We start from the raw sequence: 114,112 nt of genomic DNA on the forward strand, positions 1-114,112 counted from the left end.
GGGCTCCAGAGCCACCTTCCTCCCTGGGCCACCAGCTTCCCCACCAGTGCTCCTCACTTCTGCTGGGTGACGAAACCCCAGCAGGGATAGCCTCTGACAGCCACTCAGAGGAACAGTCCAGGGATTGCTGCTGGGAGGGTTCCGCCCCAGCCCCTACGGGGTCATGCCCAGTGCTGGCCCCACCCTCCCTGGGGAAGAGGGTCCTGGGGAAAGGGTGGCAAGGGGCTAACCTTTACTCAGCTCCACCTGCGGGGCCAAGTACCATGCTCGCTTTGTGTCGTGTCTTTACTGGTCTCCACCCACCACCCTGAGTCATCGAAACTTCTGTTTCCAGAGATGGAGAGTAAAGGCCGAGGTTACTCCCTGGCCGGGCCTGGGTGGTGGCGTCCACCAGCAGGGAAGTGGCTGCGGGGACTGTGTGTGGCCCTGTTTAGCCAGCCACCTCACATTTGTTTGGGCATAAAGCTCTTCCCCCTGAAGACCCAGTGACACCCGCGAGGCCGGCGTTCTGCAGGCCACACTTACTTTGGGAAATGGTGAGATGGCCACGGCTGCAGAAAGCCCGGGTTCGGGTTCAGCTCCTGCACTTACTGCGTAACCGGAGGAAGTTGCTGATGTCTCAGGGCCTGCGCTCACTTCCTACTGTCTTGCCTGCCCAGATGGTGGCACCGAGAAATGGGGGCTCCCAGCCCCCAGCCATGAGCATTGTACACGTCATCATCGCGTGACCCAGAGGATGGGCATCGGAGCCCCAACCCTAAAGCGTAGGTGACTTCCTCGGCGTCTCCCTTGGCTGTCAAAGGCACACTCAGAGGAGAACTTGAGTAGCTGCCCCAGGCTCCCCTGCAAGCTCCGCCGGGCCCCCTTCACCCCTGCAAAGGGCTGCTAAGTGGGAACCTGGACACGAGCAGTCAGATCAGAAGGCATCGCTCAGACTGCATTATTCTTCACGGTTCCCAGAAAAAGTTCTGGGGGATGGAGCCCAAGAGAACGGAGCCGGGCCCGCCCCAGCGAGAGGCAGATGGCTGAACATCAACACAAACTCGTTCTAAACAGTCTCAAGCCCTCTCCTCTTTGCCCAGGTGCCAGGCCTGGGCACAGTGAATCAGAAACGTGGAGCCCCTCTCTTTCCTGGGTGGGTTAATTTCCTGTGGCCTCTGAGTGGCTGAAACTGACCGGCATGTCCCCCCCACCCCCTGGAAGTGGCTCCCGGCAGGGCCTTGGCCCAGATCCCAGCCGTCAACAGGACATCCTCCTGGCTGGAGTGATTGCCTCAGGGATAGAAACATGACCCAGGATGTTTCAATGGAGAGAAAATTGCAGCCCCTTTAATCAACAGTTGGGGAGACACCATCTTTCTTCTGCTAGACATGAATGAAGGGGCATTTAGTCCGATTATTGTCACAGCTCTTTGGGGACTAAGAGGGAACTTTTGGTTGAAGCTGAAACCAAAAGGAGAGCAAAAGATCAACAAAACCAGGGTCCTTGAGATCTGCTGGATCAAACCTCACCTGAAGCTCACCCTGACTTGGACTTTTCATTGACAATAGGTCACAAATTTTCTTTAGTTTGTTAAAACCTGTTGGAGTTTCTGTTTCCACTGCTTGTAGCCCAAAGCTCCCTAACCGGTGGTAGTACCACCTCCATTTCAGGTGGCCAACGTCATCTTCTGAGCTGCTTCCAGGGCACCGGGGCTCCACCCCCGCAGGACCCCAAAGCCCTGTGGAATGATTTCAAATTCCCCTCCCTTTGCTGGCAAGAGGCTCCAACTGGGCAAAAGAAAACAAACGAGAGAAGCAGAGCCATGGAGGCCTCGGAAACAGAGGGACCCCCTGCCCTGGCCTGCCCCGCCATCTAGTGGTTGAAAAAGGGTGGTGCAGCCTGGGCCAGGGTGACAGGGAGGCACAGGTGACTCTGCATCCGACCCTCTGCCTCCATCAGACCCCCCACCACAGAGAGAATCACAGCCTGGGTTCCTGGGCGGGGAAGGCTTGGGGCCCCATGTGGTGTCCGAATGTGAGGACTACCCGGGAGCCAGAAACTCAGCCGCCCGAGGCCAGCCTGCCTTGGGGAGCGCCAGGGCTATCTCTCCAGGCTTCAGAGGTACCCTGGGTTCTCAGGTCCTCAAAGCACCAGTAAAACAACCAGGTCTTCCCTGGAGGAGCCAGAAGAGCCCGAGCTAGGGGGGAGGAGATCTGAGTTTCCATTCCGAGCTGCTTGGACCAGTAATGTGAACTTTTGGCCTCAGTTTGCTTATCTGTAAAATGGATCAGCAATTTCTAACTCATAGGGTTGTTGCAACAATTAGATGAGTGAGGGGAGAGCATTCTTGGTCATGTTCATTGTCCTCCCGCGGCCTGTGGCAGGAGGCAGAGCGGGAACATGGGCTTCGCAACCAGGCAGGCTGGCTTTCCTCCCGGCTCCTCCACTTACTAGCTGTTTGACTTTGGAAAAGTTGCATAATGTCTCCATTCCTCAACTGTGAAGTGAGACGAGTTATACGCATGAAGGCCTGCAATGGGAACTTAATGAGATAATAGCTGCAAAGTACACGCATAGCTCACACAAAACCCCCTCCCTTCCATGGGCAGGAGGACCCAGAGCCCACTCAGCCTGTGAAGGGCTCTTCCGAGGCCTCCAGTTGTGGCCTTGCAGGTGCACAACCTGAGGGGGACATCTGCATTGAACAGGAGCAGTGACCAGTCTCTACAGATGGCCAGGGCCGCCCTGGGTCCCCCCCCCCCCCTTCTGGCTCAGTACGTTTTGGATTCAGTTCCTTGAGCCATGCGAGCAGAAAGAGTCTGGGATTAGAGGATTTCATCTACAAGCCATATGCAGACCGAGCGAACTCCTACACAGCAGCCTGGGCACAGCAGCATCCCAGAACCTTCCCGTGGAGGGGGCATGAGCACTGGGCCCGCGCAGATGCCAGCTGAGCATCTGAACCCAACAGAGCAGCCAGCAGTCACGTTTCAATGTCACGTGCAATTTATTCTACTTGTTCAAAGCCAGTTATCCACAATATTACACAGTGGAGTAGTAGGATCTTTACTGACTCTGAGACTATCCAATACATCAAAAAACTCAGTTTCCCCAAGTGTTTCTATTAGTGGTACTAATTATATTCAACAAAGTTAATCTCATCAATTGAAAACTAAAAATCATGTTACAATTCTAAGTTCATCAAAGAAAAACACTATACTTTTGGGTGTTAACCATCAAATAGAATTCAGTTTGTTTTAAAGTAAAAAGCATTATCTGTTAGCATGGTGTAACAGGGAAAATTCTAAACTAAACTATATATGTTCCAGACCCATTTCCTCATTAAGTCATTCTGCGACCTCAAGTAAATAACTCACCTATCTCTTCTCTGGCTTCCCAATGTGTAATGGTTGAATGGTGCCTCCCCTGTGGTAGGGTTATATTTTAAATGGCTGAGAAGATGTTTGGAAAAATATAAAATAGTGATATATATTATTTTATTTCTACTCGTTATAAAGATTTTCATGTGAATAGAGTGCTTTTTAAGTCACCACTGTGTGAATAAAAATAATATCCTGGTAATGCAAGAGGAAAGTTAAGAGCATGTATGTCTACTGAACAATATATTTATTACTGACCTATTGTTAAAAGAACTTCAAGTGCACTGTCAAATATCTTTGAAAATTGGGAATATTATGTGTTTTACAAAGAGTGCCAAATGGCTGGTTAGATGGCTGGCTGGCTGGCTGGATAAATGGATGGACGAATGAAACAAAAGATGGATGGATAAGTGAATGAAAAGATGGAAGGAAGGAAGGATGGGTGGATGGATGGATGGATGGATGGATGGATGGATGGATGATGGATGAATGAATGGAAAGATGGATGGATGGATGATGGATGGATGGTTTGGATGGATGGATGATGGATGGATGGATGGATGGATGGATGGATGGATGGATGGATGGATGGGTGGATAGATGGATGGATGAGTGAATGAAAAGATGGATGGATGATGGATCAATAAGTGAATGGAAAGATGGATGGATGATGGATGGATAAGTGAGTGGAACCATGGATGGATGAATGGATCGATAAGTAAATGGAAAGATGGATAGATGGATGGATGAATGGAAAGACTGTTTGGATGGATGAGTGAATGAAAAGATGGGTGGATGAGTGAATGAAAAGATGGATGGATCAATAAGTGAATAGAAAGATGGATGGATGGATGGATGAATGGAAAGACTGTTTGGATGGATGAGTGAATGAAAAGATGGATGGATGAGTGAATGAAAAGATGGATGGATCAATAAGTGAATAGAAAGATAGATGGGTGGATGGATGGATGGATGGATGGATGGATGGATGGATGGATGGATGAGTGTCAATGGTGAGCAAAACCAGGAAGGGCCACTTGGACCAAATTGGATGATGAAGGGTCCAGGGTCTCCGGGGTTGTGGAGGTGTTTGGGTGATGGCAGAGCTGTATCCATGCTTGAAGATCCCTGTGTCTGGAGCTCCAGGCATCCCCAACTCCCTGCCCTCTTCTCCCACAGCTCCTCTCACCGCCTGCTTGTCTGGAACCTACACAGCCAGCGGGCCACCTGGGGCAGGCAGAGGTTATGATTTCATCACCTCTGGGACTCATCCGATGCGGGACAGTAGGCGCCATCAATGCTTGAAGAATTAAGAACGAGCTTGACTCGCGGCTACCTGCACAGGAAAGGAGGTGGCCTGGTCAGTCTGCATGCTGAAAGGAGAGGTTCGTACAGAAAACCCTGGAGTAGGGGTAGTGGAGGGTTACCAGCAGCCCCGAGGACACGGCTTCTATGCTGGCTGGACAGTGAGGGACTGTCCTCAAATAAAAGGGCAGCAACTCTCAGGCGGCACAGAGGCACCGGAACCGAGATGCCCGTGGCCTGGCCTCTGGCGAGTGAAGCTCACCCGTGTCAGCGGCAGGTGTGCCTGGTCACACACAGGAGCCGGACAGCCACATCCTCGGGGACTTTGTGTCCTTGTGCTATCTGTGGAGAACCCTCGCAGGCACGGGGCTCCTGTGCCGAGTGCCAGCCTGGTGTGTGGAGGCTGGTTGTTTGTTGAATGTCTTTCAAAGAGCAGATGTTTGCAGGAAGCTGAGAACTAGCTCTGGATGGTTTTCACTGCAGAATGCCGAAGCCGCAGGACAGCATGAAAGGAGAGAGGCCGCTGTTCCCTCTGGTGTTTAAATTTCAAGGACAGGGAGCACCCAGCTCGGCCTGGCACCCACACACAGGTTTCCTCGGACATTTAGGACAAGCGTAGGCCCCGTTGCTGGGATTCACGTATTAAGTGAAATCCACTGGAATCCTTTGGCAGCCTCTCCAGGGAGGCGACTGGCCTCCCTGCAGGCCCAGGGCCAGCTCCTCACGGCTCCCCCATCTCCGATGGAGGCGAAGTGAGCCTGTGGGGAAGCGAGCTGTGACCCGCCCCTGCCGGGGGACCTTGGCGGGGGGTCACTGAGCTCTCTGCGACCAGTTTCCTCACCTCGAGGGTGGGGCCCGTGTCTGTCACTCTTTGCTGAGTTGTTCGGAAGACGTCACCTCAAGAGCATAGGAGCCCAGCACAGGGAAGGTGGCCGTGCTGGGGAAGCTGCTGGCCCCAGTGAGGAAACAGGGAGCGTGGCCAGTCGGGGTGGGGCGACAGCACCCCACGGGGGACAGGATGAAACAGGGTCTTCACCACCCAAACCCTGTTGGGCCCAAACCAGAGACTAAGGCGCCACCCTGAGGCAGGTCCTTTTTTACGACTCGAGGGTCAAGGGGAACTGAGATTTGCTGTTGTCCATGACCTTCTTGGGACCCCCAGGGTGGCCGAGGACCCCAGCTAGCAGCAGGCTTCAGGGGTCCCTGGAAAGCTCTTTCCTCCTGACCCGACCGCCGCTCCATTCGCTGTTGGACGCCTGGTAACCCACCTTGCGAACTGGGGATACCTTAGGCAATTGCTCCCAAACCCCTTAGTTGTGTTTTTCATGGAGGCTTCATTACACGGGCTTGTTTGATTAAATCACCGGCCATTGGTGATTGATTGACTCAACTTCCAATCTCTCCTCCCCTCCCCAGAGATCAAGGGGTGCGACTGAAATTTCCAGCCCTCCAATCACACGGTTGGTTCTCCCGGCAATCAGCCCCACCCTTGGGTGTTTTCCAAAAGCCTCCCCATAACGTAATAGAAGACACCCTTCCTGCTCCCGTCACTGAGGAAAGCCAAGGGTTTTAGCTCTACAACCAGAAATCTACCCTTTGCCAAGGCCACCGGGACGCACTCCGCAGCCCCCGTCGGCAGCAGAGGCAGGACCCGGGCGCCGCTGCTCACCTGCCTCTGGGCAGCCGGGCCTAGCCGCGGAACGCCTGGTAGCCGAAGCTGTCCGGCTGGGTCTTGAAGTCGTACTTTCTGGTCGTTCTCTGGTAGCGCACAGTGAGAAGGGCAGCCGCCCCGGCCACCACGGCAAGGACAGCCACCGCGATGAGGGCGATGTAGCCGGGTCCCAGGCCTGGCTTCACATCTGGAGACTCACCTTCAGGGGACGAGACAGGCACAGGTGGGCGGTCTGCCCAAAGCAGGAGGAAAGCATCTCCGTGGGCTGGTACCCACGTGGCCCAGCACTGAGACGTTGTGAGTGTAGAATGGGGGGGCTCGGGACTGAGCCTGGATAGAGAGAGCTCCCCGCACGTGGGGGCTGCTTGGTAGCATTACCATCGGCATGTGATTCATCCAAAGGGCCATGTTAGGGGGTGTGTGCCCTGTACCTGTGGGTTCCCAAAGGTAGTAAGAAAGGTGTCCCAAGGCCAGGAGAGCACAGCAGCCAGGGCAGCTCAGCCTGCCATGTTCTGGATAAGCGCCGGCCCAGAGGAGGAGGCCGTGTGGGAGCCACAGGCCCTCCAGGAGGAGATGGACAGCTCAGTGGGGCTCCCTACATGGAGGCGCACGGGGCTCCCACACTACCGCTGGGAGAAGAGCAGGCTGCCCCTCCCAGGGTGGGGCAATAAAAACACACACAGGAGAGCTGTGGACCCAAAAGACTGGCAATAGGGATTCAAATAAATACTTTTAGACCCATGTCAAAGCAGCACTGTTCACAGTGGCCAAAGGCAGAAACAACCCAAGTGTCCATCAAAGGATGGACGGATAAAAATGAGGTACAGTGTGGCACACCCACGTTCTAGAGACAAAGCAGCGCTTGACATGCAGCAGAGAGATGAAATAATGCATAAGTGGGTGGGGGGTGGATGGATGGATGGATGGATGGAAGGATGGATGGAAGGATGAATGGATGAGCAGGTGAGTGGATAAATGGAAGGATAGTGGGTGGATGGTGGATGGATGGATGGATGGATGGATGGATGGATGGATGGATGGATGGATGGATAGGTGGGTGGATGGATGGATAGGTGGATGGATGGATGGATGGATGGATGGATGGATGGATGAGCAGGTGAGTGGATAAATGGAAGGATAGTGGGTGGATGGTGGATGGATGGATGGATGGATGGATGGATGGATGGATAGGTGGGTGGATGGATGGATAGGTGGGTGGATGGATGGATGGATGGATGGATGGATGGATTGAAGGATGAATGGATGAGTAGGTGAGTGGATGAGTGAAAGGATAGAAGGTGGATGAATGAATAAATGGATAGATGGATGGATAGATGGGTGGATGAGTGGATGGATAGAATCCAGGAGATTCAGTCATTTTTCCTAAGACCACATAGCTCATAAGTATGAGAACCTATATTCAAACTCAGGTCTCCTAATGCCAAGCCCACTGCTTTTTCCACATCATGTATAATATCTATGAATAGACAGAAGGCGTGCACCTGGAAATGGCAATGCAATTCGCACGTGTCCTATTTCACATCAGGGCCCCAGTTCCCCTCGGCAATTTAAGAAAATGAGAAGGGTAGGAAAAGCACACTCTCCTAGGATGCAGGCCTACCCTTGCCCAAGGACCAGCGCAAACACCAGGGCCCCGCACCCAGCTCCAGAGCCTGCCTTGGGGGGCGGGGTGGCCGGGGACCTGAGAGTTTGCGTTTCCCGGATACTTCGGGTAAGAACCAGCAGCTGGGAATCCCTGGCCAAGAAGCCCCCCTGCCAGGCCCTGATCAGCACTCACACCCTGGCTCAGACCCGGCCTCTGAAACACAGACATCCTTGCCTTGGAAAATATCAAGAGGAAGGAGGGCCATCGAGGTGAGGAAGAAAAACTACAAAAACGAAAAATGTAGGTATAGCTGCAAAAAAGAGAGAAAACCAAAATAGCAATGAAGAACAATGTGGAAGTTCATTTCTTTCTTGCATAAAGTTGGTTAAGTCAGAGCCCAGGCCTGGCCTGGCAGCGTTGCTCCACCGTGTCCTCGGGGCCCGGCCCTTCCAGCACCTGTCACTATGGTCCTCACGGTCCAGGACCGCGGCTGGCGGCCACCATCTCACCTGCAGGCCGGGCAGCAGGAGGGAGTCAGGCTAAAGCGTGGGCAGGGGCGTTTCGAAGGAGGCGGCCCCTAGGAAGTCGCCACTGGACATCCCATCTGCATGCCTTGGCCAGCACTGACTCACACGGCCGCGCCTGGCTGCCGGGTTGGTTATATATTTTTAAAAATTATAGTTTTTATTCCTGGCTAAAAACTGGGGGTTCTATTACTATGGAAGGAGAGGAGAACAGATATTGGGGAACAGCTACCAGTTTTTGTCTTAATCCCCAAAGCACACGCTTTCCCAAAACCATTTTTTAAAAAAATAGGAGCCCAGCCGGACGTGGCTCAACGGTTGAGCATCGACCTAGGATCCAGGCGATCGGGGTTCGATTCCCGGTCAGGGCACATGCCTGGGTTGTGGGCTCGATCAATGACTCATCATTGATGTTTCTATCTCTCTCTCTCCCTCTCCTTTCCTCTCTCTGAAATCAATAAAGATATATTTAAAAAAAAAAAAATAGGCTAGATCACAAAGAAAAGAAAATGTCTTCCTAGAAAATTAATGGTGAGTTTCAAAAAATACAGGGAATGTTGCTGGCTGATTGAAGTTTTATACCGAGGAAGAGCAGCAGTGCCATTTTCTGGTTTTGCATCTTCTGATTTAGTGAAGCCTAAAATACAACGGTTTCCCCACTCACATGCGCGCACACGCACACACACGCGTGGAACCTGCCCTGCCCATAGCCCGAGTTCCTTCCTAGTAATAACCCCCGGATGCATTTATCCAGGGTTGGGAAACTTCACTGCCTTCATGTTATCCAGCTCAAACATGCATTATTTAAATATGAGCCGACCTCCTGAGGCCTCGGTCTTTCCATCTGCAACATGGGGATGATTCTGGATCGGACCTCGCAGGGCTGCCGAGGAGGGGAAATTACACTCAGCTCGTAAAGAATGTGACAGTGCTGGAGAGTCGGGGCCCCGTGAGCTCTGGCTGCCGTTGTTACTGCTGTTCTGAGTCTTTAGGGAAACCCTTAATAGCTCCGTGCTCCAAGGAGCTGCTTTTTGGTGTCCGTGCTGGGGAACTGGAATCAGCCACATCTTTGCTTTAGCTATCTAAACCGAGTCGCCAACTCACCGTTAGACCGAATGAGGGGTCCCCAGGACATCTGGTGTGTTTCAGATGGTTCATCACTTCTCAGCGACCGAAAATCATTGCAATTCTGTGGGGTTTTTTAAAGGAGAGAAACGTCAAATGAGTTGAATAATGTTTATGAGAAATTGACTCTCTCTCAGGGATGGCACCTTGATTCTTGGATTTTTTTTCCTGCTGGAGACAGGAAATCACAATGGATGAGCTCAGACAGGGAGAAGGAGGGCTGCAGGGGCCTCGGCCACTTGGACACTGGGAAGCTGTTTCTAGGTACCAGACTGGTCCCTTTGCCCCTCGGGTGGGGTGGGGGGGTCTTCCTCAGCAAAGCTCACGGAGTCACCTTGGCATTTCCACAGCCTGCTGCAGCCACTTGCTCCATTTAATGCCTTTGTCTTACAGGAAGGTTGAGTGACATCATGGCATCTGCGTCCTATGCACCCGCTATGGGTTGCAGAGGTCCCCAAAAAGACGCTGAAGCCCTAACTCCCAGTATGTGTAATGTGACTTTATTTGGAAATAGGGTCTTTGCAGATGTTCAAGCTAAGATGAGCTCACTAGGCTGGGTCCTAATCCACTATGACCGTGTCCTTATGCAAAGGGGAAATTTGAACACAGACACAGACATGCGTAGAGGGGAGACTTGTGAAGACCCAGGGAGAAGATGGGCATCTACAAGCCAAGGAGATCGACCGGGAACCGATCCTCCTTCTCAGCCTCAGAAGGAACCAGCCCTGCCGACACCCTGGTCTTGGACTTCCAGCCTCCAGAGTGCGGGACAACCAGCTCCTATTGTTTAAGCCAACTCCTTCCTGCAGCAGCCACAGGAAACCCATACAATACCCATTCGAAAGGAACTGGAAAGAAATGCGTGGGAGCTCCTATTGTAAAGAATTTGGGGACTGGCACCTCCCTGCAGAGGTGAAGTGTTGCTGTAGCTATTAACACTTAGCGTTTCGAGGGGCCAGGGGGCCAGGCCCAGGCTCAGAGCTCCCTTAGCGGATGGTCACCAGGAGTCTGTGCTCCTTTCCTCCTGTTGTTCCAAGAAATCTACTTTTTGAGCAAAAGTGACATCAACAGAACCAACCGTCACTGGGTTTCTCTCATCCATGACCCCACTAATGCTCGGAGGCGAGTCACCCAGGAAAACCTCGGGAATTCATGAGAAGCCGAGGGACGAGCGTATCTCCCAAAGGACAGAGAGACACACGGTGGCCGGACTGACAGCCAGCAGAGCCCTCTGCACTGCCCTTGGCCACAGACAGCACGTGGCAGTCACTTCTCATACTTGTCGCTGGTATGAAAGAGAGCTTTCAAACCTCAGGACTGCAGAGCATATTTTGAATTCAAAGGTCAAAGGAAATGAGAATGTAAAATTATTCATCATCCCAGCATGAACGCCGCACGTCGGGAAAGGAAAAAAACCTGATTAAATATCACGGTGGCTAGGATTCAGCAGTGTTCTAGCCAAGTAACTAAAAATAATGGGAAATTAAAATAACACGTTTGCATCTAAATATGCGTTAAATCACCTCGAGGGGAAGTGCAACAGCATCACGACAAGGAAGGTCCAAGGTGACGGCCAGCAGGTGGCATGGCCTCGAGGACTTAGGACCACCTGGCCTCATCGGTCCCCCACCCAAGGGCCTCCCACTATTGAAATCTCATTTCTGCCTTCTAGGGGCCACATCTGTGGGGCCCAGCACCTCCTCCCAGAAGTCGGGCACCAGAGCCACCCACACTCTGGGCTTCTGATGACACGGAGACCCTCCCCATGACCAGAGGGAGCGGGGACCCAGACAGACGCTTAGGCCGCCCAACACCTACGATTTTGCACGTGGCTCCGGGGGTTTCCATGCAGATGCGGAGTCTGCAGTGCAGGTAGACTATGGAGTTGTTGATGAAGGAAAATATTTTCAGCTTAAACTGAGCCCTGTTGGAGTCCCCGTTCTCAATCACGTTGGTGTGTGTGTTGGGGATGGGGCAGCTGGGAGGAGAGAAAGGGAGACTCATTAAGCATAAACTGGCCCTCCCGTCCTTGTTTCCCAGTGAGCATGTTACAACGCCCCTGGCCGCACACAGAGTGTCCCAACCAGGCTCCGTGGAAGCAAAGGACGGCTCAATCTCCAGTTCCCAAGAGGAAAGGGTCTCCTGTGGGTGTTACCTAAAACCCAGGTCCATACATGTGTGGGTCTGGAAATTCAGAGGGCCCAAATTCAGAGGACACCAGCAAGGGGGCAGTGGTGCCCAGGGCCCACCCGAGCGCCTACCTGTTGTTGATGAAGCCGAACATGACCGGGTCCCTGGCATTGCTGGATGGTGTTGCCCAGCACTCGGTCAGGACCACCTTGAGGTTGCTCTTCTGTTTATAGAGCCCCACTTCGATCTTGATGTCGTCGCTGGCAGACACACTATAATTCTGAGGTATGGGAGAGTCTCCAATGAATAACTGCATTTCTGTGACAAAATTTCCAGCGCCATGGAGGTCCTCAATGATGGTGTAAACCCTGCAGGAGGAAGCAGTTTGCAGGAGGTTCCCTCCTGGGACCCCCTCATCCCAATTCCTCCCGGGAAAGTAACTCCAAAGAAGTGTGGAAATAAAGGAGGAACAGCCAGTGAGGTCAAGCGGATGGGGGTACTTATGCCCGGCTGGCTGCCGCAGGGCGCAGCCCTGTCACCTGACTGGTGGAGACTCGAAGGCGGGTGGGGGAGAGGGACAGCTCCACAGGGGGAGAGGGAGTCTCAGTGCGCCCTGATGGGGCGTCTTCCTGGGGAAGCGTGGGTGGGCTCTCTAGAGGTGGGGTGCCCTCTGAGGTTGATTAGGGAAACATGGCTTTCTTGCGTTGGTCCTGAGTTGGGAGTGGGAAGGAGATTTAGGGAAGAGGGCCATTATTTGTCATGTCCTGGCCATGTCTCCAGTCTCTCAGACGGGTCCTCGAGTGATCCGAACCCTGAAGAAACCCACAGCGAGAGTGCTGGAGAGGAGCGGGAGCTGCAGAGACGGGGAGCGACCTCTCCACTCACCCCCACTCCGGGGTGTAGCCCGATGACGTCAGGAGGTCATTCTGGAAGGCGCAGTGGATGGGGCTCAGGATCTTCAGGTGGTGGATGATGCCCTCCGGGGACAGGTCGTTCCTCAGCGTGGTCCTCACCACGGTATTCGTCATGTTCTAAACACAAACCGAACAGGGCGTGAGCGAGCTCCCGGGCCCCAGCAGGACCCAGCAGGACCCAGCAGGACCCAGCAGGACCCCAGCAGGACCCAGCAGGACCCCAGCAGGACCCCAGCAGGACCCAGCAGGACCCCAGCAGGACCCCAGCATGGGTGCTGGGGAGGGGTCTTTTTGAAGGCTTTCCCCCCAAAATATAAAAACCCTAATGATTTTTTTTCTAACGTAAACTGTCAAAGACAGGATTTTTAGAATTCATTCTCCTTAGTAGAGACTAGTGCTGCATCAGCTTCTGGGAACAAACGTGTACAGTTCGTAACTGATCTGTCCCACGTGGAAGGCTTTAATCACTTTTGAATTTAGGCCTATCTTCTGTGTTGGCTTCTTTAAAAATAATGGCCTGTGTTTGTAGCTCCATATTTTGGAGGAATTGTCTGCATGGTGTTTACAGGCCCTGCGGATTCTCAGCCAAGGAGCAGACTCCCTTTCCGCTCATTAGTTTTATGACAGTCGTGAGGCCAAGGCTTTGATGGGCCCTTGATGGGCCCTAGAGGACACACCAGGTCCAGACCGTGTCTCAATGGTGGCATTTTGTACCTTATAGCATTTTGCAAAGTGTCTCAGAAAAATGGAAAAGCCTTCTCTCTTCCTAAGAATTTAACATGTGTTATGAAGATGACTCTGTTGTCGAGTGAAACTTTGGGGGCATGGACGAATTTGTATCTTTGTAGTCACATCTGCGTGACCTGTTTATAGCAATCAAACATGGAGATGTGACCTTTTTTTAACCTGGCGGTCAATAAAATTTAAACTTAACAAAGAAAAAGGGGAGGTGGAGCCTGCTACCTGTGGGTAATCCACTGTGCTCGTACAAGTAAGTCTTCAAGGCAAAATTCGTTTTTGACAAATGTCAAAGAACATCAAGAAGTTGTGTGGGTTGCAGGGCTGGTGTGACTCATAAGAGACGAATTTCCCTGACCAGGCCCTGAACCCAACTGGATATAATTGCTAAACCAGGTGTTTGTCTAGCTCAGAAAAACAAAGGGAGCAAGCCAGTGTCTGCAGCCTCGACTCTGGCCCCCCTTGCCCACCATGGTGGCAGACTCACCCTTGGGAACAGACTGCGGGAGCGTCACAGGAAGGAGCTGGACAGCTCTGCCCAGGCCCAGCCTCCACCAACACATGCCCACATGCCCACACACACTCACATTCTCACACACATGCACACATGGACACTCAAGCACACACAGGCTCTGGCTTTTCTGCCCCTTTCCCTCTCCCCCTGGCTCTGCCTGTGTATCAGCATCACTGAGAGGATGTTTTGAACCCTGACTCTCAGACCTGCCCCAGGCCCTTTGCACCAGAATCCCTGCAGGGTGGGGCTCTCAGGTCCCTCCTCATTTTAGGGTGTAGCCCAATCTCCAGTGAGAACTCGGCTCTATCCTGACTCCTTTGCTGAGTCCCTCACTTAGAGTCAGAGACCTCGGGGTGCAAAGTCTTCCCTGGTCCCCAGGTCAGGTGCAGGCCCTCCCATACCGAGGCCCAGACAGCTTGGACACCCTCTGCACCCAGGACTCACGCTTTGCACAAGGGTGCCGCACTCGCTCCATCCGGCCACCAGGAACACGTGTGTGCTGTTGCTGTCACTCACGTTGCAGGCCGGGTGTCCCAAGTACAGGGAGGACTCGGGGATGGACTCCTGCTGCAGGAAGCGTCTCTCGATGGCGATGGCCACCTTCTCGATCTCGCAGAGCACCCTGACCGCTCCGGTCAGGTTCAGCCTCCGGGGTGGGCCCTGGGGGGCGGGGCTGTCCCCCTGCAGGGACGCAGCCTTAGTTTCTGCTGGGGTGGGGGGCTGCCCCAGGTCGGGGGCCATAGAAGACCCGGGGGCCTGGATTGTGTTGCCAGAAGAGTTACCTGCAAGGCAGGAGGAGACAAAGGTAAGTGTGGGCCTGTGTTTGGGGACTGCCATGTGAGCCTGAACAGTGAGGCAGGCACAGGGACAGGTGTGAGGAGCACACAGGAACCACCCTGCGCCCTGCAGGAGCACACACTCGGGAATTGCATGTTCCACCCACGGCCACACGCACACATGTGCTGCATGCTTCTGCCAGCCCGGGCAGCTGGGCTTCACTCCACTCCCTATGGGCCCCGGTAGCCAGGGAACCGAGGGACCCTCTCTCCTCCCAGCCTCTCCCGGGCCGATGCTGGGCATGTGCCAAGCCTCTGGACTTGGGACACAATGTCTACCGTCGGGAGTCCCCGAGTCATGTCTCTAAGATGAATTAATGGTATTTACTCTCGGGATCCTAGAGTCCCTCGCTCCTGCTCCCCCCCAAGCAACTCGGTTTCACCCTCTGAAGAACTGAAGAGGCTCCTGAAAGGCATCCACCATTCTCCCAGGGCTCCCTCCCTGGTCTGCATGAAGCAGGCCCAGGACGATTCCTGGCCAGCCCCTGGGCCCTCCTCTACAGCCTGGCTCCGCTGCCTGCCGCCCCGGCGCCCGCCTGTTCTTGTCTCAAGGTGGGGGGCTCACCCATCACTGCCGCCTCACCCAGCTCCCCCTGCCTCCAGGACGCAGTCCAAATCACTGCTCCTGGCGTTTGCAGCCTTCTCAACTGGCCTCACCCACCTCTTAGCAGCCTGCCTCCAACTCTCTCACCCACCTCCCAGGGGCACCCACTCTGAAGCCAGGCCGGCTGCATGCCTGTATCACGCCCGCCTTCCACAGCTCTGTTCTCACAGTTGCCCCCACCCACCGTGGCCTTTCCCACCTCAGCCCCTTCTGCCCAGAGCTGTCTTATTCATTCTTTAAAACCAGCTCTAGATACCTCTTCCAGGAAGCCCTCCCTGACCACACACATGGGGCTGAAACAACTTAGTCTCCTCCGGCCTCCAGCTGCTACCCCAAGCAGAACACATCCCTTATTCCCTGGACACTGTGTTTACTCGTCTGAGCGTCTATCTCCCTCCGTTGACCAGAGACCCCTGGATGGCCGCAGCATCTCTGAGTCAATCCTGAACCCACGACGGCCCCCTGGGCAGGGAAAGTGCCCTGTGGAAGGAGGGGCTGAGTAGAAACGTTTCCCATGGTTGCATGTTTTGCAAGATTGTCTTTTGGCATTTGAGAGAACACGCCGCGGTTCTGTGTGTTTTCTCATCTCAGTCATGAGGGGAAGCATTTGGGGATATGAGGCACCACCGTCCAGAAGGCTGGACACAAATGGGAGGACAGGAAGGGACAGCATGCACACACATGTACATGTACCCGCTCACACAGGCACAGGCACACATGCGCAAACACACACATACACACACACACGGAAACTTGCCCAGGATATAAAAATAGGCGGACCTCATCTGGAAAAGAAGCACTTTGCTTGTTTTAAAAGAATGGATTATCTGGCAGTATTCCAGAAAAGGGACTGTGAGGATTTTACCTTCACAGGGTCTTCCAGAATATTCTACAGGGAAGCTGGGGGCACCTCCCACACAGCTGCAAGCGAAAGACCCGAGGGTGTTGCGACAGGATGTGCCCGGTTCACAGTCGTCCTCTCTCCTCTCACACTCATCGTAATCTGTGCGACATTTAGAGAAAACGCAGGAGAACTCAGTGGGCTGGAGGGTCGCGGAGAGAGGGGACCCGCGACAGCTGCTCGCAGACAGCCTTGTGGAACGTGCATCTCGGATAAAGTTAAAAATTATCAAATGACAACAAAGATAGCCAATCTGGAGGGTTCCGGAGGCAGGGATGGGGTGTGGCGGGTGTCAGGAGGCTGCAGGGCCTGCTCGGAAGGAGGAATACTGTTCCCAGGGCTGGGAGGGGACACTGGGCAGAGCTGTGTCACCTGGGAGCAGCCAGGACCCTCCCCCAAGCCCTGGTCTCGGGCAGAGGGACCAGGACAGCAAGGCAGCCCTGGGCAGCAGGCCCTCAGCCCGCCTGCCTTCCTCTCTCAGCTTCTTCACCTGTTAACAGCCGCGCAGGTTTACTGGAGAAAATGGGCACAAACCAGAACCACTTAGCAGAGAACAGAAAGCCCGCCCCTGAGATCACCTCCCCACACACGTGTTCGCATGGCTATGTATGTCGTCCTGGTCCCTTACAATACAGACGACGACACAGCTAGGATGGCTGAGAGGAAGGAGAGGGAGAGAGAGAGGGACACCCACGTGAGAGCAGAACACCCACCGGCTGCCTCCTGCAGGCCCCCTCCTGGGATCGAGCCCGCGGCTGGCCCTGGGCCCTGATGGAACCAGCAACCCTTTGGTACAGGGAGGACTCCCAACCAACTGAGCCACACCGGCCAGGGCAGTATTATCATTTTTAAAAATCACTTTTAGACCAGGAAGGAGAACAACTCATTTAGTGGGAATGCCTTTGGTTATTTCATCTCTGTTAGTCATTTGCATTTCTCCTTTCAGATATTGTCCATTTGAGACTTTTCTGTATTTATCTATCGGGCTCTTCGTATTTTTATTATTAACTCATGTAATTTCTCTATATATTTAGGGCACAATTCTTCATCAAATTATTGAACTTATATTTTTGTTTGTTGCTTGCTTTATAATGCTGCCTTTATTTTGTCTGACATAAAAGATTTACATCTTTATGGAGTCAGATATTCCAGTCTTTTCTCCCGTGGGCCCGTTTTCCTTCTGCTCTTAAACTTGGAAAATGCGTCCCATTCCAAAAAAATCAGGGAGATATTCACCTATGGGGTCTTTGATTTTTTTATACATGTAACTAGAAGCTTTTTATCACGTCTTCTCAAGTAGGATGTGTGCTGTGGACTCAATCGTGCTCCCTCCAAGTCCATCAATGGGATGGAGGTCCTTACACAAAGAGACACCAAGGAGCTCTCCTTCCGAGGACACACGTCAGGAAGCCAGCTGGCACCTTGGTCTTGGACTTCTAGCCCAGGACTGTGAGATAAATGTCTGTCGTTTAAGCCACCAGACTGTGGTGTTTTGTTGTGACAGCTCGAGCTGACTCAGGCAGTGGGAGAAAAGGGTCTGTCGCATCTTTCCCTGCTTTCCTTTCCAATTGCTTTCCCTAGGACCCCCTTGGCGAGTGTGCTCGGGAGGAGCCTGGCTGCAGAGACGGACGGGTCTGCCCTCGGCCCACGGGCTGGGCAGCAGAGGAAGGGCAGGGGCAGGGCGCAGCCTGCGACAAGGGAGTGGCCCCCTGGGAATCTTTGTGGGTTCACCGGAGGCTGTTCTCAACCCTGAAACCTTAAATAAAAACAACAACATCATAGCAACAAGCGAGACGAGGGTCCTATCTGTTTCCCATTGTCATCTGACGCAGGGAAGCCCCGAAGAGGAAGCGCGGGGAGCGACATCCTTCGAGCTGGGCGGTAGCTGGCTCTCGGGCCTCTCATCCCAGACCCGGTGAGCCTCTGTCAGCCCCGACCCCCACCTACCCCCTATGAAGGCGTCCCCTCCGGCCACCTCCAGCAGGGACGCGTTCTGGAAGGCGGCAAGGAATGCAGCAGACACCTCCTGGACATCCAAGTCTGCGACGACCAGCAGGTTAAACTCCACCACGACACTGCCATTGGTGATGCGGGTCACCTCCACCTGGACCCCACCGGTATCCAGGTGCTGACGCATGGTGGGTGACAAGGACTCCCGCACCTGTGGAGAAACAGGGCTGGTGAGAAGAGCTGCCTGGGAGGAAACGGGGTGCTTGTCCTAAGGTGGCTCCTCCTGGATTCCAGCTAGCAGCAGGGCGGGCCTTGGCAAACGGTCAAACCATAGGTCAGTTCTGGCCCAGTCCCTTGCCTGTAGGGTCCGAGGTACTGAGACGAGTCCTGCTCGCCCCTAACCAGCTGGTCCATGTGGGGCTGGGTGCGAAAGCCCTACCCTAGGGGCTTATTACTGGGTAGGAGGCTCAGAGTGGCACTTAGGATCCGCTCCCATCAGCTCAGAGCCATGGAGGCAGGGGCCTGAATGAGTGATCACCGATTTGTCTTTTCTAGAACAATCCTTTTGCCCCTGATATGACACATTTCCCCTCTATTCTTCCTCCCCACCTTTCCAAAACTGCTTCCCTGTGAGCACCCCGTTGGGACAGGCTGTTCCTGCCTCTGAAAGCCTTGTTTTTCATTCTGTCACTTTGGACAGCACCTTACACCACACACGTCACTCCAGTCTAGCCCATGGTGGCCGAAATGCCCAGGAAGACACATGGCACAGTAATGAGCTTTAAGGAGCCCATACAATGGGAATGGTCTCCGGGAAGGTGCACATCCAGGCTCTGCCCTGACGGAGAAGCCTCGGCCTCTTCTGCACTTTAGGGGGCGCTCAAGCACAGGACTCACTTCCCAGCCTTGGGACAGTGGCCGGAGCAAGTCTATTGTCACCCCTCAGAGGCTGCGGAGGCCCAGAGAGACCAGGAGCTGCCCGCAGTCACATGGCTGCCATTATTACATTCCAGCGGCCAGCTCTTACCGACCCACCACCTATCCATCTAATTATCATCTATTTCTCCCTCCCTCTCACTGTGTCTTTTTGCTCTTCTGGGACTTCCTAAGAGGGGCCTGTCACAGTCTTGGATTAATGTCACCTTTAGTTGCTTCTCAAACCAAATCCCAGGCTCCTTGCTAAGTAGTTACAAAGAACAAGGTGCCGAATTAACCCACAATTTCCCGAAATTTGCCTTAAAGTCCTACATATGAAGTAAGTGGCACAATTATTTGCTACGCTGAAATTCTAGACATACAAACAAAAAATTGTCCCCAAACATCGGCAAAAGAGGAAATGGTTTAAAGAGGAAAGATTCATCAAGAAACTCGGGGCGGCATGGAGCTCCCCCGAGGAACCGCCGGAGCGACGGGGACCGGTTTCAGTGTTTGCTTGATTAACACCAGCGTGGCTCCCACTTAACCTAAAGACGGATCCGTGAATGAAGAAAACCACCGGCAGCCCTGGAATCCACGCGCTGGGCCGGGAGCTGGGGGTCCCGAGATGAATAATGTGGAGTCCCAGATCCCGAAGAGCCTCCGTGGGACAGTCCCTGGAGGCAGGGACCGTTCTAACACTAAGCGCTGCTGACAGGGTTGAGCAGGATCAAAGGTGCGGCCACCTGTGTTGCTAAGGCACCTTGGTGTCGTCTCGCTCCACCGCTAGACGGAGCCGCCAAACGCTGGCTATTCTGTGTCGTAAGCTCCCAGGACAGGGAAAAGCTAACGCACGTGAGATTCCCGCTGTGCAGATAAGGCCACTAGGTCATGTGTGTTCTCTGTGCATCAAGGGCCATCTAACCTCCACCAAAAAGAATATCGAGATTGCTCCCCTGACTAAATGGCAACGACACACCATCCCAAGAACGCTCCTGGGGTGGCGGAGGAGAGCACAGGAGTAGGAAAAATAACCTCTTGGGGCAGGGGGGTGACGGCGCTACCCGCAGCAGCCAAAAGTCAGAAGCAACTCGGATGTCCATCGGTGAGTAAAATGGAATATTACGCAGCCAGTAAAAGGAACGAAACAGCGACACAACACGGATGAACCTTGAAGACGTTATGCTCGGTGAAATAATCCAGACACAAAAGATCACATATTGCATAATTCAGTTTCTATGAAATGTCCGGAACAGGCAAGTCCATAGAGACAGGGAGCACATTAGTGATTGCCAGGGACAGAGAAACAGGGGACTAGAAAGTGACTACTAATGGGTAGGGTTTGGGGGGAGGCGATGAAATGTTCTGGAATTAGAAGACGGTGATGGTTGCACAATTTTGCAAATACAAATTTTGCAAATACAACCCAAACCACTGAATTGTGCACTTTAAAACTCTGAGTTTTGTGGTATATGAGATAGATCTCAGTTTCTTAAAAAGCATTCTTTTCAAGGGGGGGGCTTTCTGCATCAAGGGATCCCGCCTTGATAAAGTGTCATCAGGACAGGAAATAGGGTGAGGCAAGGATGCCGCAGAGGAAAAGGTGTGTCTCCTGTCTACTGCTGAGTCTATTTAGTGGCAGGTCCAGGGACACCCAGGCACCACACCGGAGCCGAAGTCCCGGCTTCCTTCGGAAGAGAGGGTCTAAGCCCTGCTTGGCTGCAGCTGGGATTCTGCCCACCTCCCCCCCTCCCAGCCCACAAGGCAGTAAGGGCCATTTCAGCAACTCACCATCCTCAAGAAGAGCTTCAGGAACTCCTGGGACTCCTTGCTGCTGGCGTTGCGGAAGGACTCGGAATACCTGACGCTGGCTATCCTGACTTTCCCACTGAGCTTCTGGGAGGCTGCAGGACGAAGGATAAACGCTTGGGACAGGAATGTGGTAGGGAAGACGTGGTCACTGCTGTCTTCATAACAGTATTTTCACTTCGGCCAGAAAGAACATCAAGCCAAGGCTGATGTAGACTCTACAAGGAGGGAAGAGCTCCCGACACTCTCAGGCACAGATGGGTGGACTGGGGGACACCAGGACAAAGCCCGGCACAGAGGGAGAACCTTCTGAGGGCCACGGAGCCAGCTCAGCCCCTGCAGCTCTCTCCTCCCTGCCTGGTTATTACCCGTGCATAGCGTGCCCAGGGAATTTACCAGCAAGCAGGACAACTCTGAGAGTGAAAGGAGGCACTGTTGTTCATTGTGCCAGGGCCTCAGGTGCACACCGGCTGGCCCTGAGCCTGAGAGGGAGAGTGAGCAGAAGGAACGGCTGTCACTCAATAGACCTGCACCTCTTCCCGCAAGGAGGACACAGCTAAGCAAGTGTCTACGACTTGCGGCAGAGTCTGGAGCTCTTTGCAACTCCACCTCTTTGCCCACTGTCACCCAACACCTTTTTCCTGAGATGAAATGAGCCACCTTCTGCCTGGCTATCCCATGCCACCGAGTATAAAGTGAGCCAGACATTTCTACGCTGAGAAGCAAATGGAAATCTAGCAGCCCAAAAGTAGATGCAGCTCTTTCAAACCTTGCCTCACCGAAAATCTTTTCCATACACTTTCCCTCCCTTTAAGAACAAAGGGCCATGAGCGTTTCTGAACCCATTACCTGTCCTCACTTTCAGGTGTGCCTTGGCACTTTCTTTCCCACATGCTTTGGCCACTATCTCAACCAGGTGCAGGACACCGGGCTCCAGGCCCTGCAGCCGCAGACTTGCGTTCTGGGTCTCCAGGTGCATGGCGGGGCTCCGCGTGGACATCAGGGTGAGCTGGAAAGTGGGGTGCAGGGCGAGATCTGCCACCCAGGCCACATGAAAGCCGGTGCTCGTCACGTTGGAGATCGTGACCCTTCTGATGGGGGCGGGAACTGGGAAGTGGATATAAACACTGAGATTAAAAACAAGAATTCCAAGGAAAGAAGACAGGAGAAGCCTCACCCAGTGCTAAAATCAAATGCACCGCCCGGGACATGAGCCATCCTCAGGGACACCAGCCCAGGAAAGTCCTGTGAGTCCCCTTGCTGCAGGCAGAACACATGGGTGCAGGGTCCCTGGGCAGCACCCCTGCCCCTTAGGTTTGGTGTCTGCCTCTGAGGTCCCTGGACTTCCCAAAATGAAGGCCTCTGGAGCAGGCTGTGGGCAGCACCTCTGAAGGGGTTGTCCCCTCAACCTTTGGGTAGACTTTCCGGTGAGTCAGCACGGTGGCCATTGCCTGCTGGCCACAGAGCCGCTCTAACAGGGGGACCCCGGAGCATGCAACAGTACTGTTTATGTGGGTTTAACAATTTAGTCTTGGAAGCTGCAAAGCTCAGGGGAGGAAACACATTTAACAGCTTCTTCCACTTGGGTGCAGTCCAGAGCCGGGCCAGCTCAGAGGGCTCACAGAGATGCCAGCGCCCCCCCCCACCCGTGGGAGCCGGCACACCAGGCCATCTCCTGCACGGAGCTTTCACCTGTCTCCTGAGCTATGGCCCAGGGCCTTGGTGATGGCTAAACCCTTTACGTGTAATATATAACGTGGAGCTACTGGGGTCAGCATGGCTAGGGAGGTGCAGAAATGTTGGGGGGCCAACACTGCTGGGGGATGTGTCCCAGTCTCCTCCAGATGCCTGAATTCCTGCCCCAGCTGTTGGCAAACAGGAGGCTTCGGGCGGGGGAGGAAGGACTGGAGAGAACACGGAGACCAAGCGCTTGTCCTAACTAGACCAGAAGTTGGCTGCACAGGGACAGGGCTGCTCTGCACCCTACCTTGCTGAGCCTTAACATGAGAAATCCATTTCTGACTTGACAACCATCTGAGCCTTTGCCACTGGAACTCACGTGCTGACCACGTGGTCCCACAGGTCCCTGGGACGCACCCCCTCACTCACCACAGGCCAGAGTCTTCAGAGATGCTGGGGTGGAAGCCAAGGGCAGGTCTGGGGAGCTGGAGTGTCCAGAGTCTGTGTTCTGTGGCCACGTGGGGTCCAGAGGTGCTGGCAGAGTGCCCCACGTGGGGAGGCTGGCATGCCACAAGTGGCCCATGGGGTCCTCAGCAGCGGTGGGCTGGGCTTGAGGCTCTGCAGTGGAGTTTCTCAGCGACCATACAGGGGGGTCCAACAGGCTGTCTGTGGCCCCAGGAAGGGAGCTGGGGGTTGGCCTGGGAGACCTGCTGGCCATCCACTGGTCCATCTCCAGACCCGGGGCCTTGCTGGGCACCTTGTCATCCATGCCTTGCCTTGTGCTATTCCTGTCCTGCCCATCCATGCCACTGTCCCCTCTCCTGGGTGGGGGCCCTGGGCTCTGGACCTGGCCTGCTGCAGAGGTGTCCCATGGGTGACTGGGGCTGGGTGACACGGCAGGGGTCTCCAGGCCAAGGGCTGTTGTTTCTGTGCTGACAGCTGGGGCTGTTACCCCTGTTGTCTGGGACAGTGCATCTTCCGTGGGGCTCACCAAGTCACCTGTTGGGACACATCCACTCTCAGATGTCTGGCCCAAAAACATCTGAGTGTTTGGGTGTCTGGCCCAAAAACATCTGAGCAAAGCCCACCAGAGGCCACCCACAAGCAAGAGCCCCCCAGGTGGACCCCAAGTGGGGATAAAGTCTGTCTCAATTGATGACTATGAATGTTTAGTGTGGCTGTCACCTCAGTGACTCTCACGGAGAGCCAGGAGGAGCCTCTCCACTTAATAAATGAGGGTGCTGAGGCCCCAAGAGCAGGGTCCACCTGGGGGCTGCAGAACCAGGACCTGGAGGCCTCAGATGAATCTTGCAGGCCTCAGATGAATCCATCCAGCCTTTGGGAAATGGAAGTTTCCCCAGATATGTGCTTGGGAGGTTGGGGGGCATGGGGAGGGCTGGTGCTGGCACTGTCACCTGCCTGCTGGACACATGACTGAGAAGCCTGGGAGAAGAGAAGTGGGGAGGTGAGACCCCGTACACAGAGGGCAGGGAACAGAGCTCTTTCCCAGGGGACAATTCTCTGCCTCTGCTTCCAGCCAGAGGCCTGAGCTGGGATGACAGAGGTGGCCAAGCACAGACACGGCTAGTCCATCACAGCACTGTGCGTCCGTATGGGCCTCTTCCTGCCGCTCACCTCAGCACTCCAGGTAGCCCCAACTGGTCAATCAGAACCAGCCCCCCAGAACCTCAGGGCAGATGTTCTGGACCCACGTCAGGGCCTTCTCCACACCTGCCTGGGCTTCTATAGCCTCAGACTCCAGGCCACATGGGGAGGGAGTCCCTTTTGGGCTGCATTAGGACTTACATGAATGCATTATGACTTTCATCCATAAAAAAATTAAAAATTATATTTTAAACTTGCATTGGTATAAAGATCAGATTCATTATTGAGATTCACTATTATTATATCAATTTATTTTCTTTGATTTTAAAATAATTAAAATGAAAACATTTCAGTGGGGTCCTAATAGTATGGTGGGCCCTCAGCTCTGTGCCCATAGTGGCTGATGGAGAAGTCCCCGGAGTGGGGGCACGGCCCGCGCTGGGGGCAGGGGTGGGGTACAGGACTCACCTGCACAGGCCCGGCCAGCGCGGGAGGGGTTGGCGTCCTCGGTCGTCAGGCACCGGCAGGTGTACGAGCCCTCGAGGTTCACGCACTGGGCGGCCGGCGAGCAGTCGTGCTCCAAGCTGTCTGCACACTCGTCCCAGTCTGCCAGGTGGGACAGAGGTGGGACAGGAGCCAGGGAGAAAAAGGCCAGGGGCTGCTCAGAAAATGATGGGAACAGAGCAGAGCTCTTCCTGACTGTCATTGCAGCGAACAGTCCGAAGGACGAGGCCAGGGGTGAGTGAAGTGCCCGGGGTGTCCAGCACCCTTGGGAGGATGCCCTGCACAGACCCTTCCCCGGAGGCCTGAACCTGACCGAGGCCACATGCTAAGCGCCCGCCTGCACCGACCCTCACTGCAGGCTGGCTACTTTGGGGGCAAAGATCAGGGGATTTGGTTGCTTTTGGAGATATTAGCACCCACAGCTGTGAATATATGTCTTCCTTGTTTATTCTTTGTTCCCAGACCCATATTTCTCTGATGTGTCAACATCCCCCACTTAGTGTTTTAAGAAAGAAATAGGAAATGACTGAGCCTGGGGTCCAGCTAAGTATAGCATGAGCTTCCTCAACATGGATAGTAATGGCCCTTGAGCGCCTCCTCTTGGAAATGACTCGGAAAGTCCCAAAGACCCCACGTCACCAGGAAGACCTGACCCCTCTGTCTTGGGCAAGGAAGTATGTTAGGTGAGCCCCCATCCCTGAAAACGCCCCAGCGGCCCCCAGCCTGGCTCACCCACCCACACCCAACCCAGCCCTGCCTTTGCCAATCAGCCAGCAGTTGGACGTGCATTAGGCCAAACTGAGATTCATCAGAACCACCATTCCCTCTCCTTCTCCCGCCCTCACCTCTCCCCTCTTCTGCACCCCTGGGACTGCTGCCCCTATTCCTGTACTTGATTTAAGAGAGAAGCTGATGGTCTCGTGTATTTTGACACATGACTAATCAGTAAAATGCTACAGGCAATAAGCATGATAAACCTAAAGGAATAAATACCTCAGACTGTTTTTCAGGTTGGGAGGGGCTGAGGTGGGGGGCAGTTTTCCCACACCCCTAGAATTCCATCCTTGGGCCCAGACCCAGCTCTTCAGGCCTCTACCTACCCCTAGGGGAACAGGTGACTCTGAACAGAGTCACCTCTGCTAGCAGGGCAAGCTGGGGTCCTGGGAGGAGCCTGGATTCCCTGATTGGGGGTGAGTTGTGAGGCCCTTCTGCACAGGCCTCCCTGGAGCTTGGGACAGAGTGCCCAGGCCATGCCCAGTGCGCCAGAGGACCGGGCTTGGCTGGGATTCAAGTCAGATAAGGGACGAGTTCAGTTCTGTGGAGAGAAAACTGCAGCTGAGTGCACAGAGGCCCGCTCTGTGGTTTTCAGTTTTGTTTCATGCGATCTTCGTGGAAGCAGCTCTCCAGAGGCCAGCAGACTCACTCATCAGCTGATGTAACACTTACACACACACACACCACTCACACACACACACACCCCACCCAGCCTGGCTCAGCCCCCAAATGTTCCTGGAACCCTGCCTGACCCCCAGCCTGCAGGAAGCACCAGGGTGCTGGGGGACTGGAGGCGGGGGCCAGAGCCCAGGCTGGCCCAGCAGCAGGGCCCTGAGGAGCTCGAGGTCCCAAGAGACCTGGGCTCAAACTGCAGAGCACCTGGTGGCTATTTTTAGAGCTTGTGACTCACCTGGCCTTTGCTCCCCGGCACACAGCTCTCCTGCAAGCCCAAGAGAGGTGAGGGAGGGAGGCGGGCACAGCTTGATTAGGCCTTGTACTCAAGCCCAAGGCCAGGCAATTCTCTGGTTCAGAGGGAGGAGGCAGGTCTGTGAGCAGTAGGAGTTGCCAGGTGGCCTCTGCACCTCCTGGACTGGCCAGAGGAGGACATGAGGACATGGGCAGGAGCCCCATGTAGGAAGCTGTGCTCTGCTCCTGCTGGCCCTGAGGCTGGGACCAGGCTGTGGCCCACCTCCCCCAAGACGGAGGCAGCCTCGGCCAAGCTTCAACTCCTGGCGCAGGTGCCCCCCACCCAGGAATGTGTCTGGGTCCCGGAAGGGGCAGCTCCCCGAGAGCCCCACGCTGGGGCCCAGGGCCCTTCGGAAGTGGAGCGTGGCCCAGAGCCCTCCTCTCACCTGGGGCCGGCTGGGATTCACACGGAGGGGAAAGGCCGCACAGAGAACCTGGCTCTGACAGCACCGCACCCAGAGCTGGACAAAGGGCAGCACATAAAGAAAGCAAGCCCAGGCCAGCCGACCGCATGGAGGGTGACAATCCCAAGGCCAGGCTCCCTCTGCTCACGGCCCCCACTACTGCCTGCGGAGGGGACAGAAAGGGCTGCTCTGGCTGCGATGCTGAGCGTGAGGCTGACGGGAAGCTTTGGGAGCATGGCTAGGCCCGTCCTGAAGCCCACAGGCGACAGTAGATGCCCAACTGGCACTGTGGTGACCACAGGGGTGCCTGAAAACCCCACGAACCCCTCCCACAGGACAATGCTGTCGTTAGAGCCTCATCTGTCTGCTGTCTGCACAGAACGTTGACGCACAGGGGCCACGTTGCGGCCCAGCTGATCATCGCCACCCGAGAGCAAATAAGCAGCGTGGTCCCTCCTGAGAGCAGATCTTAAGGGACAGGGGCAGCAAGGCCAGGAAAAAGGGGGTGATGGGAAGCAGCAGGGAGGAGCCCTTTGAGGGGGGAGGACCAATGGGGGCCCTGGGGATGCTGGAGGACCTTCCTGGCCTGAGAACTCACCCGAGATGGGTACGTTGATCCTAGAAAAGAGTTACCCTGAAATGTGGCCATCATCCATGTGCCAGGCCCTGTGGTAACCCCACACCTGCACTGTCCCTTCAATTACTCAACCGTCTGAAAAGGTGGGATGTGTTACAATCGCCCCATTTCCCAGGTGAGCACACTGAGGCCCAGGGAGGTGAAGTCACTGTGCAGTACGTGTACGTGTCAGAGCTGGGATCACAACCTTCCCGTGTCCTGCCATAGCCATGAGCCACCTGCCACGTCATGCCTGCTCCTCTGGGCAAAGTGAGCAGGCCCAGCCAGCTGCCCCTGAGGGTGTGGCTCGTCGGACCAAGGCCTGCTCAGCAACTGGGCCTCCCAGCACGGGGCGCACCCTCCTGGAGGAAGACCAGGACACGTGGCCACCCAGTAACCCCAGGGAAATGAGGTCAGGGCAGCGTGACCTCCTCCCCGTTGGGTCGTGCTGACTCACGGGCAGCGAGTGCTCCCAAATGACCCACGAATGCTCTGCCGATGCCAATATGTCAGTTCTGTGGGAGCCGCAGAGGAAAGGAGCTCCTTTTGTGTCAGTTTTCTGCAGAATGGCAGTAAATGTACTTGTCCCCCTGCTCCTGGGCTGGGGGGCTGGGGGTTCTTGGGAGGGTAGGACGCCTTCCCCACGAGGCTCAGGCCTGTGCTGCCTCCCCCGTGGGAGCTGTGGCCCAGGGACTGTCCTGCGGGCTCGGGTGTCAGAAGCCAGTAACTGGGTCAGAAAATGCTGTACAGGCAGGACACCTCCCCCGCCAATAAATAGCCGGAGGCCTCCTGGCCCAGGGCCCAGGGCAATTGCCTGCACAGGGGGCCTTCCCCAGCGGAACACTGCAGGGCGAGAGCCTTCTCCAGGCTCTTCACTTCTGAGGGGCCTCTGGACCTTTGTGGGGATGCTTCCAAACGATCTGCTAAGAACCCTAGGATGTTAGCACTGCAAGGTGCCTCTTCTCCCTCTGCATGAGTTTCCTGAGGCTGCAAACTACCACAAGCTTTTAACTGGCTTAAAACATCAAAATTCATCTCACAGTTCTAGAGGCCCAAGTCCAAACTCCAGGGGTCAGCAGGGCTAGGTTCCCTCTGAGGGCTCCAGGGAGAGAGGGTCCTCCCCTCTTCCTCCAGCTTCTGGGGCTCGGGGTTACTTGGTTTGTGACCATGCCACGCAATTTTAACTTGGTCTCCTCCCTGTATCCCTGTGTTCTCTTCTGTCTCGTCTAAGGACATTTGTCCCTGGGTTTAAGGCCCACCCTGGTCCAGGATGACCTCAGATCCTACCTTAATTGCATCTGCAAAGACCCTTCCTCCAGATGAGGTCCATTCTGAAGCTCTGTGTGGGCATATCTTTTGAAGGCCACCCTTCAACACGCTGTACCATTTGACAAAGATCTGGAATAACCCTAAGCCCTGGGACACAAGGACATTCTGGGGAGTGGTGCAGAGGGGCTGCTGGGTCACCTGCCCGTGGCTCCTATTCGGTCTCAGGTGGGTCCTGGAGGCACCGGCCAAGGACCCACCCACAGCACACCCAGTGCCTGCAGGGTGCAGAGAGCCACTGCCACCTCCACCCCTAGGCGCTGAGTGACAGAGCAGTCCCCAGGCTAAGCAGGCAGGTGTGACACTCCCTTGGCTTTCCCTGCATTCTTGGGTGGGGGAGGTTGGGAGCCACCCAGCACAGGACAGAGCTCACAGGAGATGACAGAGCTCACTGTTGAACCCAGCTCCGCTGGGCGTCAGGGAGACGCCCTTTCCACAGACAGAGAGAGAGTTCGAGAGAGATGAGGGGAGGCAGGGAAAGGCCGCGGTGCCCCCACTGCGCAAGGGAACCTCGTGAGTGTCTGAAAGACAAAACCTTCCTGCCCCCCAGCACGCGCTCTCTCAATGTCCCTCTCTCTGTTTCTCTCTCTCACGCCCCCATCCCCTCTTCCCCCTTCTCTCTCTGTCTCTTGGTGTCTCTGTCTCTACCTGACTCAGTCTCTTACCTCCCTCTGTCCCCCTCATCTCCCTGTCTCTCTGCCTCTCTGTCTCTATCTCTGCCGTCTCACCTTCCCCACACCCCTCATCTCTCTCGCGCTCTCTCTCTCTCTCTCTCCCTCCTGCTCTGTCTCTTTCGACTCTCGTCCCTGATCTGTGACTTCCAGCCTCAAGGCAACACCGAGTGAAATTACACAACGTTTGGCTTAAACAGCCCCGAGTGTGAGCTGTTAGGAGTCGCACAGCGGCCAGGGGCCAGGGGGGCTTGGGCCCCCGACACCCACAGTCAGCTCCTGTCCTCTCCCCGGGGGCCCTGCAGCGGTTCCGCCCGAGCTCTGGGCCCGATGCAGCCAAGAGACACCCTCCTTCCGAGGGGACAAGCGCCTGGGCTCCGTGGCCACTGCTCCCTCTGGGACAGTGGGTGCGGGAGGCAGGTGGGCTCACTGTTTGGGGGCTGCGGCCCTAAGCCCCGCTTTCCGTGGAGTAAAACAGAATCAAGATTCGAATTTCTTTTACCTCATCTACCTTTTGGAATAAAGTCCGTGTTGACCTAAATGCTGTAGCGTGGATGTTAGAGGACATCTTGGCGACAGGCTCGGGGTGTGGGGCCTACCTTGCACTAGCGTCCCCCTCTGGTCAATCTGGAACGCCGTGCTTGCCCACAGCCTCGGGAGCATGGGGGCCAGCGTGGAGATGCCCACTGGGAACTCGGGGTCCTGCACCGTCACCCTGAGCTTCACGACCACGCTGCCGGCCTGGAGAGACACGATCTGCAGCCTCAGCTTCCCCCTTTTGTGCAAGTCAGACACCAGGGGCGGGAAGGCGCTTCCGACCTGGCCAGGGAGGCAACAGCAGCCGTTAGAGCCGATTTTCCATCCGCACACGCAGGAATACCACCGAATCCTCTAAGAAAGTTTAAAAATCAGTTTGACCTGCAGATTAATGTGGAGAGCCAACCCTCCTTTGGTCTCTTCACATTTCTACATTTTGCAGTAGAGGCACTAAATGCCCCTTTGTTCCAGGATATCTTTCCAAAATGTTTGTATGATCAACAGCCTAGGGGGAGAGAGATCATGGCCCCCTCCAGAGCAAAGGGCAAATTGGTTCATGTCTAATATAATAAAGGTAATGGCTCGTTATGGAGTAGGTTTAGGCAGGTTTGCTCGCAGACCCTTACAAAGGGTTCAGGTTCCCGAAGCTTGGGGATCTTCTGCTGCGATGCAGACCTACTGCGCGTGCGTCACCCACCTGGGCCCCTGAGCCATCCCTGTGGGACTTGGGGGCCAGAAGGGGAACTGGCGCCAATAGGATGCTCACGCTGCCTGCTGTGCCAGAATAAAGTCCTTTGTCTCTGACCCAAGCATCTCCTGTCTTCTGCTGGCATCCAGGCAACAGGAATAGGCTGACTTATTAGTTTGCAAGAAGGGTAAAATTTTAAAGACCTTTCATGGTTCTTGACAGCTTATCAAGTACTTTTTTCTCCAGTTCATCATCTGAGGATGGATAGTATTTGCCGCCGGCCTGCTTCTCCCAGGCTGCGTGCTGGTGTCCCCCTTTAGCCAGGGAGGAGTGGATGCCTGATCACCCCAAGTGCTTCCTCGATGAAGCTGCTCCAAAGTGGGAAGACAGGTCCCTCAGATCCCCCGAATGGAAGTTCAACAGAAAACCCAGCTGTAGGATCAAGTGGTGTAGACCATTTGAATCAAAGGCATGTATTTCAAGGATGGTTTGGCCCCAAATCAAGATTAGGTCTCCCATAAATGGAGAGGGTGAAGCATTTGAGTGATGGCTTGTGTGGGCTCCTCGCTAGGACATCGAGGGGGGCTCACCGTGCCTGCCCTTGGCTTTACCTCATGAAGCAGCTGCGAGGAAAAGTCCCGGTACTCAGGGCTGCTGCGGTCCAGCAGCGTCTCAGTCACCGTGCGGTTCAGGATCCTCACTGTGACGCCAAACACACGGGCCTCTGAGACAGACAATCACGATGTTAGCTGAACCCCAGCAATCCAACATCACATGGTTTTCTGTCAATGTTTTTCACAGAGCTTATTCTTGGAGGGGAAATTTAAAAAAAAATAGAGCAAGGCCTGTACTTCCCGGTACCACCATGACCAGGTAAAGAGGAGTTGGAACCATGGGTCAGGGAAAGTCAGCCACCTGACCGAGTCACATGGCCATGCCAGCTGCCCTCCAGATGCCAGAATTCCTAGTTCAGTCCCACACTGTGTTTGTCTGGGGAAAAGTTCTTCCGAGGCACAGATACAGCGGGCAGGGCGTTCCCTTGTCAAGTGCATCTCGTGGGAAATGAGGGACACTTCGTGAAGATTTCACAGGGTGCTCAGGTCCTGGTTTGGGGAAGTTATACACACTGAGTCACGTGGGGTTAAGACCAGTAAGGTCTTTCAGTGCCTACAGGATGCAGTGAGGGGAGCGAGGGAGCCCATTACGGCCACCACGACACTGCTCAGAGGTCATGGAGCGCCTTTGGCCCCATTAGGATGGTGGGGACAGTTCCAAGCCTGCCCCTGACTGTTTATAAAAAGAGCAACAGCTTGACTCTCTGGGGCCAACAAAACCGGATGGAAAGACCAGTTCACAGGTAACACACAGCATTCAGGTGAGTGCCTTACCGGTTCTGACGGTCAGCATGGCAATGACATTGGTCCCACACGCCGGGTAGCTGGTCTTCACCCGATACAGCACTCCGGCCTCCAGCCCAGTCATCTCCAGGGTCGTCCCCTGGGTCCTGGCACTCCTGAGCAGCTCCTGCCCCCTGTAAACCTGCACATGGAAGGTGCGGTTCTGGGTGGAATTTAAACTCCAGGACACCTGAAAGCTGCTGCTGGTGACATTGAGGATCATGTAGTCTGTGATGGGAGGACCATCTATGAATGCACAGAAAAAGAAGATTCAGAGAACATCAGAGAGAGGCAATGAAAACAAAATCAGCAAGCGGGACTCCTCAAACCAAAACGCTCTGCACAGCAAAGGAGACATCACCGAGACATAAAAGCGACCTAGGGGATGGGAGAAGATATCTGTAAATCATGCATCTGATAAGGGTTAGTATCCAAAATATGTATGGAACTCATACACCTCAACAGCAAAAAACAAATAAGCCCATTGCAAAATGGGCAGAAAATCTGAATAGACATTTTCCCAAAGAAGATGTACAGATGGCCAACAGGCACATGAAAAGATGCTTTGCATCACTAATCATCAGAGAAATGCAAATGAAAACCACAGCGAGATACCACCTCGAACCTGTCAGAATGTCTCTCATTGAAAAGATAAGAGATAATGCTGGCGAAGGTGTGGGGAAAAAAGTAACCCTTGTGCACTGTTGGTGCAGCCACTATGGAAAACAGTATAGAGGTTCCTCAAAGAATTAAAACTATAGAGCTGCCATATGATCCAGCAATCCCACTTCCAGATGTTTATCCAAAGGAAATAAAATCACCACCTCAAAGTGATTTCTGCACCTCAGTGCTCACTGCAGCATTACTCACAGTAGCCAAGCCATGGAAACAACCTGAGTTGTTTTGCAGCTGTGGTCATTACGGTGTGTCATGGGCTGGATTGTATCCCCCAATATTCATAGGTTGAAGTCTTAACTCCCAGCACATCAGGATGTGACAGTATTTGGAGGTGGAGTCTTTAAAGAAGTAACTAAGTTAAAGTTAGGAAATTAGGGTGGGTCCTACTCCAATCTGACTGTGCCCTTTTAGGAAGGGGACCCAGATTCAAGAATCAGGCCGAGGCTTCTTGTTTTCATATGAAAATCCATGTTTTGGAGAGCAATACTCTAACATAACACTCTAGTATAGAATGCTCTAATATAACAACTAATATATATTTTAATACTCATATATAATGAAATCTCTGTTTTGGAAGAAAAATTCTGGTATACAACAGGCACCTGGGTAATGTGAATTATGTAAAAAGTAGGTTGGCCCTCAGTCTAGGCACAACAATTTTTATTTTATTTTATTAAAATATATCTTTATTAATTTCAGAGTGAGGAAGGGAGAGGGAGAGAGAGAGATAGAAACATCAATGATGAGAGAGTCATTGATCGGCTGCCTCCTGCATGCCCTCGACTGGGGACCGAGCCCGAACCCGGGGCATGTGCCCTGACCGGGAACTGAACCGTGACTGCCTGGATCATAGGTCGATGCTCAACCGCTGAGCCACGCCCAGCCGGGCGAGGCACAACAATTTTTACATCAGAATCTGAGTTCTATAAAAGCAAGCCAAGAAGATATTTTTTAAAAATATTTTGCAAAACCATAGTAAAAAAAAAAAAATTAAAAAGTACTTGAAGCTTCCCAAAGCCCTTCCTATAAGAGTTCATAAAACATGTTTTCTAGTATCATTAAAAAAATTCTATCTTTCCAGACAAATGTGTATGCTTCCTTTCAGTGAAAAAAATAAAAACCAGTATAACTCAACCCATTTCTCTTTTTGCCTTGGCTGCCAAGAGGCTCCGAATCAAGTTCAGTGCCTCATCTAGTCCTGTGACTCAGCCCTGCTGTGTCTTCCTCCAGCTGAGCACTGAGCCTTTTATAAATGGGGGTGCCCTGTGTATGCAAGCTTCCCTACCATGAGCCCCTGTGGGTCCCCCAAAAAGCAGGCAGAGATAAACTACAGTGATCCCGGCCCTCCCTCCCCGCCATACTCAGGTAGGGTGGGGACCTCCATGGAAATCCTCGCTGTTCCCCGGCCGCTCTCCCAGGATGGAGAGGCAGAGTGTATTGGAAGGCACGTCTGTCCTCCGGCTTCGGCCCTCCAGAACTGTGAGAGAATACGTTACTGCTGTTCTACCCTTTTTTTAAAAAAATAACTTTGATCTCTTTATTTTTCTTTCCCTTTTCCCCCTTTCTCCTGCTGTTCTGCACCACCAGGTGTGTGTTGCTTTGTTGCAGCAGCCGCGGGAAACGGATCCGCCTCCCGGTCTCCTTCAGTTTTCAAGGCAGCTGCTGGCTGGGCAGCAACTCGGAACGTCCGTGTCGCTGCCAAACCAGCCAGCTTCGGACACACCGAGGCTAATCCCTCTGTGCAGGGCAGAGCTTGAGCCACGCTAAGCTGGAAACAGTCCTGCCCCTGGTGCTGCAACCTGGGCTTCACTCCTTCCTTAGCCACGAGGCCCTATCCTCGCGGCCCTTTAGCTTTTTGACGGCCCTCTTATAACGCGGGTCTAGGAAATAACACCCATTCGTGACTCTGTGTGACCCGAGGACACTGCAGCCATGTGGCCCTCCCCGACCTTCGTTTGGGAACCTGACCGTTATCTTTGGATTCCCTGTGTCCCTGGGTCTGGGCCTAGTTTCTTCTGGGGAGCCCTCATCTGTCTCTGGTGAAGCAGGAAGGGGCCTGCAGGGGGCGCTGTCTTTCCCAGGATACCCCGTATCAGGCTGCCCCTGTCTTCTTGGGGGACTGTCACCCTGACCTATTACCCTTGTAAAGGTAGAAATGCTGAGGATTCGAGCCAAGAGTCTGAAATTCAGTTAGGGATTTGGAGTCCTGGCTCAGTGAACTTCTGGGCAGCCCTGGCCCTGCCACACACAAGTTCAGGAGATGTTTCTTTATGGTGCTGATAGCTTTTTGGTTTGGGCTGAGAAGGGGACCGTGTCAGGGGGAGTCAGGAGGACCTTTGAACACAGTCCCACGCTGTCCTGAAGGCAGGGATGTGTTCCTGGAACATTCCATGCCAACCAGGCAATATTTCTGACCGTTTCTGTTTTGTGCAACGATCCAGCTGCCCCGTGTCATTAATCGAATGACTAATTTCATGAGAAAAGCATGTGAGATTTGTGCTGTATTTTCCACGGGTTTGTACCTCTAACCCATTCCAGCAGACTGCTCATTTATATTAGCTTCTAAATTTAAAACATGTGCTGCTTCCCTGAGCCATATGCGAGCGGAATTCGCTCCAAGTGTCTGAGCTGGCGACGTCGGATTCGCTCTTTCTGCCCCCAGGGGAGTGAAGTCAGGCGGGGTAGCTTTCCCTGTCTGTTTACCTGCGCAACGAATGGCCCTTTATCTGGAAGGAACCTCGAGACTCAGCATCCAGGCAGCGTGGCAAAGTTTGGCAGACAACATCCCTAACTATAAATAGAGTCTGATATTTTGTTCAGATTACTGACCAGAGTATTTTCAATAACTCTGGTCTCAATGACCAGCAGGATTCTCCCCCCAGAGGCCACAGTGCTGATCTCAGGATGGGCCTCGGGGAGTCTGTGTGAAGCTCTGCGGGCCCAGGTGTGCGTGGAGGCACACACAGTTCTAATTAGACCCGCAAAGCCATGAGCTGCGTAGTGGAGGAGAGTCTTGATGCCAGAGATGGGCTGGTAGGTGCACCACGCAAATATCCAGAGACCCTAGGAAGAGCCACCACTCAGATCTCGCTCTTCATTCATTGATATAAAATACGTGTAGAGTGTCTACTATTTGCCAAGTACAGGGACTCATCGGCAGTGACCAGGAGGCCTGCCCTGTGGAGCTTCATCCTGGAGGAAGTAGAACATTCCAGTGGGTGAAGACTGATCCTGGACCCCCTCCGGGTCCTCAAGAGGTGCTGGGAACCAGCCCCTCCCAGTGTCGTCCCCCAGCCTGCACCCTCGCCCCCCAGCAGAGCGGGAAGGGTCAGGAAGGACACTGCACTCAGCCCGTTGAGTTCTGGATGCCAAAGGCTCTAGGACTCCGGTCAGCTCCTGATCCGTGCAGAGGGTCAGGGGCATGGCCGCTGGGTGGCACAGCGCTGTGAAAAGGGGCAGCCTCTGGGGGATGCGCTGTGGGGCAGTTGCCTGGGGAGGGTCGTTCTAAGGATTAAATAAGGTGATACTGTAAAGTGCTCAGTACAGAGCCCGGCTGACTGCAGCGTGAGCAGCTGTTATTCTGAACAAAGGGAGGGTCCTCACTGTCGCGTTCCTTGACATGCAAATTAAATTAAGCAGTTTGAACGGATGATAACAACATTCTCCTGAACGACTTCACGATGTTAATGGAAGTTCTTGTCTCTATAGCAGAATGCTGGACGCCACCTTAATGCCCCCCGTGAGGCAAATAGCTGAGACGCTGCATCACTGCTGTACAACATCGCTGTTACTCAGCCGAGAGAGTGGGAATGGCGAGGACCAGGTTGCCTCTTGGAAGCCCGAGTGACATAATGGTGAGTGAAGAAAGCAGAATATAAAACTGCGTGCAAAGCAGGATTTAAATAGGGCAGGAAACCTGGACGCGAGCCGGGAAAAAGAGAACAGCGTGCTGGCGTGCGGAGGCGGGGGGACTTACCTTTCGCTGTTGTTAGAATGGTGCTGAAGGAATAAATCAGACTCGGCGATAACAGGAGAAAGGTTTAGTGGCCAAGGGAATGAGCGGTGTCTGCTCGAGGCTGACGTCTGGGAGGGGCACCGAGTCCGCGCGAGCCCCATCCTTCCGCCGCCTCCCCCGCCAGCCCCCCGCCTGTGGCTTGCGCCCAGTTGTGCTCGGGAGGCCTGGTGCTTGTCTAGCAGACACGCTCCCCGCCACGCCACCGTCTCACCACCAGCCACCTGCCTCCAGGACCCCGTCTGAACTTTACCTCCCTCACTTGGATTGGGATAAGCTGCTCCACGTAATAGGAAACCCCATTTAATAGGGTTTGACCCCCGTCAGATGGATGCCTTGTATAGGAAATGTCGATGGGCCTGGGCCCCTTCACTGTCTTTGCTCCGCCAACGCTAGTGTCTGCGCTTTATCCTCAGGTCACCACATGGCTCAGATGGCCAATGGGACCCCAGCCATCACAGTCTTGTGCCCGGCCTGGTCTCAGCGGGGCCCCTAACCATTAAACAGTCTTCCTGACTCTCACGGAAACTTCTGCTATGTCTCATTGGTGAAGACGAGTCACATGGCCATCCTACCTGAGGAAGGTAGAGAAACCTAGTCTCCTCAACTAACACATCTCCACGTAAAACTCAATCTAAGTTCCATCACTAAGGGAGGAAAGAGTGAATTTGGGGTCTGCCATGACCCCTCTAGTCTATTCTCTACCCAGCACAGTAGGCATAGTACCTGGCACATACTAGGCACTCATTAAAATGTGTCCTATACGTGAAAGAATGAATGCACGCTAACCGGACCCTTCCTGCCACGGCATGCAAGCTGGAAGGTGCCCTCTGAGCGCCTCCTGCGTACCGTCCAGCTGCACCTGCGGCCCTGCTCACCTGCAGACAGCCCTGCAGGCTGTGGGCACCAAGCTTCTCCTGACCACAAGCTGGCCTCTGGAGCAGCTGCAGGTGACGGTCATCCCCAACTGGGGAAGCCCCTGGGGGAGGGAAGAAGTCCAAGAGCAGATTCCCAGAAGGGAGAAGGCTCGACTGGGTCCCAGAGCTGCAAGAACTATCAGCACGCAAGCCTGCTTTGGCATCGCCCATCTTCCAAAAAGACCCTCCCAGGAGTCTGCCGCCTCCTCATTATAAACACTCCTGAGACTGCCCTTCCTCCTGTTCTTCCCTCTTCACTCCATTTCTTTGCAAGCCCCTCCCCTTGTACTGGCTTCTAAATAGTGGGGTTCCTCAGCCCCAGGCCCCAAGCCCCCTTCCCGTCCCCCAACCATGTCCAGAGTGAAATGCCACCTGGATGCTGATGAGCCCAGATTTCCATATGCGGCTAAGCCCCCCTCTGAACTCCAGCACCCAATATCCACTCAGTCAGCACCCTGGCCTCTCCACTCCATTCCAACCCCTTCTCAATTTAAACTATTATTGTCAAAAATAATAATCATAACCCTAGTCTTCCCCCAACTCACTCAGGAACCACCGCCTATTCCATTGGCCGGCCAAGACATCTGCAGCTGCCTCACTTCCCTCTTTCTCTTTCGCGACTAATTAATCAGTAGTCCCAGGGATGGTCCGGGATGTCCCTGGTCCCAGTGCAAGTATCACTCAGACCCTTCACTCTCAAAGGTGTCTCAACTGAAACAACCAATTACACAGGCATCCTCCCCACGCACAGCAGGCCTGGCACGCGTCTGGCATGCTCTCCACTGAGCTGCCCGAGAGCAGAGACGATGCCCCATCCATACGTGTTTCTGTTGCCAGCGTCCCCCGCAGCGAGCGGCACATAAGCAAACATTGGTCCGATCGAAGAATGACAGTGAGAATAGCCTGGCATGAGGTCAGGAACAAGCTAGAGAACTAGGTGACCATTCTCCGCCCATGAGCCAGCCGTCCCCTCTTTGCAAGAAGAGAGGGTCTCTGTGGTCTGTGGACCGTCCAGCCCGACAAGGGGCCTTACTCGAGTCCCATGCCCCCTAACCTTCGCACGTGCGATTCAGCTCCTGGGGAGACGAGGCCGGCGCCTCTGGGCGGCGGACGCACTGGTGCGAGCCCTCCGCGTTTAAGCACAGCTCCCTTTCCGAGCAGGCGTGGAGTTCCGCGTAGAAGCACTCATTCACGTCTGTCGAAGAGAAGAAGAGGTGAGTTGTGACCGCCTGGTCATTCTCATCAACCTCCACATGTGTGTCCTAGGAGCGGAGGACGTGGACAGGGCAGCGGGCCCCAGGGCCTCTTGGAGCCCCGTCTCAGAGAGCCCGAGAGCAGCTGGCCCTCGTCCCAGGACACCAGCGATGTGCGCCTGGGTGGCTGTGGCTGCCTGAGCCCGTTGCTTTGGGGCTGTATTGAAGTGTCATAAAATGATGGGTCCAAACATCCTACTGGAAAATTAAGCTGGGGGATGAGCACCTTTCTGGACTGAGAAAGAGCAGGGCAGCTTCTGACATTCAGAAGTGGCCTGTCACTTACAGCCAGGCCCTGTCACTCTCCTATGGACAGAAACAATGTCACAGAACACACAAGGCTATTCCCCAACTGGGATAAAGTGAGACAGAGCTAAGCCATTGCACGATTTTACCGAAGCCAGACAGAAAAAAGACCACTGTGTCACCCACGAAATATCACCCCACCTTGGGCAAAATGAGTGACTCGGTTTTTTTTAGCAATTATAGCTTTTCTTCAGGCTAGTTTGCCCTTCTCCATAAATAAGATTTGTTGAGATGCTCAATCATAGAATCCCCACTTTCTTTTTTCCCAGAAACCATTTCATTTATTTATTTTCTTAATAGATCAGCTGCATATTTTTTTTCATGTAATGAAGAAATGAAATTTAGTATACAATTTCTCATTGTAAGAATCCCCACTTTCTGACAGCATCCACTCTACAACAAAGCCCTGGATCAAAGCTCCACCCCCCCAAACCACCCAAAGCCCACGTCCCATAGCAGACTCCCCACCTGCCTCCTCCTGCCCGCCCGGTGGTGTGCCCTCTTGCCCTGCCTCCAGCGCTGACCCCAATCTCTTCACCTACAGGCACGGTCCTGTGGTCTCTGGCCAGGGGCTTTCACAGGCATGTCTCAGACCAGACAGGCATGTCTCTTATTGGCGTTACTGCGTTTGGTCCTCAAGCACATCTGTGGCTTTTCAGGGGAATTAAGGACCCAGAGCCTGCCATCATTGTATGTGACCTTCACGGTCCTAGAAGGAGCTTCACAGCAGGAGCAGCCACCCTCCCAGGGGAGCAGGGAACTCAGTCAGCTGCCTCCTGTCCTGGGAGCTGTCCTCTCACACCCTGCCCATGGCTCCTTCCACGTCACACGGTAGCTGAGCACCGAGACAGAGGCCACGCAGCCTGAAACCCAAAGTATTTACTGTCTGACGCGTTTCAGAAAATGTTTGCTAACCCCTGATGTAAACAAAGGGAGGGAGAGAGGGAGGGAGGGAGGGAGGGAGGGAGGGAGGGAGGGAGGGAGGGAGGGAGGGAGGGAGGGAGGGAAAGACCAGGTAATTTCTTCCAGAAACAAGGCCACATCTGTGTGCTTCTCCAAATTCAAATTTGTACAAAGTCTGCTGACCAAGCTTCCTAGTAGAAAGATGTCCTTGGCTAGGGTGGGAAAGAGGCAAGGGGGAAATGTAGAAACCCAAGAACTGGAGGAGGAAATTCTTGGGTTGTTCTGGGGTCTGTTCACCAGCACCCACCTGGATGGAAGGAGAAACCTGGGTGTGGGAGCGTGTGGAGGAAACATGGAGCTTAAACTTGGTTTGGACCAGAATGAGCTAAAATGAGTCAGCCACCCCTCACCTGCCAATTATTTTCCCACTCCTGCACCTCCTGCCCCCTCCCACACACACACACAAGGAGAGGGCAGGGAAAACACACCTTGCACCTGGATGTGGATCACTTCATAGACACGCTTCACGATGCCGTCCAACACGGCGGAGACGTTGGCCACAGGCACCGGCCTCGGCAGGCCCAGCAGCAGCCTCGACACTGTGGTCGAGGTGTCCCCACAGGCTGAGTGCAGGTGGTAGACAGCGGCGTCCATCGGCTGCAGGGCACTGGTGACCTGAGAAGCCAGAGTTAGAGCATCACCCAGGGAAAGCGCCCCCATCACACAGGCAGGGAGACTGCGGCCTGGACAAGCCTACAGTTAATTGCGCGTGTGCCACTGTGGTCTACAGAAGAGAACCCCTAGGATGGTTTATTTCTGTCATCATCCCAGTAAAATCCTGCAAACCAGATCATAAGTACTTGTGCAACACCAGTTGTCATGGGCTGAAGAGTGTCCAGCCCCCTGAATCCTTATGTTGAAGTCCTATGCCCAGGACTTCAGAATGGGCCCTTATTTGGAAATAGGGTCCTTGCAGATATAAGGAGTTAAGATGAGGTCATCCGGATGGGCCTTTGCCTAGTCTCACTAGTGTCCTTACACAAAGAAGAGATTTGGACACAGAGACAGACCCTGATAGAAGGAAATGCTGTGGGGACACAGGGAGAAGACAGCCACCTATAAGCCAAGGAGAGGGGCCTGGAGGGGACCCTTCCCCCACAGGCTCAGAAGGACCAGCCTGCCCACACCTTGATCTCGGGCCACAGCCTCCAGACCTGTGGGAGCATAAATGTCTGTAATGTAAGCCCCCCAGTCTATGGCTCTGTCATGGCCACCCCCTGAAAAGCACACAGGTTAACCCCCGGGCCCTTCCGTTTTCATCCTCACAGGTCATGACAGAGGTTAGATCAGGAACTGGGGTACCGGACACCCAGCCACAGTCTCATGTTGCACACCTAATTTTTTTAGCTTCCGTGATCCCTTTTCTCATTTTATACGAATCCTTTTTGCTCCAGCCTAATATCTCTTTAAGCTCTTTCCATGTACTATTTAAACCTCACAGCCACTGTCTCCAGTAAAATTATGACTATTTCTAGCTAATGAAAGTGGTATCTAAGGCACAGAGAGGTTAAGTAACTCACCCAAGGCCACAGAGCTGGTGAGTGGTAGCACTGGGATTCGAACCCAGGCAGTCTGGCTCTGGAGCCATGCTCTCACTGGCTAATTGGGCCATCTTCCCCTGCCCCCAACAAGCTCAGAGGAGACAAAACCACCTCCAACTGGGGCAGTTAAGGAGGCGTCCAGGGACAGTGACCTTTCGGAATGCCTCTCAAGCCGCTTTACTGGACAGCCCAGAGCAAGGTGAGTGTGTGTAGCATTTGTTCTGCAGGGAAGGGACCCAAGTCTGGGGTCTTACCCCCCCACCCTATCACCCATGGGACATGTCTGTGGGATTTGAAGGTCATGCAGGACAAGTCACATAGTGTGGGGACGCAATGCAGAAGGAAAATGGGGGGGCTTATTCAAAAAGTATAAAGCATTTCAAGAGGCAACAGCAGAGCCTTAAACAAAGTGTGGGACCCTTCTGAGCCTGGGGTGACTCCATGGGACACTGGCTTATGAGGGCAGACCATCACCCTGGAGAAACCTCCAAGCAGTGAGGACGAGCAATGCCCGGTCCACCGCTGGGTGAAGACACCCTGGCTGGAAGGCCACCCCAGCACTTCCCAGCCGCTGGGAGCTGCGAGGGAGGCAGTGAGGGCTCAGCTCTGGGGCCCAGGCCATCCGCACTGGGGCACACTTCGGTTTAAGCAGCAGATGGTTGAAGATGAGGGGTCCCGTGTCCTACACCGTGACGACGTAGGGCTTACACCGCTGCGTGTACCAAACTCAACTGCACATTTCTGTGTGTGCATTTTGTTGCTCTTTGAAGCTTTGTTTTTAAATTCGGAATTCACATCTGCTCGAGTCGGGCATTCTAAGGCCCCTCATGGAACGCCTCCCGAGCCCGGCTCCCACTGGGCCCCGTCCGCGCGGGCGGGCGGGCGGCCTGCGGCGCGTCAGCCTCACCCACCATGGAGTGCAGGAGCCGCATGTGGTTCAGGAGGCCCGCATCCACCTGCTGGAGCTCCCCGAAGTCCATTTTCACCAGGACGGTCACGTTGTACCAGGAACTCGCCGAGGGCCCCTCTGGAGCTGCAGGAGGGCACAGGCTGATGAGCTACAGGCCCAGGCCGGGGGGGGGGGGGCAACCAGGGGCCCTGTAGTGAGAAGGGGCACAGGAGGCCTGGAGGCAGGAGGCTGCCAGTCCGCATTCACCCCCCATGTAGGAGGTGGCTGCCGCCCGACCGGCATGAGGCACTTCCCTGCCTCCTGTGCCGCACCTCTTACATTACGATCTATGTAATCCTATGTATACACTATAATATATTCCTGAAGGTAATGTATACTCGATAATACCGTATGTAATATATATTTTATAGAATATGTATACTCTGGTGTATATAGTAAAATAGCATAATTAATATATGTGATACATAATACTTTACATTATTTATACTATATTAATACTAGACTATATTATAACATATAATGTATATGGTATTTTCTTTTTTTTTTAAATCCTCACCTGAGGATATGGGGCTTTTGTGTGTGTGTTTTTAAATATATTTTACTGATTTTAGAGAGAGGAAGGGAGAGGGAGAGAGAGATAGAAACATCCATAATGAGAGAGAGTCATTGATCGGCTGCCTCCTGCACGTTCCCTACTGGGGATCGAGCCCACAGCCCGGGCATGTGCCCTGATCAGGAATCAAACCTCAACCTCCTGGATCATAGGTCAACTGCTTAGCCACACCGGTTGGGCAAGGATATGGGTGGGGGTTTTTTTTTATTGCTTTTGAGAGAGAGAGGAAGGGAGGGAGAGAAACATCTGTGTGAGAGGGAAACATCGATCGGTTGCCTCTTGCCTGCACCCCGACCGGGAGCTGAACCTGCAAGCTAGGTATGTGCCCTGGCCGGAAACTGAACCCGAAACCTTCTGGGGCAGGGGGTCACGCTCTAACCAACTGAGCCATCCGGCCAGGGCAATGTATATGATATTTTTCCCTAGCTCTGAACCTTGACCAACCCGTTCTTCTGGGAGAAGCCCCAGTCAAGACCAGAACCTTCCAGACCAGACAGACATGCCCTGAGGGCTGGGCCACGAACCTGCCAGGCAGGAGCTCTGAGCAGGATTTCGGGTCCCTACGGTGTTTCAGGAGCAGCTGAGTGCCTTCCCACTACGGGACAGGCCAGCTTCCAATGAGTGCCACTAGAGCCTGGGTTCCCCAGGCAACTTTCGAAACAGATCACTGCTCTGCCAGGGGAGCCTTCCCCCCCTCAGGGCACCTGTGAGAACTCCTGACCCCTGAAGCGGCAATGGCCAGATTTTGGCAGAGACACTGCAGTGAGGGGGGGTGGGATGCTCCTGCACACAGCTGTGAGCTCCCCGTGACGTGGTGATCTTGGCTGGGGTTCCTGGATATCGCCACCCCCCCCAACTTCACCAGATCAGGGCCAGGCCCAGCCCATGGGCAGCTGCCTCACTGGATGCCTACTTTGCTGTAGGTCTTGGTCCTACCTTGGGGTATGGGAGCCATGCATTGGTGGCCCCATGACACGGAGCAGCATTTCTGAAGTCCAGGGCAGTCGGCGTCCAGGGTACAGGGCAAGGTGGACACTTCCTGCCCCACCTTCGGGCAGACCCCAGGCCTTGATGCAAACTCCCGGGACCGATTGAGGGCTGTGGAGAGTAAGCAGCAGTTGATGATGTTAGCAGTAAAATCCTGCGCAAGCTGCTCAGGCATCACCTCTGGGTGCCTCCTGACACTGGTTCCAGCTCTGGTTCTCGGAGTGCACAGTGTGGCCGCTCAGGGGCCAGGCCTGGGCTGTGCTGTTCTGATGTCTAAAGTCCTGGAGAAACTGCCACACAGGAACTGGCTTTGGGGACATAAAAAATGAGCAAGCGGTACTGCCCAGATCGCCCCTGGGACGGAAGTGCCAGCATCCCTGTGGGGCCACCAACCAAGGACCTGAAGGTCTGCTTTCTCCCCCATCATAAAATCCAACAGCTTTTCGGTTAAGGAGCCATGAGACTAAATGTGAGGTGGCTCCTGGGACAGAAAAATGATATTAGGAGGAGAAAAAAGTGAAATCCAAACAAAGTGTGTTGTTGAACTAAGAGCAATGCACCCATGTCGGTTCCTTAGCGGGGAAATGTGTGTGATGGTGACACAAGACACTGACACTAGGGGACATGTTGGAGGGTGCGGGGAAACTCTCTCTAGCGCCTTTGCAACTTGTCTGTCTAAACTATTCTAAACTAAAAGGTTTACTTAAGAAAGTATGGGCCACCAAGAAAAATCGGCTTCCAAAAATGGTTGTTGATCACGACAGACATGTTTTCAAGGTCAAGTTCATCTTGACCTGACCCCTGTGTGGACTCCCCTCCTTCCTTCCCACTGGGCTGGGCTCACTGAGAGCCCAAGAGAACAGTCCACAATCCCAACATGGTAGAAAGTCAGAAATCTCCATCCACTGTCTCAACAAACAGTGAAATAGGACTGCTCGGTGCCTGGCAACCCAAGACTCGTCGCGGTTCTAGGGGATGGCCCACCGGAGGTCTGTCTGAGCATCAGCACTATGGCCTGCTGGGCGCAGAACTGCGATCCTTCTGGAACACCATTCCCTCTCCGCCTCCTTCCCAGGAGCCCTCCTTCCCCAAAGAGGCCCTGGGATAGCCTCCGGGTGCAGTGGGGTCCTTCTGCCATGACGACGGGACGGTGGGGAAGGCGGGCTGAGTGGAAACCAGGGCGTCACCACAGCGGGTGAGAGTCGGCTAAGATGCTCAGTTAGTGCCACCCCCAGGGATCCACCTTGAGGGAATGGCCCAGCGGGCGTGTGGCGGTGTTTGTACCACCAGGAGCTCGCCCAGCATTATGGACAATAATGAAAACTTGGAAGCAACTAGGAGTTAACTGGTAGGCGATTGCTTCATGCTGATGCATCCACGTGAGGTAATGCCATGTGGCCGCTGAATCATGCTGCAGGACAATATTTATTGACATGAAACGTGGCCCAGACACACTGCCAAATGGTGAAAGCATGCTACAGCAAAATCTCGAACGGGGTCACCGCGCTCTTGGAAAACGCCTGCCCCGAGTGAAGACAGAAGAAAACGTTCACTGCGGCTATGGGGGGGGGGGCTGATGGGCGATGTCCTATGTTCTTTTCTGTGTTTCCAGATTTCCTGCGTGGCTGGCACATTCGTTTTTGTAATGATAGGACAAAGATACATTTAAAGAACACAATGTGTGAGTTATCACTGTGTCAAATGCTAGGTTTTAGAAATTGAAAGTCATTTAGACCGAAAGGCACATCGCTTGTGTTCTCATAACGCTCTTCCCCTTTTAGTGAATCGGCTGCTGAGTGGGAGGGGAGAGGAGGAAGCTGGTCTCAGGTCTCGCTGCTGCCTGGAGATGACACCTCTAAGCTGAGAGCCCAGGGTTGCCGAGACACAAGTCACCCCACGCCCAGGGGGACCTGGAGGCCCTCCTGCACTCCAGATTTCCAAGCTGTCCCATGGCTACCACATCCAGGGTTTGGCCTCTGCCCCATTCTGTGCAAAACAACCAGTGGGGGGGGGGGGGGAGTCACTTCCAGAGACTGAATCTCTGCAGGTTCCAAAGAGCCAGCCTGTCACTAGGCCTCTCAGAACAAGCTCTAATCACACAGTCAGGCCCTGAAGAAGGACCTGTGCCAGCGTGGAGAAGGTCATGCTGCCAATGCCCGTGGTATAAATGCTTCCGCCAAGGGCAGTTCCAGCTGCCAGTGCGTTGGCCCTGAGAGCAGAGGTAGGCAGAGGTGCTCAGCATATCCCCCAATGTCCCCACTCTCCCTACTCCAGCCACACCCCTTCTGTAGCTCCCCAGAGCAGCCCTGCCCATGGGACTCTCTCACTAGAATGTTCTGGCCCTCCAGCCACCTGGTGAGTTCCTAATTAAAGGTGCTAACACTTTAAAAGTGGGGCTGATATCCCATGAGAGGCATTTAATGGCTGGTTTGTTAAGGGGAAGAAAGATGACGGGCAGGTGGTGGGGGCAGGTGGTGGGGACGGGACGCCAGCCCTCCCTGCCGTCTCTCCTTTGGGACTTTACTTGTTTAGCTCAGCAGGGAAACAGCCCTCACAGAGAGGTCACCCTTTGGAGGGTGTGGCTGGTGTGGCTCAGCCAATCCTGGGTCCTCCTCGGGCCGCTGGACTGTGACCTCACTAGCCCCCACAACAGCCAGCAGATCTTGACCTGTGTGGCCTTCACAGGTGAAGACAAATGGAGCGGGCCACACCTGCCTTCTTTCACTGGATTCTGGTGCTCCATACCAAGATGCCATGGGCCCCAAGGCCTCCACAAACAGTGGGACCCTCATCTCCCAGGAAGACAGCTGCTCCCAGGGCAGGGCGGCCTTCGTGCATGTGGCCCTTGAAGACAGGGAAAGCGGAGCGGGGCCTGGCGTCAGCACAGGAAGGGACTCCTTTCACCCAGCACCTGGGAGGGACCTCCAGAGGACAGCCTGTCCCTTCGAGGGCCCCTTTAGAGAACCAACAGGAAAATACAACTGGCACCAAGCCATGGACCCTGAGGTCAGTGGCACTACCTGGTTTTTACTGGTGGTGGCAACTGTTAGTGATAATGGTGTCATTTAAAGACCCAGCCCCGAGCGGTCAGGAAATCTCTGTCCCCACCCTCTGAACGGGGCCCTGGAAAGTGGCAGGCATTCCTGTCCCTGTGAGATTCTTCTCTGTTTCCAGCGTTTCTGCGTGGCTCGTATATTCATATTTGTAATTATAGTAAAAAGATACATTTTTAAATAAAATAATGTATGAGTTACCATTGCATTCCTAATGCTGAATTTTTTTAAAAATTAAAAAGTCACTTAGAGTGAAAGAAATAGCGCACATGTCCTCAATGCTCTTCCCATTCTAGACCATTGGTTGCTGAGTTGTTTGGGGGACCTGAGGGAGGAGGCGCAGTATGACTCAGCGTGCAGAGCCCACGCAGCCTCCTGCAGGTCTGCGGGACACAGGGCTACATCCTGTCACTGCTGGTGTGGGGAGGAGGTCTGCACCCCTGGGGTGTGATGTCCATGCCTTAGCCTGACGCTGTACTGGCCTCAGGCCCCAGGTATGGGTCATGTGGGATCCCCTCCTGGAACCCCTGAGCTGGGGCTCTGTGCACACTGGAGGTGGCAGCCCTCACAACTCGGGGTGACCCCGTTGACACTCCCTGGAGTCACACCCTTCCCACTTCTCCCCATGATGGGTGGGGACAGGGGGACCTTCTGACTGCTTAGAGCTCATTTGAGATCTAGTATTGACTCATATGTAACACTCACCACCACCCACACACACTCACGTATGCACCCTTTCCCCTGGAAGAGATCTGGAAAGTTCCCTGCATGCGGAGAGGCTGAGCCCTGAACCCACACACAGCACAGCCCACCTGGCCTCAGACGTTGGCCCGGCACAGTCACCCTGGGAACCAACCCAAGCACCTTCCAAACCTCACTGAGGAATTAAGAGGACTTGGGGGCTTCTGAGCAGTAGGGGGGACTAAGGGGACCCCTCCCATTTCATTCACATATTGGAGCTCAGATTAGGATTTCAGATTTAAAAAAAAAAAGCATCCACTACAATTTTTAAAAAGAGAAGGGCAACTGCCAACATAGAAGAGACTACAACATTAGTTCTCAAACTCAGCTACTGGTCAGTAGCTTAGGGAGGTTTAAAAACATCCCAAGGCCTGAGCGATGCCCCAGACCAAGTCCATCACAGTCTCTGAGGGCAGGACCGGGCATCGGTGTTTTTAAAGCTGCCCAGGGGCCATCGGAGCGCAGCCAGGTCTGGGAACCACAGAACAAAGGTTCTCAAACCAGGGCCCCCGGGCCAGCAGCATCAGCACCACCGGGGAACTTGCACTTCACCCCTGACCTGCTGGACCTGAAGTCCGGCAGGAGGGCCAGGGGTCTGTGCTTGGACAGCCCTCCAGATGATCCTGAAGCTCAGGGTTAAGAGCAGGTGTTCCAGAAGGATCTAGCAAGTTCAGGGCTAATGGATGTGAACAGTGACTATCCCTGGGGGAAGAAATGGGAAGTGGCCCGCAGCCCACCCACAGCCCTGGACTCACGCAGGACGCAGTAGAGGCCCAGCTGCTCGTAGCCCTCGCAGCAGTCGGTAACATTCCGGGACTCAGGGACGTCCACTGCCAGGTACCGGGTCCTATAAATGGTCTTGGGGCACCGCCTCCACGGGATCCACCCGCCGCAGGGGGCGTAGGTCACATGGGACATCCGGACGGCCTCTACTTTCTGGACATTTTGGGTCACACTATAGTTGCACAGCTGGTAGCTCAGTAAGGACAGACCTTTGTCTATAAGGAAGGAGGGAGAAACCAAAGAAAGAACAAACAGCAGAGTCACGTCGATGCGAGGGGTTATCTCACTTCTGCAGGAGCAAGTGAAACAAGATCCCCGCATTCATGCAGCCCCTCAGGATCTGCCCTCCAGCCCCCTGAGAAGTCAGCGCAGCAGCGTGAACTCGGAGGGATAAAGCGAAATCAGAGACCTGCCGCCTGAGAAACCCCTGTACAGAACGCGGAGCTGCCACCGGGCCGAGCCACGCTGCCTGCAGCCCCGGGGGACACGGAGGAGTCAGTCTTCTAGGGCTCGGGTCCCCGTTTTCTGATTCATGCTCTGAGATTCTGCAGCTGGAAAATCTTGTGCACGTCTCTTACTGTCCATGAGCCACAGTTTGTCACATGGGAAATGCACCAGTAACAATGACCAGAGTAGCTCTATACTGAAAACCTGCTACACACCAGACTCAGATGGCAAAGCACCCTTTTATGGAATGAGATGGAAGATAAATAAACGGAAATCTCAAGCACACGTGAGGGGTCATAGATGGTGAAGTTCAGTCCGACTGTTACTGTCGTTATCGAGAGAAAAGGGCATAGTGCCCACTGTAAGGTGGCACTGTGGATTTTGTGCCCACGGCCCCTTTATCAGCATGGTCACTCGGTTCTCTGACCCTGTGGTACCCACTACCATTGCCAGCCCTGTGCTTCTTTGTCATGGATGGTGTGGCCCTGGGGTGTCTCATCTGTCCAGGGAGCTTCTGTTGTCTCATGTAGCAGGGACTGTTATGGGCTGAACTGTGACCCCCACCCAAAATTCATATGCTGAAGTCCTCGCTGCCACCACTTTAGAATGTGACCTTATTTAGAAACAAGGGTTTTGCAGATATAATTAAGATGATGTTGTATTGGAGTAGGTGGCCCCCATCAAATAGGACAGGTGTCCTTATAAAAGGAGAAATTTGGCACAGAGACAGGAATGGGCACAGGTAGAAGGCCATGTGCAGGTGAAGGCAGAGGTCGAAGTGATGCTTCTACAAGCTGAGGAACCCCAAGACTGGCTGCAACCAGCAGGAGCTAGGGGAAAAGACGGGGCAGAGTCTCCCTCACAACCGACAGGAGGAACCAGACCTGCAGACACCTTGATCTCAGACTTCGGGCCTCTAGAACTGTGCGGGAATAAATCTCCACTGCTCAAGCCCCAGCCTCTGGCACTGGCCAGGCAGCCCAGGGAGCTCACATGGCCAGCACGGGGCTCTCTGCACTCAGGGCTCAGTGCAGAATAAAAGCATGATCTGAATCTACTTCACACTTTCAGATTATCAACTCTGAGCTCCAAGCTTTATGAGACTGTATGGCCAGTGGGTAGGCGCCCAATTTCATAGTGATAATCCTCAGAGAGAGGCTAGGTTTCTGGAGAGGAACTCAGGATTGCAGCATAAGTCATTGTATCCCTAGCAGGGGGCAATGCCCCTGAAGAGTCCCTCCTGTGGAGGCACAGCAGCCCCCAAGTGTGCAGAAAGCGAGACTCAGCGGCTAGTGCTCCCCAGGAGGAAATGGACTGAGCCAGCCCTCAGCCCCCAGCCTTACTCTGGGCTGTATTGGAGTAGGTGGCCCCCTTCAGTGCTGAATCAGCCCACCCACAGGGAGGGAGCCACCTGGCTGCCTCCCCATCACCCCTGCAGGTGACAGGGCCTCTGGGAGCGGAGACACCACTGCCCATCTCCACCAAAAGGGTGGTGACAGTAAGCTTGGGGAAGGAATGGGAGGTCCCTTGTTATGTGGGTGGGGCAGGAGAAATTGGCCTCGGAGACCAGGGTCAATTGGCCCAGAGCTTAGAGGAGACTTGGATGAAGGGGTAGGTCCAATGGCCACCGCGAAAGTGATGGACTAACAAGGCAAAGCGCAAGGACTTCCCGCACGGAGACCTCGGCAAGGTGGACCTAGATTTTGTTTTTCATCTTAACCTAAGATGAGGCGCCAACCACTAATGAACGTTGGCATCTCGTCCCTATCTCTAGAGAGTCACTGGTCCCCACCTGCTGGTGACAAAGCCCTAGCCGGTCATTAGCGCACACACCACACACTCACACACGTCTCCTATAGAACTGCACTTGGGATTAACTTGCTCGGTTTTTTTGTTTACATTCTCCCAGAAGCCACCGGGGTCCCCTCCAAGCCCTTCAAGAGCCATCAGCGTAGGAGTCGGGGTCCTGAGTTCCAGTCTCAGAGGTGGGACATCTTCAGGCTGCAAAGCTAGCCTGGGCCCTGGGGTCAGAAGACCCAAGTTCACACCAGCGTCACATACACCAGCTGTGTGATTTTGAGCCCATTTCATGCACTCTGGGTGCCCCGGTCTTGTCACTGGTAAAGTAGCAGCTATGCCCTGGGCTGTAGGATTAACTGGAATGATGCCTATTAACTGGAATGGTGCCTATTAACTGGAATGGTGCCTATTAACTGGAATGGTGCCTATTAACTGGAATGATGCCTGCAAAGGCAGCCCCTGAGCACATGAGACCAAGCAGATGTGCGACCCTGGGCGTCACTGAGCTCCTGCCCCTGTGTACTTGCATGTGTCACAAGGGGTCATGAAACACCTCTTTGGGTCCCCTCTGGCTCCGCGATAGTCCCGCTCGTTCTGTGGCTGAGCTGTGCGGCTCACACATAACCCATCCCAAAGGGAAAATCAAGGGAAAACAAGCACAATTAAACCAAAATCCTAAGGGGGAAAAACTTGAAACCAGAGCAAAACTGAAGTTGATTATAGGAACAGAATGGGCCTGTTTAATTTCCCAACAGAACAAGACAGGTTTCACAAGGAAAGTGATTTAAAAGGTTTCCGATCTCAATCCTTTGAAATCTGGGGCTTCAGGAATCCAATGCTTTTTAGCAGCTGACCATGTGCCTCTCAGAACCTTTGGACAGGGGCCCTCACTGAGCTCCGCACTCCCCCACAGGCCACCTTCACCCTCATTTACCACTGAGGCAACGGGGGGCTGGCAGGGCCCAAGGTAAGGGGCAGCTGGACAGAGAGTCCACTTCATGATCCCGTCTCCCTAGCAGAGTCGCCTGGTAGAAATGGCCCTCAGCTGGCTGCATGGCCTTACCACCTGGGCCTCCAGGTCTGCAAGCTGAGGACTGCAATGTGCAGAGACCTCATCTGAGTCTGCTCTCGTTGTCGCCCGTGGGCCTGCATCACCCGCACCACCGGCAAAATGCACAGTTCCGGGCCCCACCCGGACCGTCCACTCAGAATCCGAATTTGAACTCACAGCCCCCAGGTGATTCGGAGGCACATGCCACCTCTTCTGTGGCTACAAGAAAATCTGCTGAGAAGGGACAGATGCTACTCTCGCAAAGCAGAAGCATCCACCTGCCCAGCTCTCGGCAGGGCCGCTGTCCTCACTCACTGAGACCCCCTCCCAGGGAGCCCCCCTCCTCCAGCATCACCCACATGGAGCCCGGAGCCCTCACCTGTGAAGCTGCTGGCCTGGCTGGAGCCCACGGTGCTGAGCAGAAGCAGCAGGGCCAGCCCAAGGGTGCTGAGCATGGTTGGGCAGCGTTGGCGGCTCTCGGCCTCTCCTGGGCAGAAGCGCAGAGGGTCTGGGCCGCCTGGGCTGGAGAAAGGGCCCTTCTGTTCCCTGTGCTGCCGACAGTGGCAATGGCTTCAGAGGCTGCGCTCTCAGGGAGCAGTCCCTTATGCCTTCTCGGTAACGCCTGCCACTGCCACGGCCGTGTCCCTGGGGGCGCCTGCATGTCACAGCCCATTCTCACTCCAGGCAGATGGCATCTTTGAGGAAAGGTGAGTACCCACCCCTGGGCCACATCGCTGGGTCCCATCTCGTTGTTACGCAGAAAACACACTTCAGACCCGACTACAAAGTGTTCTCTGAACCTTATCGTTGCGAACTGGCAGGAGAAAACAGCGTCAAATCAAAGTGGTCCATCGGATTCAGAAAAGCATCCTTCCCACAAGTGGACAGTTCAGATCCAAAGCCATGAAAATGTCCCTACACCTCAACCCAGGGATGGCTCCTCAGGGCCTGCCTGGGGGCCAGGAAGCTGCGGTCCCAGAGATGCTCATTCCTTGTCAGGATTTAACACGGAAAAGCATCGAGCGAACCACCCGGGGAGAGCGGGAAAGTACATTACGCAGAGCATCTGGACGGGACAACACAGACCACGACGGGCTCCCCTGAACGACGCTTTTAGCGGCAGAACAAAACTTCGCAATGCAGTCACAGCGGCTGCTCACACAGGCCTGTCCCATAAAGACCACCACTCTGTGTGACTATAAACCCATGAGCACGACCCCGAGAGGGCCACGGGAGTAAAAGAAAACACACTGAAGGGCGACAGGCTGATGGCTGGTCTCTTATTCCAGCAGCCGTCCTGTTGCATGTGAAATGGATTTAAAATTTCCTGTGAAATACTGTCTGGCGGCTGCTGTCTCACTGCCCCCGCGGGCTGCCTTTCAGGGCATGCTATTGACAGCCGAGGCACGGTTCTGAGCATTACATGAAGGTCTCATTAGTTCTGCGGAGGAAGCTTCCAAATAGGGTCACAAAGACTCATCTTGGCTGAGGGTCCAGAAGTCTGAGTCCCTTGTATTTGAAACACTAAACGCTCTCCCAGGAGGGAGCTCCAAGCCGGCGCCCGCATCCCGTTGCTAGGCCTTCTGCTCTCGGTAGATTAAGCTCTGAGCCGATCAGCTGCTGCGTTTGCGTGGTTAATGGCAAAGTGGCACATGCCAGGACAACAAATACCAAAGAGAGGACCTGGAGACAACGGCGCCGTTAGGGGGCTCAGCGCCAGTCACCGGGAAGGCCGCGCCCTTTACAGAAAACCGGGAGAGCAGGGCCCGCTCACCGACTGCTGAGTGGAGGTTAGGAAAAGTTTCAGTAAGAAAAGAGTACATTTTAAAGCTGTAATGGAATAGTCAAGAAAATAAAATTTAATTAGCCCTAACAGAATAAATAGAAACTCTTATAATTTAGGTAAATCTGAATGTTTAAGAACGTGAGGTGAGCCTCTGTTAGGATATCCTACTGTATCATCTCTCAGAACGTTTCGCTCCTATAATGTGTGGCCATCGCTGTGAAGCATGGAGGCAAAACCAAGGATAGGGGTGCATTTTAAAACTGGAAATGGGTGCTGTGCACCGTTTCCTCTCAACTTCAGAACCGCCCTAGGAAGTAGGTCCCTTATCCGCGTGGCACAGAAGGAGAAACTGAGGGTCAGCGAGGCCGCACCGCCAGTGAGGGGGAGAGTCAGCCCCGAAGGCTGAGTCCTGCACGCTCCACTCCACGCCCTGTCTGGCCACGGCGCCCACCAGCAGGACATCCAGCCACCACCCCCACCCCGGGGGGGAAGCAGAGCCAAGACATTTTACCAGCTGGGCACTCATGCTAATGGGGAATTCTCCATCAACTGTCATCACACACACACTTTCTCTTTATACTAAAACTCATACAATAAAAAGACAAAACGCAAAAATGACAGTCTGTTTCTAGCTCGGTTCTCCCTCAAACTCCCTTTCCCACAGGCACAAGAAGGATGTGTGTGTGTGCGTAATTTAATCTCCAGTGAGGTCTCTTCCTCCAGTTTTTACAAAGACATATTTACTTTTCTACATGATCAGCGCAGGGATTTTCCACGTCTGCCTTTTTCACGTAAACACTTTGAAGAGAAAGTAACTATGCAACGCAACCCAGCGGGGAGGGGATGTCCCCCAGGACTTCATGTCTGTCACCTCCAGGGTGCGCTTGGCCACAGGTGCATCCAGTAAAGATCCCTGGGTTCACTCGGTGTCCAAGAGCTTGGAGACCAGGGGCAGCCGCCATGGTGCAGTGCTGGACTTAAGGACACACATACACACACTCACACTCAAGCGTGCACACAGACACACTCACACTCTCATACGTATACATATTACAGGCACATTCACACGTCCACATTCATGCATGCTCACGCTAATGTGTCCACTCACACACCTTCGCTCACATAAGCACACTCATGCACATCTGTACTCTCACACTGAAGTCTGCATGTATATGTGCCGATGCTCTCACACGTGTCTACTCACACACTTTCACGTGTAGGAAGGTGCATGCTGGCACACATGCTTGAACACTCACGCATGCACATGCATACTCGCATACTCACGTGGGTATGTACCTGCAGATGCACACACGCTGGCACGCTCACATAGATGCACAAGCACACGGGATGAGCATGCTCCCTGTCCCTGGAACCAGTGTCTCTGTGGATGTGAAAAAATCTGCTCCCACCTCAGAAAACCGCTCACCAAGGTGGAAGAGAGAGCATTTTATGATTGAATGAGCGTCAGAACCAGAACACAATGGGCGCCACAGGCAATCCACCAGGAGACGACATAGAGGGACTCTCACCTCCTCTGTAACCGAGAAGATGCAGCCCATTACATCGGGTTCTCAAAATAAATAATGACTGGTCCCCAAGTAAGAGGACTTTCAAGCACTACTGGTCACACACAGTTCACCCTAAACTCACCCCACAACAGGGGTGACCATCTGTTCACAAATTGGCTTTATCTAGAGGAAAAATAAACTTCTCACCTCTTTATGGCAGGTCCTTTTGTAAATTAAAGCAAGAGGCCCACCCAGGCCAGGTTCTCATCCTCCCACAGAGACCGGAGGGTGGGGCCCATCTCTCTCGATCTTTGCATCAGAAAGAGATGCTCCCAGGCCCTGGAGAAAGACGTGTTGGGTCACCAAGCCAAGAAATGCCAATCTAGTCTCCAAAAGGATTTATGTACATTTCAAAGAGAAGAGCAAGTCCTTCAGTTACAAGTTTTCTGAAGTATGTGCTCAAAGAGAAAGGAGGGGAGGGAAACCTCTCCCCTGATTTTCCACGGGGAGACTTAGGCCTCATGTTTTCAATTTGATCTGTCCTTGTAGAGTGAAGGGCAGGGTGCAGTCTGCTGTGGCTCAGGACCCACAACAGACAAGTCTGGACCCGATGGCTTGCCAGGCCCTTCCCACTCAGCTTCTGAGCATTACAGGTGAGTTTTAGAGACTTAATAAGAGCACAAATACTATGCTCAGCCTCCCTAGGGCCCTCACGCACCCTGCTGGTGAGAGGCGAAGACTCACTCACCTTCCTTCGGACCCCCAGCTCTTGCTCTTCCCACCCCCCCTTTTGCCCTCTGCCCCTTTTCACCCCACAAGCCCCCTCCCCAGTTGCAGCAGAGTTTACTTGGGGTGAATGGTGAGAGGCACTCGGTACACGCGGGATCTGTGGGTGGACACTCACCTTAGCCCACTCAGGAAGTGTACATATTGTGGACAAACGGGCCATATCCTAAACCTAAAAAGCTCAGAGCAGGCCTGCTGGTGGCCTTGCAAACTCAGAGACCTAAAATAACCACACTAAATAAATAAATAAATAAATAAATTAAATAAAATAACCACAAAGGGTGGTCTGAAATTAAAACTTTTTAACTAGAAGCAGTCTGGTGGGTAGTCATGCCCTAAGGCAGTATTTTGCCCTAACAGAGGTTAATTTTCACCTTAACTAAGCCAGTCGCTTGCCTTTTGCATCTGAGATAACATACCTGATTAACACAGGACTTTGCAAAACAAAGTCATTTCCCCTTTTTCCGGACCCTCAAAGCACGGGGCGAAGACCAGGTATCCTCTCATTGTTATTGATATCTTGTTAACTATCCGGTACCCACCCACGTAAAAGAAGTCTGTGTCTATCGTTTTACTTTTTACCCAGTCCCCGAGGTTTCCCTGCTTGGCTTTCTCCCACCTCCCTAATCTATCACAATGGATTTTGTGTAACCCACTTACGTCTCCCCCTTTGATTGTGACGTATAAAGCGAGGTGCAAAACTGCCATTCCCCGGAGCATGATCTCAACCCGTTAAGGTACTGGCTCCCGGCAGCTGTCCATAGTTTGGCTCAAATAAATTCACAAAAATTCTTCACAGTTTTGAATGTTTTCTTACGTTAATATTACCAACCTAAATAACACAGCCAGTGTCCGTGCCTACCTGGCTCGGGGTTTCTGCAGCTTGCAGAGCCTGAGGGAGGCTTCCAGAATCATCCCCAATGGTGACTGATACCTCAGATCCCTTGGCTTTCCCACCCAGGGCCCAGCCCACGGTCTCTGCCAGCCTTCCTAGGAAGTCCCTGCCTTTGATCTGATGGGTCCCTAACACCTTCATCCCACTAAGAAAGTGCCTTTCCCTCCTCTGGCAAGAGGCAGCTGTGCTGGGGTTGGCTGTTTTATCTCAGCCACATCTGGGTGGCCGCCCTGATTGCTGGCTGGCTGCTGGCCCCGCACAGCCCTGCCGGATTCCTTGCAAATGTTCCCTGCTTCCACCCTCGAATTGTTCCAAGTTCTCTGTTTCTTCTTCTGTCTGCAGTGAGTGGATTTTAGAGAGCCCAGTTTTTGTCCTGGCTGTGTGGTGGGTAATTAGACAGACCTGAGCAGAGCAAGGACAATGGGCCAGGTACAGGAGATCACCAGAGTGGAAAGCTCCAGGTGCCTAGCAATGGACAATTGTAGAATAGGGTGGGACCTCGGCCCCAGGCTGGCCTTTCCTCCCCTTGCATATCGCTAGTCATGCAGTTTGGACGCCCTGGCATTTCCCCCTAGAGATAACATCTAGGCCTCAGTTGTGTTTCAGCTCCAGGCCCAGAAAAGCAACGAAACCAGCCACAGCTGACCTCAGGACCAGCTGCACTGGATAATGACCCCCTGTCCTGGCACCGACCAATCAATCAGTGGGGACCACAGCCCTGAAAGGACACACCTGGAAAGCTGCTGAATAGTCTATTGAGATCATCCCCTGGGACCGCCCCTAAACTCTCCACCCTGAAAACCATTAGGATGGAGGACCCAGTGTTCTCCTTCCTGGGAGCAGCCCCTCCCGTTCTCTTTCCGTTTCCCTCGGCTTCTCTCCCCTTCCCCCCAGGCACGTTACTATTAGCTTCCACTCCCAAGCACCAAGGGCCCTTCTGTTGCCTCTATAACTTGTTTCCTAAGCCCATTTCTTCTAGGAATTGCTTCTTCTACTTCTATAATTTTATAAGTAAATGTTCTCTTACGTACAGTTTGGGTCTTGACTCTGAATTCTTTCTTAGCCAGAACTCAAGTACCAAGGTTGCTGAACCCAAGTCCGGTCTGACTCCACCAGACTAACACCAGAGCCATTCCCACCGCCTACAACACCAGCCTTAGCAAGACTGAGGGGGTAATGCCAGAACTCCCGGCACCAGGGTGTCCAGTGCCCCAACCCAGACCCTGCCTTCTCTGCCTCCGCCTGTCACAGACTGAAAGTTTGTGTCCTCTCAAAATCCACAGGTTGAAGCCCTAAGCCCCCCAGAGTGGGTATATCAGGGGTAAGGAAGTTATTGAGGTTAAATGAAGTCATAAGGGTGGGGCCCCAGTCTGATAGGATTGGTGCTCTCATCAGAAGCGACACCAGAGCCCTCCTCTCCTTCATTCACTCTCATCCACTCTCTCTCTCTCTGCCATGTGGGGACTCAGTAAGAAGGTGACCATATAAAATGTAAGAGGAACCCTCACCAGAAACTGACCATACTGGCACCTTGATCTTGGACTTCCATCCTCAGAACTGTGAACAAGTTTATGTTGTTTAAGTCACGCAGTCTGTGGCATTTTGTTAGGGTGGTCCCAGCTGACTAAGACGTTGTCATTTGAGGAGATAGCGAGGAGGTTGGTGGCAGTAGGCATGGAGCACTATCAGTCTTCTTGGTTTTCCGGGACCGGGTCAGAAATGAGCTCAGAGCCTCTTGGGTGAAGGACAAGGCTCCCAAGGTCAAAGCCAGAGCCGGCCTTGCAAGGTGCCTGTGTAGGATTTTGCCCTGCAGACAAGTGGAAATAAAACAGGGCAAGAGAAGGGGCTACCTGGCCCCCCGAGGATCTGCATCACACCCACGGAGCTCTCCCTGCAAGCAGGTTTCAAGGGTCCATGTCCCCAGCACCCCCAGGCTGACACAGGAAGCTGCTGGGGACGTGTGTGTGAGGTCAGAGCGCAGGAGAAAGTCCCGCCGCCGCTTCTTGTTCAGGAAGAAGCTGCCTTCTCTCGGGCACATCCAGCCCTGGTGGTTTCAGCTTCTGAAACAGCTCAGATGAGAGGCAGGAAACAGGAAGTGAGAGTGGAGGAGGGGTGGTGGGGGCCAGAGAAGTCACATTTTACAAGAAAGCAGAGGAAAGGAGAAAAACCATCAGCACAAACTGGTCTTTTCTTGTGTGTCCGGTCTTCTCCTTTCCAGTCTGTTTGCAGGGCCTGCTCTCTGCCTGCTTACTCATCAGTTCCACAGACATTCCCACGTGCCCTCCAGGGCCTTTGCAAATGCAACTTAGTTAAGATGAGGTTATCCCGGCCCTAAATCCAATACGACCGGGATCCTTATACGGGGGAAGTTCGGATACAGTCACAGAGAGAAGGCACGTGGAGGTCAGACAGATTGGAGTGGTAACAGCTACTGGCCAAGGGATGCCAAGGAGTTCCGGCCACCACACAGGGGACAGCGGCCCCGGCAACACCTGGATCTTAGACTTCTGGCCTCCAGACTGTGAGAGAACAGATTTCTGTTGTTTTAAGCCACCAGTGTGTGGTGCTTTGTTACAGCAGCCCTGGGGATCTGAGAAAGTGCAATGGACAAGGCTGACATTAAACCTAATTTCACAGCTGATTATGTCATGACAATAGGGTCCATGGATAAAAGCTGGGACCTGAAGGGAGAGGGCACAGCCTACAAAGGCTCTGGGGCCAGGAGCTTGGTTCCTCCAACAAACTAGTGGAGCCGAGAGACCCTGAGGCTCAGAGAGGGCAAGGTGTGGCCCCACCCTTCGCATCTCGCCACCCTTCCAGCCCTGGCTCAGGACAGCGGGGCATCTGAGGGCCAAGTCTCTCTTGAAGTGGGCACTGAGACAGAGTGCCAGTGAAAGTGGGCCCGGTCACCTCTGGTACCTGACCCCTCAGGGATATGTGATGGGGCCTCTGGGTTGCTCAGGGCCCGTACGCAGAAGAAGACTTCAATTGCAGCAGGAGGTATTTGGGTCAGATAATGAGGGCTGTTAAGGGCTGGAATGCCTTATCTAGAGCGCTGTGACGAGGAGAAGCTGGCATTGGGTGAAGCTGCCAGAGGCAGGTGGGGCTCCCACCCACACCCCATCCAGCCTCCGTGACTGCGATCACAGCTTCATGAGTGGGTGGCTTCAGCCAAGGGTGCACAGGCGCTCAGCTCCAGGAAAGAGAATATGGAGCGGGAGGGACCCACTGGCGCTGGGAGGAGCAGGAACCCTCTGTGGGCCTTGGGCTCCACCACAGGGCCATCAGCACTCACGCTCTGAGCAGCCTTGGTAGGCACCTGGGCAGTGTCCTCACCCGCAAACTGGGAACAAACACCTGCCTGGGGCGGGGATGGGGGTGGGGGCGCTATGGGCTCGCTCACAACTTGTGCTTCACCGAGGCCATGTCCTTGCTTCCTCCTTATGAAGACCAAGTATAAGCGTGACCATGAGATGACCTGTGTGCAGGGAAGGGCTGTGCAATGCCAACTGGAGTCAGAGGCCAGGGTCAGGTATCACAACTGGGCCTGGGCCTGGGCCTGGCCTGAGGGGCTAATGCTTAGGAAGGACAAGAGGGCCATCCCATCAGGGTTGGACCAACAGGGAAATAAATATTGGTCCAATCAGCACCGGCTCAAATACTAACTCATCCCTGTGACTTCCTGCCCTCGCCCAGCCCCAGCCCTCTGCCCTCTGACATCTTTGGCCCCTTTATGTTCATGTCCATGTGAGCAAAGGGCTTCTCTTCCCTCATAGACACTGGGCAACACAACAGGAGGAATCGTGGCTAAGCTGCCCCGCCTGGTACCAAGTCCAGTGTCTGGCACATCTACTGTATGGCCTTCGGCAGCCCTCATGCCCATTAGGAGGTCACCAAGACAAGAGGGCAGAAGACAGGACTCCGTGCCGGCCTCCCCGGCCCTCTGCCTAGGACTCCCGATTTTCTGGTAAGTAGAAGGCCTCCCAGAACCACAGCCACACTTCCCAGAATAAACACGAACCATCAGGAAAGTGCTTCACTCTGGTGTTGCAGGCTCGGCTGGCTGCACCCCCTTTCCCTCCGAGATCACGAACGGGGAAAATTACTCTTTCTGCAGCTTTCTCCACTGGCTTCTTGGCGAGGGAATCCAAGCCTGACTGGAAGTCTTCCCAGATGAGAAATGGATGCCTAGGGGCACACTTGGTCTTAGGAGTATATTTACTTTTATTATGGTTATATATTTAAAATTTTTATAGGGGCAGCGGTCCCCTCTAAATCAGACCATTTTCCAAATCATGGACCAAGGAAAGACTGAGCATCGCAGTGCAGGACGAAGGGCGGCTGGGAAGTGGGCCTTTCCCCTTCCTCGCCGGCTCCCCTGACTCTCCAGATGTGCAGACCTGCCAGCGGCGACGAGAGAGCCCTGGCGCGGGGTGGGCACGCAAGGGGGCTCTTCCTGGCGAGCAAGAAGACCCGATGGAGAACCGCGGCTGGGCATCCAGGCCCCTGACGGCAGCACAACACAATGCTTGGAATGTCTCCCTGGCTGGTGAAGTCGTGGGGACCATTTTTCCATTGCAGAAGGAAAAAGACGATGAGGGCTTCCAGCTCCGCTTCAGGGAGCTGCTGAACGAGTTAGGGAGAAACCGTACACACAACACCTGGGGCCACTGCCTCGTGTGAGCGTGCCAAGTGTTAGACGAGAGAAGGGACCAGTCGGGGGCACCCTGAGGGGAAGAGATGCAGGCAAGGGTGGCAGTTGCAGTAGGTTGGAGAGTGTCTCCCCAGAATTCATGTCCACCTGGAGAGTCTCCCCAGAATTCATGTCCACCCGAAGAGTGTCTCTCCAGAGTTCATGTCCACCCGGAAACTCAGACTGTGACTGTATCTGGAAATAAGGCCTTTGCAGATGTGATTAAGGTGAGGCCAAGAATGGGATCCTCCTGGATCAGGCTGAGCCCTGAATCCTTGAGAAGCAGAAGAAGACACAGAAAGGAGGCAGACACCGGAGTGATGCAGCCACAAGCCAAGGAGAGCCAAGGACACCCGCACCACCAGGAGCTGGAGGAGGCGGGAAGGATTGTCCCCTGGAGCCTTCGGAGGGAGTGAGGCCCTACCCACACCTTGATTTCAGACTTCTGGCCTCCAGATCTGCAGGGGAATAAGTTTCTCGTGTTTTAAGCCACAAATTTTGTAGTGATTTGTTAACAGCAGCCACAGGACACTACTGCAAATGGAAAGGGCAGAAAGAACCCCATGGGACTCAGGTGGGTCCTTGCCCAAGTCTTTGCTTGTCCTTCCTCCGAAGAGTCGAGCTGGTTTAAAGCTCACTCAGAAGCGAACCTCAGAGAAGGAAACGATTCTCCTGCCGGGTTCCGTTTGCTCACAGAGAAGATGATGCCTCTGGGTGCTAAATTTGACAGGAAACGTTTAAGTGATTTGCCCCAAGATTTCCCAAACTATTTTAAGAAAATTAGGTGAGGAAACTGTCGGGCAGGCCCGAGGTATCCTGAAAGCAAGCCCTGGCTCGACGTCCCAGCCTAGCTGTCTCTCCCTCCCTGGCCTGTGAGCCAAACAGAACTGCACTTGGTCCAAAAGTGCCCAGAGAAAGGCCCCGTGGCCAGGGGACAGGACCGGCCCGGGGCCAGGTCTGGCTGTGCCACAACCCGAGGGACTTAAACCAGGGACACAACCACGCAGGACCTCCATGTGGGCTTGTCAACCCAGGGATTCGGCCACACCCTCCAGGGCCTTCCAGAGCGAAACCCAAAGACGCACAATAATTTCAAATTCTCCTTTTCTCAACCAACGCTTACAAACTAGAAATAAAATGGCTTCTTGTCCTCCAGTTTATGCTCTTAGAAATACCCTTTCTTAGAAAAATGGAAGAAAGCAAAAGGAAGGGAGTGTGAGGGGACAGGGAGGAGAGAGGGGGAGAGGAGGGAGAGGAGGAATCCCAGAGGGATGGGCACTGCCTGGGGTTGGGGCCACATTCTCCCTCTTCCCCTCTATTCCTCACGCGCCCCCCCCCCTTCAGTTAGTGAGTCCAGCTCTGGCCTCGGACCCCCAGAATGTTTTGCGCCTCGTGTGTTTGGAGTTCCAGCAGAGAGCACCTGAGACTCTGCCCTCGAACCTAATCTCTGCAGCTAGGAGCCTGAATGAGACCCTCCCACCTGCGACCTGAAACCCCAGAGATTAGGGAAAAGCTGGAGGGCAGAGCCCCCTCCACGCTGCATCTGCCTCCTCCCCTTGCATTCCTCCCACACAGGAATTTTTGGGGTGATGGGCCCTCCTGCTCCAGCGGCGCTCAGGCTTGCTCTGCCCTGTGCCCTGGGCAGTCCAGGATGGGTCCCTGTGCCCAGGCAGGGCTGTGAGGCAGACACTATAGCCGCACTCCACCCTTTCTTGAGGGTCCTCCCTTCCTCCCATTCCTATCCCGCTGGCATCCTCTTGCCCATCCAGGCTCACAACCCCTAGCTGCCCACACCACTCACTCTGCCCCCAGGGAGCCAGGTCTACCCACGCGCAGATGTGACGCGGGGTGAGGGCACAGCAAGGTGGGGCCCAACTTCTGCTGCCTATCACGCCGTCCCCCAGTCTGCCCCTGGGCGCCCGCTCCGCCCTGGCTGCCCGCTCCACTCTAGCTACCGCCAGCTGAAATTCGGATTTTCCTGGATCTGTAGGCCCCACCACTGATCAGTGGGCATCTCTGCAGGAAGTGAAAGCGGTGACGGACCGTGGACACATAGGAGGGGCAGGGCCCGGGAAGAGCAGGTCTGGTGCCCGCATCCAAGAAGAGCCCCCTCGGAGAAGAACGGGGGCAGGCCTGACGGCCGGTGGCAAGCGCTGGAAGGCCTGTCATGGGAAAGAAGCACACATTCGTTGGCAGAAAGCTGAAACCTAGAATAAGGAATGACGACTGGAGGTTATCCCAGGGGGGCTCTGGTCATAATTACAGCCGGGCGGTGATGGCGTCTCTGTGGCGAGAAGAACTCAGACCGTGGTTGATTCTGAAGGATGAGCTTGGGTTCTGTTTGGGAAGGAACTTTAGGGAACTTTCTGGGGTCTGGTGGCCTTCTGTACCTTGATGAGGTTTACATGTTCGTCCAAACGCGGTGGGTGGGTGCTTAACATTTCTGCTTTCCACTGTATCTAAGTTTTTACCTCGAAAAACAAAAGGGCACGAACAAATGTTGACGTCTAAGCGATGCTGTGCGTGGTGAAGTATTTAGGGTGACAGGCATGGATGTCGCAGGTGACTTTGAAATTCATCAAAAAAGAGAAAGCAGGGGTTGAAGGATGCGGGTAAACAGATGGGCAGATACATGATAAAATGAATATAGAAAATGTTAATTGTAGAATCCAGGGTGTTCATCCTCACAGTTTTTCCAACTTTTCTGCATGTTTAAAATTTTTCGTAATGCATGTTGGGGGGGCTGGCTCCTGGGAAGCCCTTGCTCCCCGGATCCCTGACACAGCCCCCCTCGGCAGCTACAGAGGGTCTTCCGTCTCCTCTGGGGTGGGACTCTGTCCTGTTGACTGGGAGCCTGTTAAGATCCTGCTTTTGTGTCCTTGACTTTGTGTATCCTTAAAACAACCGCAAACGTTGAGAGGAAAAGGTGTCAGCGCTCATTTCCTGACAGAAAATGGGGATGCAGACTCAGTCATCCGATTTCAGCCTCCTACTCTGACTCAACAGGGAATCGGGTGCTTTTTACAGAAACACGCTCAAGGCGGTGACTTCTCGAAGCTGTCAGCTGCTCATCAGCACGGGGACAGCGCCTGGAAGATCAGGGCAGCATGCAGAAGGTCGTGCGGCCGCTCGCCAGCTGCCCGGGAGCTCTGCTGCAAACAATTTCTGTTCACACAGCACCCTGACAGCTGCCTGTGACCAGGTCCCACCGTGGCGACCTCCGAGGTGGTGACCTTTGGGTGGATGACCTCCGAGGTGGTGACCTCTGGGTGGATGACCTCCAAGATGGTGAGCTCTAAGGTGGTGACCTCAAAAGTGATAACCTCTAGAGTGGTGACCTCTAAGGTTGAAACCTCCGAGGTGGCCTCTGAAACCGCCTGGCTCTGCCCCTTACCACTGAGTCAACTTGGACAAACTTTCTACACATATGAGCTTCATCTTCCTCTCCTGCAATGAGAGCAGGTTTTCCAGAAATGTTTGTTTTTATGAACACTATTAAAGCACATTTAAGAAGGTAAGACCACCTCCAACACCCCATGTTGAAAAGTCAAATGTGTGACCCAAGCCAGGTTTAGTTAACTTGCAATGTCTCCTAGTCACCCTAGTCTTGGGCATCTTGCTGTTAGGCAAAAAGTGTTATACATGTTAAAATGTTATTTTGTGAGTTTTGTTTTTGTTTTTTAGGTTAAAGGCTGGCTAAAAACGTATCTTCATTTTGCTCGTGGTTCTCAGCACGTCTCACCTGCTGGCGGCTGGGACGCAGGGCGTCTTAACCTGAATCGGTCAGGAGGCTCAGGGCTGAACCCCTTGCTCGCTGGGGACCTGGAGAGTGTGGCCAAAAGCAATCTCGCCATCGCCTCCCCTGCCCCTTATCTGCACCACACAGGCCCACGAAGATAAAGCCGCCACAAAGGGCTTTGAGGTTGGGGTGGCTGACACCGTAATGGACAAAGGATGACTTAAAATTCAGTTATGGAGAAACAGGCTGATCCAGTTGAAACCTGGCCACTCGCTGTTTTAATTTAACTGGGAACTTCTTGTTCCTTCACGGTTAGGGCAAAATTTGTAATTAAATTTAAGGGCAAAGAGCATGGCCAGAAATCTGCCTTTTAACACAAAAACAGCATCTAATAGAACCAGGTGACCGCTGAGGTTTAAAAACAGAACCAGGTGCTACCGTCCAAATAAGAGACTCCGGACAGGCCAGGGTCAGGACCACGGCTTCAGAAACCGCCAGCAGGAAGACAGGCCCCCGTGCCCCGTGCTCCCCGATGTCAGCCACGCGAGGTTTTCCCGGGTTGATTTTTTAAGATTTAATTTTGTCTGCTGGTGGGTGGAAAAGATCTGTGGCTCCCAGGTCTTGAAGTGAAAGCAACATTTATGCCATTGGCTCCTGTTCACACTTTACTGGAGAAAGTGAAAAGAACGCTTTCCCTCTATGTCATCCTGACAACCGAGAGTATTGTGCGGTCTCAGAGAGGGTCCTGAACTGGAGGAAAGCACCAGAAAGGGCACCAGACGCATATAAACCACCAAGACGTCTAGCGCATTGGTCCGACTCCATCACTGCCACTCATCAGCAGCGGCTACATCTGCCCCCGCCCCCCACCCAAAAATGTGTCCCTCTGTTCCCCAAAGGAAGTCATCTCCGGACACGTCATTATTTGGAAGTTTTCCAAAGCTTCCAGACCTTTTCAGTGGAATAGAAACAGGCAAAGAGAGCTCCCCGTGTTCATCCTGGGGAAGGAACTTGTGAGGACCGTGACAACGGGCCAGCAGCGTTGATCCGCCAGGAGGACGCCACACGAACCTGTCCCATTTCATGCCATCCTTTCCCCGAGCAATATCTACCATTTTTTATTTGCTCACTTGTACTGACAGTGGAAGTGGTAACTGAACATTCTCAGATATTCACAGTAAATGTTACCTGGGCCTACATGTCTTTAACTTTTAAAAAGGGTGTTACATTTGAATATGGACAGTGGGCTAGAGGCAAGGATGCAGTCATGTCGTTTCCTGATTTTGATAAATGTACTCTGGTGATAGGAGGGCATGTAGTACATGTGAAATGAAAATATATGCATAGATATTAGGTATACATTGAAAAAATGTTATATATTTACATGAAAGGATATAGAGAGAGACAGTGTCTTAGTCCACTTAGGCGGCTCTAACAGGACACCATAGACAGGCTCACGAGCAAGGGCGGTTTATTTCCATGGTCCTGAGGGCTGGGAGTCCAGGTCGAGGCTCTGGCAGGTTCTGCGCCTGCCGAGGCCCCACTTTCCGGTTCGCAGGCCGCTGTCCTCTCACTGTGCCCTCGCGGCCCTGCGAGCTCTCTGCTCCCCCGCACTTCGCCTCCCCACAGCCCGGCACCTTGCATGGCGCGGGGTCAAAAAGCACAATCCTGTAGCTGGGGTGGTGGATCTGACATCAATCTGCCCTCGGCTGCCAACCAGTGACCTCACACCTGGCTTCTGTCTGCGCTTTGTGGTAATGACCTAAAGCTGGAGTGGGGCGTCTCCGCTTCAAGACAGGGCACATTGCTGAAAAATATAATACGGTGGCGATGACTTCAGCATCTTAAAATACATTTCATTTGGCCACAGCAACGTCCCTAAGGTCTAGTACTGTATCTCGATATCGCTTTACTTACCTTCTGAGTCCTACAATGCACGAGAGGCGCCTTTCAGATGGGTAAGAAGGGGTGAGAATGTCTCCCCCACGTTCCCCCCCCCCCCCCCCCGGCTGCACAGTCACGCTGGACTTAGCACGATGAGGTCATCCGCCTCCCCGGCAGACGTGGAAACCAACGGCTCCCAACTGTTTGGACTAGAGATGCTTGAACCCAATTTTGGTTTCCCAGAATTCTTCCCCCCTCTCTTCCAGCACGGCCACTGGTGAACCAAATAGTATTTTTTTTCACTGAGACACATTTTGAGTAAATACAGCCATGAAAGATTCCATCGTGCTTCAAATAAACATGGAAAAGTCAGTCACCAGTTCCTGCCTTATTGTTTCAAAAACAAGTTTTAAACCCCGCCTCGGCCCAGAATCTGCTGAATGGCCTTTTTCCTTTGCAAACTGGGGCACAGAGAGAAGACAAGTCATACATGATGATCTTTGTCCTAACGTGATGCTCAGTTGAGGAGGCAGATGTTCCTTCTGGAGCCACCGGTCCTGTCCCTTGGAGCCACCTGTCTGGCCCCTGGTGGGGAGATGGGTGGACGCTGGGCGCAGGTCAGGCTCGGTTCCGGGGGAATGAGCAGAAAGCTCCTGAGATAAGCTCCTGGACGTGCCGGGCAGCTGGCCTCGTGCGGCTTAGGCAAAACTGGATGTGGGGACTGCGTTAGTGTTGAAATTTAAGGGTCCCCACCCTACCTAAAGTCACCCGGCAAGTCCAGGGACCTTGCTAATGGAGCTACCTGTGAATCCTTTGGGAAGCAGAGGCAGGAATGGGGACTATTGCCTAAACATAATCACGATCTACACAGAAAGCACACACCTCCAACTGCACTTGATATTCTGTGGCTCACTTATCTGTTATTTTCTTCCGTTCCTGTGGAAAGGGCCACTGCTGAGCCTAAGGGAAACCCATGGTGCTATTCATTCATTTATTCATTCATCCATCACTATGTCGAGGTCACTGCCCCACCTGCTCCCCAGCCAGGCCACGCCACCCTGAGTCTCCAGGTGGCATGTGGGAGGTGTTCAGGGAGGAGAAATCGGGGCCACTGTAGCCTCGGCCACCGGGCAAGCCTGCATTCAAACACAAATCGTCAGGACACCTGGGCTGTACTCTGCCGAATTCCGATAATGAAGAGGAGTTGGCTGCATTAGAAAACTCCCATTTTCAAAGTGAACAAAGCTGACTGAATTCTCAGCCCTCCCACCTGCCAGGCAGACCCAGCTCTGGGTAGCGGACTCCAGGGGCCACCGGACTTAGCTGATCCGACACAGATGGCAGGAAAGGGGAAATTCCCAAGGTGGGCGCAGGGGTGGCCCTGGGGAGGGTGGTAAAAGCAAGAACACTTGGGATCCACACACAGGTCTTGAAAGTCTGAAGGTGGGAACATTCGTAGATGCCCACAGGCACCTGCTTTCTGCCTCTGCGTGTTTTATCGGTTTCAGATCTCACCCAGCCGACTGCAATGGAGGGAAAAGTCAGTTCCCAGCAGGAAGATCAGGGCTGATGTCCGGTGCAGGCACAGCCCACCTGATGGGGTCTCAAAATGCATTAGGGGCCCAGCTGGCGTGGCTCAGTGGTCGAGCGTCGACCCATGAACCAGGAGATCGCAGTTCAATTCCAGGTCAGGGCACATGCCCAGGTTGCAGGCTCCATCCCCAGTCGGGGGCGTGCAGGAGGCAGCCGATCAATGACTCTCTCATCATTGATGTTTCTATCTCTCCCTCTCCTTTCCCTCTCTGAAATCAATAAAAACATATATATATATATTTAAGTTTATTTTTTAAATGCTTTAGGAAGGTCACCCCGCCCCAGATCCATCCCTGCTGGCCCTTCCCTCCTCCCCCTCACATGCGGATAGGGTGGCAGTCGGCAGCCTGCATCGCTCTTGCAGGGCAAGTCGATTTAGAAACAAGTTTTGAAACGCCAAGAGAACCCGGCTCCTGATGCTTCTAGTCACCCAAAGGCCACAGTGACTGCACTGGAGTCTGTGACAGAGTGAGATGTCTCACACAGCCTCGCTCCTACGGTGACAGTGGGGAACTGTAACCCCCCCCCAGTCCTTGGACACGGTTTCTGTAAGTCCTGACTGACTCCTGCGTAGCTGATCGATAAACAGCACGTTTGTATAAGAACCCGAGGGACTAATTTCAGAAGATGCGGACTCGGACCTTCAGTCCTCCCAGTTCTGGGAGGTTTGCTGGCCTTCAGCCGTAGAAGCAAGACGACATAGAACCAAGGTGACGAAGACCAGGGTGACGCGCAGCAGACATGGCTTGAGGGCTCCGGGATCCTCATCGGAACAAGCCGTGCTGGCTGCGGGCTGAGAGCCTTCGGCCCCGGCCCCGGCCCGGGTTTCTTTGCTCTGCTTCCCTGTCTCTCCGTATGAAAGCCTCCGCCCGCACTGAGCCGGGGAGACGGCTTTGTGACAGGAGTCCCCCGTCTTCTCAGGTGTCCGGCACTTTAAACCACTTTCCTTTTTACCTGCATCTGTCTCATGAGTTTGGCTTTCGTGGCGACAGGCAGCCGAGCCAACCTTGGTTCCGGTTACACTACGATCATATTTTTTTCATTCTAAAAAAAAAAAAATGATGTTCCCTTAGTTTGTTTTGCAACTAAATGGGCATAACACACCCTTACCAATTTTCCAAGGAAATGGACCTTAGTCTGTTAGGAGGACTCTCACTCATGCTGAGTTTGGCTTCTCTCGTAACAGGCCCTAAGAAGAGGGTCTGTGCGCAAACCTTCCGTTTGGGTGGGGGTCCTGGGACCGCACCGGGGAGGTTGGGGGACAGGGACTCTAGTGAGAGGGTCAGTCCTCTGGGGCGCCACTGAGCGACCAGGCAGCACACACCGCAGACTTGCCCCATGGAGTCAGGAGGGAGCTGAGGCTCTTTTCCAACTCCTGACTGTTGGAGGTCACTCCGGCCTGGGACCTTGATTCCCTGGCCTTTAGCCTGTCCCGTGAGCAGGACAAGCTCATGCCTCAGTCCAGACAATGTCCTTGTCCTCGGCAGAGAGACACAGGCCAAACCCCAGGGGTGTGCACTGCATTCCCACCGAGCGCCACGGACCCCTGCAGGAGGGGACGGGGGGGGGGGGGGGGGGGCATCTGGGGCGGGAGAGCCTCCAAGGGGAGGGGCGATGCTTGGTTTTGTCCTTTGCAAACTGCAGAGCTTTCATTTGCATGTGAGTTTATAGAATTTGGGCTCTGCTATCAGTCCCATCAGGGCCCTCCAGAAAGGCTTGCCTTCTCTCTATTTTGTTCCTCTCTTTCCCACCCCACCCCCCATTCCCACCTCTGGTGGCCTGTGCCTGCGACAGGTGCACGTGTGTCCAAAGAGGAACCACGGCTCCATAACCCCTGTAACTCCCCGCTTCTCCGGACTCGCTCCCTGCCTTAAAGGACCCCACAGTCCACCAGTTGTTCACGCTGGAGACGGGGGTCACCGTGATGCTCCCGTGGCCTCACCCCTCACTTCCCATCAGCCTCGGTTCAGGGAAACTCGGCCTCCTGACTCCTCTCCTGACCCAGCCCGTCCTGCCCCTGCCATCACTCTGACCTGAGCTACTACCTTCTCTGCTCTGGATGTGAGCAGCCGCTTGCCCATGTTCGCTGTCCCCATAGTCCACGCCGGGCACAGCGGCTCCAAACGCTTCATTCTCCGACCTGGCGTCCATAAGTAGTTCCCGAGTGAATAAATGAGTGAGTGAATGAGTGCTGTTCCTTTCGAGCATATTTGCAGTCCTCCACCTCACACACACACACACACACACACACACACACACTCCCCTTCCCTGCCACTCCCCTTCCAACCCTTAGCCTAAATGTCACTTACCTATAATAGATGCTTTCTGTGGCTCTGAGGCTGCACGAGGTCCAGTTGCAACGACCCAGACGTTCTCATTATATTCTTTATCGCAGCGGAATGAAAGGTTTGTATCATTTCATATTTGGTAATCACCTGTCTTCTTCATGAGACCGTGAACTCCCCGGAGGCCAGAACAAGCTCAGCCTCCCGGTACCGAGCAGGTGGTCAGCGGCCCATCTGGTGAGCGGTGCGCAAACGAGTCGCATTGGATTTGAGGCAGTGATGCCGCCTATCATCTGGCACTCACTGGACTTGGGTGTTCAAATAAGCTGAGAGGTCAGAGCAACTGTCAGGTGGGAAACAAGGACTTGGATGTGTCGGCTTTGGAGCCAAAGAGACAGGAGTCTGCTGGAGGCAGCTGGAGAGAGCCAAAGGCAGCTGGGTGTAGGGATCTTGGCTCCTGCTCTGTCACCCATGGGCCAGGGAGGGAGGCTTGGCCAACACATCTGCTTAGGACATAGATGACCAAGCTGAGCCTCAGTTAAGGAAACGTCCAGACTCTTTAGCCAGAATCCAGAGGCCAGACGAGCTGCCAGGGTTTGGGGCCATGATGCCCCAAGGTGTGGGGAGCCCAGGGTCTGAGGACAGGACCAGAAGACGCATGCTCAGGACAGGTAATGACAAGTCTGAGAACGCCACCAGAAGAGCTGGCGAGGCTGCACTGCGGTCAAGGCCAGTCGCCTGGCCCAAGCTCCAACCTGGCCAGTGTTGGGCAAGACTGACCCCTCTGAAAGAACTGGAAATCTGCTTGGATAAGCTTTAACAGGAGTCAGAGACACAGCCTTCGAGAACAGATACTGGGGAAGGCCAGCGCCCACCAGAACTAATAACTTTCAGGCTTTCTTACAACTCCAGTTTTTGCTCAACCTTGCCTGGGTCTATGGATCAGTTTCCTGTTGTTGCTGTGACGACGACAATAAAGTTAATCTCTTAAAACACAGATTTATTATCTTAACGTTCGGAGGGTCCGCAGTTTGAGATGAAGGTGTTCAGTGGGGCTGCATTCCTCCCGGAGTCTCTGGGAGGGGATTCATTTCCTGCCGTTTTAGCTGCTGGAGGCCGCCTGCCCTCGTGGCTCGCGGCCCCTTCCTCCACCCTCACAGCCAGCCGCACGGTGTCTCCCCTCCTCTCGGACCCCTGCGTCCATCACCACATCTCCTTCTCTGACCCTCCTGCCTCCCTCTCTCCCTTGTAAGGACCCTGTGAAAACATTCAGGACCCACCTGGAAAATCCAGGGTCATCTTCTCCTCTGAAGATCCTTAACTTACATCTCCAAAGTCCCTTTCGCCATGGAAGGGAGCATAGGTACAGGTTCTGGGGATCAGGACGTGGGCCTTCGGGGGGGGGGGGTTGTTCTGTCTACCACAGCCCTTAGGTACCTAAAAAGGGGCTTGTGTCCTCGTTCTCAAGAGAACAGAATAGAGAAAACAGTGGGGGGAAGCCTGCACCCAGCCCCGATATTGGGGAGCCTAGAGGAGGTGTGGCAGGTGAACCCAAGGGGAGGCGAGTCATCACAGCCAAAGCAGAGGCCCAAGGAGGAGGCAGCCCCAGACCAAAGAGTGGGGAGGGGACAACCGGGGGGGAGCTATGCAGAATGGAGAAAAACCCCCGTGGTTTAGCCAGCAAGGAATCTGGGTTTTCCAATTCGGATATAGGCAGGGTTTTGGAAACACGGTCTAGAAGGTCACCTCAACCTGCTGGGCTATCCTCCCTCGTGAAAGGGGGACTATCCCCTTGGAGGAGGGCCTTAGGATCCTGCCAGCATCGAGAGCGACCACGCCCATTGCCACTCTCTGAGATCCAGAATCCGTGGCTCCAGGTGGAGACAGTGAGCTGCATGCCGATGGCGGTGATTGACAGAGCTGACCGTCAGTTCAAGATGACACTTGTGGCCCTGGCCAGGCCGCTTAGTTGGTTGGAGCGTTGACAGGACAGGATGCACCAAGGTTGCAGATTCCATCCCCGGTCAGGGCACGTACAAGAAGCAACCAACCAAGTGCATAAGTAAGTGGAGCAACAAATCAATGTTTCTCTCTCTCTCTCCTCCTTCCTCTCTCTCAAAAATAAATAAAATAAAAAAAGATGAAACTTATTGGCGTGTTGACCCATGTTCCTAACCAACCTTGATGCTGAAATGTTGCATGTGTTTATATTCCTGTCACTCATTTATTCGGTTGTGCAACCCCCTAGAGCCTGGCAGAAGTTCTGCTCACAGACCTTTGATCTGCTCCGAGGGCTCTGGGCCTCTTTTGCACCATCCCCACTAGGGAGAGTTGCTGCCTCTCAGCGGCTCTCTCGAGGTGAAATGACAGCACAGGAGTTTCGCCTGGAGGGCCATGTTCTAAACTAGAGCCCAGGGGCAGGAGGCCGCGCTGGCAGGTCTGGGGAGGAGGGCTCCAACGTCAGCCTTGGACACCTGGACAGTCACCCAACTTGGCCCACTTTTATTTATGTTTTCTCTTTGTTGTAATAGCTTTATTGAGATATAACTCACATACCATATAATTCACCCATTTAACATGTAAGATTCAATCATTTTTATAGTCAGTGTTGCACGGTCATCACCACGGCCACAGCTGTTGACCAGTCAGTAGTACCAGGTGTTTATCAGCACACACACTGTGCCTGTCACCCTGGGCTTAGAGCTTGCAGCATTTGTAAGACCTGTGCAGGTCCCGGAGACCTAAAATCAATGGCTGGCGACATGGAATCATGCTGCTGTTCCCTTCATTGAGAATATTGGGAAGGAAGTGAACGGGAGCCGCACCTTAGGGAGGATGCTCTACACTCCATGACTTGGGGCCAGGTGGCACCGAGGCCAGAGTATGCAAAGACATCCAGAGCTGGGAAGATAAAGCCAACTGCAGGACAAGGTTGTCCCACCCCTGGAGACCTGGCACCACGGCTCCTACATCCGCATTCAGCTTCCCATGAGAAGGCTTCAACCTGTCCCTCTGTGTCATTGTGGGATAGAAGGGGACATTTCTCAGAACACTGGAGACAGGCTTCTTAACCCTTGGAGCCAGGGGCCCTGGAGTCTGAGGTCTGGGTTCCGACTCCGACACAGCCCCTGGGCTGTGTGCTCAGGGCTCCCCACCTGAAAAGAGCACCTTGAACTCCAAGACCTCCAGGTTCTTTTCCATCTCCAGAGACCCATGTCTTCTTCTTGGGAACCAAGAGGAACTGGTTTGCTAACCAGTCTGTGGGATTTAACTGTGCCCTTCCAATCCGGGAGTCCCACACCGGGGCCCTGTCTCCACCCGGGGCCCTGTCCCCACACCATCTATAGGAAGGGCCAGGACACCCAGCTCTTGTCTCCATTTGGTCAGACACAGCCCCTCTTCTGTTCCCTCCGCCATCTGTGAACTGTTATTTATGAAATATCAGCTATCATGGGAGTCTTAGAAGGGGGCACCTTTCTTTTCTCTTCTTAAAATATATATAAACTTACACATGCTTTTTAAAAAACTTTATCTCAGTTTGAAAGAAACTAAGAAACACGTGTGCCCTGTACTTTTTGGGCGATTAAAGAACAGCTTGACCCAATAAATGGAAATTTTAAGGCACGTCCAGGCCTAGAGAGAAGGGAGAAGCCAATTTGAGCACAGAATGAAAATACCATCTGGGCTTTGGTGACAATGAGTAACAACACTGGCTCTTCTCAGCTCACACGATTATTATATGGAAAAAGGGTTTTTTTTAAGCCTGCACAGTTAAAATGGTAAAAAGATGTTTAACAATGACTAAAAAGACAAAAATAATCCCAGGAGTCAGGCATCGCACACCCTCAGACACGGGCGTCCATCGTATCTGGACACATAAGCTCAGGGCAGAGAATGCCATCGAGGAAGTGTCAACCTGCAAAAGCGTAAAATGACATCATCTGTGGGTTCAGAGTTCATGGCCGCCCCACAGACCCAGTGACTGGAGAGGGAGAGGTGCAGAGACTGAGGAAGTCCGTTAGCCAGGACTAGGGTATTTGTCAAAATATCTGACCTCAACCCAAAGCAGCAAGCACCAGTGGGGGGCACCTCGTGCCTTGTACCCCACAGCTTAGTCTTTCCCGAGACTCTGTCCTGCTTTTAAACCAGCCAGAGGCCATTCCCTCCCCAGTTCTAGGCTCTCTGCCTCCCCCAGTCCATACCTAGGCCAGCTCTGGAAGCGCAGACTTCACCCTTCAAGCTAAAAGCCACATCCCATGGCTGTGGGTCGCAGGAAAGACTGCCTGCCACCTGCTGTGCTACTCCTGGTGAATGAGCTGTCCCCGAGCACAGCATGGCTCCAACGCCCAAGGAAAGATCCAGAAGGTGGCTGGAGGGGGCAAGCACCCCCCAGAGCAGGTGCAAAGCTCTGGGCTGAACGTCAGGGCCTTGCGTCCTGGTTTCTCACAGTGCTGGTGGCCCGCTGCATGGGCCCTCCTCCCACGCGGGACTGGGCCAGGGCAGCTGGGAAGAGTGTGGGCAAAGGAGCAAGCCCGCCAGGGGAGACGCGGGAGGCAGAGCACCCGCCCGCCCCCCAGGACCACTGCCGGTTCACTTTCTGAGGACTCCGTATGAAACCTGGGCTTCCAACCAATGTTTTATTTCAAGGTGTATAAATAGCATGGCGTCGGTCAAAGTTTTAACTCTTCCCTCAAAAATATTCACCAAAACTACAGACTGATTTCACCATTCACATTTCTGCTAATAGAAATGGCCCAAAGAAAACCAGTCTCCACATCTGTGCTTGCCAAAAATATTGTTTCCTAATATCCTGTTTATGGAAAAATTAAGTGCCTGTACTAAAGCATTAGCGAAGAGTCGGAGGGTGATCCCTGCGTGAAGAAAGCCAGCAGGGATTTATCACCTCTAACTTTAAGAGATTGTGTGGGTTACGCTCCAAACCTAAAACCAGAAAGAAAACGATCCAGGAGGGATTGCTCTGCAGTTCTGTGCCCTGGACTGTTCCGGGGAGCACAGCAAGATTTCAGAAGAACTTGGGACCGTGTGAGGTTGAGCTTTTGGACTTTTAGAAGGAGAGCTTCTTTTGCATTCGTTACGCTTTTCTCTCTAAGACGGATTTATTGACGTGAAATGTACATGTGGTAAAACTCATCCCTCTTGGGCCTGCAGTTCTGGAAGTGTTGACAGTCAGAGATTACCCCCAAAAGTTCCCATGTCCCTTTGTTATCAATCACTGCCCCCACTCTCAGCACCCGACTTGTATCCGTAAAGCTTTGCCTTTACCAGAACATCATATAAATAGTCATATAGGCTGCAGCTTTAGTGCCTGGCTTCCTTCACTCAGCGTAACGCTGAGCAGTTTATCACTGTGCAGTGCTATGCGGTATGGACAAGGCACTATGTCTTTATCCGAGCACCAGTTAATAGCCGTTTGTGTCGTTTCTGGTTTGGGCGATAAACCTGCTGAATGTTTCTTTTTTTGAGGGGAATGTCACTCTAGGAATGACACTGTTGGGTCACGGAGGACAGCATATGTTTAACTGCAAAGGGCATGCCAAGCTGCCTTCCAGAGTGGCTGAACTGTTTCCCATTCCCGCCAGCTGGGAATGACAGTCCCAGTTGCTACACACGCGTGCACACGCGCACACACGCACCGTCAGCTCTGTTCTTCTGGAGAACCCTGACTAGATTTGATATTTTTCCTGTAAAGTGGCAGGCATTTCATTATTCATATGACATTGGCTTTTCTTCCTTTTGCAAAGATTTTGAGTTTCGTCCGTACCTGGGTCACCGTGGGCATGGGTGGCTTATGTACCTGCCACCAGTGAGTACGTCTAAAGAACAATGTTGAGAGCGCCGTCCCGCCCACCCAGAGCCGGGATGGATACGCGCGGGAGCGCCAACGGGTCCCGCCACAAGCAAGACACAAACAGAAAGTCAAATCATGTGTCTCCCTCCCGGCTGAGGGACAAAGATGTGAGAGGCCACCCTGATTTGGAGTGGAAATGGGAGATTTAGAAGAGAAAAAAAGCTCAGGATGGGCTTTTTCAAGCCAGAGCTAAAGCTGGACCATACCTGGATGAAAAGTTGGGTGAGGCCCAGGGAAAAACAGCCTCCCACTGCTTGACATTGACCACCAATTCCAAGACGACAGAGGGTGAGGACTGGCCCTTGTAACCCATTTTCTCATTCAGGGGTCCTAGAATGCAGCAAGTATTCATTGAATGAACAAGTGAACGACTGATTTTCATGAAGGCAAACACAGGAAGCTTCTGCGCACATACGGAGGGCTTTGATTTCCTCTCTCCCAAACCTGTTAATGAAACCTCCCGCAGCTGTGGCCCACACTCCGTGCGTGTTGTGACACCTGCTTCAGTCATAGCCTAATGCTTATCTGCAAAATACATTTTTAAAAAATCTGTTATTTCAAGTGCCTGAAATGAAAATACCTCCCCACAGTTTTTAGAGGTTCTCATAAGCAGCACTGCTGTGGGCTGAAGGTATTCCCCAAAAAGGTATGTTGAAGTCCTAATCCCTGGTACCCGTGAATGTGACCTTATTTGGAAATAGGGTCTGTTCAGATGAGGTCAGACTGGAATAGGGTGGATTCTAATCTAACGACCAGTGTCCTTAGATGAAGACACAGAGGCGACCCGAGAAGAAGGCCATGTGAAGACAGAGTGGAGATTACATCACTATGCAGCCACAAGCCAAGGAACACCAAGGACTGCTGGCCCCCACAGAAGCTGAAAGAGGCAGGAAGGAGTCTCACCTCGAGCCTGCAGAGAGGGCGGGCGCCCTGCTGACACTGCGATTTTGAACTTCTAGCCTCCAGAACTGTGAGAGAATAAAGCTCTGTTGTTTAAGCCCCCAGCCTGTGGTACTATAGAAATGAGCACAGGCAAAATGGCACAGAACAAGAATTTGTATTATAGCATAATTGTCTAGGTGACCACTTAGACTTTTTTGGCACCTGAACCCAAGATAGGCCACTGATTCTACTGGACGGTAAAGGACAGTGAAAGCAGTGAGGGCCCTCTTCTTGTAGCACTAGGAGAGAATTTCAGTTTTAATACAGAATTCTGATGCGCTAACTTCAATCCCAGGAGAAAGAGCACAGTGCTTACTTTCGGGATAATTATTACACTGCTGATAACTGGTAATACTATTCTAATAAGCATGCTGTCATGATGAAATCAGCGCTCCAGCCCACTGATTGCAAGGGGGAAACTAAATCTGAAGAGGAAATCCAATTTCAGAGGGATGCCCAAAGGTGTTTTCCACTCTTCCCTCCCTATCACATACTCTAAACATCTTATTTTTAAAATGCACTTGATTTTTATAAGTCAAAAATTCTTGGGAATATTTCCACCATTATTTGAAAATCCTAGACTTCTTAGAGTAAATGAGCTGTCATCATGCTCAGAATTAAATATGCAAACTTGGTCAAACCTCAGACGACATCTGAGTTCTTGGCCACTGGTCAGCACCACCTTTCACGTTTCAAAGTGTGGGAATATTGACAATAATTTGCAAAAAGGAAACCTTAGGAAAAAGGAAAGCATAAGAGGAACAGGGCATCTATTTTTACGTAGCAATTTCAGATATCAGGGAACCAGACAGTGCACCGAATCAACTGAGTCACACGGCGGGTGGGAAGGGGGCGGGGGTGGGGGGCTGCTCTGTAATGGAGAAAGCACATTTTTAGGAGAGTGCTTTGTAAGCAAACTTCAAGATCTAGGATGTTCTATCAAGTCTAATTCTAACATCCCTATTTCAAGGTAAATTTTGGGGGAAATATTGATGTTTAGTGTCAGATTTACAGCATAAAACATGCCAAGTACCCGCATGAACCTTGGAGATGATTAAGTAACAGGAAGAGCTTTTAAAACGAGATTTGAACGAGCGGTCATTTCTTTTTTCGGCAGGTGACTCATGTCCTGGACCAGGACAGCAAGGCGGACTCTTACTAAAAGGAATAAAGCTCTGAAGTTGCCAAAATTTAAAAAAAAAAAAAAAAAAAGTAAAGGAAAAAGAAACAAACAAAAAACAGTCACATCTCTGGTCTTTTGAGAATAGTTTCAGGATCAGATGGATTTAGTCAGCATCTTTAACCACCTATTCATCATGGGCTCAGAACCACGAGGCCTGAGGTCCAAACAGGACAAGCTGTCCTGCAGTGCTGATACGAGGCACCGCCGCTTTGCTCGTGGAAACACAGGGTAGCAGCTGTTTGGGGAGGGCTGCCCAGACAAGGCTCTGTGGTGGGTTCATCACTTTCTCCCACAATCTGGTGTCTCCGTCTAGAAATCCAGAATGACGGCGGTCAGCTCCCCCTGCCTGTCCCAGAACCAGCAAGCCTACGTCAGGAACACAGCCGGACCCCCTGATGTGTGGCCATTGCAATGATGGATTCCAGAGTTTCCTTCATGGCGCTGGGAGGACCGAGCCTGGCATGGCCACCGGGTCACAGAACTTCCTCCCCTCGTGTCTCACAGCCCTGAGCACGCACGAGTCTCAGCACTGACCACTTGGGCTGATGGCTCACGTCTGATTCCCTGGACAGGATGGCAATCCCTTGAGGACAGTATTCATCTTTCAATCCCATAGTCTGGACACTCGAGGCACGTAAATCATAATGCTGAATGGCCACGAGATGGGCCTGGACCGTATCCCACACACCTCACTCTTTACAGAGTAAGTAGCTCACCCACTAACTCAGTCACCAAACAGGCCATGGGGTATGAACCCTCGGCTCCCGGCTGCCTGCTAGTGTATCCGCACCTGCACACGCCTGCTCCCTTCCTAGAGCTTCCAAGCAGAGCTCTGTGCTCTGGATTCCCCCCTTCCCATTAGGAGGGAAAGACAAAGGGCTGACCAGCGAGCAAATCCCACCCAACACATCTGAAATACTTTCAGGGCAGCTTATTTGAAAGGTCAGGGACTTCGCTGTCAGACCTCGTTCCAGTCCCTGCTCCCTACCTCCTAGCCTTAATGAGCGTCACTTTACTGGTGTGTAAAATGGGATTTATTATTCCTAAAGAGTACAGCGGCTGTGTGGATCAAATCACAGTTGAGGGGCATGACGGTACAGGCAGGCCGGGGGTACAAAACAGTGATTTTTAGTTTCTGCCTCATCTTTTTACTATGAAAACCCTGCTCACACCCAGAGTCCAGACATTTAGGTAAGGACCTGAGCTTAGGATTCCTGCTCCCAGTTCCCACATTTTTTCCATTGCTTTTCAGAGAGAGTGGGAGACAGACAGACAGACACTGATTGGCTGCCTCCTGCACATGGCCGGGTCAGGGATGGGGATTGAGGCTGCAACCGAGGTGCATGCCCTTGGCTGGAATCAAACCAGGGACCCTTCCATCCGAAGGCCGATGCTCTAACCAGAGCCAAATCAGCTAGGGCCTCGGGGCACCTTTCAATAACATGAGTTGAGCCCATGAAAAGTTAGTGACCTCCACCCCTGCCACCTTGTAAGTAATAGGTACTTCTACCCTGCCATCTCTGTAGGACAACCGAGAGCCATCAAAAACTTAAGCTAGGGAATGGCACACCTTCTGCTTTTTAAAAAAATTCACTGACTGCAATATGAGGGTGGATTAAAAGGCACAGACCTAGAGACTGGGAAAGTAATTAGGAAACTGCTGGGGTGGAAAGTGGTTATGTTATCAGAGAAGCATTCAGGAGGCCGATGGCCTGGGCCTGGTGACAGGCCAACACTGGAGAAACAGAGGGGCAGAGATGGTGCCCAAGTCCCTCAGCGGCCAGGCTCATGCCCCAGGGATGGCTAAGCCTGCACCCGGTGAGTGTCACAAGAGGGCCAAGTAAGAACCCTGGGAAACCCAGTGTGAGGCTGGACACAGGCAGAGGAGCCACCTGAGGAGGCTGAGAACCAGGGTTAGATGAGAGCGAGACAATCCAGGGGAATGAGGCATCACTAAGCAAGCAGATCTGAAAAATGAGTCAGTGCAGAGAATCACAGGTCTAGGCGGCCGACTGAAAGAGTGAAAGTTTCTGCTGGATTTGGCAGTCAAGTCCCTTCCAGTGAAATGGCGAGGGCGAAAGCCCGACCACACGGCCTAGTGGGGAGACATCGTGAGGGCGAAAGTCCGACCACGCGGCCTAGTGGGGAGACACCGCGAGGGCAAAAGCCCGACCACGCGGCCTAATGGGGAGACACCGCGAGGGCAAAAGCCCGACCACGCGGCCCAATGGGCAGACACTGGTGCATATCCTGCTGAGGCAGCTAGAACGGGGACCAGGTGCAGGGAGGCTGCTTTTGGCAAACACTGTGAACAGGAAACCTGGCTGGCAGCTCTGGCTCCTGCCACATAGCGTGGTCCTTATCTTCACACCTGTACCACGGGCTAACCACATGCAGTCGCCCGGCCTAAACGCAGGGGACCCCAAAAACCCAAGGCCCTTTGGAAGACTGGAAATCACTGGTGCATTCTGCCTTCTTTTACGTCAAAACCACTTTTCGCAATACCACCATTCAGTTCAAAACACAGACAACTTTTGAAAGGTTTAAACAGCTGTAGGAGAAAGTTTTTAGGGGCAAGTCTCTTCCTTCGAGACCAAGAGTCCTCTTAAAATGAGTGAGTCTGACAACAGAGCTGGTGGTTTTGACACAAGCGTTTCATCTTTACCCACCGAATGCAAGGTGACTTCTTACGCATGCCCCTCAAGCACTTCATACGTCACCTGGGGTCATGTGCAAAAATTCAACTTCAAAGAAGTTACACTTTTACCTGAAAATCAACACTTGAAAAACGTTAAACAACACGATGTTCTACCTAGCTTGTCCAACAGGTCAATGTGCACAGTTTGGCGTCTGTCATATTAATTTTCTGGCTTTGACTGGAAGTGAAGGGAGCTTCCCAAACCGGTGTCTCTCTAAAATCTACATACACACACATAAAAGCCTGTAAAAAATAAAAATAAAAAAGTGAAGTGAGTTTTCTGATTAATGAACGTCTAATATTCACGCATGAAAACTAAGAGATATGAAAACTAGAATGGATATTAGAGAAAACAAGTCAGCTGCCCAGTGGCCCCTGGGCTCGGCGCTGCTGGGAGGCGCTGCCAGGAGCGCGCCGGCGACCAGCAGATGCCAGGCGGCGCCCAGCGCGGCCCCCGCTGCCCCCAGAGCGAACCGGGCCCCGGTCACGCCAGTTCGCTCTCCGGCGGCCCTTTCGGATCGGATCCTCCGGTGGGAGAAAACGTTAGCGCTCATGGTCAGCACCTCCACAGCCGGCGCGCCTCCACGCGGGCCGCGCGGCTCCCGTGCTGCGGGCGACGCCCCGGGGAGCCCCCGGGGGCCGAGCATCGCGGGCGCCCGTGCCCCGCCCGCCGCCGCCGCCCGCCCGGGGGCCCGGCGCGGCTCGGGCTCCGGCACTTCCGGCCGCGGCGCGGACCTCCGAGGGGCGTGTGAAGGGGCCGCGGCACGCGCCGGGCCGGGGGCGGGGCGAACGGCCGCGACAGCCTCCCGGGGCGCGCGCCCCTCCCGCCGCCACCTCCTCTCACGGCCGCCAGGAGTCCGCCTCGGGCCGGGCGAGAGCGCGGAGCGGGAGGAAGGCGGGCGCCGGGAGGACGCTGGCGTCGGCTGGAGGAGGACGCGGGCGCGGTCCGGGCAGGAGCCGGGCACCGGAGGACGCGGTCGCGAAGCGAGCGGAAGGCGAGCGCGGGAGGACGCGGGCTGCGGCGCTGGCCGTTCTCCCTTCGGGCCCGTCCCTTCCTCGCCTCTTCTCGCCCCGCCCCTGCCCCGCCCCCTGCGCCGCGCGCCTCCCTCGCCCCGCCCCTGGGCCCCCGGCGGCCAATCACAGCGCCGCGCACGTGACGAGCGGTGCCTGCGATGACCTCATCCCTGGTGTGGGATGACGTCAAATTCAAGATGGATGGAATCACAGCGGCAGCGGCGGCTGCGGCGCGCGCGAGCCGAGTGTGAGCGGAAAGGGACCCGGCATCTGCCTCCGGGCTGAAGACCGGTGAGTAACTGTCACACCCCTCGCCCTGGGAGAACTGCGGGGCCCCGTGGGAGGCCAGAGCCTCCCCGCAAAACACAGCCTTTCCTGACGTAACTCTGAGGTGATTTCTCTCCTTTTTTTCCTCTCCTCCCGTGGGTTGCGGGCTCCGAGGGCTTCTGCGCGTGCGCCGGCTCCCTTCCCTCACCGAGCATGTCCTGGGCTCCCACGTAGCCGATTGTGCCTTCACACTGCGCATGCTCCTTTCCCGCACTTGGCCTCGCCCTCGCCACTGCGCACGCTCCGTCCCTCACTGGGCTTCCCTCGCCCCGCCAGGTGGCCCTGGGGGCGGGCGCGCCCGGCCTCCGCGCGAGCTACTGGGCCGAACGGTTGGGACGCCTTTTCGGTCAAGGGCGCGTGCTCCCGTCCGGCGCGGTTTGGGCGGCGGGCCGCTGGCCGCTGAGGGGCGCGCGAGCGTGCGCGGAAGCCGGAGGGGCGGTGGGACCCCCGCACCTGCCGCGGCCTGCGCCCCTACCCGCCGGTCCCTCGGGCCCCTCCTGGCGGCTGCCGGCTTCACCGACCCGTCAGTCAGTCAGTCAGTCAGTCGTCAGTCAGACAGTCACCCAAGTCGACTCTGCTTTCCGCGCCCTTGCCTCCCGGCCGGCCCGCGGCCGAACGCCTGGACCCGGAGCGCACGCCTGTCCCCCAGGCCCTCGGGAAGACCCGTTCCCGTGACTCCCCGCCGCCGGCCTCGAGCGTTTCCGCCGGGCTTGCGGACGGTCCCCCGCTCGGGAAAGCCCCGGTCTGAAGGCTGCGGCCGGCGGCGGCGGGGAGCCCCCAGCCCGGAGCCTGCCGTGGCCGGAGCCCCCTCGTCCTGTAACGGGTCTCGCATCGCCCGGGTCGCGCGCGTATCGGGCTCCAGCTCCGCAGCTGCTGCAGAGGGGGTGCCCTTGGCTGTGGGAGCCCCCCGGCCTCGCCCGTAGCCCGGTGGCTGCGCGCTGCGGCTCGGCTCGGCCGTGCGGGGCTGCGCGTGGAGGCGTCAGGATTTGCGGCGGGATCGCCTCCGGGGGGGGGGGGTCCCCGTCCGGCTCGTGCCGCCCGCGCCGGAGGCCGGGGCGCTTACAGCACCGTCCGGATTGTTCCTCACGGCGGCCCTGAGTCATGGGCGAGGCCCGGGCCCCGCCGCCTCGCCGAGGCCAGAAGATGGGCTCCTCCGCTCTAGGAGGGCTTCTCGGTGGCAGTTATTTTTCAAACTTCCCCCCAGCGCCCGGAGCCAGTGCCTCATCCATCCCTCATGACTAGTCGTCATTCCGTATAAATTTAAGCACCCCTAAATGTTGACGTTAAAAAGAAAGCAGAATTTCGGGGCACCGGCTTGCTTCAAAGTAACTTTAATTCATTCTTCTCGCACTGCTTGTGGAACGTGGGGTGTGCTTCATTCCGTGGGAATAAAAGTTGAAAAGGTTATGACTGCCCTGCCCTCGGGTTGATAGTGTTCATTCAGGGCAGGAGGCATTAGTTAGGTTGCGACGGAAAAGGCGCCGAGTCGCCGAGGGGAGCCCCGGGCGGGGAGGAGGCAGCTGGAGGCAGGACTCGGCCGGGAGGGGCGGAGGCTGCTGGTTGGGGCCTGGCGGCGGAGCGGGGATGCGGGGATGCGCGGGACTGGCAGGGTCGCGCCTCCGCCCGGGACGCGTGGGACGGCCCGTAACGGGGCTCACTGGGCGCCGGACGGGCTGGGGTCCCCGGGAGAAGCGCAGGCAGATAAACAGGTCAGCGCCGTTGTCCAGTGGTAAACTAGGGCCCCAGGAACCCAGAGAAAGCTGCCGCCGGCTGGGCTGCGCGGCAGAGCCTGGAGCAGTAAAGGTGAGCAAGTCCAGTCTCAGGCCTCCCTGGGGTGATTGCTCTCCCTGCCCGGTAGACACCTGCCAGGCCTTGTGCTGAGCATTAGGGATGCACAGGTGGACACAAGGGCTCTCCCTTGTAGGGATTCGTGAAGGAGACATGAAAGCGTATCACGCGCAATAGTCGTGTTACTGCGGAGGGGTGGAGTGTTACGGTAGGTAGATGACTGAGCGCCTGGCTGCCAGCAGATTACTAGAGCTTTGTAGGAACGGTGACATTGAGCTGGGTCTTTCTGTAGAAGTTGGCCGAGTAAAGGGAAGGTAAGAAAGCTATTTTATTTTTAAATATGTCTTTATTGATTTTAGAGAGAGGAGGGGAGAGGGAGAGAGAGAGAGAGAAATGTCAGTGATGAGGGTCATTGAGCAGCTGCCTCCTGCATGCCCCCCACTGGGGATCGAGCCCGGAACCCGGGCATGTGACCTGACCGGGATTCGAACTGAGATCTCCTGGATCCCAGGTCGATGTGCAACCGCTAGCCACACCAGCAGAGCAAGAAAGATATTTTAGATGGTAGATAACAGGTGTGCAGGTTTGTAGGGTGGATGGTAAGAAGTGTCAAATAAGGGCGGAGAGATGATTTGCAACCAGAGTATGAAGTGTCCTGTATGTCAGTCCAGTATTTAGATTTTATCTAGGAAGTAATAGGAAAATCAGTATAATATTCTAAAGCAGGGCAGTGGTGGGACCAGCTTTATGTTAGGAAGCAAAAGGCATGATTTCCACCCCTGTATGTCACTGGAATGTCAGAGTGTTGAAAATCAAATACTTTGTTATGCAAGGTATTGTGTTGAGCATTGTAAAGAGTCAAAAGATATTCAGTGGATTCTCAGTCCTTAAATAGCTTACAGTTCTTTTGGATGGACACGGGTGACTAACAATATTAGGCACTGAGTAAACACCACATAAAGGCTGCCACTCTGTAGTACAGGAGTTGAAAGGCGTACACTGAAGTAGTCAAGGAAGGTGTATTAGTTTGCTAGGGCTACCATGGCAAAGTACCACACACCAGATGGCTTACACAACAGAAATGTATTTTCTCTCAGTTCTGGAGCCTGGGAGACCAAAATTAAGGTATAGGCAGGGTTGATTTTTCCTGAGCCTCTCGTTTGCATGTAGATGGCCGTCTTCTCTTTGTCTTCACATCATCGAACCTCTGTTATGAGTATACCAGTCAGATTGGAGTAGGGCCCAAAGACCTCATTTTAATTTAATTACCCTTTAAAGACCATGTCTCCAATAACACATTTTGAGGTACTAGGGGTTAGAACTTAAGCGTATGAATGGGGGCGGGGAGGGGGCACAGTCCAGCCCATGACAGAGGCTTAATTAGAACTTGAGTTGAGCTTTGAAAGATTACTGTTGAGCTGAGTGGAGTGCTGGGGAGGAGTTAGAGGGGTGGGACGTTACAGATTGGGTGATAGAAGCAGCGTGTGCAGGTTGTGTCTCAGAGATGAGGTGTCTGAAGCAGGAAGTTACCACCAGGATAACTAAGGGGAAGAAAATCCAAAGAGTGGTTTGAAACCAAATTTCCAGAACCTTGGAGTACTCATTTTATAAATGTTGCATTTTAGCCTAATGAAGAACCATTGTTTTTGTTATTTTGTTTTTAAAGAGAGTCAAGCCTGGCTCTTTTCACTCAGTTCTTAAGTCTCAGCTGAAATGTCACATCAAGGCATTTCCTGAGCATCCTCTCCAAACCGCTAGCTACTCCACTCAGTTAAAGCACCCTATTTCTTTCCGTTATAACACTTAGCACAATTTGAACTCATCTTTTTTATTTGTTGCCCTGTCTATCGTCTGATTTACTTCACTAAAAAGTGGAGGCCTTGTCTATTTTGTGCACCCCTGGATTTCAGGTATATCTTATCATGCCTTCTTGCACATCTAATAGGAGCTCAGTTAAGTTGAATTAATAATAGTAATACTTAATGTTGACACCCGATGAATGATCAAAGCTTTGTTTTAGAAAGCTCAGCTGAGCAGCAGTGTATCGAATTTGGGAGGTATGACGGGAAGAATGAATACCACTTAGAAATATGTTAGGATCATTTAATAACAAGAACAGGAAAAAAGTTGATTAGGTTGAATAGGAAAAGGAATTTATTATAAAGATACAGGGTTGCTCTTGAGGTTTAAGGAAAAGCTAAGGAATTGGACTGGGAGAGATTAAAAACTGTGATATATAACTGCAGGAATGTGTGTAGCCGGGCACTGGCAGGCTGTACTCCCAGGCCACTGCTGAGATAAATCAGCTCCAATCATTTACAGCCTTTGTTGTCATTCTCAGGCCCCCGTTTCAGAGAGAAAGTTTCTAATCAGCTTGGCTTTGGTTGTATACCTACCCCTGAGCAAGGGAGGGCAGGCGTCAGCCTGTGCTTAGGGGGAGAAGGATGGTTCTTCCAAAGCCAAATCAAGGGCCTCCTGTAGCAGCAGGACGGAGGAGGAGTGGCTGTCGGGCGGCCAGGACCAGAGAGGCTCGTCTCACCCTAAACTGAGCTACAGTAGAGCCATTCAGCTGGAGGTGCCGAGAACACACCTTTAACCAAAACCAGACCTTCTCTAGAGACTGAAAATGTGGTGAGATGGAATTCAAGGCAGTGAGTGACATTACTCTCTTGAAGGATCAGATAAGCGAGGCTGGCTTTGAAACCTGAGGAGCTTCAGATAATTTCTGCATCTACGTTGACCTGGAGTGAGTGATGATAAGGCCTGAACTCAGAGCCGGCTTCCTGTCCCCATCTAATAGTAAAATCAAATGGAGGGAGTCAGAGCTAAATCCAGAGGTGAGGGTTTGGGGCTGAAACGTGTGTGTGTGTTTATATTTCAAAGTCAAATGTAGGTGCATTGTTTCACTGTGTGTTTACTTTTTGTTACATTCATTTCTTCTCTTTATCCCAGTGCCAGTTTAGGACTACATAAGCAGTCCCCAGCATTCCAAAGGATTCTGTGCCCTGTGTTCAATTTTAGGTTAATACTTTAAATGTAAAGAGACATTTCCCTATAGAACTGGTAGTAAGAGTTTTGTGTGCTAGTCTTGCAGCTGATTTGATTTTTAATGTACTTTAGCTCTAATGCCAGCCTGAGTTTTCATCTCCAAAACTAGAAAGTTGGTGAGGTTATTTTGGTCCCTTCCCATCTTCCTTTCTGAGCCCCTTACTCATCTCCAAGTGTCTTTTTATCCAAGCGCTTACTGTGCTTGGCCTTTTTCTGTTTCTATCCCCAGAATGCTGTGTGTTCCAAAGTGGCCTGCCTTCCACTTATGCCCTTAAAAATCCTAACTCCTGCCCGGCCGGGCCTGGCTCAGCGGTTGAGCGTCGTCGATCCTAGGCAAACGGGGTTCGATTCCCCGTCAGGGCACATGCCCGGGTTGTGGGCTTGACCAATGACTCTCTCATCATTGATGTTTCTTTCTATCTCTCTCTCTCCCTCTCCTTTCCTCTCTCTGAAATCAATAAAGATATATTTAAAAAAAAAAAAAATCCTAACTCCTTGCAACTGATCTAAATTTGGTATAAAGAGGAAATTATTTGCGTTGAATTAAATTATATTAAAATATGAATTCCCCGCTCCTCTTAGCATTTAGTGCCTGAGGAATTTGAGGTCACGGTATGAATTCATTTTCTGGAATCCAGTTGTGAAGGACTTTGGACCAGGGGAAGACTTCAGGAGTTTTGAAGCCCTGTTAGGATCAGATGAGTGTTTCTGAAAAGTATCTGCGGTAGAAATATGAAGAATGAAACCTGTAGTGTTACTGTGATAGTCAAGTGAGCTACGAGTCCCACCTTGCTGATGTCCCCCTGTCCACTCATCCACACACACACACCCTGGCCCAGTTAACTGTTTCCTGAAATCATTATTACCGTATACTTCTTGTATCCTTCATCACGCATGTCTGTCCTGCCATGGCTACCAGAGAACAGGCAGCCAGCCAGCTCATTCATCTGCCGTCAGCAGCACCTCTTGTGATACGTGGCGTATAGCAGGCCCACATAACCATTCAGGAAAGGAAGGAAATAAACTGTGTGCTTGCCATATAGGAAACACTGTATGTATTAGGAACTTTCAAACATACTGTGTCTTTTGTTCATCATGAAAATCCTTTGTGATGGGTAGTGTTAGCCCCGCTCCTCAGGTTAAGGAAACCACTAGGACTCAGAAAGGTCGAGTGATCTTTGTAAGGTTACATATCTAACAGGTGGCAAAGCCAGGGCTTGAGGCAGGTAGACTGATTTGAAAGTCTTTCCATGAATTGTTAACTGTAAAGACACTCTCATTTTGAAATTTCAGGAAACAGCATGAAATAGAAACAATTCAGGCAGAGTTTGGGAAGATACTTGTGTGCAGGGATCCAAGTGGTAAGCAAGCCAGCCCTGCTTCAGAATTTGGTTTTCCTGGGGGATTTCCTCCCAGCTTTTTTGACACTTACAAAGGGGACTTTTCTTTACATTTCACCCACTTTTCTCTTAAGAGTGGAGGTTTTTCCACCATGACTAACATGGTATACCTGCACCGATGAGTCACGTAGAGACCAGCGAAGGAAAAGGTACAGGACATGGATGCAGTGGCAATGTGTTGTATACGTAAGAGCTTTTAAACTTATGATGCACTGTCTTCTATAAGTCAGAGGCTGATTATTCATAATTAAAACATACATGAGAAATTAGTTTGATGAGCCAGCAGATTTATGGGAGAGAGTGCATCCGGTAACAAAGCCAGCCTTGTCTGAGGGCAGAAGAACAGAAAAGGTAGCAGGTTTTGATAATTCAGTCAGCACATCCACCAGCCACAAAGGTTGTTTTGCTGGATCATCTCGTGGTATTTAGCAGTTATGGGTTTTTTTCCCCTTTCTGCCTTCATTCTTAATGTAGCATTTTATATTTTTAGTTGTTAAACTCCATAAATACACGTACTGTCATTGAAACACAAAAGTTTAAAGTGTTATTTGTTTGCAGCTCTACCAGGAAAGGGGCCATTGTTTTTAAGTTTTAGTAATTGAATTAAAAGTTAAAAGCAAGGGCCTCAACCTGAAGGTGAGGGGTCTGCCCTGCACTGTGCTCTCTGTGCTGTTGCTCCAGACATCTAGAGCCTTTGTGCTGGGTACTGGAAAGGTGGGAGAAGTCATGCTCCTCTTACAGTCCTCTAGTGTAGTCCCCAGGGCCCTCAGGCCTCCATCCCCTCTCCAGCCTCAGTGCCTGCCTTCCCCTCCATGTATCCTTTGCTCCAGCCGGGCACCATCTTGTCTCTGTGATGCTGGGCACACTGCTCCTGTTCTTGAAATGCCCTTCACCCTTCCTGACTCCTCCCACGTTCTTAACTTCTGCTTGTTCATAAGGCCTCTTACCCTGAATGTCTTCCCTGCTTCCCTCTCACCTGGATCAGTGCCATCACTTATTTTCCCTCTGTACTTCTGTACATACCCATCTGGTGCTTAGCATATTGGAGCGTGGTGACAGAATGGCTTGTCCTGTTCCCACGCAAGATTTCAAGCACCGTAAGGCAGGACCATGCCTGTCAGATTGGTATCTTCCACGTCTAGCCAGTTCTGGCACATGCTAGACGGGTGCCCAGCTATGAGAAGCATGTAACATGATGACTAAGAGTCCGGGCTCAGGCCACACTCCATACCCACTACTAACTGACTGGGTGACATTGAGCACATAACCTGACCTCTCAGTGCTTTTGTTTCCTAATTTGTGAAACAGACATGATGATAGCACCCAGCTCAGGTGTTTCTGTGAGAAGAGAGGAAACTAGAGGCTGGTAATATTGGGGTTGAGAGAGTGGCCTCTGAAGCCAGTCACCTGGTGTGAGTCCTGTTCTGCTGCTTACTGTCTATGTGACCTTGAGCGCGTTACTTATCCCTGCATGCCTTGTTTCCTCATCTGTAAAATGGGGACAATTATAGTACCTACAGCCTAAGGTTTGTGTAAATACTGAGTTAATGAATGAAAATGTTTACAGTAGCATGTGGCCTTAAATGTTCAATTAGTGTTTGAGGGAATAGACTATAGAGTTGTTTATCAAGTATATCAGGAATTGGGACATGCTTAGCTAGTTCTTGGGCAAGGAGTCTCATTGATGACTCTAAGTGGAAGTTACAGTCAAATGAATACTTTTAATTCCCAAATAATTTTCAGTGACAGTAACTGTTTCTCTTAAACTCAACTCTGAGTGACTTATTGTTCCCTGATTTCCAGATGTTTTTGTTCAAAGATTGTAGAAGCCTGTGGTTCAGGGGATTGGAAGAGAAAACAGGGATGATAATTTGAAGAAAGCAAAAGGAGGAAGCTTTTCTAAACAATGAAAAATGAGAAAACGTTGACCTTTGGCAGTAGGAATAGAGTGTAGGTGCTGTGTGGAATAGCATCTGCTCACGCTCAGGGACAGAATCTCACTCGGTGTTATCTTCACACAGTTCTTCAGCCTCTACCTATAGTTTCAGGTTCCTTTGGGGTCTTATGGATTCCCCCAAAGGCAGACCCTGAGGCAAGGGTTCCGATGGAGATGTTTATTTGGGAAGTGATCCCAGGAAGCACAAGAAAGGTTGTAGGGAAAGTGAAGCAGGGAAAGGTGCCCATAAAGGGTATATTAATGAATAGGTATCTGCTAGCGTTTAAAATATCAAAGCTGAATTCCTGAAAAAAATCTGAACCGATTTTTCTATCAAATTTTATCTCAAGTAATGGCATCCTTCCGGTTGTCCTGGCAGAGCTCTTGGAGACACCCTTATCTGCTCACCTTATCCTCTACAGTCAGTCCGTCAGAAATCCTAATGACTGCTTCAGTCTCCACTGCTGCTGCCCTGGTCCAGGCGCCATTGTGTCTCACCTGCATCACTGAGGTAGACTCCTAACTGGTCCAGTCTGCCATCGTGTCTCCCCTGGATCTTTGCATTAGAGCCCTAGCCCACCCAGACACCATAGTGTCTCGTGGATCGTTGCAGTAGATTCCTAGCTGGTCCAGGCCACCATCGTGTCTCACCTGTTTCATTGCAGCACAATCCTAGCTGGCCCCCCAGCTTCCACCCTTTCCCTATTTTCCATGGTCCAGATACTTTTAAACATAATTCCTCTGCACAGAATCTTCCCATGGCTGCCCAGTTACTCCTGGTAAGAAGCACAGTTATCAACGCGTCCACCCAGCCCTGCACAGCCTCTCCTCGTGTCATCCTCCATGGCTTCCTCGGCTGTGCTCCGGCCCTGCTGTTACCTTGGCTCTCCCCTCTGCCTGTAACACTCTTCCTCAGTGATCATCCTCATGGCTCATCCTTGCCTTCTTCGGGCCTTCTCAGATGCCATTTTATTGAATAAGTAAGTGGTAACAATGACTGTTTTCTCATTTAATCCTCACAAGAGCATCATTGAGGCTCAGAAAGGTTGATTAGCCTAGAGCACTGACTTTCACCCTGCCTTGACTCTGACCCACAGGAAGGAGTGTATTGTACATCCCAACCCAGTACTTGCTTACATGTGTGGATGTGTGCACAGAAGTGAAACGAGCCCCACAAGGTCGTAGTTAGCCTTGCTACAGTTGAGACGTTCTGGCGTTTTCCCTCTGCCCTAGTCATTTTTTTATTACCAGTTTCATACCACTAAATTGATTTTAAGAAACCCCTTTGAAAAATACTTATCGAGCTTTTGATTCTGCATCTGTTGCTTTTCCCTGTGGCAACATCTGAACTAGCTTTCTCAAAAATTATTAGCACTAAAAACTGTTTAGTGCTCAGCTGAGTTGATAAGTGTGGCATTATAACCTTATTTCTCTCTCTGCTGATCTCTGTAAAAGATGGCAAGAGTTTCCTTGCACATAAGATGTGTGATTATAAAGACAATACTGCAGGGTTAAGTGAGAAATTAAGATGGCTAACAGAAAGGGAAAAGTACCTTTATCAAGCAATCACAGAGGAATTAAAATTCACCACCTATATGAAATAATGATGGGCAGAAACGAACAGAAACTCGGTGAAGTCCGACTGAGGTGATAGTGAACAGGCTACAGGCTTTGTCCCCAGAAGCAAAGTCATGCCTCTGAGTTGGTTAAATTGAGTCAACACTGTAATGGAGTCAGAATACTATCAAGAACATGGTGTACGATGCTTGGTCACTCCAGGTAGGTGACCTACCAGACTCTTGTGGGCTCTTCTGAAGAGCCCAGGTCTGGTTGAGCAGCAGAGGCTGGTCCTTTGAAGCCAGAGGAGAACCTACACATGCCAGATATGGAGTTTGGTATATTGACAGCTTGCCTCTAGCGAATGATAGAACTGTCACAAATAGGCTTGGTTACTGTGAATCCATTTTAATATTAAAAGTGAATGTCATGGCTCTTAAGGAAAAGGTGGCATTATAAAATCAAACTACAGAGATGAGGTGTTACAGTGGCAGAGCCTACGTGAAGGCTCAGACTTGGAGTCGAGCACCACCTCTTCACGAAAAGGCTCTTTGTCCAGAACACAGGTGGGGTTCTTCTGAACCTCCCCCTTTTTTTGATACTGAGTTAAATGCCTATTAATCCTGCAATTTTTGAAAATTGCTCAACATTTGTCAAGTTCTTAACTATGTATGAGATGCTAGCTCACCTCATCTTTGCAACGACCAGAATGGAGGGCATGGTCCATGTCCCATTTCAAGGAAGAGACCTGATAATCAGAGAGGCTGATGGAGAGCAAGGGAGGTGCCAGCATTTCAACCCCAGCATCTCGGGCAGAGCCTGCACCCAGTTTGTGTCTCGCCTTTACATTTGAATTAGTAATAATTTAGTTTAGACCCACACCAAAGTTTCCTTTGTGCTGTTGTCAGACGTGATTTGGTAAGGAAATAATATTCAGGAGGTTGCAAGGTGTTTAGCATAAAAATGAAAACAAAGTCTTATTCTTTAACATTTCTAACCTTTGTTAAATAGTAATTAGGATAGAGTAGTAAGTAGCAAATGATTTTTCACTTTCCAAATTTGTGCCTATTTTTAAAGGTCTGGTGAGACCTCTACTTCGCAACCCATTCTTAGCAATTCACATTGCAGATAAATGTACCCAGTTGTGGGGAGGAAGAAACTGTCCTCTATCCTTCTAGGGTTTTTCGGCTGGTCTAATAATTAAATCTACATGAGACAGGTTAACGAGAAAATAACCAAATTTAATTACATATGAGAACCCCACATACAGGAGCGGTTCACAGAGACAGGCAGGGACAATGAGGGACGTGTGACATTCTGAGCTAAGGATGAGGTAAGGCACCTGGGGCTACAGAGGAGAGGAGGGTCATTGCAGGACGGTAAGAAGAGCAGATGTCAGTAATTAGTAGTTTGCCCTGCTCTATAGAGAGGTCAAAAGGGTTATCTGATAATTTTATTATGAGCAAGGTCCCTAATTCAATTCTTCTAGGTTGTTGGGGATGGGGGGAGGGCAAAGTTTCCCTTGGGGTCTCAGTTGCCTTTAGCTCAAAATAACCTACATACCACAGAGGCACATCTTGGGTGACTCTTTCTGAACCCCTGCCCAGTAATAAGAGGATTTCCTTAGGAATTGAGGACTTAAGGCATTTCAGTACTTCATACTCGTTCTCTGGACTAATAAGGACAGAACCAAATGGAAGATGGGTAAGACCTCTTCCATTTATAATAATAATAATAATAAACCGTTATTTTCAAATACTGCTTCTGTATGTACCTGCCAAGTTCTGCAGCCCTTTGGATGGTCTGAAAATTCCTGCGTTACAGTCTTTAGTTCCTGAAGTCCTTCAATTTTAATGATTCATCATCTACTTACACCATGAGACTTGTTTCCTCATATTTTTCGTGTTATTTAAATAAGATTGTTTATCCAAAAAGCTTTTGTGTACCTATAATATGCTAAATATTGGCACCTCTGAAAAGACAGCTGGTAGTCCCTGCCCTTGAGGAGCGTTTTGCCTGGTGGAGAGCTTTTCACTGCGTTGTTCATAATAACTTTACACTTTTTCTTTCAGATACGCCCAGGCGATGGAGGGATTGCAGCATTACATCAACCCAGCACATGCCATCTCTCTCCTGAGCGCGCTCAACGAGGAGCGCCTCAAAGGACAGCTGTGCGATGTGCTTCTGATTGTTGGAGACCAGAAGTTTCGAGCTCATAAAAATGTCTTAGCTGCCAGCAGTGAATACTTTCATAGTTTGTTCACAGATAAGGCGAATGAGTCACAAACTGTATTTCAGCTTGACTTTTGTGAGCCAGATGCTTTTGACAACGTCCTGAACTACATTTATTCCTCATCTCTCTTTGTTGAGAAAGGCAGCCTCGCCGCTGTGCAGGAGCTGGGCTACAGCCTTGGGATATCTTTCCTGACTAACATTGTCTCTAAAACACCTCAAGCACCCTTCCCAATATGTCCCAACAGAAAAAGACTATTCGTAGAACATGATGAAAACAGTTCTCAAAAGAGAAGTGTCATTGTCTGTCAAAGCAGGAATGAAGCACAAGGGAAGACTGTGAGTCCAAGTCCCCCCGATCTAAGCCATACTTCCCGGCCCTCCCCGAGCATTGCAGTCAAGGCCAATACCAGTAAGCCACACGTTCCCAAACCAATTGAACCACTTCATGATTTGTCATCAACTGAAAAGAGTTGGCCAAAGGATGGTTCTGTGGGATACGCAAAGCCTCTTGAGCGTTCTGGATCTTTGGATGATACAAACAGAAGCGGTCTGGTGAAAAGGAATGCAGCCCTGCCTTCTGCACCTCCGCAGGACAGAGAGGCAGTGGATGACAGGCCCGGAGGAAGCAGTCAGCTGCCCAAAGGAAAAGCTATAGAGCTGGCTTTGAAAAGGCCACGGCCACCTGTTCTGGCTCTTCGAAGCTCATCAGAGACCCCCTATCTATTAAAAGAAACTAACAGAGGAAATGGCCCGGGCGAGGACAGGAACTTGTTGTACTATTCAAAGTTGGGCTTGGTGATCCCGTCCAGTGGGTCTGCGTCTGCAAACCAGAGCATCGACAGAAGTGGCCCGCTGGTTAAGAGCCTCCTGCGACGGTCACTGTCGATGGACAGCCAGGTTCCTGTCTACTCACCCTCAATAGATTTGAAATCTTCCCAGGGGTCACCTGCAGGGCCAAGCGACACGCCAGGGAATGTGTTTTGTGCTATATCTCAAAAGTCATCTTCAAAAGAGGGTAGTGAGAAACCAGCCCCGGGTGATGGGGCTCCAGCCGCACCGCCACACCGCCTCAGGTCCTTCAGTGCTTCTCAGTCCATGGAGAGGGAAGGTGCCCCCCCTGTTGCCGAGGTTCGAATCAAAACAGAGCCCCGGAGCCCCCCGGCGGATCCCTCCGACATCATTCGGGTCACTGTGGGAGACGCCGCCGCGGCAGCTTCCAGCTCAAGAGACCTTACTCTGAAAACAGAAGATGACCAAAAAGACATGAGCAGACTCCCAGCAAAAAGGAGGTTCCAGGCGGACCGCAGGCTGCCGTTGAAGAAGCTAAAGGTGGACGCGCACGGCTCTCTGGTGGCGGAAGAGAATCTTGAGGAAAGCTCAGGCCCCCCTCTCGGCGCAGACTTTCCAGATTCTGACTTGAGCAGAGATGCATTTGGTGAGTCAGAGGGAACAAGACCAAACAGAAAGTTTAAGTGCAGACATTGCCTTAAGATCTTTAGGTCAACCGCAGGCCTTCACCGGCACGTTAACATGTACCACAACCCAGAAAAGCCCTACGCTTGCGACATCTGTCACAAGCGGTTTCACACAAACTTCAAGGTGTGGACCCACTGTCAGACCCAGCACGGCATAGTGAGGAACCCATCGCCGGCCTCCAGTTCACATGCCGTTCTGGACGAAAAGTTCCAAAGAAAGCTGATTGACATAGTGAGAGAGAGAGAGATTAAGAAGGCCCTGATCATTAAGTTGAGGCGCAGCAAGCCCGGTTTTCAGGGGCAGAGTAGTTCCCCAGCTCAAGTCATCAAGAGGAACTTGAGGTCGCGAGCCAAAGGCGTGTACATTTGTACTTACTGTGGAAAGGCCTATCGCTTTCTCTCTCAGTTCAAACAGCACATAAAGATGCACCCGGGAGAGAAGCCCCTTGGAGGACACAAGGTCGCTAAGCTGAAAGCGCCCGCTCTTGACGGTCCGGTAGAGAGCAAGGAGGTTTTCCAGTGCCGCCTCTGTAACGCTAAGCTCTCTTCTCTCCTAGAGCAAGGCAGCCATGAGCGACTGTGCCGAAATGCCACCGTGTGCCCCTACTGCAGCCTTAGGTTCTTTTCGCCTGAGCTCAAGCACGAGCACGAGAGCAAGTGTGAGTACAAGAAGCTGACGTGCCTCGAGTGCATGCGCACCTTCAAGTCCTCCTTCAGCATTTGGCGGCACCAGGTCGAAGTCCACAATCAGAACACCATGGCTCCAGCTGAAAACTTCTCCTTACCCCTCCTAGACCACAACGGAGAAGTCCCCAGCTCCTCCAGGCCCCAGGCCCAGCCTGAACCTCAGAAAGCAAACCACGTTGTCGCAGCAAAGGATGACAGCGCCTTCAGTGACTGCTCAGAGCAAGTCAACTTCGATTCAGAAGATTCCTCCTGTCTCCCCGAAGACCTCAGCCTTTCGAAGCAACTGAAGATCCAAGTCAAAGAGGAGCCTTTGGAGGAAGCTGAGGAAGTGGCGCCTGAGGCCAGCACGGCTCCCAAAGAGGCAGCTTCGAGCAAGGACCCGGGACTATGGCCCTGTGAGAAGTGTGGCAAGACGTTCACGGCGCCCAAGCAGCTGGAGCGGCACCAGGAGCTCTTGTGTTCCGTGAAACCCTTCATCTGTCACGTCTGCAACAAGGCTTTTCGCACCAATTTCCGGCTCTGGAGTCACTTCCAGTCCCATATGTCTCAGGCTACAGAGGACTCGGCACATAAAGAATCTGAAGCGTGCCCTGTTCCCACAAACTCTCCGTCACCGCCGCCTCTGCCCCCACCCCCACCACTGCCCAAGATCCAGCCCCTGGAGCCCAACAGTCCAACGGGTGTGTCTGAAAATGCAGCTCCGGCCACAGAGAAACTGTTTGTGCCCCAGGAATCAGACACACTTTTTTACCATGCCCCACCCCTTTCAGCAATCACATTTAAAAGACAGTTCATGTGTAAACTTTGCCATAGGACATTCAAGACCGCATTTAGTCTTTGGAGTCATGAACAAACCCACAATTGAAAGACCTCCCCTTTCACCTGTAACGAATGGGGGCGGTCTCCAGATTTCAGCCTAAGTTGTGAAATGCATCATAAGAAGCAAAATATTTTTTACAAAAGAATAATAAAGGTTGGAAATTGTTATACTTGAGTATAAGTTTGAGGTAAACTGATGTTAATTAGTAATGTCCTTACTCAACTTAGGAAAACTCTAAAAAATACTGTGTTTCTGGTCCTTGCAGTCACAGGACGACCTGACTTCATTGATGTTGAAATTGATTGGTCTTGGCTGTTTGCATGGTTCCTCATTCCACAGTATCGGTATAGTCTTCTACTTGGGGTGGTTTTGTTTGCTTACTGATTTGCAGTTAGTGAAGTACTAACTGATTTGCAGTTAGTTAAAGGATTTCTTCTTTTGATTATATCAGACACCTAAGTTCTAGTTAAGTCTCAGCCATGTTCTTAAGTCCAGAACTCATCAGGAAGGAGTGGAGTAGTTTGCAGTGTTGATTTAGGTCTTTAGAATACTCTAGCAATAAAAAAATGATAAACCTCAACTTTAACAAGTTAGATCCTGACACTTGATAAAAAATATTTGGCATTTCGTGCTCATGTAGAACTCTTGTATGAAAATTGTGAGAAATTTACATCAGCAATAGTAATACTTAGGTTTTTGTAAGAGAAAAACTTGCTCTTGGGTCATTTAATGTAATTATTGATGGAAAACCTGGGAGATGAAAATGTTGAGATTTCTGGGAGGCCTCTGAGGTCGTTTTACAGGCTTCAGTACTGACTGGCTCAGTACTCAGGCTTCTGCTGTGCTCTGTCCACGTCACAGTTCCAAGTTCAGCCCAGCATCGGAAGGACTTAAAGATTTGGTTTTCTCTGGCTTATGCTGCCACACATTGAAAAATCTGAGTGTATTTGGGACAAAGATAACATGGCACCGATTTTGAAATTAACAACATTAGTATAACAAATAAGGTCAGGACCTACATTCACAGAGTCAGCCCTGTGACTCTGAATCCCCGAATTCCCAATCACCACTTCCAGAGGCTCAAAGCAGAGGGAGAAACCCCACACTGCAGTCTGCACGTGCTTTTCAGAAACAATGTTGACAGTATGCAGTTTCCTACCTCTTTGTCTTGTGATCCGTTCTGTTAGAGTTTGTTGGGAGTTTGTCGTGGTAAAACATCCATAGTGAAACCATCCTGCTTTAGGCCACTGCTTAGCGTTTTCTAAGTAGGTGTTAAAGTACTATCAAGGGTCCAGAATTAGTTTTTCTTTCTTCTTTTGGCCCATGGGGTTTGGGCTTGTTTTTTTCTATTTTGTATAAGTTGTAATGAAAAGCCTTTCAGTAGGTGTTATCCAAAGTTCAAGAGGCTGTTTCAAAAGGAACAATTTTTATTTCACTTGTGTGGGGTGGTTAGACATAGGAAAGTAGGAAAATTGGGGGAAACACAAAATCCTTTTAAGGTAGTGATATGGGTTAAGACTCCCAAGTTTATTATTTTTTTTATAAGTTATTCTTTCAAATAAAAAATTAACTGCTGTGAGTAAGAAATACTGTGCTGGGTACTTAAATTTGTCTCCAGCAGAAAAGAACTCCTCCTCCACCTCACTGCCCACATTCCAGAGTGAAGGTGGTGGGAAAGGCCTTCTCTTTGTCTGAAATAAGCATTTTTGTAAAATACTAATTGACTTTGTACATTATAGAAATTGCATATGAATTTCTACCTTTTATTCTTTCATTTGAAAACTCAGAAGTCCCAAAATATTTGTGTGGTTACTTCCTGTTTCTGCTCTTACCTTAAACTTGATGGCAAAAGGAAAGTAAAATTAAGTTACAGTTAATGGTTATCAGCATCTTTATGTTTTCTTGAAGAAATCTATGCATTTTAAAGACCAAGCTAAAGCATACAATTTTATGTCAGACATTAGGATGTATTATTGTCCGTCGAGTTCGTTCCCTGTGCGATGTGGTGGTTCTTACTCTGAACACCTGGGTAGCTATCACTTCAGGAGACAGTTTCCCTCAGAGTGGTCATCGCTTTGGCTGGTTGAGTGTCTAACAATCCCGTGACACGGTATCTTGGCATTGTAAATTCAGCATCCAGGACTTGAACCTTTATGCCACTTTTGTGAGGTTTTTTAATAAAAGTTAATCAGTAAAAAATATTTTTGATCTAAATAGAGGCTCTGCAAATCTCTTAGGCTTTAAGAGTTGCCAGTGGTTTGACTTGTTAGCCCACATTTTTGTCTAGGCAAGGAACATAAGATTTCAGATAAAATTTTGAACCAAAAACATTTATAATGCAGTTCTGGTTTTTCTATTACTTTTTATACTGTACCTTAAAAAAGCATTAGGCTGAAAGAGTTTATTTTGGTGGTCAAAATAAATTATGCTTCCACTTGTGTAACTATTTTAAACATTAAGAAGTAAAATAATGAGAGACAAGTTAATTGCTTTATTCAATAAGCAGGTTTCTAGGAATTTTCCTTGGTAGGCAAATACTTGGTGTAAGACAGCTTGGTCTTTCATTGTTGCTGCTCTTTAGCAAATATATTCTTGAAAACGTTTTTTCTGATTGTAATTTGTTTTTGAAAATGTAGAAAGCTCATTATTCCTTATAAGAAAGTGTTCAGGTTGCCTGCTTTTTTATGCAGTTGTGGAAAGAATGTAAGATGTTTTAATATATTCTTTGTTGATCTGAGAACTTGTTACTGAATCATTTTCTTCACGCTGGGGAGGGAGGGAACATCGTAAAATGCGTGTTTTTATCAAGGTAAGCAATGGAGGCAACAAATAGTGCACATTTTTTATAGTAATGTTTCAAGATGAGTAGAGTATTTCCCTTTAAAACTGGTTATGATTCGTATGCAATTATACTTTTATCAAAATATACACTTGATAAGTCAACTGTGATGTCATGTGCATCTGTGAGGAGATGTGCGTGGTCCTTGGCTCCTGATCTGGAACCGGTCGTAATAGCTTTCTCTTTAAAAATACGCTCCAGCAGTTACTGGGGATACTTTAATCCATACTCTGCACCCACTGGTGCTGAGAATACAACATGGCCTTCCATGGAGGCAGGGGGCATTTTCACCTGTGGGCCACCGGACGGGGTGAGGGGGGAGATTAATTCTGAAGTCAGCCCTGTTCCCTGTGCGTGTATGTGTGTGTGCGTGGATGTGCGTGCGTGTGGGTGTGCGTGTACACATGCAACCATAATCTGAAACTCTAGGAAGTAAATTTGAATTTTCTTAAAACAAAAGTAATTAGATGTCATTCTTTACAGGTGTCTTTATAAATTGCACTAGTTAATATTGGAATATTACGAGTCCATTTCATCAGTTTCTGATGTCTCGATGTTTTTGCAATAATTGTGAAAAGCATTGATTTAAATAATGCTAACACATTCTTTACTAAGTTCTTTAACACTGGCCTTTTTAAGTTTTAGAGATGGATTTTTCTCTTGTGGCTCTAGCACTTTAAGAAGTTTGGTGTTTGCCTGGTTTTTGCCATGTTTGTTCAGTGCTCAGTGTTCTCGGCTCCGGGGTTTCCACCCAGCTGGGAGGGACCGGACAGGACAGGGCCAGCGGCGTGTGGGTCTAGAGGAGAAAGTGAGTGTCGGCTTTTCAGCAACTCCTCGGAGAGATGGTCACTCGGGAACCAAAGCATTTTCCTGTAAATCTGTAAAATAGTTGAACTCAGTGCTCTTTGTTCATCTATTAGTGCCGTCCAGGTTTTCCAGTCATACTTGGTTAACACTGATTTTCAAAAAGTGATAATTTCTTATTGACATTAATCCAAGACTTACTTCAAAACTTTCATTAAATAAATGCTTATTGTTGAAAGAAAAGCAAATGTGGTTTTAAAATTGTGTATATTTTGTTGTTATATCCTTTGCAGAATATTTTGTTGTTTGATTTTATTTAGGAATAAGCTTCTTTGGACAAATAGGATTTCTGTGGAATGTTAGCTCATTGCTTATTCATATCCAATTCTGTTGTCTGTTTACTTTGCTTAAATCTTGACTAAGAATGATGGGAGTCAATAAATTTGTACTGTATTTTGTTTTGAGTCTCAGTCTCACTGGTATGTTTTGGACTTTGATAATAATGATTAATAGCATTTAAATTTATGAAAGGGAAGATAAACCCTTCTATTTGGCCAATATGAGTAGCCATCTACAAGCTGTAAGACTGTAATTTTCCCCAGCAGTTCCTGGTTGCTTGGAGAATCATTTGCACTAAAGCTTCACTTAATTTGGGCCCCACCAATATAACTAAAACCACATAAGCAGCACTCTGCCTTGCCACCTTTTTCTTTACTGTTCAGATTAGTATTTTTTAAAAATTGTGGGGTAAATACGTAAGAAGAACGTTTTCAAGCGCCCTGCATTGACATTTCAGCATAGCAGCTGACAAGCTAGTTTTCTTTCATAGTTTCAAGGCTTCCGGAAGTGTTGTAGCATCTTCTTCCTTCTGATGTGGCTCCTCTGTAGCACCGGCATGTACTAACTTTACTTTGGTAGGTTAGTGTTCCCTGTGACGTGAGGAACTGGGCTGTGGATTTCAGATCATCACCAACCTGGCTGTGGAAACGGAAGGAGGGAAGGAGACAGACTGGGATGGTCATTGCTGAGTCCCTCCACCCGGGCTTGCACTTGCCTCTTTGGATGGTTTCAGTTTCCTTGCCTGACACCCTAAACTAGTCTTTCTGGGGAACCCCTGGCTACAAGTTTCTTGAACACATCACACCGGGAATAAATGGCAGAATTCTATCTGAATCCCTTTTGGCCCTCCTGTTCAATTTTCACCAAATAACTTTGTTTTAAACACTTATAGCCGCCCTTTCTTAGTAACGACAAGCCTTCCGAGGTTTGGGATCATTGTGTTCCTGTCGAATCCTCCTTGGTCTTAGGCACACACTCATTTTCACCCAGCCGTTTCGGCTGAGACTCAGCTCTGTTAGTGTCAGCTCTTGTGAACAGTGGAGTTGAGAGGCAGGTATTCTTTGTACAAGGTTTACACCTGTGGTCATAGAAGCACTTGGAAAATAAAGCACAGTGCAGCCCTGCTGTGCGTGAATTTGGGTGTCATGATCAGCCGTGGGACCCCATTCTTGGCAGCGGGGCCCTGTGGTTGGTGGTTGACCTCACGGTGATGCAAACCAGCGTTTTGCCCAGCTTGAGTGTCAGCGTGGTTGCATAATTTCTTCCAGGAGATAATTCCAGGCCCCTACTCATCCACTCCTCACCCCAGCCCAAAGTAGTGCCCCCCACGTGTTCCCAGAAAACCCTGGCATAGCCCAGGCACTCTGCTTTAACGACGTGCGGTCTGTCCAACAAGACTGGACGGGCCCACGGACGGGGGCTGTGTCTCCTCTGTTTCCAGGGCCCGGGAAAGGGAAGGGGCCTAGTTAGTATTTGAAAAATACATACAGCAAGGAACTCTTGTCAACCAGCCTATTTTCAGCTGTTCTATTAGAAGAGAACTTGTTGAATATCTCTGCATATATTCCCCAGACTTTGATCCAGCTCCTCAGAGACCCAGAGTGTGTTTTAGTTTTATGTGGTCCTCAGCTCCAGGAGGAATGGAAATGCCCAGGCGGCTGGTCTTAGATGGGCGTGTCCTTTGGATCATGAATGCCATGTGCTCGTTTTGGGTGTGTGCATGCCTTGTGAGTGTTGCTGGCACTGCCCAGGTGCCCATTAGGCCACCTCAGTGCGGCGAGTTGTCTGGAGAAACTCATCAGTAAGCCTAAGAATAGCAATAGCTAATGACTAGTTATCACTAGTTTCGTAGTCACAGCTCACAGTGAAGTGTTCACTGCCAGGGAAGCACTGTGCACGTGTGCTCAGTGTTTGTAAAGCAGCAACGGGCTGGTTTTCCTCCCATGTTGTTTTTCACTTTTCCCTCCCCACCCTTCCTCATTCCCAGCCCCGAAATCTCATCCCCTCGGGGAAATAAGATAGTCCAGGCTCATCTCACGAAATCCAAACTAAGTACCTATATCCCCTCCTCTACTCAGGCCTTGAAAAGCCTACGTTCCCTTCAATACCAACCATTGTGAAAGAAGTTATGGTGGAGGGTACGTCGGAGTGGAAAGAGACAGACCTGTCCTTCAGGTTCAGCGTATGCTTGGTCACGTTTTTATAAAGCTGGCCATAGTAAGAGAAAGTGAGGGGTCCAGAGCCTAAGCTTCATTAGCCGCACAGTAAATCGACGTCGGTCACAATCCATGGTGTGCAATTTGTAATCCTGCAGTGGATCACAGCCTGCTGCTAAGCAACCTTTCCTTTGCCCAGGTCTTCAGACGGCCTGGCGGCAAGGGTGTGCTCTGAAGGAGAGGCGGCGTGGCTTCCGAGCAGCTGGCCAGAGGAGCCATCATTTTTGATTCTCAACGTTTTGGGTGACAACGATGATGTATAGTTAAAATGGCAGACACACTAACTAGACCTATTTCTCTCTCTCCTGATAAAGACATTGGGAAACCAGGATGAAGCCTTCGTTTATACCGCTAGAAACAGAAATCTGGTGTGCAAGGAGGCAGAGATTTGGTTCTCATGGTCTCAGTGATGAAAAGGTTTTCACGGCCATTCAAGTTGGGTCTCCCAGTTGCATTCATAGAGCTTATTAAGACCAGTTCCTGTTCACAAATCAAAGACCAAAGATTGAATAGTGTGTGCATTTGACATTTTTATCTGATTTCTGAGTAAAAGGAAAGAACATAAGGTGGAAAATACCCTACTAGCCCTTTCATTACAAATAAAATAATTTACACCAAATGCTGTTGGGTCTCCGAGAAGGGCTGGGCTCTGCTTCCAGCCCCCGCACACCCATATTTTAGAAATATCTAGAAAACATTTCCTGATTTTTTGAATTTTTGTTTGTACTGAACAATTGGAAATGTAGCTATCACTAAGGAAAAGTTTTATACAATCCAGGAGCTGAAGCTTTTCCCCAGGAAAACCTTTGTTGATTGGTCCAAAGAGTTAACAGCTGCAAGAGTTCCAGAGTTCAGGAACAGTCTTACAATGTATACAATTCGGGAAACTTTCTTCCTGGAAATAACTCTCTTTCCAATGTCAATGCTAGGACAAAGCACTAGAGACATACTACGTTTCCAATAAGTGGCATTTTTTAAATACCTGAAAGGCAGGGCTACATTGTAATTTTTGTGGGCCTGAGACTCTAGGGGGGACTTTCTTCCATAAAAATATATACATTAATTCTCTCTGACAACTGCACTGACATAAAGAAAGATACAAACACAGGCTGGATTAAAACAGAACATTTTCTTCCCCCTAAAATCACATTTTCTTTCTGATCTTTAAGGAAATTAAAATACTCTTGTGGTCCCTAAAAAAACCATTTTTGTGGTTTCCTGAAAGTACCATAGGCCCCGAACACCGTGCTTAAAGGGTAAGTCAGCCGGGTGAAAGGAAAGCAAGGCAGGAGCCATGCACCCCAGCCACAAGAAACAGACCCAGGGAGAGACGGGAGCGTGGGCTCCCAAATCTCCGCCAGGAAAGCTGTTCAGTGGGTGACAACCTCCCAGCATTTGTGTTTGTTTTTTAGCCTGATAACTGAGATTAGGAATTCCATTGGGATTTTAAAAAATTCTTTAAAAATAAAGTACTTTCATTTCTGACACATGATGAATTAGTTGCTTCAGGGAGATTTCCTACTTTGGGAGCACTTGGATTCTTCATTAGACACATTTTATGATGAATTATCAGATCCATAAGAAGTAGGGGGATTTTCTGAGCTCCCTCCCCAGCCCATTCCTAAGAAGCTAACAGAACTGGGGAGCTGGGGAGCTGGTTGCCTGAGGGCGGAGGCTCCTGGCCTCACTGTCTAGCAACAGTGAGCCTCAGGTTCGGGAATCAAGCATGGCTTTCGCACCGAGCTGGGCCTCTGGGGGTGGCAGAAGCGTATTCCCATTCGCCAGGCTGCTCTCCTAGAAAGCATGCACGGTTGGCCCTCGGCTGGTGTCTGGTCACCTGGACGTGGGGAGGGTTTTCCCTGTGCCCTGCTGAGAGTGGCGCACTGTGCCCATGCTGTTTGTACAGACAGCACGGTTTATGCTGAGCATTGCTCTCCTGCGAGTCTGGGATTTTGAAGCTAGGCAGAAGGTGCCTTCCGGCTGTGTCATTGCAAAGGTGCACCCTCATTCTCAACAGGTGCGGTGGCTTCCTGTAGGCCGGTGGCTTTCAAACCTGGCTCAACACTAAAATCAGCATGGCCCGGCCGGTGTGGCTCAGTGGTTGAGCGTCAGCCCAGAAGCCAAGAGGCCAAGGTTCGATTCCTGGTCAGGGCATGTGCCTGGGTTGCTGGCTTGATCTCCACTAGGGGGAGTGCAGGAGGCAGCTGATCTGTGATGTTTCTCATTGATGTTTCTATCTCTCTCTCTCTCAAAATCAATAAAACATATTTTTAAAAAAATTAAAATCACCACGGGAACTGTTAAGAAACACAGGTGCCACATTCATTATAGTCCGAAACTGGAAGCAACCCGATCGGCAATAGTAGGATAGAGTGGTGTGTCCCACCAGGGACGTCTGCCCAGCAGGGGGTGGGCCAACCACAGCACAGTCAACACCAGGAACCCACGGCCAATGAAAGACAGGGAAGGGAACAGACAGTCGGGCCCTGCTGACAGGGAGAGCGAAGCAGGCAGAACCCAGGCTGTGAGAAAACAGCATCTGGTTACCTTTGAGGGGTGAGGGGTAGTGACAGGAAGGGAGCCTGCAGGGTCCTGGGTGCTGGTCACGCTGATTCCTCACCTGGGTTACAGGGGAAAACTCGGAGTTGAACCCATGACGTGTGCACTTTTCCCCCTTATGTATGTTAAACTTCAGTGAACATCAAAAAGTAAACACAAAGTAAGCGATCCCGGGGCCCATCGCAGGCCAATCAGAAGCCCCCGCGTGAGCCGGAGCAGGAGCTCTCTCTTCTGATGACTCCCCCAGATCCTCACGTGCACCCAGCTCCAGGACGGCTGCGTGAGAGCAGACCTCCCAGACTTTCACGCGGGCATCTTGTGAAAATGCGGGCCCTGCCTTCCCAGGACTGGGAGGGCCCAGGGCTCTGCACTCTTGATCTCTCGAGAACAAGCTCCCAGCCAAGGCCCATGCTTCCCAACACAGGAGCAGCGAGGCTGTTTAAAAATTAATTTTTAAAAAAGCTAGGAGGAGAAATCAGCCAGGGCGGGAACACGTTCCACACGGGGAGGTGGCTCAGAGCAGCAGCTCCGGGGGCACCGTGCATCGGGGATGGGGAAGCGGAAACCAGGACCCCAGGTTCACCCCCTTGTCTCCAAGAAGGTTCCACAGAGCTCCCGAGAACACACTACCAGCTGAAGACGGACCAGGACCTTCCAGCAATGTCCCTGAGTGTGGCCAGGAGCTGGGGACCCAGGGAGAACCCTGCCCTGCTGCTCCGGGGCCTGTGTCACTCAGCAGGACAGGATGGGGTGTTGTAGCCTAACAAGAGCCCTTTGGACTGCACTCGGGCCCGGGCTAGTCCCACAAAGATGCCCGAGAGCCTGCAGGTGTGACGACAGAATCACTGTCCCGAGCCAGGTGAGCAGACAGGTGTGTGGTGGGAAAACACCTCCCCAACCCCTGCCTCCCTCCTGAGATGGGGCACCCGTTCATGTGGCCCCTTCTCTTTCCCACGCCGCCCCTGGGAAGGGGGCGTGGCGCTGTGATTGCAAAGTCGGAGGAACAGAGGTGTAACTAGGAAGGCGCCCCGGCAGGAAGCCCTGCTGCCTGATCTGGGGGCTCAGCATTAACAAACCAGCTCGGCTAAGAGATCTCAGGCCAGCCCTCAGCCTAGTTCACCGGCACTGATGGTGACAGTCTGCACCCGGCGCCCTGGTGAGGAAGAGGGGTGCTATCTGGGGGGCAGCACTCTGACTTCCTAATATAAGGTGCAAGTGAAAGGAGAGAGTGTAAATATCCTTTTTTTTTTTTTTTTACAAAAAAAGAAATTCTTTTCCAGAAATGTTAGTCTGGTAGTGTGGACGTCGACCCCTGACCAGTGCAGACCAGATCACCCAGCAGACAGTTCGCAAAGGGTTAGAGGACAGTGAAGACCCCACGCCCGCAGTCCACGCCAGTGGGCTCCCAGTGGGCACCTCTGCACTTCAAGTTCCAGACCCATCGGTTGACACCTTAGATGTGGCTCGTCCCAACAGAACTCGCTACTCACTCTTCCAAGCTGCCTTCACCCTACATTTCCATGAAGTACATCACCCCGCCCTTGGTGAGACCTGTCAGTTGTTCCTTCCTGTCTCACCCTGCCGGATTCCTCGCAGATGCCATCGAACCCTCTGCCTCCTCAGGTCTCACAGCGGAGCCCAGCCGGGGCTGCAGTGCCCCACCCCTGCCTCCACCCCACCCTCTACCTCAACTCCATCCACCTCCACCCCACCCCCTACCTCCACCCTCCACCCTCACCCCACCCCCATCCCAATCAGAAACATGCACTGCAGAGTGTCCTAGGATGGGACTTAAACCTTTACGTGCACTGAAATTCCAGGGCTCTTATTTAAATGCAGGTTTTGATTCTTTGGGTCTGAGGCGAGGCCTGGGAGTCCGCATTTCTAACGAGCTCCCAGCTGGCCCTGAAGCCACCTGTCCTGGACCACACTGAGTAGTGAGGCTCTGAGTGACACACAAACTTGAGGATGCCGCCTCTGTGCCCAGATCCTCGGGCGGTTCCCCTTCAGATAAAACCAAACTCCCTATAAGGTCACTTTTGACCAGGCCCTGCCTTCGTTTCCAAAATCATCTCATCAGGTCCACCCAAACCCTTTGACATCCATCCAGATGCAGCGGAGTGAGCCGCACAGCGGGCGGTGCTCGCTTCCTGGCCTTTGAACCTGAGGCCTAGGATGTCTGTCCCTCCCACCCCCACTTCCTCTTCAGCCCGGTTTGTTTCTGCTTACACTCAAGACCCAGGGCGACTGCCCCCTAACAGTCGGGGGCTCTTTTTCCTCTGCCCCCCCATTAGCACATTGTTTGATACCTAACGATTTTGGGGTAACTTTGTCCCTCCCACGAGGCTGTGAGCCCCTCGGGAGGCCTTAGCCAGCTCCCCAAGGAATAAGAGTTTGCTCCCTGGCGGTTTACTTTTGGAAGCAAGATGGGGAAGATGCTGTGGGTACCAGGGTCCCCCTCCTGCCGGGACCCTCTGCGGACAACTGGGGGGGCCTCTCAGAAGGGAGACACCAAGAAGGGGGTGTTTGCCCTTTGTCTCCTGTCACCACTGGTCAAGGCTGATCCCAGAGCGTGTTAATTGTCGGTCATTTCAAGGTTTCCCTGTGTTCCAGAATGGTTGTGACAGTCCCACGCGGAGGCAACAGACACCCAGAGCAGAGATAAGCGCTACCAGGCTCCACCCGGGCAGAGCTGGGTGCTAGAGCCAAGCTGAGGCAAGAATTAGGTCAGAAGGATAGGAGGTGGCACCCAAAGCATCCCCCAGGCAGGGCCTGCAGCTGTCCAGGTGTGGCCCAGCACAGGGACGGCAGCACTTGGCACATGCCGGCTGGGAGCCCAAGGGATGCTGAAGGAGTGAACAAATGAGTGAATGGAAATACATCGCCGCCTTTTCATTGCGGATCCGGTTGACAGTGACAACCCAAGCCACATTCAAGGTAGTACAACTCCGCAGCCCACTGTGGTTCGGAGAACCCGCCTGAGGAGCGAGGCTGAGGCCCCGGCCACGCTGGTGACTGTCCTGAGCCACCAACTCTCCTGGGTCGCAGCCAGTGCTCACTCCCATTTCTGGAATGAAGGCACTGACATACTGATACTGATCAAATCAGAGCTGGAAGAATATCGAACCGGCTACAGGCAAGGCCCCAATTAAAAAGAAAAAACCTCAGTGGGCCCAGGAGAAAGGGCCCTGCCAGAGCGGCGATCTGGATGGGGCAGGAAGTTAGGGCGGGCTAACGGAGATTCTAGAATCCCATCGACTCCTCTCTGTGTTGAGACATCGAGAAACACCTTCAAAAGTGTGTGAGAAACAACGTCCTGGAGGTGTCCCCAGGCGGCCACCCTGAGATCGTGCAGCTGGTACAAACGCAGACCGGCCTCCCTGACGTTACCCTTTACTCTGGGAACGTTCTTTCTCTGGTTTCCCTGCGAGGGCTCTGGTCAGTGCGGGGATCTAATTTCTACCTGTTCCCCATACATCTGCTCCCTGTGGCTTTAAATGCTGTTCCTTGGTGACCAGGGCCACTGGGCCTGCCCTGTGGGATCCTGCCCCGAGCAAGGGGTTAACAGACAGGAAATCCCCCGGCCTTCCTTTTCCTGGCCTTATGGGCGAGGGCCCGGACCCCTCTGGCTCCTTGAAGCTCACTGTGCATTTGAAAGGCTGCTGGGTTGTCCCCTGGGGCTTCCCTAGCTGTGTGGGGACTGTGCGGTTCCTGGGCACTTTGTTTCTCTCCTGCTGGACAGAGATGCATGGAGCTAACACAACATACACAAATAATTAGGAACTGAACACACAGGATCATCATGTGCTCACACAAACAGCAAGGGTGGGGATGAAGCGGGACCTTTTTCTTCCCCAGGGACCCATCAGCTGCCTCCTTCCTTCTACCTGGGGAAGAGCCTGGAGAGCAAGGGCTGGGCTGCTTCCCTCCAGAGAGTTCTGGCTTCATCTTTGTGGTCCCTTAACTTGCAGAGAACTAGAGCTGCCTAGCCGGGGAAGGGAACTGGGGTCCCAGGTGGTATCCCCTGTTCTGCTGGCTCCTCCCTGCCTGGCCTCAGGCTCAGTGGGGCTCCTCAGGGGGGCTGGCACAGCTTCCAAAGGTGACTGCCAGGAAATGATGCATCGAGAGGATGCCCGCGAAGACCTCAGGCGTTCACAGGACAGTCTCGCCTCCCACCCCGAGCAGCCTGGGGGATGACGGCTCCATCAGAATGCATGGAAAATGAACCACTGTAGGAAATGCATGTGCAAACCTGCACTTGAACTCCACAGGGACGTCCTGCAGACCTGCTGCACCGAGGAGCCTGCAGGCAACACCTAGACTCAGGTCTGGCTCTGCCCCCCGAAGCCAGATGTCCCCTGTGAGTTTCTTATTACAGGGATCCTTGCAAAGTGCGAGGCAAACAGAAGGCATCGGTGTTTCCTTCCTTAGTCACCAGGCCTGCTCTTTCCAGGCTTCAGTATTTTACGAACCAGCAACATTGTTCACTCTGCCTCACTGGATGACTTGGTGGGCCAGGGCAGCAGATGATAGTCATTTGCAATGAGCACATTAATTATTTGTAGGAAGGCGGCTGCTGCTGGGCTATTTTTAAAGCCCTTTAAAAGTAGTTTCTTTTAACTCTTCACAAGGCTAAATATCTCTCTAGATATTTAGTTGATTCTATACTTGTGCCCAGCAAGGCTTTTAAAAAGACAACATGTAACACCAAGGACAATTTTAGGCCAAAACGCAGGCAGAATGTTACGCGGAATGTGCCTGGCCAGGGCCCCACACTGAGCTGTGACCTTCCCCCTGCTGGCAGGGCTTGGCCGAACCATCCATCAGGCCCGCACTATTCTGAAGTCAGCACCGGGAATGGCCAAATTGATGGAACTGAACAGGCGCATCCCGCAGGTCCTGAGAAGCTTGGAGCAGCACCCCTGCGTGTGGCCCAGGGGTCCGTCCCCAGCAGGAAGGCCCCACGGCTGCCACCTTCAGTCGGAGCCTCTCATGCAGCGACAGCAAAGTCCCAACAAGGACAGTGGAGGCGGGGAGGTAACCTGTCTTCAGTGCCTCCATCTCTCTTCCTCAGCGCGCTCTCCTGCCAGGCTCCCACGGCTACCAAGGGAGTCCCCACGCCCTCGACTTCTATACCGTGGACATATCTGACTCCAGCAGTGTGAGCTCAGATATCAGTGGACAAGGGCAGCCTTCTTTGTGTCAGGGAAAACATACAATTTAGGTGACTGCCTCCTTGAAGGCACTTAGAAAACACAGAAAATACGAGGTTAAATATTTTCATTCATAAGGCTTGTCCCGGCCTTGGGCATAGGCAAAATTGCCAAACCACCTCGCTCTTGGGCAGCCATTCGGGAGGCTTAACCGAGCCACCCGGCGGGAAGGGAGGCTGCCATCTGGGTTGCATTCCACCTTCTGCCTGGCGTGGGTTCTGAGTTGCAAGGACCGCGTCATAGGGCGGCCCCAAGCAGGCTCTTGGCAGACTGGCTGGCCCGCAGCAGGCTGGCAGCCCTGCCTCTGACCCTGCCCGCCACCTCCATGCAGCAGGGCATGACTCAGGCTCCTCAGGGTGAGATATGAGGGCACAGCCTGTCGGCTGCTCACTCCCAGGGTGAGATGCAGCCTGAAGGGCCCTCCCGGGGGCACCTGCAGGGTGGTCATCTGTTCACCTGGCCATCTCCATGGCAGGCAATGGGGTGGGACTCTGTCTTCCCCAGAAGAGGCTGGGGACACAGCAGAAGCTCCATACAAGTGCCTGGAATGAACCCTAAGTGAACTTCCTTCCCCTCTGGTTTGAAAGACTCGGTGTCTCCTGGACTTGAGAACACAAAAGGCAATTCATCTTCTTTAGACAGATCTTTGCTCAAGGGCGGGAGAAATGCAACCCCTTCACTTCCACCTTTTCACATGTTTCTCTTTTTAGTAGAATTTGTTTGCTTTATAAAACTAGATAGAAAAAAATGTGAGCTTTGGGGTCAAACTCTGTCTCTGCCACTTTCTTACTGTGTGGCCTTGGACAAGTGACTCAGTCCCTCTGAATTTGGCTTCCTCACTTTTATTTTTTTTAAATGCTTTTTTATTGATTTCAGAGAGAAGAAAGGAGAGGGAGAGACAGAAACACCAATGTTAGAGAATTATCGATTGGCTGCCTTCTGCATGCCCCCTACTAGGGACTGAGCCTGCAACCCAAGCATGTGCCCTGACTGGGAATCGAACCTCCAGGTTCATGAGTCTATACTCAACCACTGAGCACACTGGCTGGGCACCTTCCTCTTTTTTTTATTTTGAAAAAATATATCTTTATTGATTTCAGAGAGAGGAAGGGAGAGGGAGAGAGAGACAGAAACATCGATGAGAGAGAATTATCGATTGGCTGCCTTCTGCACGCCCCCTACTTGGGATCAAGCCCGCAACCCGAGCATGTGTCCTGACCTCGTATCAAACCACGATCTCCTGGGTCCTAGGTCGATGCTCAGCTGCTGAGCCATGCTGTGCCCACTTTTAAAACAGATAATGCCATCCTCGGAGTGAAGCCATGGAAATTAAGTGAGCCCATTGAGTCCAAACCTCCTGAGTCTGTTGGTACACACAGCCACGACCTCTGTGCCTGCCTACCGATTGCCCGCCACTCGGGGTGCACCTGTGGGGACCCCCACCACAGGGACGCCCCTGGAGAAAGGAGCTTGCTGGATGGGGACTTCCACCTCTATCCCAGTCCCTCATGCCAGGGTCAGCTGGCTGGTGGCCCAGCTTGAGGCGCAGGGACTTCCTCTCAGCCCTTCTGATGCTGCACTTGCGGAGGTGCTGCAGTTAGTCAGGGCGGCTGCTTTCCTCAGGCCTCTCGTGGAGCCTCTGGCGCGGGGCCCGGCTCTGGCTGCAGGTGACCTTTGGCTGGGTTTCAGGCTCCCTGAATCCACCCGCAGGCATGACAGGAAACTGAGCCGGAGCACACCCGAGCCTCCGGACTGTGGAAATGAGTAAGCCCGTGCGATTGTAGCCAAGGAGATTGGGTCAAATGTCCACACGGACCCTCTGCCCAGGGCACGGAGCCAAGCCTTAAAAGCATTGTGCTAAGGGAA

At 52.3% G+C, this 114,112-nt stretch overlaps 2 protein-coding genes and 1 long non-coding RNA gene across 7 annotated transcripts; 1 reads left to right on the plus strand and 2 right to left on the minus strand.

Annotated features, from left to right (window-relative positions):
* Nucleotides 1-6,356: 6,356 nt before the first annotated feature.
* On the minus strand, nucleotides 6,357-52,583 carry UMODL1 (uromodulin like 1; the record flags this gene model as incomplete). Its single annotated transcript, XM_081138828.1, has 21 exons — nucleotides 6,357-6,538; nucleotides 9,574-9,658; nucleotides 11,413-11,572; nucleotides 11,856-12,092; nucleotides 12,610-12,755; nucleotides 14,335-14,672; nucleotides 16,196-16,333; nucleotides 18,179-18,392; nucleotides 20,888-21,000; nucleotides 21,755-22,012; nucleotides 23,015-23,584; nucleotides 24,659-24,796; nucleotides 30,051-30,270; nucleotides 31,288-31,400; nucleotides 32,065-32,319; nucleotides 38,735-38,875; nucleotides 40,631-40,817; nucleotides 42,655-42,776; nucleotides 44,203-44,364; nucleotides 48,803-49,045; nucleotides 52,508-52,583. 21 exons carry the CDS (start codon nucleotides 52,581-52,583, stop codon nucleotides 6,357-6,359), a joined length of 4,098 nt encoding a protein of 1,365 aa, XP_080994954.1.
* A 16,684-nt stretch (nucleotides 52,584-69,267) lies between these two features.
* Nucleotides 69,268-73,410, minus strand: LOC308557662. 2 transcript variants are annotated; one of them, XR_013998871.1, is made up of 3 exons: nucleotides 71,322-73,410; nucleotides 71,058-71,152; nucleotides 69,268-70,056 (listed from the first exon to the last, which is right to left on the minus strand). It is a non-coding gene; the product is annotated as an uncharacterized lncRNA (long non-coding RNA). The 2 variants fall into 2 exon arrangements; XR_013998872.1 differs by having other exon boundaries at nucleotides 69,296-70,056; nucleotides 71,046-71,152.
* Nucleotides 73,411-82,825: 9,415 nt separating this feature from the next.
* ZBTB21 (zinc finger and BTB domain containing 21) lies at nucleotides 82,826-102,383 on the plus strand. 4 transcript variants are annotated; one of them, XM_081138791.1, is made up of 4 exons: nucleotides 82,826-83,294; nucleotides 92,252-92,482; nucleotides 95,132-96,729; nucleotides 97,327-102,383. In XM_081138791.1, the coding sequence occupies exons 2-4, from the start codon at nucleotides 92,430-92,432 to the stop codon at nucleotides 98,319-98,321; spliced, it is 2,646 nt and encodes an 881-aa protein (XP_080994917.1). In that variant the 5' UTR covers nucleotides 82,826-83,294; nucleotides 92,252-92,429; the 3' UTR covers nucleotides 98,322-102,383. The 4 variants fall into 4 exon arrangements, with proteins under 4 accessions (XP_080994917.1, XP_080994915.1, XP_080994918.1 ...); XM_081138789.1 differs by having other exon boundaries at nucleotides 95,132-102,383; XM_081138792.1 differs by lacking the exon at nucleotides 92,252-92,482.
* Nucleotides 102,384-114,112: the final 11,729 nt, after the last annotated feature.

Source organism: Miniopterus schreibersii (genome assembly GCF_964146895.1).
Source record: "Miniopterus schreibersii genome assembly, chromosome: 5".
In the NCBI taxonomy this organism is placed as follows: domain Eukaryota; kingdom Metazoa; phylum Chordata; class Mammalia; order Chiroptera; family Miniopteridae; genus Miniopterus; species Miniopterus schreibersii.

Bases quoted from the DNA above. Each gene is read 5' to 3' on its own strand.
- ZBTB21 (XM_081138789.1), top strand. From the start codon at position 92,430: ATGGCTCATCCTTGCCTTCTTCGGGCCTTCTCAGATGCCATTTTATTG. The intron at 92,483-95,131 runs GTAAGTGGTAAC...TTTTTCTTTCAG, and splicing joins GATGCCATTTTATTGAATAA to ATACGCCCAGGCGATGGAGG.